The 106279-nt window shown below is 33.4% G+C and overlaps 3 protein-coding genes and 1 long non-coding RNA gene across 5 annotated transcripts; 3 read left to right on the plus strand and 1 right to left on the minus strand.

Moving 5' to 3' along the window:
- The first annotated feature begins 35533 nt into the window (after nucleotides 1-35533).
- LOC130635447 (uncharacterized) lies at nucleotides 35534-37516 on the plus strand. Its single transcript, XM_057444779.1, has 2 exons — nucleotides 35534-36686; nucleotides 36779-37516. The coding sequence occupies exon 2, from the start codon at nucleotides 36826-36828 to the stop codon at nucleotides 37435-37437; it is 612 nt and encodes a 203-aa protein (XP_057300762.1). The 5' UTR covers nucleotides 35534-36686; nucleotides 36779-36825; the 3' UTR covers nucleotides 37438-37516.
- Nucleotides 37517-40693: 3177 nt separating this feature from the next.
- On the plus strand, nucleotides 40694-79856 carry LOC130636199 (NHL repeat-containing protein 2-like). The gene is made up of 15 exons (XM_057445840.1): nucleotides 40694-40782; nucleotides 57370-57536; nucleotides 61455-61512; nucleotides 64448-64528; nucleotides 64642-64688; nucleotides 64791-64827; nucleotides 65206-65345; nucleotides 65505-65550; nucleotides 68823-68950; nucleotides 69257-69293; nucleotides 69664-69800; nucleotides 71963-71996; nucleotides 72707-72834; nucleotides 78370-78427; nucleotides 79484-79856. The coding sequence occupies exons 1-15, from the start codon at nucleotides 40728-40730 to the stop codon at nucleotides 79666-79668; spliced, it is 1338 nt and encodes a 445-aa protein (XP_057301823.1). The 5' UTR covers nucleotides 40694-40727; the 3' UTR covers nucleotides 79669-79856.
- Nucleotides 79857-86942: 7086 nt separating this feature from the next.
- LOC130636201 (uncharacterized) lies at nucleotides 86943-91122 on the minus strand. Its single transcript, XR_008982237.1, has 2 exons — nucleotides 90859-91122; nucleotides 86943-88987 (listed from the first exon to the last, which is right to left on the minus strand). It is a non-coding gene; the product is annotated as an uncharacterized LOC130636201 (long non-coding RNA).
- LOC130636200 (collagen alpha-1(XXVII) chain A-like) lies at nucleotides 89483-106029 on the plus strand. Of its 2 annotated transcripts, XM_057445841.1 has the most exons (9): nucleotides 89483-89705; nucleotides 93500-94241; nucleotides 94552-94639; nucleotides 102057-102083; nucleotides 102761-102787; nucleotides 103077-103166; nucleotides 103246-103346; nucleotides 103420-103489; nucleotides 103572-106029. In XM_057445841.1, the coding sequence occupies exons 2-9, from the start codon at nucleotides 93849-93851 to the stop codon at nucleotides 103970-103972; spliced, it is 1197 nt and encodes a 398-aa protein (XP_057301824.1). In that variant the 5' UTR covers nucleotides 89483-89705; nucleotides 93500-93848; the 3' UTR covers nucleotides 103973-106029. The 2 variants fall into 2 exon arrangements, with proteins under 2 accessions (XP_057301824.1, XP_057301826.1); XM_057445843.1 differs by lacking the exons at nucleotides 89483-89705; nucleotides 102761-102787 and having other exon boundaries at nucleotides 93454-94241.
- Nucleotides 106030-106279: the final 250 nt, after the last annotated feature.

Below are 106279 nucleotides of genomic sequence, written 5' to 3' on the forward strand. Positions count from 1 at the left end.
AGCATTAGTTTTTTAGCAAGTTTCCTTATCCAAGTCTGAGATATAGGAAGCCATTTATTTACTAGTATATAGTTGCAACTACTTGCCGCCCTTGTTTACCATGATACGACAGTTGTTCTTTCAAAGCTGATACATATGCACCCCTTATTTTATGTCCCAATCTTCTGCGCAAGCAGAGTATGAGAGCGAAGGTCGATAACCCAAAATCCTGAGCAGTTCATTTCCCAACTCTTACTGAAGTAGCTCCACCTTTAGCATCTATGGCTAAACTCATGTGGTCAAAGAAACTTACCAATGAAAAATTGAAAGGCAGACTAGAAAACGTCCAAATTCCCACGAATTGCCGTTTTTTGTCTGTAAAGAGCTGCAATAAACCTATATGGGCCAAGGCAGACAGCAAAAGATCAAATGATATGGTGTTGCAGAAACTGCAAATCACTGTTTCGAAAAGCTAAGTGCATATCTTACAATTGGCAGACCAAATTATTAAGGCACCCAAACAAGGAAACCTTATTGTAATCGAACCATCCATTTTATTAAATTTGGCTAAAGATGCCCTTTGTCTAATCGGTAACGCAAACCAGCAGCTAAATCAGTATCGAAGAGTAGGATTAATCGGTACAATGCCTCACCAAAAAAGGGTTGGCAAAGGATGTGTCTGAAGAAGACTTGATGCTGTTTGGAGATGATTTGGACAAAAGAATCCAATCATTGCAAGATGAGAAGAAAACTAGTAAAGTGCTCTCATGACCATCTACACCATATTCAAAAAATAATTTGAAAAAGTACAAACAGCCATCCTCCAGTTATTCCTCCTCTGCAAAGTATAACCAGTCAAAAAACGAGAAGACCTTCTCAAAAGATCGAAACCACTCCCTGAGAAGGTACACTCAAACCCTGAAGTACAAAGGGAGAAAACAAAAAAGACCTTGTTGTTGCTGACCTTGAGTTAGCAGTTAGGCGTTATCAAGCTTGTAATACTCACAAATTTTTGGAAGTTTGGAGGACTATCACTTCAACCAGTATATCCTAGACATAATTAAGCATGGGGTTAAAATTGAATTTATTAGTGTCCCAGTGTCATCTTACCACCCAGTGAAGTTTTCACAAAAAGATTGTATAACTATAAGTAAGGAAATTCTACAACTTTTACAAAAGAAGGCAATTCAGCAGATACAAGCAACAAATAACTGTTTTCTTTCAGGTATATTTATTGTCCCTAAAAAAGATGGTAGCTCAAGAATGATTATCAACCTTAAACAGTTAAATAGATCTGTCAGATATCGCCATTTTAAAATGGAAACACTGCAAGATGTTTTATGTCTTATCAAACCAGGTGTTTGGATGGGAAGTATTGATTTAAAGGACGCATACCACAGCATCCCTTTTCATATTGACTTCCAAAAGTTCTTAGCTTTTTCTTGGGATGGACAGTTTTAACAATTTCTAGTTTTACCCTTTGGGTTTGGTCCAGCTGTTAGGATCTTCACCAAAGTTCTTAAAGCGCCCTTTAAAGTACTAAGAGGGGCGGGTCATGTATCTGTTGTATACATAGACGATTCTTATTTGCAGGGTGATACTTATGAATCATGCCAAAGAAACATTACGGCAACTGTCTCACCTTTGAGCAGCTTAGGATTTACTGTACATCCAAACAAGTCAATTCTTGTGCCTACCCAATGTATGGTGTTTTTAGGGTTTGTGTTAAACTCTGCTCAGATAACAATAGCCTTAAGCGAGGAAAAGGTCATCAAATTAAAGTGTCTATGTAAGGACTTGCTGTACATGCCTCACCCCACAGTTAGGTTTGTTTCCAGGGTTATTGGAACATTAGTTTCTGCCTTTGATGCCGTGAAGTATGGCAAGTTACATTACAGGTCCTTGAAGACAGATAAGAATCTAGGACTCAAACTAGGCCATGGAAATTTTGATTCAAAGGTTTTTATTTCAGAGTTTTCTATTAAGAATTTACAGTGGTGGCTCACAATGGCTCAGTTTACCAGACCTATACAATTGCCTAAAATTGATCTAATTTTATCAATGAATTCTTTATAGGTTTGCCTTTTCATAGTTAATTAGCAAATATTTCTTGGGTTTAAGGCAATAAATAACAAATTAAATTTTGATAAATTTTCTCCCTGATCTTTGTCAGAGCATCTTCAGATCCCAAGTAAAAACGTCTTTCAACATGCATGTACAAAATGTTAAAAATTCTCTTGATAAAAATAAAATGTATAAAAATCGTTTATTAACAATAAAAGTCGTTAAAAATTATAGTATGTTTTCCCAAATTTCAGATAATCGTCTTATTTCATCTTTTTTGTTCAATAAATTCGATTTATGTTGTTTAATCGCTAATGCCTCTTTAAATTTTCTTTTAATAAAATTGTTTTCCCTATAGAGAATTTCTATTTTCTCAAAGTTCATTTCGTGTTTTGTTTCTTTAATGTGTTTGGACATTCCAGAGACGTTTTCTTTATCGTTTTTTGCGCCATTTTTGTGTTCTTTTATTCGTGTTGTCAACTTCCTTCCTGTTTCTCCTATGTAATATTTTCCACAATCTCCACACGTTACTTTATATACAACACCTGATTCATTGTCCTGGTTTCCGTTTTTCAATATTTTGTTGCCTTTTACAACATTTTTTAGCGCTTTGTTTTTCGTATGTGTTAATTTTACATTAAATTTCTTGCATACTCTGGCGATTTGTTCTGAGATGCCTTTTTCATAGGGTAAAAACAATCGAATTGAATTCGTGTCGTCATCTGTCTGGTTTCTTCCATTACATTCTTTGTTTAATGTTTCTTTTATCGTTTTTGTTACGATGTTCTTGGGAAACTCATTTAATTGCATAGTTTTTTGTATATAATTCAATTCTTCTTTGAGGTCTGCTTCTTCTGTGCAAATGGTTTTTGCTCTTCTCGTTAAAGTTTTAATTGTCGATAGTTTTACGTGTAAAGGTTGGTTTGACGTATAATTAGTGTATTGTCCCGTATGCGTAGGTTTTTTATACACTTTTGTTTTCACTGTATTATCATCTTTTCTCATTATTAAACAATCCAAAAATGGGATCTGGTCATCCTTTTCTTCCTCCGCTGTGAATTTTACCTTTGAATGAATGTTATTCAGCTCATTTAAGGTGTCCTCCGTTTTATGTTTTGTAACAGTGAACGTATCGTCTACTTTTCTTAGCCAAATTCTTGGTGCGTGTAACATTGAGTAGATACTATTTTCTTCTATTCTTTGAATGTAGATTTCGGCAAAACATGGCGACGCAGGTGATCCGATGAAGAGACCATCCGCCTGGTTGTAGAATTTGTTTCCTATTTTGAAGGTCATAAATTCAACTGAGATTTTCACGAGACGTACTAAGGCTTCTTTATTAACATTTGTTTTAAAAGTGTCTTCTCTGATTCTCCTTTCTACTTCATGTATGACTTAAGATTTTGGTAGGGAAGGGTACATATCTGCAATATCAAAACTCACCAACTTCTCATTCTCGTCCAAATTAATTTCTTTTACTTTGTTAACAAATTGCTCCGTGTCTTTTATGTATGATTTTGCTGATGTTGTTAGATATTTAAGTTCTTTACTAACAAATTTAGCAATTTTGTAGAATACAGATCCTTGAGTGTTTATTATAAGTCTGACCTTTAGTGGGTTTTTATGAGTTTTTAATGATGGTCTTGCCATAGGTGTTGACGGCGTAATTTGTTTTAATTGTTTCATTTGTTCTATCGATAACATGTTTTCTTTTCGGAGATTTGCGATTTCCTTGTTAATAGCCGTTTTTTGCTTTCTCAATATTATCACTTTTCAGTTCTACATATCTCTCTTTGTTGGATAATTCTTGATTAATTAATTCGTCTACTTTTTGTTGCGAAATTATGCATGTTGCTCTGCCTTTGTCGTTTTCGATCAAAATAAGTCTATTTTGTTTCAACCATTCATTTAACCCATTACACAGCTCATTTGTAATATTTGTTAATTTTGTGTTTTTTCCTTTTTCCATAATTCTTTTGCATTCAAATCGAAATCCATTTGCCATTGAAGGTGAAGAAAACGATTTTGCTGCTTCTTCGATTCCACAAATCATGTCAATTATAGGTAATTTCTTCGTTGAAATTTTGAATTCGAGACCCTTTGACAATAACGGAATAAATTCATCAGGAATTTCAATACCAGAAAAGTTTAATAGCGTTTTTGTTTGGTGTTTTTTCTTCTCTTCTGGTGTTATCTCATTATTTTGTTTGAACTTTTTCTTTAGTAATATTTCGAATTTTCTTGACAGATGCATGTTTTTGTGTTGAATTTTCTTTGAATGTCTTTTCTTTGTGAGTTTTAGAAGGTTTGCATAATCAGTAAGAGATAATGTATCTTCTATCAGATTTTCGTTTTTTTGTTTCATCTGTTGTTGTTTCCAGCGTTTAGAGTAATTTTTTACGATCGAACGATTCAATAATTTCTTTTCAGTATCTTTTATGAACTTTTTCGTTACCGGTGAAGCCGATCTCCTTCCTCCAATTCTACAGTGTATTGGTGTAATACCCGATCTCTTGCATTTTGACAAAAATTCAATATCTTGATTGAGAATTTTCACCATTTTGTCAGCATCTTGAAATTCATTTATACATTTAACAATATTCTCGGGTATTACACCAATACACTGTAGAATTGGAGGAAGGAGATCGGCTTCACCGGTAACGAAAAAGTTCATAAAAGATACTGAAAAGAAATTATTGAATCGTTCGATCGTAAAAAATTACTCTAAACGCTGGATACAACAACAGATGAAACAAAAAAACGAAAATCTGATAGAAGATACATTATCTCTTACTGATTATGCAAACCTTCTAAAACTCACAAAGAAAAGACATTCAAAGAAAATTCAACACAAAAACATGCATCTGTCAAGAAAATTCGAAATATTACTAAAGAAAAAGTTCAAACAAAATAATGAGATAACACCAGAAGAGAAGAAAAAACACCAAACAAAAACGCTATTAAACTTTTCTGGTATTGAAATTCCTGATGAATTTATTCCGTTATTGTCAAAGGGTCTCGAATTCAAAATTTCAACGAAGAAATTACCTATAATTGACATGATTTGTGGAATCGAAGAAGCAGCAAAATCGTTTTCTTCACCTTCAATGGCAAATGGATTTCGATTTGAATGCAAAAGAATTATGGAAAAAGGAAAAAACACAAAATTAACAAATATTACAAATGAGCTGTGTAATGGGTTAAATGAATGGTTGAAACAAAATAGACTTATTTTGATCGAAAACGACAAAGGCAGAGCAACATGCATAATTTCGCAACAAAAAGTAGACGAATTAATTAATCAAGAATTATCCAACAAAAAGAGATATGTAGAACTGAAAAGTGATAATATTGAGAAAGCAAAAACGGCTATTAACAAGGAAATCGCAAATCTCCGAAAAGAAAACATGTTATCGATAGAACAAATGAAACAATTAAAACAAATTACGCCGTCAACACCTATGGCAAGACCATCATTAAAAACTCATAAAAACCCACTAAAGGTCAGACTTATAATAAACACTCAAGGATCTGTATTCTACAAAATTGCTAAATTTGTTAGTAAAGAACTTAAATATCTAACAACATCAGCAAAATCATACATAAAAGACACGGAGCAATTTGTTAACAAAGTAAAAGAAATTAATTTGGACGAGAATGAGAAGTTGGTGAGTTTTGATATTGCAGATATGTACCCTTCCCTACCAAAATCTGAAGTCATACATGAAGTAGAAAGGAGAATCAGAGAAGACACTTTTAAAACAAATGTTAATAAAGAAGCCTTAGTACGTCTCGTGAAAATCTCAGTTGAATTTATGACCTTCAAAATAGGAAACAAATTCTACAACCAGGCGGATGGTCTCTTCATCGGATCACCTGCGTCGCCATGTTTTGCCGAAATCTACATTCAAAGAATAGAAGAAAATAGTATCTACTCAATGTTACACGCACCAAGAATTTGGCTAAGAAAAGTAGACGATACGTTCACTGTTACAAAACATAAAACGGAGGACACCTTAAATGAGCTGAATAACATTCATTCAAAGGTAAAATTCACAGCGGAGGAAGAAAAGGATGACCAGATCCCATTTTTGGATTGTTTAATAATGAGAAAAGATGATAATACAGTGAAAACAAAAGTGTATAAAAAACCTACGCATACGGGACAATACACTAATTATACGTCAAACCAACCTTTACACGTAAAACTATCGACAATTAAAACTTTAACGAGAAGAGCAAAAACCATTTGCACAGAAGAAGCAGACCTCAAAGAAGAATTGAATTATATACAAAAAACTATGCAATTAAATGAGTTTCCCAAGAACATCGTAACAAAAACGATAAAAGAAACATTAAACAAAGAATGTAATGGAAGAAACCAGACAGATGACGACACGAATTCAATTCGATTGTTTTTACCCTATGAAAAAGGCATCTCAGAACAAATCGCCAGAGTATGCAAGAAATTTAATGTAAAATTAACACATACGAAAAACAAAGCGCTAAAAAATGTTGTAAAAGGCAACAAAATATTGAAAAACGGAAACCAGGACAATGAATCAGGTGTTGTATATAAAGTAACGTGTGGAGATTGTGGAAAATATTACATAGGAGAAACAGGAAGGAAGTTGACAACACGAATAAAAGAACACAAAAATGGCGCAAAAAACGATAAAGAAAACGTCTCTGGAATGTCCAAACACATTAAAGAAACAAAACACGAAATGAACTTTGAGAAAATAGAAATTCTCTATAGGGAAAACAATTTTATTAAAAGAAAATTTAAAGAGGCATTAGCGATTAAACAACATAAATCGAATTTATTGAACAAAAAAGATGAAATAAGACGATTATCTGAAATTTGGGAAAACATACTATAATTTTTAACGACTTTTATTGTTAATAAACGATTTTTATACATTTTATTTTTATCAAGAGAATTTTTAACATTTTGTACATGCATGTTGAAAGACGTTTTTACTTGGGATCTGAAGATGCTCTGACAAAGATCAGGGAGAAAATTTATCAAAATTTAATTTGTTATTTATTGCCTTGAACCCAAGAAATATTTGCTAATTAACTAATTTTATCCTCTGATGCTAGTCTTCAAGGCTGGGGTGGCACTGATGGAAACTCTCAAATAGGGGGGGCGTTGGTCTGAAGGAGAATTACCTGAGCATATCAATACTTTAGAATTGTTGGCTGCATTTTTTACACTCAAAGCCTTCTTGAAAATAAGACATTATAGACATGTTCAGTTAAGATTGGATAACACCACAGCTGTGGCCTACATAACAAAGATGGGGGGCCTTCACTCCATTGCTTGTATTAAATTAGCTGTTGAAATATGGGAATTTGCTAAAACATGTGATGTTTGGTTATCAGCTCGTCATATACCTGGTGTATTAAATACTATAGCTGATTATAAATCAAGACAATTTCAGAATAACATTGAATGTTCCTTGAATTAAAACAATTTAACATAATTTCCGACATTTTTTAGAAATTTGATATTGACCTTTTTGCATCCAGACTCAATGCAAAATGTGTGGATTATTTTTCTTTAAGACCTGATCCAGATGCTAACGCTGTAAATGTTTTCGCTCAAACCTGGTCGAATTTAAACTTTTATGCCTTCCCACCATTTATATTGATTGGAAAAGTTCTTGCAAAGATAAATATAGATCACGCCACAGGCATTCTTGTAGTACCTTTCTGGTCTTCGCAGCCTTGGTTTTCTTAAGCGATTAATATGTTATACAGGACACCTGTGTTATTTCCTCCTTCATCTAGATTATTGTTTCTACCGGGAACAAAAAGACAAAATCCTCTACACTAAACCTTGTCGCTGCTCATGCTGCCTGTCTCCGGGAATCGTTACAAGGTAAAGAGCTTTCAGCAGACACTGTTGATATCATTGCAACATCATGGAGAGAAGGTACCCAGAAACAATACTCGGGTCCAATCAGACGATGGATACAATATTGCACTGGGAGGTCGATTGATCCCTATCATCCAAATGTGAAAGATGTGTTAATACACCTTACTGAATTATTCAAAGGTGGGTCTGGATATAGTGTTTTATATACAACTAGAAGTGCTATTGCTTCAGTTGTTTCAATCAGTGGTTACAGTTCTCTTTCAGAGCATCCATTGATAAGCCGTTTTATAAAAGGAGTTTTTAATATAAGACCAAGTACTCCCAAGTACTCTTTAATATGGGATACAAATGTTCTTTTGACTTATTTAAAGTCTCTTAGTCCTAACAAAGATTTATCCTTTAAAGATATTAACATCAAACTGGTTTGTCTCCTTACTATTTTAGCAGGCCAAAGAGTTCACAGTGTCCATATTATATCTGTTCCGTATATAGATTTGACAGACGATGTGATGTTATGTCACTTACCTGGCTTGCTTAAAACAACACGGCCTAAAAAGACTGATAGGACCTTGATGTACAGGGCATTCCCTTCTGACCCAGATTTATGCCCACTCCAATGTACCAAAGCCTACCTGTCAAAAAGAGACCAATTAATATCTAAGGAAATTGCTCCGCTTTTTGTAACTAACCTCATCATGCTGCCCCTAAGGATACACTATCAAGATGGATAAAATCAGCTATGACCTCAGCCAGTATTGATGCCAGTGTTTTTTCCCCAGGCAGCTGTCGTTCAGCCTCTGGGAGTAAAGCAAAAATTACCGGGGTACCTCTAGATGTCATTTTAAAGTATGGCACTTGGAGTAGGGATTCTACCTTTTATCGTTATTATTGTAGAGATGTTATTGGTAGTGTGGACTTAGTTATGGAAGCGAAAGTCATGAATCTTAGTTTGCGGTTGTTGTTTTTTTTTTGTTTTTTTTTTTAACATTTACATACTGATTGTAACATTATATTGTTAAAAAAGATTTGCTCAGTTATTCAAATTTTCTTTATCTTATCCTTCTCACCTTTTTGTTTTATTTTCACCACACTGGCTGGCCGCGTTTATGCTTTGAAGTCTCATACTCTGCTTGCGCAGAAGATTGGGAAATAAAATTGAAGGATTAATCGAGTACTTACGTATGATGATTGATCCAGATTTTATTTTCCAAATCTTCTGCGTAAGCATGAGGGTGCCCTGCCCTCCCTACCCTATGCCTTTTTGGCTTAGCAGGTACACTCGGCCAACGAGTCACGTTCTGTCTTCAAAGTAGGATTTTGGGTTATCGAGCTTCGCTCTCACCCTCATGCTTACGCAGAAGATTTGGAAAATAAAATATGGATCAATCATCATACGTAAGTACTCAATTAATCCTTCAATTTTCCAAAGCGATGATTAGCCCCAACACCAACCTTGACCCCAGGGCTGGTTCTCTTTTTATAAACCCTGGGGTTGAGGTTGCACTAACACGCGAAGTGCACAATGAAAGGATACGCAGTGCGTTTTATCTGATCACGTGAGCACATCCTACCCCCGCAAGCTTCTATGCTAGGTAATCTGTTACATGCACATTCGATTTTGTTTCTAGTGGATTTTTTCAAGAGCAGAAAACAGTCTATAACTATTAGGATCCGGAAAGAATAGCAAAATATTTCCAGTTAAGTTTTTTAAAGAATTATTTTGCACAGTATTATATACAGTAAAATATGGCTGAATTTCTTGCTACATTCTACCTTACTATAAATTAGATTATATTTATTCTGTTTTGTATGCACAATTGATACTTTCAAAATGTTTAAAATGCAGTTTGTTAAGCATTTAAAATAAAATTTTATAAATATTTAATTAAAAAATCCCATCAAAAAATAAGATTTTAGGACAAAATAACACTTTGTTCAGGCACACGCATAAAAAATGTAAAAGTATATATGATACAACATAAAAATATAAAAAAAAATCAGGCCAGCGGTTACCATAATAGTAGACCTGCAGCTTTAATATTTTTAAATCAAATTTATAGGTTAAAATATTAAAGGCATAATCTATAAAATCTGCTAAACAAACTACTAAATCTGCAAAAACAAAATCTATTGATATATGCATCAGTTCATATTAATGGTGGCAAGTTTTTCTGCAACTCCATCAAATTTGTCCTCTTTTTGACTCTAAAAAATATATATAATTGATCAAATAAGCAATCCAAAAATGAAGTTATAGTTCAAGGATTAACCAGTCACATGCGGGTAAAACAGACAAAAATCATTTGCCAACAACTACTATAATGGGTCTATTTAAAAATGTGTACGTACTATAAATCGTCAATCTTATACTCCATTGTATCCTTTGCTTTCGACTTTACCCTTTTCCCGAATGTACAGATCACCCCTGCCTGAAAAATCAACTTAATGATTATTAATGATTGATGATTACTTGAAAAAAGGACAATATTGGTAACTACGGCAGGTCTAAGGTATTAAAGTTGAAATAACCAGGCATTTTTTTGCAGAAAAGATACAGAAAAAAACTGCAATAATATTTTAAAGCGTAGATATGTAAGCTCTTTGAAGCCCTTTCCCCTTGTACACTTTGATACGCTTTTAGACTACCTCTCTGCCTCCTTTTTCTTTGAGCATGCTAGCAACATTACTTTTTGTAAACAACCCCATAAACCTTTGTTGCTGCAAGCTAAATGGACATTTTTCATGGTGGGTGGGTGGTTTCGTGAAGAACGCCAGGAGCAGCTTTAGATTTGTATTTGCTCTATTTGTACAGCAAAATCTTGGTTGTCATATAAAAGCTGCAAATGCAGATACTCACTTTTAAAAGAACAAAAATCTCCAAACATCATATAAAAGCTGCAAACGGAAATACGCAAAAATTTTTATAGTTTTCTTCACAGGACTAAAAACTATATATACGTCAAAAGTCTTTGGATCGGCTAAGTAGACGAGAAATAGTCTATTTAGGCTATGCGCCACCATGTTGAAAATATGCCCGCGGGAAATTTAGCCTTTTTTCAGAAGCAACCGTGACCGTAAAACAAAGAAGCCGTAACACAGCACATGCGTTCTTAATCAAAACAAACTAAACGTTATATCTTCTGACAGCGCAAATAATAAAGAAAAATATATTTGGACCATCAAAAGGGGGTTCTATAGAATGTTTTTAGCTAATAAAACCATTGCGATTATGCAACAGAACAGCGATAGGCAGCAAAAACCATGTTGATAGCCTAATTAGGAGAGATAAATCGCCAAAATGGGCTATCGTAGACTAATTAGATTATTATAGCCTAATTTGCGGTTATCCCTGACTGATGCTAGCTACACACAAAGAATGAGAATTTCCAAGTGGACTCAGTGAGTAAGTGCGTAACTGTGTTGCAGTTTATATTTTATTAAATTTTTTTGTGTACATTTTCTGAAGTTTAGCCAAACGTTAATTGGACGTGTGGAAAAGTGGGAGTGCTCTCTCTTTCCCAAATCCAAACTTACACATTCTTTTCGTACAGCTGAAATTCAGGAGACGACTTACAGAACTTCACTTAAAGAAAAACAATTGAAATACTGCAGCTACTTACATTACATAGACATATAGCTAGCTACCTCCAGGGTGTAGGCTTTTTAGCAGTGTTCAAATGATGAGTCCAGCATGGGAATTGATCTAGCTAGCTATCAACATTATTAACAAAGTGTTTTTCACAGCTATGTAATGCAAGATTGTATAAAGTTGTCATCATTAAAAGATTCTTCCAGATCACTGTCATCATCGCATCGTTACACAGTGAAACTCACTTAAATCTGTGGTCGCCGCCATGACAGTTTGATGTCACAAACCTGGCCTTTAAGTACAGCTTCACAATTAATTTTTCTTAGGTTTTATTCGTTTATTTTAAAGTTTGTCCTACTTTAAGGCTGTACTACTTAAGTAGTTTGTTTACACGAAATCAAGTACCACAGCAAAAAATGTTTTTTATTCACGCCTGGGAGACTAAGAGCCGCCCCATAAGGGGCGGCAATTATACAATTTGACACAATTTGACTTCATAGAATTTGACTTCTAGATCAAATATATTAATATTTTACGTGTAAATCTAGTTGTTGCTAAATTTAGGCGTTTTGATCTAACATTGAAGTTCGAATTCTAAGTCATCAAATGTTTATATTAGGGAAATAAAAACGTTCACAGGTCGTACCGTTGGGATTTTTAGTTGTTTCATTCGTTAAAAATAAAATGGGGAGGCCATCAAATGGGAAGGCCAACAAAAGCAAAAAAACAACAAATGCCGAGCGTTGTAAGGCATATCAAGAAAAAAAAAGAAGCTCACAAGGTTAATGATGCGCTTAGGAAGAGGGTTGCAAGAGAAAGGATTAAGCTCAATCTAGCTAAAAGTCGTTTACAATTAAAAAGAGAAGCTGTTGCCAAAAAAGCACGAAGGCAGCAAAAGAGAAGCGCTGCTCAAACTGGTAATATTCCATAATATTTCACGCACGTATACCTTTCTTAATTCAGAGTGTGATTTGGGTATTCTAAAAAATTCATGCAACCAAAATCATTCATTATTCCTTAGATCTACGAGCTATGAAGGATGATGTTACTTAAGAAGCGCAGCAGCCAACAGCATCTGGATCGCTTTCGTTCAGCTCGCCTTCTTCTTTTACTTCTTCCTCAGCATTCAAGCACCGCAGCACCAGCGTAAAAGGAGCAAGATTGTTAAGCTAATTGCTTCCAAGCACTTCAAAATTTAATTCAAAAGTGAAGGTGGAAGAACTAAGCAAACACTTTCAAACACGGAAGAAGAATGGCTTTTTTCCTTTTTGGATCGCCCTGATATTTCACGTAAAACACCGGGGCGCAAAGATCTTGTTTACATCGGGAAGGTCGATGGGGAAAGGAAATACATGCAAAAGCGTTACCTACAGTGGACCATTCGAGAACTGTTCCGAATAATAAATGGCAAGGTCCCAAGGTGGAAGAACTAAGCAAACACTTTCAAACACGGAAGAAGAATGGCTTTTTTCCTTTTTGGATCGCCCTGATATTTCACGTAAAACACCGGGGCGCAAAGATCTTGTTTACATCGGGAAGGTCGATGGGGAAAGGAAATACATGCAAAAGCGTTACCTACAGTGGACCATTCGAGAACTGTTCCGAATAATAAATGGCAAGGTCCCAATGGAAGAATGTCAAATATTTCCAAATTCCTTTAAAAGAGAACTGACGTTCAGACAATTGTATGATTTTCTTAAAAAGAATAAACAGTACAAGTATTCTAGCCAAACACCTCACGAATCATGTACCTGGGAAATCTGTGAGATCATTACTCTAATCACTAGCGCTGTAAACCGGAAGTTACAGAATATCGACGCAAAACTTCCTGTCAACGTGAAAGAGTTGGTTGGTGAATATTCGTGCAATGTCAGAAATGCACATTGTATGAAAAGTATATGTCTAAATTGCCCGGCACATGCCATAGAAGATTCTGACTTCAAAGATTCGTCATCTACAGCTTCATCCGATTCTGAGGAAAGTTCATCCAACGATAACAGTGATAAAGAGGATGAATATGACGAAATTAAATACTATCAATGGTTATCGATTGAAGGCAAAGCAAATAAAGTGTGCATCTGCATAAGAGTCGATAATGTTAAACAAATACTTTTAGACAAGATCAGAGAACTTAAACTTCATGTTTACGTGAAAAACGAACAATACAATTTATATCAATTAAAAAACGAAATGCCAGCTAATGCTATGCTCGTCCACGTCGACTATGCAGAAAGTTACGAAAATAAACAGCCAGATGAATGCCAGTCCGCATATTTTGGTCGCTCGACGTTTAGCATTTTTACTGCAGCTGTATATATTCGCCAAAACGCTTTAATGAAAGTATTGTCATTGTTTCTGAAGCAAGGGACCATTCGAGGATTGATGCACATTCATGTATATCACAACTTGTTGGTATTATGATGGAAAAGCATAATCATCTAAAGTCATTTGCGTCTATTGATTTGCATGTGTGGAGCGATGGTTGCAGCGCCTAGTTTAGATCAAAATATGTGTTTGCCCTTACATCCCTCTTTCCTACACATTTTAAAGCTAAAAAATATTATAATGAGAGGCCCATGGTAAGGGCCCAATGGATGGAATTGGGAGGTGCGTTAAGAATGTTGTGTATTGTGCTGTAATGGCCGGTCGAGAGGTGATTAGCACGCCTAAAGAATTCGCACAACGTGTAATCAAGCTTGTAAAGGGCGTTCACTGTGCATACCAACCAATCGAAGATGTAATGGGGGAGCCTTACATTATCAAAGATGCACTCTACAGCACAAATATGCATATTCTTAAAGTCCACATGGCTAAACGTGTAATAACAAAGGCTGGCTACCATTGTATCCAGCTGTTTTATATTGCTAGTGACAAGAAAGCCTTCCATGATCAGTGGTACAAGAGAGATGATGGAACTGAACCTTGTGGACACTTCGATGTAATGGAGGAGGACAAAATTGACACAACTTGTGCAAATATCTTACAGGGGAGGACGGATCAGATTGGATCAAGTGCCCCTCTTTGTTCTCAATGGTACCACGATGGATGTTTTTATGCCTCCTAATTATTTTTATATTAAGGTTGGAATTATTGTTGATGTATTTTTTGCGTAATATTTTGCTTTAAAAGTTCTTATTTACCATTTTAGAGTTTTTGTGTTGGACAGACATTTCTGTTTATTGTATAGCTGATGGTTCAAGAAAATATGTCTTTATTGTCAAAATAAATCGAACAATATCTTATCTCTTCAATTCGTAGCATTTTTTGTTGAAGTGTCAATCTCTAGTAAACTGCAACTTGAAATAGAATAACTACCTTCGGACACAACTTTTTATGTCGGACGGGCATAGTTTTCAATTTTGATTTAAAGGAGCATTGCTTATTATGAACGCCTTTAAGTTTCATAATAGATCGAGGCTAACCATTAGACACCACGTAAAACTTATTTTATCGGATTTTTTTCAACAGAATTCCAGTCGCAAAATTTCCGTCCGACATTGTCCGTCCGACATAGCCCACCATAGATTCTACTAACATGCTAATGTTACAAAAGAAATTTGTGAAAACTGTTATGAACGTTTCAACTCATAGCCTTTAATGTTAGATTTGATGTATACAAAAAATCTTTAATCTCTATTTTGCGATAGAAATATAAAAGTTGCCCAAAAAAGTTAAAATTTCTCATTCCTCTCGCGTCCGTCGGACATAAAATAGTTTTCAGCGTGAAAAAAAATATCAATCCTAAATCTGGGAAAATAATGTCTGTTTCTTAAACAAGAAAAGGAAACATCGAAATGTCCGTCCAACATAGAAAGGAGTTTTGTAACAGATCCCTCTGCTTAAATGACCAAACTTTAAGCTTTTCTCCGCGGTTTTTTTTCTTACGATTCCTTTCCTTCCTCTTCTCTTTCTTGCGAAGAATGTTTGAACGTCGGTTAATTTCTTAAAAAAAAAATTTTTTTATTTATTTTTTTAAATACAACGGTAATTTATATATATTTCCCAGGATCACTGTTGGAAATCATCACATATATAACATGAAATTAAATTAACACTTAGTTTGCTTCGCTTGCTTCGTCTTTCTCTGAAGTCATTTCGCAAGTCTCTTGTAAAATCTTTTTCATTCTCGTCCATATCCTTCTGTTGCAGAGAAAACAAGTGACGTGAAGGAACCATGTTTGACTTCGATCATGTTGTTATATTCGCGTTTTTTTTCTATTTCGTTTGCTTCATAGCATTTAGAGGGTGTCTGGATGACATATCTTTTGGCTAATGGGTTAAAAAGCCTGACGTCAAAAAATGCCTTCTGTCCTGTTACCCAAAACCCTTGCTGCTACGTCCAGTCTAGCTTCTTTGAAAAAGTTACTCGATGTTGATAAAACTTCGCAATTTAACTCTTCCAACACAGGTTTTATCTACACATCATGACAAACGTTGTGCAACAATTGGCTGTAAAGTTACGAAGCTGGTTGTGTCGCATCGTTATGAACCCACTTGCATTAAAGAGCATATTCAACTTAATTTCATTTACATATTTCGCGCCAGAAAGCCACTTCAGCCCCAGTACACAAAATCAAAATAGATACAATTTATCAAAATATATCTTCTTTGAAATATGCCAGCAGGTAAAATACTTTTTAGTCTGGAGGTCATGAGCAGGACTGGTCTAAATGTCATAAGTGGACACCTGACTAACTTTTATAGTTCCTTGGTTAGAAATATTTTTTTATATAAATATATTTTATTTTATTTTAAATGGCAAATGGGCTTCGCTCGCTCACTTAGCTCCGCAAAAATCAGCTATTAAGTGTATTGCAATGCATACAATAATGCTTCCAAATTTTTACACAAAATATACGAAATCAACAGTTAAATGACACATCGAATAGAAATATAAAAACTTAAATCATTTCAGTATATTGCATGCTACCCTCTACGGCAATATTTTAATCCAAAATATTAAAAGAATGGTTTGCCTTACAGACGTACACCCACAATCAAGAAAATCAATCATTTTGATTGATTTAAGTATAGGAAATTTAAGTATACCAAGATTAGCATAAAGAATGGTTGCAGATGTGTATCGGTTGACAAAAAACACGAATAGCCCAGTTGTGAAGTGTATAAATCCTTTGACAGAAGCATTAGGTTCACTGTAAATTTGAGAACAATATAGTAAATAGGAATGAAAAATAGCATGATAAACTATAGATGAGGAATTCACGTGTACGAAGTGTTCCATTCGTCTGTCTTATTATAACTGATCAAAAACATTGAGCAATCTTTTTCTTGAAAATAAAAGCCAATTCTATAAATGATTATATAGTTATTACCGGTATGATCTTCTTCTGCAGTAGTATGACAATCTAGATCTTCATTTTCCACTTCAAAAACCATGGATTTCGTACCATCCAGAGCCATCAGTTGTGTTTCATCTTTAAACTATTAAAAGGCATATTTCAGATGGGCATAACAGAGTGATGGCAAATGCTTCATATATAAGCTAACTTGTATTTACGTTATAAGAATTTCTGCAGCTTGAAATATTCTGTCATCTTCGAAAGAATCCTTTTTACTTAATTTGCCAAAATAAATTAAATTTGATCGATTTACAAAATTAATGTGTGAAAAAAATTTGCAGTCTAAAGTTAAAGATCTTTAACTTTAGACTGCACATATAGTTGCACAAAATAAAGCATTTTTGAGTCTTCCAATTCAAGTTATTAAATATAACTCTGTATTATTATAAGAGACTACAATCATGGCCAAAACCTTATAAAAGTCTACACAATATTGACATAATCTAGCTAGCCCCCGTTCCCCCCAGCTACAAAGTTGATGTTGAAACAAGACCAGCTGCTTATCTCAACTTTGTACATGGGGGAAAGGGGGAAAGGTAGATTTGACAGAAAATTCCAAAGGTTTTAGCCATGATTGTAGAAGGCTCGTGGAGAAATCCACTTACACAGGAGGACAATGAAAAAATTGGTTATTTTAGACCTTTTTCTGATGTCAGCAGTGCATATGCGAAAACAAATAGACGAAATTCAGTTTATCCGTTGTCTCTATTATGTAGAGCTCGACACGCTGATGAAGAAAATGTATGTGATCATGTGATTTTGATGAACGGTTAATGATATATAAGGGTTTAAAAATTGTGCTGACATCAGCAAAGGCCCGTGAAAACACAAAAAATTTTTTTTCAGAAATTCATGTACCTGTTGCCTCCCTCGTATAAATCTTGAAACACTGATCAAGAAAATGTATAGGACCATGTACTTTTGACAAACGGTTGCAGAGATATTAGAGTTTGAAGGTTTTTTGATGACGTCATCAACCCGTCCATTCCGAAACGGATCTGGGGACCTGGGTTTGGGAAACTTACCCAAATTGGTCCCAGGTGGTCCCTAGTTACCCACGCGGTGAAAAATCATTGACGTCACCACCTCGTTTCCAAGTTATTTGCCCTCAAAGTTTTAGATGCACTGTAATGGCTTCATTATTTTAATATAGGATATTGACGTTAAAGTAGTATTATTGACGTCGCGCTGTAACGTCAGAAAATTTGACGTAATAGACATGTATTTTTCGGCAACATCAAAGAAAAATGAACACATCCACTTTGCCTTTCACAGACACGGGTTTTCGCGGGTTTTCGTTTGCCGGCGAATGCGCCAGTTCCGTGTGTCTGTGACAGGCAAAGTGGATGTCCTCAGATTCCTTTGATGTTGCCGAACAATGCATGTCTAATATGCTAAATTTTCTGACGTTACGGCGCGACGTCAATAACCCTACTTTAAAGTCAATATCCTATAATAAATTAATGAAGCCATTACAGTGCACCTAAAACTTTAAGGGCAAATAAATTGGAAACGAGGTGGTGACGGCAATGATTTTTCACCGCGTGGATAACTAGGGACCACCTAGGACCAACTTGGGTGATTTTCCCGAACCTATGTCCCAGAATCCGTTTCGGAATGCACGGGTTGATGACGTCATCAAACAACCTTCAAACCCTAATATCTCTGCATCCGTTTGTCACAAGTACACGATCCTATACATTTTCTTGATCAGGGTTTCAAGATCTATACGATAAAGGCAACAGGCATACACATTTCTAAAAAAAAAATTTTGTGTTCTGACATGTCTCATCAAAATTTAAATGACGGTTGTTTTTCTCTGTTATCCTGCCTAAGTGGATTTTTCCACGGGCCTTATCGACTAGTCTATATCTATATATTAATAAGCCAGTTCCGTGTGTCTGTAACAGGCAAAGTTGATATCGTTATTTTCCTTTGATGTCGCCGAAAAAAATCTTTGATGTTGCCGAAAAAAATATGTCTTCTTTGTCGAGAAAAGCCGCGAGTTTTGTGTGGTTTGTTAAATGAAGTTCTAGCACAAAGTAACGGAAATTGTGTTTGCAAAAAAGATGGCTGTCCTTTTTAAGCATTTGTCTTCTCTTGCCTTCAAAATAAATCTTTACAAAAGCATTTAAAAAGGGGCATGGTATATAAATGAAGTATAGAAAGGTTTCTGTAAGGTTTGTTTATGTTTTTTAAAGTTTTGATGATATTATTGATGCGAGGCATGTTTGTTAGCTAGCATCAACCACAACAACAACAACTAGCTAGCTAGGTAGCTAGGAATTTATAAATATGTAGCCATGTTCTTTATACCTAGCTAAGTCTCCAGTTTATATTTAAGTGACCAGCTATTAGCTGCTGTAGCTACCTTATGTTAGCTTCAGTTTTATGTTGCTTTTTACATGTAAGCTAATCTTAGTGGTCTTTGCTAAGAATGTGACTGTAACTTATTTTAATTGACATTTTAAGCTTAAATTAACAAGCCACAACAACTTTTAAAAAAGTATTACATAATATTTAAGAAGAGTTTAAGGACTGTTTTTAAGCAAATAATGTATTTTTCACAATTTGTGTATGCAAGTAATGTATTTTTCACATTTTGTGTAACTAAACTTATATACATCGGTTACATGCAATATGACGAAACGATTTTTATTTAACGTGTAGTAATTCTGGTACCTTAAGTGTACTGATTTTTGTTGTTCTAGATGTTCTGACTAAAATGTTTTTGTTTATGGCATTTTGTCTCAATTAAGAAAAGTTTCAACTTTTTTGAGGGAGTACAACACCGAAAAAACTTGTGGTTTTTTTATATTTTGTTTAAATTCTTACCAGGCAGGACTCTGTACAACATACCGAAATGACTGATCCCTCTCTATTTATAAATTTGATGCGTTCCAAATCACAGTTTTTTGAAATTTTGGGTAATATTTAATGAGTACAAGATGCAAATACTGATTTTTGTTGAATCAGAAGTATTTCCTACAACCATTCTTTTTTTACACTTTTGTGGAGAAAAAGTGTATGCAATATCATCAGAATAACTGATTTTGTTGCAAACTGTTTTTTTTTTCAAATTTTGGATTGAAATATTGTTATAAAGGGCATATATCAATAGACATATATATACCAAAATAATTAAATTCTGCAAACTTTGATTTTGTCGTTCACCTCTCATCTTTTATATTTTGATTAAACTTTTGAGGAAAACCATAGGAATTATTTAGAATTTGTATTTTGTGTTGCAAATTTAGTGCAAAAAATTAACTGTTGTGAGGGAGGACCATATGCAATTATATATACTAAAAATAATAATTTGATATTCTACAAGTTGTATTTTTGTATGCACTTAAATGACTGCTTTTTCTGAGTTGAATTTGATGGGTTTCATATCAATTTTGTGGAAGATTTTATGGCTGAAGACAATATAGAACATGCCAATTGAACTGATTTTTGTTCATATTTTGATTTGCTCCTCATAAACCTTTGTGTTCTACATTTATTGTAAACTTTTGTGAGGAAGGACCATATATATATATACAATGTTTTCAAAATAATGATTTTTTTTTATTTGAAATTTACTCCTTGCATATTGCTTTTTTGACATTTCAGGTTAAAATGTTTGGTAAAGTCAGTACGGATCATTAGACAAAAAATTGTTTTGTTAACCGGTTAATTTTTACATTTTGTGCATATTTTTGCGGGAGAGGATGGTATGCAACCGAATAAATGATTTTACAAAGTTTAACTTTTTGTTTTTAGGTGTTTTGTGTTTGTTTAAGTTTGGCTTTTTGATATTGTTTAAAATGCGTAAAGAACTTATTTCATAGATCTGTGCTTACTGTTGCAAGCCTTTCTTTTCGACACTTTAGATTAAAATATTGAAGGTTTTCAACATAATCACATAATAAGATGTATACATATTTGAGATATGTGTTATTTCTGACATTATTATTATTGTTGTCATAACTGTCTGGGTTGTGACTGTCAATGTTGTAACTTTCTACTAACTAGATTGTACACCTTGCACGCCGTTGTTTTTCATATTTTGTCTGACGTTTTGTTGGGAGGATTTCATGCGATTTGACATTTGATATTTTGTGTTAGATTTTAAGAACTTTTTTGTTAAATTATGACTTATATACTTTCTTTTTATGCATTTTCAGATTATTTTTTTTAGTAAAAGGCATATTCAATATACTGAAATATTTGCTGATGTCATCAAAATTCAAATGACAGAACTTTTCAATTGTTTTTCTGCCTAAGTGGATTTTTCCACAGGCCTAATCTACTATAATACGCCAGTTCTGTCTGTCTGTGACTTTTGCAAAGTGGATTATATTCTTCACAATTTTCTTTAACAAATTCTATAAAACATCGCCTATAAAATTGTTCTGTAATTTACGAAACTTTAACGTCAAAATAGTATTGACGTTAAAGGAAAGTTAATTAGGATTAGTGAAGCCATTACTAAAATATTGAGGCCAAATAACTTGGAAACGAGTTGGTGACGTCAATGTTTTTTCACCGTGTGGGTAACTAGGGACCACCGGGGACCAATTTGGGTAATTTTCCAAACCTGGGTCCCCAAATCCGTTTCGGAAAGAACGGGTTTATGACGTCATCAAAAAACCTTTAAACCACAATATTTCCGTAACCGTTGGTCAAAAGTACATGATCCTATATATTTTCTTGATCAGCGTTTCAAGATCTATACGAGGGAGGCAACAGGTACATGAATTTCTGAAAAAAAATTTTTTTGTGTTTTCACGGGCCTTTGCTGACGTCAGCACAATTTTTAAACACTTATATCTCTTTTTGCGTTCCTCGAAAACATATCATCCTACACATTATTTTGATCAGCGTGATTCAACCTCTACACATTACAATAAAATAATAAAATAATTTTCTCTAACTTTTTTGGGATCTTCACTGCTGACGTCAGCAAAACATCTAAAACAACCTATTTTTCTATTGCCCATCTGCCTAAGTGGATTTCTCCATGGGCCTTATCGACTAGTCTATATATTAATAAGCCAGTTCCGTGTGTCTGTAACAGGCAAAGTTGATATCGTCATTTTCCTTTGATGTCGCCGAAAAAAATCTTTGATGTTGCCGAAAAAAATATGTCTTCTTTGTCGAGAAAAGCCGCGAGTTTTGTGTGGTTTGTTAAATGAAGTTCTAGCACAAAGTAACGGAAATTGTGTTTGCAAAAAAGATGGCTGTCCTTTTTAGGCATTTGTCTTCTCTTGCCTTCAAAATAAATCTTTACAAAAGCATTTAAAAAGGGGCATGGTATATAAATGAAGTATAGAAAGGTTTCTGTAAGGTTTGTTTATGTTTTTTAAAGTTTTGATGATATTATTGATGCGAGACATGTTTGTTAGCTAGCATCAACCACACCACCAACAACTAGCTAGGTAGCTAGGAATTTATAAATATGTAGCCATGTTCTTTATACCTAGCTAAGTCTCCAGTTTATATTTAAGTGACCAGCTATTAGCTGCTGTAGCTACCTTATGTTAGCTTCAGTTTTATGTTGCTTTTTACATGTAAGCTAATCTTAGTGGTCTTTGCTAAGAATGTGACTGTAACTTATTTTAATTGACATTTTAAGCTTAAATTAACAAGCCACAACAACTTTTAAAAAAGTATTACATAATATTTAAGAAGAGTTTAAGGACTGTTTTTAAGCAAATAATGTATTTTTCACAATTTGTGTATGCAAATAATGTATTTTTCACATTTTGTGTTAAACTTATATACATCGGTTACATGCAATATGACGAAACGATTTTTATTTAACGTGTAGTAATTCTGGTACCTTAAGTGTAGTGATTTTTGTTGTTCTAGATGTTCTGACTAAAATGTTTTTGTTTATGGCATTTTGTCTCAATTAAGAAAAGTTTCAACTTTTTTGAGGGAGTACAACACCGAAAAAACTTGTGTTTTTTTTATATTTTGTATAAATTCTTACCGGGCAGGACTCTGTACAACATACCGAAATGACTGATCCCTCTCTATTTATAAATTTGATGCGTTCCAAATCACAGTTTTTTGAAATTTTGGGTAATGTTTAATGAGTACAAGATGCAAATACTGATTTTTGTTGAATCAGAAGTATTTCCTACAACCATTCTTTTTTTACACTTTTGTGGAGAAAAAGTGTATGCAATATCATCAGAATAACTGATTTTGTTGCAAACTGTTTTTCTTTTTCACATTTTGGATTGAAATATTGTTATAAAGGGCATATATCAATAGACATATATATACCAAAATAATTAAATTCTGCAAACTTTGATTTTGTCGTTCACCTCTCATCTTTTATATTTTGATTAAACTTTTGAGAAAAACCATAGGAAGTATTTAGAATTTGTATTTTGTGTTGCAAATTTAGTGCAAAAATTTAACTGTTGTGAGGGAGGACCATATGCAATTATATATATATACTAAAAATAATTATTTGATATTCTACAAGTTGTATTTTTGTATGCACTTAAATGACTGCTTTTTCTGAGTTGAATTTGATGGGTTTCATATCAATTTTGTGGAAGATTTTATGGCTGAAGACAATATAGAACATGCCAATTGAACTGATTTTTGTTCATATTTTGATTTGCTCCTCATAAACCTTTGTGTTCTACATTTATTGTAAACTTTTGTGAGGAAGGACCATATATATATATACAATGTTTTCAAAATAATGATTTTTTTTTATTTGAAATTTACTCCTTGCATATTGCTTTTTTGACATTTCAGGTTAAAATGTTTGGTAAAGTCAGTACGGATCATTAGACAAAAAATTGTTTTGTTAACCGGTTAATTTTTACATTTTGTGCATATTTTTGCGGGAGAGGATGGTATGCAACCGAATAAATGATTTTACAAAGTTTAACTTTTTGTTTTTAGGTGTTTTGTGTTTGTTTAAGTTTGGCTTTTTGATATTGTTTAAAATGTGTAAAGAACTTATTTCATAGATCTGTGCTTACTGTTGCAAGCCTTTCTTTTCGACACTTTAGATTAAAATATTGAAGGTTTTCAACATAATCACATAATAAGATGTATACATATTTGAGATATGTGTTATTTCTGACATTATTATTATTGTTGTCATAACTGTCTGGGTTGTGACTGTCAATGTTGTAACTTTCTACTAACTAGATTGTACACCTTGCACGCCGTTGTTTTTCATATTTTGTCTGACGTTTTGTTGGGAGGATTTCATGCGATTTGACATTTGATATTTTGTGTTAGATTTTAAGAACTTTTTTGTTAAATTATGACTTATATACTTTCTTTTTATGCATTTTCAGATTATTTTTTTTAGTAAAAGGCATATTCAATATACTGAAATATTTGCTGATGTCATCAAAATTCAAATGACAGAACTTTTCAATTGTTTTTCTGCCTAAGTGGATTTTTCCACAGGCCTAATCTACTATAATACGCCAGTTCTGTCTGTCTGTGACTTTTGCAAAGTGGATTATATTCTTCACAATTTTCTTTAACAAATTCTATAAAACATCGCCTATAAAATTGTTCTGTAATTTACGAAACTTTAACGTCAAAATAGTATTGACGTTAAAGGAAAGTTAATTAGGATTAGTGAAGCCATTACTAAAATATTGAGGCCAAATAACTTGGAAACGAGTTGGTGACGTCAATGTTTTTTCACCGTGTGGGTAACTAGGGACCACCGGGGACCAATTTGGGTAATTTTCCAAACCTGGGTCCCCAAATCCGTTTCGGAAAGAACGGGTTTATGACGTCATCAAAAAACCTTTAAACCACAATATTTCCGTAACCGTTGGTCAAAAGTACATGATCCTATATATTTTCTTGATCAGCGTTTCAAGATCTATACGAGGGAGGCAACAGGTACATGAATTTCTGAAAAAAAATTTTTTTGTGTTTTCACGGGCCTTTGCTGACGTCAGCACAATTTTTAAACACTTATATCTCTTTTTGCGTTCCTCGAAAACATATCATCCTACACATTATTTTGATCAGCGTGATTCAACCTCTACACATTACAATAAAATAATAAAATAATTTTCTCTAACTTTTTTGGGATCTTCACTGCTGACGTCAGCAAAACATCTAAAACAACCTATTTTTCTATTGCCCATCTGCCTAAGTGGATTTCTCCATGGGCCTTATCGACTAGTCTATATATTAATAAGCCAGTTCCGTGTGTCTGTAACAGGCAAAGTTGATATCGTCATTTTCCTTTGATGTCGCCGAAAAAAATCTTTGATGTTGCCGAAAAAAATATGTCTTCTTTGTCGAGAAAAGCCGCGAGTTTTGTGTGGTTTGTTAAATGAAGTTCTAGCACAAAGTAACGGAAATTGTGTTTGCAAAAAAGATGGCTGTCCTTTTTAGGCATTTGTCTTCTCTTGCCTTCAAAATAAATCTTTACAAAAGCATTTAAAAAGGGGCATGGTATATAAATGAAGTATAGAAAGGTTTCTGTAAGGTTTGTTTATGTTTTTTAAAGTTTTGATGATATTATTGATGCGAGACATGTTTGTTAGCTAGCATCAACCACACCACCAACAACTAGCTAGGTAGCTAGGAATTTATAAATATGTAGCCATGTTCTTTATACCTAGCTAAGTCTCCAGTTTATATTTAAGTGACCAGCTATTAGCTGCTGTAGCTACCTTATGTTAGCTTCAGTTTTATGTTGCTTTTTACATGTAAGCTAATCTTAGTGGTCTTTGCTAAGAATGTGACTGTAACTTATTTTAATTGACATTTTAAGCTTAAATTAACAAGCCACAACAACTTTTAAAAAAGTATTACATAATATTTAAGAAGAGTTTAAGGACTGTTTTTAAGCAAATAATGTATTTTTCACAATTTGTGTATGCAAATAATGTATTTTTCACATTTTGTGTTAAACTTATATACATCGGTTACATGCAATATGACGAAACGATTTTTATTTAACGTGTAGTAATTCTGGTACCTTAAGTGTAGTGATTTTTGTTGTTCTAGATGTTCTGACTAAAATGTTTTTGTTTATGGCATTTTGTCTCAATTAAGAAAAGTTTCAACTTTTTTGAGGGAGTACAACACCGAAAAAACTTGTGTTTTTTTTATATTTTGTATAAATTCTTACCGGGCAGGACTCTGTACAACATACCGAAATGACTGATCCCTCTCTATTTATAAATTTGATGCGTTCCAAATCACAGTTTTTTGAAATTTTGGGTAATGTTTAATGAGTACAAGATGCAAATACTGATTTTTGTTGAATCAGAAGTATTTCCTACAACCATTCTTTTTTTACACTTTTGTGGAGAAAAAGTGTATGCAATATCATCAGAATAACTGATTTTGTTGCAAACTGTTTTTCTTTTTCACATTTTGGATTGAAATATTGTTATAAAGGGCATATATCAATAGACATATATATACCAAAATAATTAAATTCTGCAAACTTTGATTTTGTCGTTCACCTCTCATCTTTTATATTTTGATTAAACTTTTGAGAAAAACCATAGGAAGTATTTAGAATTTGTATTTTGTGTTGCAAATTTAGTGCAAAAATTTAACTGTTGTGAGGGAGGACCATATGCAATTATATATATATACTAAAAATAATTATTTGATATTCTACAAGTTGTATTTTTGTATGCACTTAAATGACTGCTTTTTCTGAGTTGAATTTGATGGGTTTCATATCAATTTTGTGGAAGATTTTATGGCTGAAGACAATATAGAACATGCCAATTGAACTGATTTTTGTTCATATTTTGATTTGCTCCTCATAAACCTTTGTGTTCTACATTTATTGTAAACTTTTGTGAGGAAGGACCATATATATATACAATGTTTTCAAAATAATGATTTTTGTTGATTTGAAATTTACTCCTTGCTCATTGCTTTTTCGACATTTCAGGTTAAAATGTTTGGTAAAGTCAGTACGGATCATTAGACAAAAAATTGTTTTGTTAACCGGTTAATTTTTACATTTTGTGCATATTTTTGTGGGAGAGGATGGTATGCAACCGAATAAATGATTTTTCAAAATTTAACTTTTTGTTTTTAGGTGTTTTGTGTTTGTTTAAGTTTGGCTTTTTGATATTGTTCAGGTTGTATTGTTGTATAAGCAATTAGGGAAAAGACAACGTTTAAAATGGGTAAAGAACTTATTTCATAGATCTGTGCTTACTGTTGCAAGCCTTTCTTTTCGACACTTCAGATTAAAATATTGAAGGTTTTCAACATAATCACATAATAAGATGTATACATATTTGAGATATGTGTTATTTCTGACATTATTATTATTGTTGTCGTAACTGTCTGGGTTGTGACTGTCAATGTTGTAACTTTCTACTAACTAGATTTTACACCTTGCATGCCGTTGTTTTTCATATTTTGTCTGAAGTTTTGTTGGGAGGATTTCATGCGATTTGACATTTGATATTTTGTGTTAGATTTTAAGAACTTTTTTGTTAAATTATGACTTATATACTTTCTTTTTATGCATTTTCAGATTATTTTTTTTAGTAAAAGGCATATTCAATATACTGAAATATTTGCTGATGTCATCAAAATTCAAATGACAGAACTTTTCAATTGTTTTTCTGCCTAAGTGGATTTTTCCACGGGCCTAATCGACTAGTATATAATAATACGCCAGTTCTGTCTGTGACTTTTGCAAAGTGGATAAAATTTCTTTGATAAAGTCTATAAAACATCGCCTATAAATTTGTTCTGTAAATTAGAAAACTTTGACTTTAGAGCAATATTGACGTCAAAGGAAATTATATTAAGATTAGTGAAGCCATTGCATTGCACTTTCAAATTTAAGGATAAATAACTTGGAAACGGATGGAAATAACTGACGTCATCTCTTGCGTGGGTAACTAGGGACTACCTGGCACCAATTTGGGTAAGTTTGCCAAACCTGGGTCCCCGAATCCGTTTCGGAATGGACGGGTTGATGACGTCGTCAAAAAACCTTTAAACCCTAATATCTCTGCAACCGTTTATCAAAAGTACATGATCCTATACATTTTCTTGATCAGCGTTTCAAGATCTATACGATGAAGGCAACATGTATACAAATTTCTAAAAAGAATATTTAAGGTTTTAACAAGTCTTTGCTAACGTCAGCAAAATTTTTAAACCTTTATATCTTCTTAACCGTTCGTCAATAACACATGATAATATATATTTTTCTTATCAGCGTTTTAATCTCTGCACATTACAGGAAAGAGACAAAATTTTGGCAAATTTTTTTTGTATATGCACTGCTGACGTCAGCAAAAATCTGAAACAACCTATTTTTTCCATCATCCTTCTGCCTAAGTGGATTTCTCCACGGGCCTTATCGACTAGTAGAGATATATTATATGTCTGTCTGTGACTTTTGCAAAGTGGATAAAATTTCTTTGATAAAGTCTATAAAACATCGCCTATAATTTTCTTCTGTAAATTAGCAAACTTTAACGTTAAAGCAATATTGACGTCAATGGAAAGTATATTAAGATTAGTGAAGCCATTGCATTGCACTTTTAAATATAAGGCTAAATAACTTGGAAACGGGTGGAATTAACTGACGTCATCTCCTGCGTGGGTAACTAGGGATTACCCGAGACCAATTTGGGTAAGTTTTCCAAACCTGGGTCACCGAATCCGTTTCGGAATGGACGGGTTAATGACGTCATCAAAAACTTTAAACCCTAATATCTCTGCAACCGTTTGTCAAAAGTATATGATCCTCTATACATTTTCTTGATCAGGGTTTTAAGATCTATACGAGAAAGGCAACAGGTATATAAATTTCCAAAAAAAAAAATTTTTTGTTTTCACGGGCCTTTGCTGACGTCAGCACAAATTTTAAACCCTTATATCTCCTTTTGCGTTCCTCGAAAACATATCATCCTATATATGTTATTTTGATCAGCGTTTCAACCTCTACACATTACAATAAAAGAATAAAATAAATTTCTCTAACTTTTTTGGGATCTTCCCTGCTGACGTCAGCAAAACATCTAAAACAATCTATTTTTCCATTGCCCATCTGCCTAAGAGGATATCTCCACGGGCCTTATCGACTATCTATATATTATTGGTATTATTGATGTAGCACATTCTTCGTTAAATCTCCTAAAATTAGCGTCTTCTGTCCATGCTAGGAGGATAGAAAGAGTCCTTCTATCCTCCTAGGTCCATTCTTTCGCACTAAAGAGAAACAAGTGAAACTCATTGTTGTGTTGCATGTTAACTTTACATTGCATGTCGTAACCAACATTATATACCATACCATATAAACAGTACGTGTGTGTTACCCTCGGCAACACTTCGCGATTTTGAGTGACTAATCTGTTTTTTTATCTCGTCCACAAAAGGGTAAGCTTTAAATATCTTATCAAAAGTGTCAATTTGTGACACTTTGATAAGAATGCTCGTTTGTTTAAGAATGTTATAAGAACAATCTTAGCCATGATTTCCTAAAAACATATTTTTCTTCAAAATTTTTTCGGCAAAAAAATTAATTTTCGTGCAAGTTCAACACAAAACAAGAGTTTAATTTTCTCAGATGAAAATATTAACATAAAACTATACCTACTAAATGAAACTAATAGCAGATAAACAAAATTAAATGTTGCTTCATATAAACATGTTATGCGACAACAAGTAAATACAGCTACTACATGTTTCTGGAAATATAGAGAGGAATCCACAAACTCTGTCTTGGTGTATAAATTTTTTAAAACTACATCAATTCTGCATGAAAGTTCAGAAATCTGTTGATTTTATGTGCTTTGCAATATTAACATACAAGGTTTTAGTTGAAGAGAAAGACGAATTAATTAGAAAAGGTTCCGAAATGGAGGCTGTATCATCAAAATAACAAACTTAACAAAAACAAAATGGTTAAATCAACCATATTTAAATGTCTCTGGCTTCAAAACCCCACATTCTGAGTGTTATGTTCTTGTAAAAGTTGTTGATAACTCTATGTATGAAGGGAATCTCGCAACTGTTGTTATCGTTTCAAAAAATATAGCATATCTTCAAGGGAACCCAATAAACAACGAGTTTTTCCAAACATACGATGCGATGTTTTCCTTCTGTGAGACACACACGCAAAGTTTTTTGGTCACGGTACCTTGAAACCTTTTTCTTTCATGTCCTTTTCAAGGTCGGCTAGGTATGTGTTTCCATCATTGTATTGTGTTCTTTGCTTCGATTTAACTCAATGTACTTCAAATGCACGAGTATAATCGAACCAATTGTACACTAAAATGTTTCTCGTTGTTGATTGCTTGAATGCAATGACATGATATTCCAACATAAAGAGATTGTAATCTTTCGAAAACTTTTACTCTGCTTTGAAGTTTTTTTGGGAATGTACGATGATACCAGGATCCTCCACTTGTTCAGGTAAGACAACGGTTCCGAGAGTGCTGCTGCAAAATACCTAGAGGGGAAAAACATTCTCAATAAGAGACACAGGATTTGTAAATAAGGACATAACTTGCTTTTAAAGTAAAACTTATTTCCCATTAGCGTCATAGAATTTTCAAATAAGGATCCTCCATCCTTTGCAGTTAATTTCGGTTAGATTTAAGTAGGTGATAAACATACTTCCTTTTCGAATCGCAGCCGCTCTTCATCGACAATTAATTGTTATCTTTCAGGCATTTTAATCCTCTTTCAGCAGAGGTCATATCCAGCAGATGTAAACAAATACTGATATACTGACAAAATTATCAAAACTTTCATCATTATCATAAAATTTCACATGCCTTTAATTCTCTTGCGAAACTAGTCTACACTACCCATTGACTTAATATCATCGTGCTATTGTTTCTCTTGCTCATTTTCAGCATTTCAATGTTTTATTAAATAACTGCGAATATAGAAACAGGTTTCAAGTTAGTTAGTTAATAATTTATTAAAAGGAAAGATATTTACACTTAAGGACAATTTCGAATTAACGACACTAACACCCCTCCTCCCACAATAACAAGAAAAAGACTTTAGGCTTTAGTTATCTTTCATGAAATTTCCACTGTAAATTTAACTGGCAACGAATTTATTGTGATTTGTCTATTATTATTAGACTAGTCGTTGCCCGTGTAAAAATCCACGGGTTCGCCTGTCCTTTATATTTACTTGTCACGACAACATGGATAAAAATATATCGTATTTGATATTCGTGTTTCCGTAACATCATTTTCTAACTCAGCGGGGGGTCCGCGCAGAGACAGACAGACAGACGGAATACGGCTATTATAATAGAGATTCAGCAATGTGGACTACTAGCAGTGACGGAAATTCAGAAGAAAATATTGGTTTGTTTTTTCTTGTTCCATTACAGTATTGCGGGGTTAAGTTACAGAAAAAAACTTTATTTTTTATAAAACAATTTTCCAATTTGCTGATTTTAACAAGAAAATCTACCCTTTTTCAGTATTAACGTCCTGAAAGTAATATTTCAATGCCGCGTTAGTGCTTTTTCTGACCACATCTTGTAGATGTCACGTGCTCATTAAACCAGGAAAATGTTTGATGCTGAATATGTGGTGTTATTCAGTTAAAACCAAACCTCGTTTTAACGGTGGACAATCTTTTACAACAGTGACAACCAAAGAAGATGGTGTAGGGTGTTACACCCATAAATGTCGCAATCAACCATAAATGTCGCAATGTTGCGACATTTAGGGTTGGTGCGCGACATTTATGGGAGATGTTGCGACATTTATGGTTGATTGCGACATTTAGCGGTGTAACATAGGGACAACACAGTGTGTAAATGCCCCTGCACTCTCCCTAATGTTTAAACTATTTTTGTGGAGAGCAAAATATTGCCGACTTTCTGTAACGGACAGCTAACGCACAAACCAATATATCAACTTTAATATAAAACATAGCACACCGATATCAAAAAGTCAAAATGAAGTCAGAAATGAACCATCTGAGCATTGTGAATTCAGTTATTATTAAAAGCAATTAACTGGAAACTGGGACGACCTTAAATATTACAAAGTTATTAAACAAGAATTTTGTGAAGGTGATGAAATCATTCTTCGTGAAAATAGAATTGTATTACCAAAATTACTTCGACTTCGACAAGCAGCTATCAACATCACTCACCAAGGACATTTAGGTGTTCAAAATGTCAAAAATTTGCTTCGCAGCAAAATTTATTGGAAAGGCAGGGACAGTCATAAAACAAAAAGCATGATCAAATGTAGCGCCTGTCACTCTGTAGGACCTTACCATGCACCGACACCACTGATAACTTCACCGTTACCAAGCCATCCATGGGAAGAAATAGCTATCCATTTATTTGATCCACCACCGTATGAAGACAAGCAGTTAGTTTCAATACACTTATATTCGAGATATCCTATCGTTAAAATTGTGAAAAATACCACGTTATTTAAATATCCAGAGAAAGTTCGTACGGACCCCGTTACAGTGGAAATGATTTCAAAAGTTATTTGAAATTATACAATATCCAAACTAGACATTTTACACCCTATTATCCACAAGCGAATAGTGTGGTAGAAAGATTCATGAGATGCCGGAACAGCATTACAATAAGAACTGGGTCAAAGAATTAAACAGAATATTGTTAAATTACAGAACAGAAACACACATGGTAACTGGTCAAACGCCTTCCAGTTTACTATTCGACAGATCCATCAATAACAATCTATTATTCTTTGATCAGCCAAAACATCCATCAGATCCAGAAGTGAGAAATCGACAGAAAGCTATCAATCGAAAAACAAAAAAATGGTCCGATCAGAAAAAGAAAGCAACCGAATGTGATTACATAATCCTGAGGAGAGAGAGAAAACAAAGACGAAATATTACAAAACGATTTTTAAAGTATTTTACATCAATCGTAAAAAGGTCACAGTTATAAGTAAGAGAGGAAATATATACACGAAATATTTCATATGTGAAAAAAGTAAAACTGCCTGAGATACAAAACCAAATACCTCTCACAAACTGGAAAGAAAGAATTATCCATTACGAAATAGACAGAAAATTTATTGAAACAACTAAAATTAGGGTAACAGTTACACATTTTTACATAATTTTGTATGAACATTACATGTACATATTACTGGATGAGTCGATTTATGTTTTGATGTAGCATCTGGAAGGTGTTATGTTTAGTACTGTGTCCGTGAGTCTGTGTTTTGTACTATGTGTCACGTGTCAGTATGAAACATGTATCTTTTGTATCTAGAGTTAGTTTATGTTGAGCATATGTATAAACGACGTAACTGAGTATTCTGTGTGTGAAGGTCCATAATAGGAGGGCCCTTGCTGACGTCAGCAAAATTTTTAAACCCTTATATTTCTTTAATCGGTGGTTCAAAGTGCACGATCGTATACATTACCTTGATCAGCGTTTTAAGCTCTACACATAAGAAGCAAAAGTCAAATAAATTTCAGAAAAATGTTTGTGTATAGACGGATCGTTGCTTACGCCATCAAAATTCAAATGACGGATTCTTTTTAATTTTTATTGCTCTTCTGTCTAGGTCGATTTTTCCGCGGGCTTCATTAACTAGCCTCTTGAAGTAATGCGTGACTTCCGTCTGTCTGTCTGCGACTTTTGCAAAGTTGATTATATATTTGTTTTTAAAATTGTTCTGTAATTTACCAAACAAGCAGATTTAAGGAATATACAATGAACAAAATAATACACAAAAAAAAATATACATCATCGAAAAAAAAATATTCAATTTTTCCTTTTTTTTTCTTGCACTTTATTTATACTCGTTTATAAGCGCACCCGCGCACCCTCAGATAAGCGCATCAAAATCTTGCTATCACCACTGATAAGCGCTGCGCTTAATCTCGACATTTTATGGTAACTAACGTCATCTCCTGCGTGGGTAACTATGGACTACCAGGAACCAAATTTTGGATGAATTTCCTAAAGCAGAGTAAACCCACCCGTCTCGGAACAGACGGGTTATTGACTTCATTAAAAACTCCTTGAAATCCACATTCTTTTTAACTGTTCGTCAAAAGTACATGATCCTGTACATTTTCTTGATCAGCGTTGCAAGCTCTATACGCTGAAGGCAACAGGCATACAAATTAAAAAAAAACGTATTTTGGCAGGTCTTTGCCGACACGAGCAAAATATTTTCACGGGCCCTTCTTATATCTCCTTAGGAATTCGTCAAAAGCACATAATTCCATACATTATTTTGATCAGCGTTTCAATCTCTACACAACGGAGGCAACAGGTAAAAAAATTTCCTAAAAAAGAATTTTTATGTATTGATGGGTCTTTCAGACATCGTCAAAATTCCAATGATGGTTCTTTTTTTCCATTGCTCTCCTGTGGACTATTTTTGCACAGGACTTTAGTGTCAAGCTCTCTGTGTATATGTTCCACCAAAGCGGCTGCTTAAAGTCAGGCACTTCAAAGTGTATCCCAAGTAGGGACACAAATTCTTGCGTCTCAAAATACGGTTAGGTCGAGATACACTTAAAACTTTTAATTCGAGAGAGAGACCTCGTCTGCAGCGGCTTCACTTTTCTTTTGTTGACGATTCAAATTTTCGCCTTTGCACAGAATAGCTTATAAACTCTGAGACTATGGATTTTTGTTACTAAATTCATCAATCGTCGCCTGTTCTCGACAAAGTTTAACTCACTTTGCAATCGTTTTGTGGCGTTCACTTTTGCATCCTTATTTGCGTATCATGTATTTTTACAATTAAATGGCACGTCCATCTTGCTTCATTGCTTAATTAATTACATGGTATCATTGTGGCTCCACGTCTTATTTCTTTTATCATTTCTTTTTTTGCTTTGTTTTTTTTTTGTTAGCATGCGCATTGTTGTAGCTATCATCGATCTTTACCTCAAAAAATGCACAAATTTCGCCCATCGATTTGCAGGATTTTTTTCTTTTGAAATATCTGTAAAAATTTAACATCATGCCTCGAAATTAATTTCGAAATCTTTTGAAATATTTCGAAATATTTCTGAAATAAAAATTTCAGGCACAGTTTCGAAATGAAAAATTTCAAGCGTATCTCGGCCTTTATTAAATTACTAGTCGATAATCGACTAGCAGTTTAATAAAGCAGTTTAATAAAGTATTTTAAAGGCTGATCCCAATTAATGTTGGTCGCTCGAACCTTAGCGATTAGGATGTGAGCATGCGCATAAGGTTTGTTACGTTTGTTACGTAAAATTTACGTAAAATTGCGAGCTATTCGCTGAGATCGCCAAAGGAGTTCAAACAGTTTTCCAGCGATCCAGTCAAAATCGAAATTATGAAAAAAATGTTAAAAAAAATGTGCAAAAACATTTTTCTACAGAAGAATAAAAATAAATTCATGTTTTCACCTCATTTCGCTCATTTACTTACTTCGTTATGGCATATGGAGATATCTTTAGATTTCTGAAATTAATAGTCGTTTGTCCACTCGAGTCGCTAAAGCCCGAGCGACCAAAATTTGCCTGGAGAACAACGTTAAAACGCAAAAAATGCGTCCCTACTTGGGGTACGATTTAAAGTGCCCGAATTTGGGCAACCGCCCTACTTTGGGTGAAAGATATCCACAGAGCTTGACACTTAAATGAGATAAAAATCGCTGTGTTTAAAAAGACGGAAAAAAAACTCCTGGCTACTGATTATCATGTGCCAGCTAAAGAACCGGGAAAACATTCCCGGCTTTCCGATCTCTAGTCAACTAAAGAACCGGGAGATATTCCCGACTTCGCAGCTACATCTAAATGCTGTTTGTCCCCTGAACTTATCCTCAAGGTTGAGTTTGGCGCGCAAAAATATTCATGACATAATTTCGGCGGGAAAATGCTCATACTCAGTTGTGCTTGTTGTGATTCAAAGTTTGTAGAAATGGTTGATTTTGTTGTGGGAGAAACGTTTCATAATTACAAATCTCTTGAAAAAAAGATAAATGACTACCAAAGTAGTAATTATATTGAGCTTTGGAAACGAGATTCAAGGACTGTACTGACTGCGCAAAAAAAAACTTATAAAGGCTTTAAATACAGAGTTAAAGTATTATGAGATATCATTCGCCTGTGCACATGGTGGTAAACTATTTAGAAGGAGAGGGACAGGAAAAAGAAAGTCTTCGTAAGGTTTTTCTCTACACTTTGTTTTGTATAAGCACGTCTACTTTTAACCGAGTCTGGATCTGCATTTTTTTACATAACTTTGTTCTCAACATATGAATTTTTTTTACAAGCTCTGTGAATCGATGTTCTTTTGAACTAAGTTCTTATATAAATAATCTTCCCTTTTCTGAAAAAAATAATTCTTAAAGAAATTATCATCTTTTTTAAGGACTTCTTCGCCAGGAATGCCCTTTTGTTTTGACGCTACGAGCAACAATGGATGGACAAGTACTCAAAGTTGTGAAAATGGTAAACGATCACAACCACCAGAAATCGAAAGTACGGTTATAAAAATTATGGGAGAATAATAAGTAATATTGATGAATCGGGCAATTTAGGGCTAAAATTGATCCCGTTTATATTCCGTTTGTTCTCTTAGGAATTGTTTCAAATGTTACCGCGCGAAAGACGACTGACTCCTGATCAAGAAGGGCAAGTGCAAAGGTTGATGAAAATGAAGGTCAACAAAAAAGAATTACAAAAAGTCTTATTTTGGGAATAAGTCATGCGACGGTTTATTTTTTATGCGAATAATAATGTTTATTTTTTGCAGATTATGGTTTCATGCGGCCATCCAGTATTATTGAAAGACATAAATAATACTGTGGCTAAAGGAAAAATTTGTCAGACAAGGAACATACTTACGGTATGAAGTTACGTTCGTGTTACCCGTCGATGATTAAAACTTTATCAACTAATAATTGTATCGTATTGCATTATACACATATTTTTAAATAGGGAGCGTATGTAGCTGTTTCGACCAATGAGAAGGTGTTCTTCGTGGTATGTTCTTTCAAGATCCGGCGTCGGCGTCGGAGAGGATAAGTGTTGTGATGGCGGATAAAGACATAAAAGAAAGAGAGCAAATCCAGAATGTATTTCCCAACGTTATTGTCTTAATTTGCTTGTTCCATACGCTGCGGAATTTTAGCAGGGAAGTAACCATGGAGAAAATAGAAATTTCATCTTCACAAAGGCCTGCGATTTTAAATAATTTACAAAAATTGGCATATTCTCGCACAGAATCTGAATATATTAGAATTATGGGTGAAAGTTTGCACCGTTTTGATTTTGAAGCTTTTGACGACATTAAAAATCATTACCGCAACCAATTCCACCAAGTTAATTATATATGTGCAGTTTGCTCTGGAAACTCATGTGGTGTTATTACAGTTGAATGTTTGATGTGCTTCCGTTTCCATCACTTATTGTGTTTGAATAGTCCAAAAGACGACAAGAGTAATGCATGGTCCTGTAAGGTTTGCAGTTATGTGAACAATAGCAAACATAAGTTTATAACATTTTACAATTATGTTAATTTTTTAAGAAAAGCACCTATCAAGATGTTATATTACGCCCTACAATTTTTTCCAATTGTACATCCCAGACTGATTTAAAGAAAAATACATTTGTTATTGTGTATCTATATGTAATTTGTTATCTACATCGCCCTAGTACCACAGCTAAAAAATCCCGGTGCTCGATCTGATCTGCGAAAGGCAAGGAAATTTTCAACGGAAGCCCCGGTGTAGCAGAAAATAAGTACTCCCTGAAAAAAAGTACTCCCGGAGTACTTATTTCCCGGAAATAAATACTCCCGGAGTACTTTTATCCTGGGAAAAAAGTACTCCTTCTAGGAAAAAAGTACTCCCCCGATTAAAGCTACGGAGTACTTTTTTCCTAGGAAAAAAGCACTCCCAGAAGAAGACTCTCCATTGCATGTGTATGAAAAAATTCGAATGTTTATGTTATTCAAGCTTCTTAATTTTAATCAACATGTCGACGAATAAGCATGTGAAATTGCAAGATATTGAGAATTATATTAGAAATGGGCAGTACCCTGCTCATATAAAAAAAAAGGAGACAAAAGTAACTTTAGGAAATCGAGTAAAAACTTTTCAATTGTTGATGGTCATCTGACGTTTAAAGGGACCAGAAGAGTTATTTTTGAAAATCAAAGAAAGAATGCCATCATTCACGACATACACGAGGGCATCAATGAAACTGTCGAGTCAGTGGCAATGAGTGGTCATAGAGGACGCGACTCGACCTACCAAAAAGTATCCGAGAGATTTTATTGGCATGGTATGGTCGATGATGTTAAAAACTATATTCGAACTTGTCAAAAATGCCAAAAACAAGGGAAAATAGTCAAGAAGATCTCACCTGAACTTCAAAGTATCCATGTCGATTCAAATGTTATGCAACAAGTTGGGGTGGATATATGCAATCTACCCGAAATGAATGGCTACAAACACTTGTTGTATTCATTGACTATTTTTCAAAATGGTCAGAAGCCAAACCTGTTCAAGACAAAACTGCCCCAACTGTAGCAAGATTTTTGTACGAAATGATCTGTCGTCATGGCTGTTTTAAGACACAAATTAACGACCAAGGGAGAGAATTTGTGAACCAAGTATCTGATGCCTTGCTTAAACTGACAGGGACAGACCAGATTTTCTGGAAAAGCTACCATTCTATGGAAACAAAGTGAAAGTGAGTGTAATCAAACTTTCTCGACATTTTGGTTCAGGAAGTGGCACGATCGATGATGTCTGTAAAGCAATCTCACACAAAAATTGGAAATCGGCTTGGTTGATTCTTGAGAAGCAAAAGCACAGCTGGCTTCTAATTGATCGTGTCTTTTGGGGAAAATCGTTTCCCAAAACAAGCCAGTTACCCGAAACCGAATCAAACGAGTGGCTTCGTAACCGTCTCTATATCTTGAAACAAAAAGATAAGGATATCTTGATCTCTAAAGATAGTTGGTTGAACGACAACCTAATGGATGCGGCTCAAAAGCTGATTTGTCAAGAAATCGGAACCCCTCTGACGTTCCAGACAGTCCTGAATTCCCAAAAGAAAGATGTTGAGCCATATGAAGCCGTTAACCAAGAGCACATCCAACTACTTCATGATGGTCGCAATCACTGCATCCTCAGCTTTTGCTCTAATGGTCGCGTTCAAGTTTGCGACAGCTTGAATCAATTTCTAACGCGCTCCTCGAAAAAATCAATCAAATCCTTATACAAAAATTACTTCACTGGAAAAGAGATTATTTCCTTCGTTGAAGTACAAAAGCAACCTGATGCCTATAATTGTGGCCTTTTCGCGATAGCGTTTGCAGCTGAACTTCTGAACGGAAAGTCACCCTCTGACGCTGTATTTGTTGTTGATAGAATGCGAGCACATTTGATATCATGTCTGGAAGAACAAAAACTGAGACCCTTCCCTAAGGTGTCCGAAATTTGATTTACTTTTGAATGACATTAGTTTTATCTTTGATAATTTTTTATATTTGTTGATTATTTTTCTTGATTGAATTTTTTCTTTTCTTCATTACCTTTTATAGTTTTATAGTTTTATAGTTTTATAGCTAGAGAGACTTTTATTTGGTTTTGGTTTATTGCAAGTCTTTGAGAACAGGAACTACACATTTTCGAATTGATTAACAAAACAAAAAATAATTTCTATTTCGTTTTTCTATTTCAAACGATAAGGCTAATCATATAAAAATTACGGTACGTTTCATTCGCTAGATTTGTTGTATTATTTTATGTTTTTTACTTACCTTAACTTACCATTTTTTGATTGAAATGAAGGCTAAAATGCCAAAATTTACTTACGCTTTTAGATACCGAAAAACACCCCTTTTTGAGCTAAAGAGCAACAATTGAAAAAGAGTAAGATTTGATTGTAAATTTCCCTTTTTTATCTGACTTTAGTTTTGATTTTTTTCGCAACTTGTTTGATTTTTACACTGCGAAATTTTAACATATTATTATGCATTAAAGTAGTTTTTATTTCGTTTTTCTTTTATTCTTTATCTTTATTATGTTGAGTTTTTGTGATGTCGGATAACACTAATCATTCTTCACAGAAAACATTTTTCTCTTTTTTCATTCTTTCATTTCCCATAATGATTTTGCCATCAAATCGGTTCATCCAATCAAAAGTTATCGCGAATTGTTCTCCCAGTACCAAAAATTCCCCAAATAGCGACGTCATCAAAAAAATTTCGAAATATTTTTACATCACGCGATAGCTTTCATAACAATTCATAATTATTGTCAAAACTATACTTCAAGGCTCAGTTTACCCTCGTACTTAGGGATCGTTCACATATGACGGCAGCCTTCATAGGGGAGGGGGGTCTAAAAGTCTGACAAAATCTGACTTAAGAGGGAAAATCCATTTTCGCGGTCAAAAAATAAAATCAGAAAAATTGCATTTTGCGTGAGCTAATTTTCCTGGTTTTGACCTATTGGGGACGAGTTTATTTTATTTTCCTAGGGGTTTGTGAAGAATTTTCAAGAACTTTTCGAAATAATATACTTCGCTGGTTCAAATCTTGGCAAAGAAAACCCGCAAATAAGCGAAAATTAATTCCCTCAATTTCTATTTCATGTCTTAAGCGTGCTTATTTCCTAGGAAATTTATACTCCCGGAAGTACTTATTTCCCGAAGGAGTCTTTATTTCCTAGGATAAGAGTACTCCCGGGAGTATCAATTTCCTGGGAAATATATACTTGGGAGTACCTTTTTCCCGGAAATAAATACTGGGGAGTACTTTTTTAGGGGAGTACTTATTTTCCGCGACACCGGAATGTTTTCCCGGTCCTTTAGCTGGCCCATGGTAGTCGGTAACCGGGAATTTTTTCCCCGGCATTTTAGACAGCGGATAAAAATGGTGTTTTTGTTAGCAGTTTTTTCTCTTGTAAATACGTCATTGGCTCTTCCAGGTGAGAATCGTTGTTAGTTAAAAAAATATCTGGAAATTCCATTATTTAGCTATCAGGGGAAGGGAATAGGTAATTATAGCTAGCTACATTATGTTTTATGGTATCCCCGTTAGATGGTAGATGTGCATATTTTACATGGCTAGCCTCACGAGGGTATATAGCTCTGCTCTGGGTATTTTTTCCAGGAAGGGCCATGGCTTAGATAGGGAGTCCTAGCGTATTTAATGCTTATTTTGAGCTACGCAGACCCAATTAGACCCTGCAACATTCATTCAACAGCCCACACAGTGTGCCATCTCCCCAATTTTCCCTGCTGCTGGTCAAAGTTGTAGAATGGGCTGCGCTTTTGGCCTAGCACCTGGATCCACACCACCTTATCCCAGGAGCCTATGGGAAGGGTGAAACATGTACATGATGCAAAAAACAAATAAAAAGAAAGTATATATGTATATATATTATAGATGACTTTCAATGTTTACGTTTTTACGGAATTCTACATGCAAGTTATATTCTAATTTAAAGATCAAAAGATTCCTCCAACTGAAAATAAAGTTTGAAATGGACTGGTCCATGACTTAGGCCGAAGGAATTTGTACCTCAGTTTACCGTCGTCTGCATGTCAGGTGTACCATGCGGGAAATTTTCATTATTCATTATTCATTATTTTGCCCCTCCGCCTAGCTAGCTTGAACCCGACACCCTCGGAGCTCGAACCGGAATTAGAGCGCCGAAAGACAACCTCTGCAGACTGCGACATATCCAAATGAGGCAAGGCTTGATCGCACGACTTTGTATGGCACGCATTGGAACATTCGAAATTTAAATTAACAAAAATCGAATATAATCGACAACAGTCAAAAAAATTGTTACCAACACCAAAACTATAAAAAAAAACGTGCCTCTATAAACTATATACATCAATAACATTTTTCAAATGAACTATTCTTTAAATTCTTTCATCACATTTGAAAACATTAAAAAAAAGAACACTTTCGATCGATTGCGACATCATTCGAAATTACGCAATAGTTTTTTCGAAATAGGAAGCATTGAGTATATTTTATTTCTTTTTTGTGGAACTGTGATGAGTATGTTCATCATTTATGTATATTGAATTTTTATTTATTTTTCTTATTTCTTTATTTTATTATCATTAAATGTTTCACTATACCGGTCAGTAATTTTTTTTGCGGGGTTAAAGAATGTGGCTCAGGGGCGACATAAAATCGGAGGGTCGGGAAATTATGACATGCGCGGTGATTTGAGTTGCTGTTGGAAATCCTCAATGATGATGGTGTGGTTGGTGTGGCGAAGCATGTAAGGGGTGTTAGATACTCTTTGAGTGATTACTTCATATTTTCATTCTCTGGGTGGGGGGAAAGTGAAGACAATAATGAAATTTTTTTAAATAATGAAATTTTTCATGCGGTGGTAAATATACATGCGGGCGGCCGACGGTAAACTGAGGTACGACTTCCTTCGGCCTTACCGCCTACATTTTTTTGCCTGTCGATTTGCATAAGAGGTTGCGGATTATAAACAACATGCGTCACGATGAAAGTCGTCTATATAAAAAAGACAACAGAAACAACAAATTATTTTATTTATTTATTTATTTATTTATTTATTTATTTATTTATTTATTTATTCAATATTTATACAGGATTGCAGATTCAGATTATATACAAGCATATATATATGTACAATTCTGTTATCAATATGGGTCCTGTAAAAAAATTAAAATTAAAAGTTGATGTTTGAGAAAGAAAAAAGACTTTAAATCCACAAAAGAAGGATTGAAAGAGGAAAAAGAGAAAAAAACATGACTGAAGGTAGGATAACAACTACCACAAAGACATATGAAAATCCTTTTCTCCATGATATTAAAAGAATTTTACATACCCTGTGGTCAAGGTTAAATATCACACAAACGCTAAGAGTTAGACCCATAATTTTTCTAGGTAGCAGTAAATCTGCAACTTCCCTTTGTTTAAATATTAATGACACTCTCACTTCTGACCCTCAAACTACAGTACAGTCTGAATGTAATCTACCGCGGACGCGAAACTCGCATGAATAGTTACACAGAACAATAGCTTTTGTTCTTTTAAGAAAATAATTGCCTCGCTGATAAACAATGACCCCACGCAATCAATTAATCACAATAGGTTGCAAGATCAATTTTAGCAATCTATTTTGCGCGAACTTTTTTGAAAATTTTAATTGCAGTAATTAAGTGTTTATTTTAGATCGCATTTTAAAAGTTTTATAAACAAAAAGCGACGATAGAAATGTTTTTTTAGATCGCATTTTAAAAGTTTAAAATCGAAAAGCGGCGATAGATATGTTTTTTTAAATCGCATTTTAAAAGTTTAAAAACGAAAAACGGCGATAGATTTGTTTTTTAGATCGCATTTTAAAAGTTTAAAAACGAAAAGCGGCGATAGATATGTTCTTTTTAAATCGCATTTTAAAAGTTTAAAATCGAATGGCGGCATTTAATAGTTGTGAACAATGCTTCTCGTATGTTTCTTAGATTAAACGCGCTGGAATTTTTTTAAGTAATTAAATCAACAATACATTCTCACGCAATGTATTATAGAACTTTGCAAAAGATTTTTATTATTTAATTACTTCACGCTAATACTTAAGGGAATAGCTTATCAATACATTTACACAATGCATCTCGCTATTAGAAAAAATATAATTGCTCCGATATTTCTTCGCAAGCGCATTGTTTTTTAACACGCAAATATAAACTCGCAAAACGCTCAAGGGATTTATTTATAACAAAACACAAACGACTACCGTCCTCCACACAAAGGTGTGATATTAGCATGTAGGCGGTAGATAACATTCAGACTGTACTGTATAGCCATCCTTTAATAATTACTTTACCTCAATTGCAGATAATATTAGAAAATCTATACCTCCAACTTCTAAATATTACTCTCTTATTTAAAAAATCCAAATCCTAATTCTTTTTTCTTGAGTCCAACCAATAATATTGTAGTTTTAAACCGCTTGGTACCACTTAACATAATCTAAAAAATTTACTGGTCCTTTCAGCATACCTTATCAAGTTTTATCTTTTTTAAAAGAATATCTTGCTACACCATTATCTAAACTTATCAATCTTTCCTTCTTGACTAGAATCTTTCCTTCTAAACTAAAAACTGCAAAAGTTATCCCTATTTTTTAAAAAATGTTGATCTAACAAATTATCGCCCTATTTCTTTATTATCTAATATTAACAAGTTATTTGAAAAACTTATTTATGCTCATTTATATAACTTTATCTCTGTCAATAATTTAATTTATAAATAACAATTTGGTTTCAGGAAAAAGTTCTCAATTTCTCAAGCACTTCTCATAATTTCTCAAAAAATTATGGATGAAATTGTGTCTTCATTGACCTACGAAAAGCCTGTTGATCATGAAATGCTTCTTAAAAAATTAAACCATAATAGCATACGTGGCATTCACTTTTAAATTGTTACCTCACTAATAGGGTTCAATATGTTTTAATCAATAATAAAAATCAAAAGGTGTCAAACAAGGGGTACCTCAAGGATCTGTTCTTGGTCCACTTCTTTTTCTTTTATATATTAATGATCTTCATTATGCTATAAAATTTTTTAATACATTATTTTGCCAATGATAGAAACTTTTTACACATAAATCTCCAAGGCAACTTGCTAAACGTATTAATATTGACCTCAAACTCCTATGTCACTGGCTTAAGGTGTGAGTAAGGAAAAGAAGTGCTATGTATTAAAAATCGTGAAACTAAAATTGAATGGTGGTCAATGCAGTGACATAGTTATATTCCAAAAGCATATATATAAAATTATCTATACACAATTTTGTATTCGCTATACATTTATCTGGGGAGCATTTTTGAATTATGCTTTGAATGTTTTAATTTTTAGAGATATTTCCTATCAAAGTTAGTGCGAAATTATTCACAGCCTTTCATCTCAAAAAGCATTATATTCACACCTTAATTCAAAAAAGCACCCTTGATGTATCATTCCTTTACAAAAAAAATCACCCTCCTCCTCAAAGATTTAATGTTTTGTAAATGGAGTTTAAGACGTATGTTATTATACTCTCTGAAAAAGTGAACTCTGTGAATATAGTCAGATTATGTAATCGTTACGCACATGCAATCATTACGCAGTTACTTAGAGGCCAATTTTCGCCTTATAAAAAGTCTGAAACAAAGAACTAAACAATACAACAAATACTACAATGTTAGCCCTATATCATACCTGAAATATAACAAACAGTTATTTAACAAAAACACCAAAAAGTTTAAATCTCTTAGAGTGCTTGGTATACCACCAATATCAACTTCACTGCGCCATGTTTGAATTTTCGGCTACCGCTTTATGTACGCATGTGAGTACAATCAGAACATGGCCCGCTATTGGCTGGATCGTGGGTTTGACAATATGTTTTGAGTATATTTTCTGGGGTAGTGAAAAAAAGTATGCGTAATTGTGCCGATATTGAATGTTACTATTTTAATCATTACGCATATTTTAAATGATGAAGAAGAGCTGTTCGAAAGCTTGAAACAAAAAACCTAACTCCTTATTAGCTGAAACTAAAGCCTAAATTTAGACATCCAATCAAATGGCTTAAAGAGCACATGTTTCTTAGGCGCGTAAAAAACTTTTTTTTTCTCAAATAGCAATCAAACAGATTGGTTATCTCAGCTTCTTCAGCGAAATTTAAAACAAAAAAATGGGTAAAAGCCTTGGACGTAGTCGTAAGGTGCAAAAGAAGGTGGCGAATGCTTGGCCAGAGGAAGATGTACAACATGCCCTTCATGAGCTTGATTCTGTACCAGGCGCCTTTATACGCGGGTTGGCCAAACGTCATGCAGTTGATGAATCCACTTTCTGTTTCAGAAATAAAAAGCGACAAGAAGGGGTAGGACTGGGGAAGCCAGGCTGGCAGTGCGTTTTTAATGAAGAAACAGAGCAGAAGCAAATTGCATCGGTAATGTGTGCAACTTGGGATTCAGCCCAACAATGCTCGAAATCATTGTAAGTACTTTTATTCAGGACGTGTTATATAATTACCAGGTTAATAAGGGTCGCCTAATTCTTTTACTTCGTTGTAGGATCTGGTGAGTCAGTGCATCTCCCAAAATAATATTGGTGCAGCACAATTCAAAAACGGTAGACCTGGCATAACTTGGGTGAAGAATTTCATGAAACGCAACAAATTAACTCACAAGAAAGCGGAAATGACCAGTACGGCCAGGAAAGCCAACACGGCAAACCCATTTATTATATACGATTTTTATGATCAACTCGAAAAGGTATCTATAAAGACTTAACATTTTATTTGTACTACTTCAATGTGCGAAATACATGTAACCATTTATCTTTTCTTTCTAAACTTAAGATCTTTTAAAACTATCGTGAACTGGGCGCTACTCATGTCTGGAATTGTGACGAGAGTGGCTTTCCGACAGACCGGTCCAAAGGCAGAGTCGTTTTTTGTTAAAGTAATATGATAGTTGCTGTGAAAACTGAAAAACCTTCGCGACCACAAGTTAATAACCTGTTTCGAATTTAGGGATAACGTGCCTTGAAACTGAGATTCTGTGCTGGACAAGAAAATATTACAGCGCTTGGCGTATGCAACACGGCTGGGATAATGCTTGACCCGCTTATAATTTTTAAAGGCAAGAATATGCAGTCCACTTAGTATGGAGAAAACGCACTACCCAATACATACTACGAGAAGTCAGAAAATGGTTTGCTCCTATTTATTTACACAAAGCGTTGCTACTCTTGCTTAACTTATTGCATTTTGATTCTTCTTCTTGTTAGGGTGAATGGATACTGGTGTTTTTGCGAAATGGTTTAATCATTTTGCTGATACTGTCCCTGAAAGACCCCTTTTGCTTCTGCTAGATGGCCATCTCACCCACATATCCATTTAAGTGATCTCTCGTGCCCTAGAAGAAAATATAGTTATTATCAAATTTCCGCCTCATGTATCGGACGTGATGCCGGCTTTGAATGTGGCATCTTTTGGTTCACTTAAACGACGCTGGGAAAAACTGTTACAAGAGAGAGTAAACACATTTGGCCGAAAACAACAGTTATTAAAGTCTGATTTTGTAAATCAGCTTTCTCTATTTGGAAAGACGGGATAAATAAAGAAAATGTCATAAGTGGATTTCAATCAACTGGTATAAAAATTACTCTTCTATTGGATGTTTTAACAAAATACTAAATACAGTCCTTGCTGTTGAACATGTGCCTTTTGTTTATAGGTATTTGGCCAATCGATCGAACGAAATACCTGAAACACCGATTGGGCCAAAGACTTGTTTCCAAATATGAGGAATGGAAAAAGACCGGAAAAGAATTGGACTGGGACCACCTAGCAGAGGAGTGAGTTTATTACAAACTAAACCATAAGTTTAACATACCATAACATTTTAGCCAATCCTTCTATAATGTAGTTTAATTCATATTTACATTATGATTAATATTTAGATAGTATTTAGACAGAGCTATTGGCATTGATTCCAACCTGAGTGCTAATAGTTTACAGATCAATGTACCCTCTTCTCAATGCACTACACCAAGAACAATGGCCACAGATTTTACCAGCGAACCATCAACTTTCCAGATCTTCGTGTGTGGTCTGGGAAGTTGATGTCTATGAAAAGTTAAAATCATCGTTTGGGCCATACCCATATGACCGGCTGGGTTTCATTGGGTACCCAATGGATGGAAACTGCAGCCGATTGCAAGTTATTCGACACCTATTAGAAATGAACCCTCTACTAAGCTGTTTGAAAAAGCATTTTTGGATAAAATGAAGGGCCTTATAGATAAACCAAAAGCTAAGCGGATGAAGTTAGATTTACGTGCAAAAGTAATAACGCAAGAAGAACTTTCGAAAGAATTAGAAAGAAAAAACGGGCAAAGGAAGAGAAAGAGATGCGGAAAACGGAAAGGATAGAAAAGAGAAAGCATCTAAACGAAAAGAAAAACAATCTAACCAAAAAGAAGCAAGCGAAAAAGGAGGAAAGTGAAGAGGAAGAAGAAGAAGTGGAAGAGAGCGAAACATGTACCAAAGGTTCAGATGAATCGTGTGCTGACGAAAATGAGAGTGATATTACACAAGTGGCGTGCTGGGAAGCCTTGAAACCACCCACTATCGAAAAGAGCTGATTGGCAAATTTTTCGCTTGCATATATCTAACCAAAAAAGGTCCCAATCTTTATGTTGGAAAACTGACAAGACGATTCTTGTCAAACGATGAAGATGGGTACCCATGTGCGTTAGAGATTGATTGCCTCCAACAAAAGTATGGCGTAAAAGGCTGTATTTTCAAGAAATATGACATCGCAGGGGCAGATGTAGAGGTTTTTCCGATTCATGACATTGTTTTTGGTCCCCTGAAATGTACCTTTTTGGGTTAGAAAAAACGGAAATTTCTCCAATATAAAGAATTTCGCCAACTTTTTAAAAAGGTCAAGAAAAACGATAGAGAGGCAAGTCACAAAAATTACCATTGTAATGTTTTTTACACTAAAGAAAAAGAATAAATTTGGATTAAAGTTGTATTTTGTGACGTGTATAACAATGAATATCTACTGCATAAGCCAGATTTTTATAGATTGCGCACAACAATAAAAAAAATGCGTAATGATTGAAGATTTTCGATTTAATCATTACGCACTCAAAAACCTGTGATATTGACTGTTTAGTCGCTTAAAAGGTTAGGATTTAACATTTTCTGGTGTGCGCCGATTTAAGTTAAAAGGAAAAGTTGTTGAGATGCCTAATGATTATATCATCTGGCAATAAGAGTTTTAAAGATTTTTTAAAAGTTCGTTATTTTTTCGTTAATTCATTTGTCACCATAGTAACTACACTTTCTATAAGATGCACACATTTCTACTCACTTCCGCACTTTGATCATAACAAAACAACATGGGTAAGATAACAAATAATAGAAAGGACAAAGATAAAAGAAAAAAGAAATACAAAAAAATATAACAAAGTTTCACATAAAAATAACAATTGCTTTTTTTATAATCTTTTGTGATGGTAATTACATTATCATAAAAGTTTGTTCGTCTTAGTGAGATTAAAAATTGCCATATATGCTTTCTGCCAGCGTTGATCAAAACATCTGGTGAAAAGTGATTGTCATTGCAAAACAACTATACTCTAGACAGCCCAGGATTATTCCAACACTGTATATAAAAAAAAAGTAACACAACCCACAAAGAAAGCAGGTTTTCATATTGATATTTGAGAAGTTTATATAAATGTCAGAATAAAATATGAGTCTATGGAAATGAAAAAGAGAGTTTGGGTGCTCCTTGTGGTTCAGGCTTGCATGTCATTGTTATTTTGTCACTTAAAATGATGGGCAAATAGTATATTAGTTCCGCAAATGTTCACAAACACAATTATAGGGTGCCATTAGCAGCAAACACACCCAAACACTTATATAATTTACTAAAAAAGAACAAAATGAGTCTTAAATTCTTTTATAAATTCATTTTTGCCGTAACTAAGGGTAAGAAACTTTTGCAGGCATGAAGTGTGACGAGGTCATAAAATCGTGAAATTTTGGGACAAAGACTTTTGCGAATTGTAATTTTAGGTCAAATTTTGAGAAAAAAACTTTAACGAAAGTCAAAAATAACTTCATTTGCAGAGGAAAATATTTAGCTAATGGCAACCATTATTTTTCCATTCTTTCTTATTATTCATAATCAAAATTTTGGAAATAAGAAAAAAATTATTTTGTTTTAAAATAAAAGGCTGGTGTTTATGCTCTCCCACACAGAGTTTTGAGTTCATTCGCTGCAGGTTCTATAGTTGTTTTGTTTGTTGGCTGTTGGTTATCTGGTCGTTCTGCATAGACTTCTTGTTCGCTGTGGCATTTAATTAACGCGGTTGAGCAAGGTTAAAGCGAATTTTAAAAAACTGTGTTAATTTGTTGGTTAGCTGTTTTAGTCCTTGTGTTATAGAGTAATAAAAGAATAATTACCCATTGAGTAATTGAATGAATACTCAGGTGTATAACAGGCCTTGCCATGAGTTTTAGTTGTGAGTGTGACAAATAGCATGCGCAAAAGGACCTGGGCGTGTGATGGGGTGCACGTTTTTTTGAAATTGTTTTAAAGTCTCTGAACTTAATGTTTTTCTTCCACCAGGCTTTCTCTGGTTCTTTAAAATATGGTACTTATTATTAAAATCCACATTAACTTTATATCAGATGCTGAAAGAAAGTCACTAGCTAACAAAACAAGAATAATATTAGAGCACATCCTCACCCTGGCATCACCACCCTGCCACCATCTTTAAATTAAACTTTGGGAATACGGTTCCGTACAATTCATTAATTTTTTGACCAAAGTGAACCATGTTCATATGTATCCCGATTTCATGATTTTTAGACAATCTACGGCAATGTTTTCGCTTTCTGCAATCCTGTTTTCATGATTTTTAAACGATCTTCATCAAGTAAGTTTAATTTGATCGACCAAAACTAGTTTTCGAAACTACTTTTACTATTATTAGCTGCATGCACAAAAATCAAGGCACGTGAGTATCAAAACAGTGTTCTCAAAATGTAAATAAAGAAACAGTTGGAATGCGCAAGGTGCAAAGCTATTATAAAAAGTTTTAGTACGATTGCTTTGGTTTTACATTCTTCGCATAAACATGACTGTACATTAAACACAGAATCTTTTCATTTTTTTAAAAATATCTTTTAATATCTTTCATGATTGTTAACACTTTTAAACAATAGCATGCATGTTACATGCAAGAACAAAAGGACTCATCAAATCTTATTGTTATGACTCGCGCACAACGATAACAATAGAAAGCAATTAAGCTCATAATGTAAACAAAAGATATGCAAAGGTTCTTTACATGACGTCATAAAACACGGGTGAAATAAGATATAAGCAGCACTGTACCATGTTCAAATTAATTTCTCGTATGTAAATTATCTTTTCGTGGTGCGGTTAAAACTAAGATTAAGAAATAAAAATGCAAGGTAAATAAAAGGAAATCACTTTAAATTTTGCACGTGTGTTCAATCGCACGCCTTGGACATGTTGCACGTGTGTGGACGCGTGCGCGTTCAATTGCACACCTCTCATGGCAAGGCCTGTAAAAAGCACTAGCTTTTAGAAATAGTAGTTTTAGTTTCTCTATATTTATAACAAAATAGGTTGATTGTTATGTTCTTACAAAATATATAATAATTTAACGTTTAACAAGCTTGATTGGTTTTTAATTAATTTATTTGTTTTAAAATTTGATTCAATGAAACGTCTTATCACTTTCACATTTTTTCATAAATAATAGTTTCACAATCATATCTAGTTGTTTCAAGCTTTTTCGAAATCCTTTCCAATTCGTTCTCTTTTTCATAATCTATAGAAAATCGTTTTGTGAAAAAATATGAAACATGCAATTCGTTTCTTTATATGCAATTATGAAACGATGTAAAAAGAATTATGAAACAATTTCCATTTATAAGATGAAAATCTGTTAAATCTCTAACCAAATGAGAATTTCTTTGTACAAGCACTTATCTTAATATCAATTAATTACCAATGGTGGGTGAGCACACAAAGGTTGCTGTTTTAATAGTAATGTTTACAGCCGGGGATTTCGACCAAAGTAGAAAAGAGTTAAAGTCGAGTCAGTAATTAATTTGTGGCGTCGTAGATTAGTGGTTATAGCTTTCGTACTCTGTGCGGGAGACGGGGGTTCGATTCCTCTTGACGGCGATTCAACATGGGCGAGTGAATGTTACCATAGCCCCGGGTTAACCCAAGCCATGTGAGGGAAATTGGGGAGATGGCACACTGTGTGGGCCGTTGGATGTTGCCGGGAGTTGTCTAGTAGAGCGTGGGCCCTACTAATTGGGTCTGCGTAGCTCAAAATGAGCATTAAATACTCTAGGACTCTCCATCTAAGCCATGGCCCCTCCTGGAAATAATAGACAGGGTATATCCCTCGATATTTGTGAGGCTAGCCATGTAAAATATGCACATCTATCTATCTATCTGTTTTTGTAACTGCTTGTGGAAAAAAACAATATTGATATGACTACTTGTGGAACAAAAAATATTTATATAAATTAATTGACGAAAAGTTGAACAGCGGCTAATAATTACAACAAAAAAAAGTGACACAAAAGTTTTGCTCAATGCTATATTTTTATAATATTAAGTTTTGATCTTAACAAAACAAACGAAAGAATACATAACTTATGTTAAATGTCTAATGGTCATCAGAACTCCATTCATCATTGGATATACTATCTAGCGGAATATTTTCAAAAGCTTGATGTTCTACTTCACCGTCTTCATCTTCCGATGGGCTTTCTGCAAGGACGCTTGCAACATCATGATGTGGTTGTTTGGTCAATTTACGTTTTGATGGACATGCGTGTCCTTGCAGATGACATTTCCTCCAGCGTACTGTTCCTTCAAGGTATTCTTTTAGAAACATACTGACAGCATCATTATACCGTTCTTTGGTTTGTTTGTCATCAAAGCATACACAAAGTAACATTTCAAGTGTTTCTTGTTTCAAAGACTGCCTTTCTTTTAAAAAAAATACGCCACAGAATGAAACAAACGTGCTCCTATTCTGCACTCAATAATGGTACCACAAGACATATCTCAATGACGTGTAACAGATTTGGGATTCCCAAATCACCACCAATACAAAAGATAGTAGGCCAACACTTTCCAGGCTTAGATTTTGATATGTGCATATCGTTTTTATGGCCATGAAGCAATTCAAATTCATCTTTTATATTGCAATATTATTGGTTATATTGCAATGATTAGCAACAAGTATTGACTCAAAAGGAGCAACAACCTTTACTTCTTCATAAATTACATCAGGCTCAATGAATTGGTAGGACTCAGAATGGGGTATGATACTAATGGATTTAAACAGCTCGTTATTTAGAAGCGAATGTAAACAGGCAGATAAAGACTCCTTTAAGACTTGAAGAATCGTAACAAATTCATTTTTACAAGACTCTATAGCTTTTTGTACACTTCCTTTTAACAGGTAGCCATGAAACAAGGCTGCATCATTGTTGGGATTTTCTGCAACTTGCTCTCGTGTTTGAAGCTCAGGCACTACTTCATCATCATTCTCAGTGAGTTGTTCCAAAATATCGCTTGCTGTACGAAATATGTCGTCACAATGAAAAGCCTTTCCCCCTGCTTAATTCAAAAGAATTAGCAGCTTATTAAAACTTTTCATGACTTTTCTACTGATGGACATTAATTTTGGTGTTAACAGTAAGTTAAGTTAGCTTTTTTAAACATGTATTGTATGTTAACATAGCCGTCATTGCAGCCGTTATTTAAGTCTGAAAGTTTAAATGCATCTCGTAGCTAGCTAATTTTATGTGCTAGGCATAATGTTAGTAAATAATGGTCCCCAAGGTCACACTTTACAAGTCATGCATCTTGACATATACGGGCGCTTCATCAGTGCACATTCCAATCTGTAGAAAAGATACTTTTTTTAAAAAAAAATAAACTAAAAAGTATAAAACTTTTCAGATTTTATTAAATTCTGGCAAACAACCGCAAGTTTGAATGACTTTTTAAATAAATTTTGCGATATTTTCCTGAAATTTCCAGTATCTTCCCAAACTCCCCCAAATTATTCCTGAAATTCAAAGCACTACTTACAATTTATTTGACCTTGCTACAAAAAAGAGACAAATCTTAAAGTCACAGATCAAGTCACACAGAGTTGCGTAACTTCATTAACTGTTTATTTTTTTTTTCGGACTTTTTTTGGCATGTAAAAACAGATGATATTTCCTGATTTGCAGTGTCGTAAAATTTTTTTATCAATTTTCAGTTGCTATTTAACTATTCATATTTTTTAGTTGCCATTCAATAGTGAAATAGTATATAAAATGACAATGAAATCAGTACTTTGGTATGAATAATATGTAATAACATGTTGCTCTTCTACGTTAGCTGGATACCGCGTGACCTCCTCTTAGCAGCGACCTGAGTGACCGCCATTCGTTGACGTTTATGTGCCTTCGCAACAACTGTTTAGTCTTGGTAGGAGGTCTGTCTCTGCCTTTTTAACCCGTTTTTCTAAAGTAGTTTCATCATCATCATCATCATCATCAAAAGTGGAATCGCTTTCTGTCACATATGCTTCATTTTTAGTTTCGCTTTCAGTCGGTGGTATTGGTGTGGATGATATACAAGGTAGCGTGTCATTCTCCTGATAACTGTTGTTCTTATTGTTATCTAAGGTTGAGTCCTCTTGCTGATTAGACCAGCTTGAACTACTCATTTCATTTTCGTGGGCATCGGATACCTCATCAGAGTCTAAACATAGCTAACTAGCTATATAAAAAAGGACCTGAAAAAATATTCATTGCATGAAATATTAAAAAACAATCTTACCTGACACATCTGAAGAATCTAAGTCATCTATAAAGTCTAAAACATCATTTCAAAATATATTTTTACTTGTTTTGAACTGGACGCCATTTTTTGCTGCAACTGTCTCGTGGAACAACAAGTTTGCATATGTGCAACAGGCAAGTCAAGTTGCACATGAGACAAGGTAGAATTGAAGGTACAGAAGAATATAAAGTATTTAGGAAACTGGATTGGAAAAGAAGGAACAGTGTGTAAGCAGATTGAGAAAGTGGAAAAGGGAATAGAAGGTGTAATTAGTGAAGTGTGTAAAATAGGAAAAGAAGAGCTAGTAGGAAGTCTATCAACAGAAACTAGACTGGTCCTGTTTGAAAGAACAGTTGTTAGTGCCTTAACATACAACTTAGAATGCTGGACAGTAATATCAGAGCAGCAGATGGAAAGGCTGGAAAGAGTACAAGGTAAAATAGTGAAGAGATTATTGAATGTGCCTAAAACTACACCTTACTTGGGATTGATGAAAGATCTTGGAATATGAACGATGAAAAAAAGGATTTGCTACCAGAGAGTGATGTTGTCAGATGAGGATAGACAACCAGGTGATATTAGATCTGATAAGAAATGGACAAAGGGAAACAAAAAATATTGCAAGTAAGATAGGAGTGGAGTTGGAACATGTAAAAAAAGGATGACAAAAGCAGAGTGGAAAAAGAAAGTAAAGGGAGGGATTGAAAAGAAACTAGAAGAGGAAATGGGGCAAAATGAAAATAACATGAGGAAAATGAGACACCAAAGTGGAAAAAAATTCGAAAGAAAAAAGTACATAAGTTAAATGGGGATAAAAGAAGCTAGTTATACGATAAGAAGAAGATTGGAAATGTTAGACATAGGCAATAATATGGGAAAAAATAGGACGTGTGTATGTGGAAAAAAAGAAACTATAATATATATAATAATAGTTTGTAAAAGAGTAAACTTGTGTGGGAAAAGAGATATAGCAAAGGAATGGTTAAAGGAGACAAACAACATTGGCAGAATGAGAGAAACAAATGAATGGATTGAAAAGTATATGGAAAGAAGAGACAGAAGGACAATGGAGCAAAAAGAGTAGAAAAAAGAAAGAAAAGGGAAATAAGAGGGAAAAAACAACAAAAAACAAACATCTATTAAAAGAAAGGAAAAGAGAAAAAGGAAAAAATTAGCCTTGACATGACAATAAAGACAGCAATATATTGTATCAATGTATAGTTTTATTTTTTTTGACGAGGAGCTTGTTGGCAACAACAAAGTGGGCGCTTGAAAGATTTAAAGATTCAAAGGGCGCTAAAAATTCTTTATGATAGCTTATTTATGTGTCTGCTTACTATTTCAACCATTTTTGTGGTTTCGGAGCATTGTGGCTACCGTATGATTTGCTCGAAGTGACTATGGTCTTAAAATGTATATATACGTCTTTCGCACGCTAAAGGTTAAACAGTTTGTTTTGCCTGCAAGCTTCATTCGCTATTTCTGCACTACTTTTCTCTTTTTCTTTCAATGTTAGAATTTAAGAACCTTCTTGCTAGTCATATGCTCCGGAAGTATCCCATATTGCAATTGAATTTAAAATTGGGTCATTATGATGTCTCAAGGCTAAAGACCTTATACATTGATTGCTTGATTTACCACATTAGCCGTAAAGCTTTTCTACTCCTTATACAATCCATCATTAGGTATACATCATACCCTTTAAGCATCGGAATTAAGAAAAAAGGTTTATTTTGCCCTATTATTTTTTCAAGGCTCTGGAGAGCTTTAAAAACTGGGTGCTTGTTCCTGTCGCATGCTAGCTTCAGTATGTAATTGTGTATATTTCATTTTATTCATCTTTTTCTGTCATACCTAGCAATTTTAGAAAATGTTGGAAAGGCAAAATGTCATTTTGTAATTTTTAGGGAAATGCGTTAAATAAATTTATAAATTTTCTCAAGGAAAATTGTTGATTTTTAAGGATTTTCTGCTTGTACTTATTAAATATGATTCTTGATTTTTAGGATAAGAATAACTATTATTTTAACTATTATTTTAGCATACTATATGTAAAATTTTTATTTTCAATTTTTTACATAAACTAACCTGCAATGTTAAAATATAACTTAGTATTTTAACATTGCAGGTTAGTTAAAATAATAATTGAGAATTGGGGTACCTAATGATTTGTTTAGCCCATAATTCTCGGTTTTCAAGGTCTACTTTAAATTTCAGAATCTTCCAGGGTAATTTTCAATACGTATTTTTGCCATAATATATAAGAACATAGTATGTCTTTTTTTTTTCACTTGTATTTTGACTCTCTTAGCGATAATCTCACCATGTAAAATTGGCGCCTCTTATCATTCAGACAATATGGGCTACTAGGTTTTCGCGAAAATCACCATTTCCTTGCAACCGCAAATTTTAATTACTTATCTTAGTCCTGGGATAAATTTACACAAAGAAAATGCCAATGACATCTTATAAACATGTTAAAGCTCAACTGTTTTAAGTAAAATTGGGAAATATGTTTATCCTTATTATGAAAATAACCTTAATAAAAACCATTTTCTCTTGTTTTCTTTAAACGTTTATAATATTAACAATATGATTCAGGCAGCCTGCCTTTATCACAGGTGTATCGAGAACGAAGTACAAGTGTGAGGTTTGTATTGCGATTGCTAGAAAAATGTTGTCTAAGCCTTAGTTACAGGTTCTAAATTAACTAGAAACTTTTTTAACGTTCTGGATATTTACGTTACACTTTATTCTGGGGTATTTTACTCATGTTTTTCAAATTTTGATGGTGATAGGAATTTTACCAACCTTCAAGTTAATACTGATCTTAATTTGTAAAGGGACAAATACTACTAGTCTAAATGACTTTGTAGATGGAATAGACATATTGAGGTGAATTCAACTCTATTTTTTCCTGTTCCAGTGTTTTTGTTTCTCCTTTATATATTGGCTCTATCTAAAAATATTGTCATGTAAATGGTTTACTTGATCATAAATTTAAAATGGAATCTCTGAAACCAAAATACCTATGTGTTTTACCCATAATTATTTGCATAACTTTTTTTGTAGTCTCTAATGAAAGGCTTTTTTTGTTTAAGGCATTGTGGAAACTATCGCTGGAGGAGGCTTGCCCCACAAAGGAAAGAAAACAGATTGCAATGATCTTGGTAACTCAAAAGACGGTCAAGGCGAAGAGGCTAGATTTAATTACCCATGGGGCATTGCATACGATCACTATAATCATGCTGTTTATGTGGCTGATTGTGTATGTTGTATTTGTTACATTAAACGTCTTCTCATACATATAAGGGTACATTCCATTTAACACAAAAACTGACACAACCAGATAAAGAGCTGAAGAATTGATTGTGAATAAAATATTTTCAGGCGCGTTGGTTGTGGAACAACAAAAATCTTCGTCAAAAAACATGTTTCATTTTGTTTCGTTTCAAATATCAACAAATTAAAAGTGTGCAATTTTTGTGGACCTTCAAATTAGTTTGTTTACAAAAAATCCACCATTTTATATATTATGCGGAAATTATCTAGCACTTTTAGCAGCAAAATGGAATGGCGTGTTTACTTTTACAGACAGATGACCAAAATCTGAGTTAAAAGTGAGTAAAAATGCACAATAATCTTTATTTTTTTACTTATTTTAATAACCTCTTGAGTTGATATAAAAATTAAGTGACTTTTTTTACTCAAAGTGCTAATTTAACTTAAAAACAAAGCTAAATGAAATGGATGTAGTAAAACTTTTGAGTAAAATTATTAAATTTAGACACTTATTTGTGTTAAATGGAATGCACCCTATGTGTGACTTTACAGATTAATAAGTTGAACAACGTATGTCAGGAAGCACAAAATTGGACAAATCAGCTGGAAGTTTGAAGAGGTCTGTTAGTCTCCCAATTGGGGTATGGGGCTTTGCGACTCTAAAACAGGCTAAATTCAGGAAAATATCAAGTTTTGCAAACCCCAGTATAACCGTGGTTGAACATTTTTGTAAACTACACCACCACCATCAATATAAATTATACTATTAACAAAATTGCTCTTTCATATGCATTTATAAGATAAATTCAATAAGATCCATTTAAGAGGGTCTTTGGATAACACTGTTATTAAAGGCTTTAAAGAAGGAACCATTGTGATGTAGATTGATTATTCCTTGTTTTGCATTGTTGACAAAGGCTGTATACACTAATAAGAACACTTAACCAGAAGGAAGCTCTAAAGCTTCTTTTCATTTAGTGATTTTTGAGGAGTAAAGAATCATTTCACTATAAAAAGCCCTATATTTTCTTAACCCTATTCCGTCCCTGGGGGGGGGGGGGGGGGGTGGGAGTGGGGCGGATTCTGCCTCTGATTTTGTTAGTCGAAACTCCTCAAAATAATTGATGTAAAATTCCTCATTTTAATCTGTTATCATCATTATGTGTACAGGCACAACCCTAAAAATAGAAAAAATAGAATCAATTTGCATGCATAACCATTTACAACTTACGAAATAGAGCTCTAGATATTACCAAAATAGTAAAAAGTGACATAAAGAATTGTTTTGTGTCCTTTAAACATATGCTAGATCAAGCAAGGTTTTAGTGTTGACATTTTATTCATGAAGAAAGATAGATCAGAAAAGGACACTTACAGTAGAAGCTAACGTTCATCATTAGTGTACAAAATAAATACTATCGCCATTTTGTCAAACAAATACAGAGTCAAAGGCAATTTCCACACCTTTAACCTGTAATAAAATAGTTAACAGAACTGGCTACATTCTAGCTGGCCTAGTGATCGCTCTATATATAACAAAAACACATAGGAACAAAACGTATACAACTCACCTTAAAATAATTAAAATCGACTTGTTTTGTAACACAAGGATTAGATTTAATTGTTTTAAGTCATTTGACGCATATTTGAGGTGGCTAATCAAATGTTCTCATGAAAAAGAACGAACTTCACATGCTTACGTGTAAAGCTCTTGCAAGCAATGCTGACGGAAAGATTCTTTTGCGCATGGCTGACCAATATTTATACGAAAATGCCTAAAACCTTTATCAATACCTAGAAACAACTTTGATGGCATTTGTGAACTATACAGTCTAATCGACTGCCAAACCCTTACAGAACAATATAACATAGCCATACATAAAAACAAATTTGACGCAGTCAATGAGATATAAAATAATAGTCCCATAGTCCAACCCTCTTAGGAGAACATAACATAGCCGTACATAGAAACAACTTTAACGCCATAGTTGAACTTTAAAGTATGATCAACTAGTTTTTATAGTCCGATATATGATCATATTTCGAGGTATATGATCTAGTTGATAATGCCTTAGTATCCAGGTAATAAATTTGAAAGTGTCGAGATTTACTTTTTACTACATTGCATGACAGAGATGACTAAAGCTGCGCTTGCACGGTAAAAACTTTAATGGATTAAGTCAAATATTGTGATCATTATTTTTTTAACTTATATACTGTTATAATACTTACATCCAAAAAATCGAAACACTTATTTGTGAAAATCTCTGTGACAGTCTTTCATACTACTTTTATAAAAGTTTCAAGTTTCGTATTTTCATTAAATGTAATACTTATAATATCATTTTGTCTAGGCTTTTGACCTGAATCAGCCCCCTATGTCACCTGAATACATTATCTATGTGTATCATTAATATAGTGCTGCACGTTGTGTAGTGGGTTCATTTGCAGTTTGCAATTCTAGGAACCGCAGATCAAACCCTGCTCACTGCAAGGCAGTATGTTAGTGGTGCACAAAGTAGCACAAATTGATTGCACTTATTTCTTTGTCACACATCAGTTTGCATTGAAATTTGTGGGTAAACATAATGGGTCATATACTAGCTTACCAACATCCAAATTATTTTTGCAAGCTAGTGTGCAGATCCCAAGTTATTGGTCATTGCCACACATTAAGAGGTCTAGGTCGAGCAAACAACAAGTGCAATTCAAACTGATTAAAACTGGTGGATCATCATCTTTTGAATTTGAAGCTTCGTGAAATACCTTCTCAACTTGATCTATCATCAATTATACTTTGAATCCGAAATTATTGCTCTTACAATTTATTTCTTTTGTGTGGAAAAGGTTGGCACTGTTTAAATATCGAAAAGTGGTAACAGCATCTGGTAAAACTCGATATCATGCCTTTTCAAATTAAAGATCTTCTAACTCAATGATTTAATTTTTCTTTTAAATTGCTTAAATTTCTCATATGCATCATCATTCTCATATTCACAATGCTTTACATCTTTAAGGAATATTTTGTGTAATTAGAAGTAAGTTTTATAATACCATCTTGTGTCATATCTTGAATGGCAAGTGTAGCCTCAGCATCTAACAAAGCACATAAAGTTAAAGTTTTCACCTCATTAACCAAATCTGTATGTGCTTTCTGCACTTTTACCTTTCTTTCCAATCAATAAAGCGGACACATTCTTCAACACTAGAGGATTTTTGTAGCTTGTGGATCACTCTAATTCAGCTCTCAATTGATATTTACTAAAATCACTAATCTTCCTTTATGAAATTTTTTCTTACAACCAATGTCTTAATTTATATCGTTCAAAGTATCCAGTTATTCTTCATGTTAACACTTACCTTTAACCCACTGTCTATCTTCTGCTATATTTATGGGGCCAGTGTAAGTATATAAGTATTATGACAAGATGACATAATAATGTAAAAAATATAATTAAAATCAACTTTTCAAACTTCTTATAGCTAATGCAACATTACTTTCCACCTGTGGATGCCATTAAACATTAGGTAACGATTGTGTTCGGCAATGCCAGATTTCAATTGTACATGATTGTTTTCTGCAACATTTTTATCGACCCTGATTTCTTATGTACATTTTGTGAACTGTTTAGCATAATTCATTTCAAGAGTAAAAGCTCCTGATTACAATTTGAAGGAATTTGTGTTTTTTGATTTCATGATTTAACAGGTTTTTGCTATAATTGCTTCTGACATTGATAGTATTCATTTTTATCTTTGCATTTACTTCTCTTTTAGTTTTCATTCTGTTATGTTACCCTATGCTATGCATTATTTTGTTTTAACAATTAATTAATTTTAATGAATATGTTAAAAAGCAATCTTAATTTATAGCTTGATTTGTTTATTCATAGTTTTTTTCTAGGGTTGTCTAGATTCAGAGCACAGCACAGATAAAATTAGAAAAGTAGACCTGAAAACTAGTAAGTCTGTTAAATATGATAATTCTAGTTTTATTTTTTATAAATTTTTTCTAATGGCCCATATAGACAGAACAATTTTGTAGATCAATAATTAGGTCAATAATTATTCAATTCTTAAATTGATTTAATAATTTTGTATGTATACATGATACACTATCAAGAACAATCTGAATTAAATTTATCATAACCTTAGGAATGACCGACAATGAAGAAGAAACAATGTTGTGCTCCTTAATCTTTTTAAGCAGTTTCATTCTTTCACATGAAAGAAAAGTTAGGAAAAAAGAGCTGTATGGGTGAAAGATTAGCTCCATCACAGAACTAAAAGGGGAGCATAAAATATCATTCCTTGCCTTGTGGCTTGTTACGATTTAAATGTACTTGGTAATACAAAATTATCTGACATAATTTTTAGTTGCATTTCTCTTCACTACTATTTACTCTCTTTTACATGCATAAAAGTATTTAGAATAAATGAAATGCCAAGCGTGAGTTTCCAAAAAAAGTGAACAGCTAACCCTAACCCTATTAACATAGATCTGTTAATATATGTTGTGCACAGGAAGTCAGGTGAGGAGGAACTGCAGTGACATTCATAGATGTTAGGAGGGAAATGTAAACACGTTTTGGGATTGGTAAAAGTGATTGTTACGGAGGTATTGGCATATTTGTTGCAGAGCGTGTATACAACGTTCAGTAAAAGACTGAGTGTGCTGATCATATTATTCAGGTGGTTGTCAGACACAGATGACTACTTGCTGGTTAGAAAGTGAAATAAAAAGGTGATGAAAGATGTGAATGTTATTTAGGGAAAGAGTGTGTTCCCCAGCATAGGTTGCTGGTTTGTGATATTGTCTTAAAAAGTGTTTAGAAACCCAAGGGGAATAAAGCCCCATTCAGAAAGTTTGGAACTTGAAGAAAAAGATTGTAGCCAATAAAGCTAATGCAAAATTTCAGCAGTTGGACCACAATGGTCAATGTGATAGTGTAAATGTTAAAAATTCTTGGACTAAGAATTGTGTTCCAGAAGCTTTTGATGATATAGGTTGATCGCTGTATAAAGGATAATAGTAACCTTGGGTGGAAGTCAGGTAGTGGTAAAAATATCTAATTAGAAGCTAAGTGCCGTGCTTGTACACCAGCACATAAGGAAAAGTTAGAAGCATAGAGAAACAGGTTTGCAGTTGTGTTCAGGAGGGAAGACCAGCATGATAAGGTGTTCATGGTGCTCAACATAGCACGGCAAATAAAAAACACTAATAAAGATGTTGTGGGTGACCAGTCTATACGTAACAACGGTGTCCTGGCTAGTACAACAGTGGCTTCTTATAGATATTTGAGAACCTTTTGTTACTTAGGTGTTATGTTGGTGGTTAAGGTAGTGTTGAAAGAAGTGTTACTTGCAGAATAAGTTCTAATTGGAAAAATCCACTGAGGAAGAAGAAAGATACAAAATATCCGTCATTTGAGCTTTGGTAACGGCAGTAATAACCCGTTAAAGATCTGTTTGCCTAACGGTTAAGGAGATATAGGCGTTAAATAATTTTGATGTCAGCAGTGTCCTGTCAATATAATTTTTTTTGAGATATTTGTTTACTTGTTGCATCTATTGTATAGAGCTTGAAATTTTAATCAATACATCATGTACTTCCTACGAACAGTTACAGAGATACTGGGGTTTAATGGTTTTTTGATGATGTCATCAACCTGTCTGTTTCGAAATGGGTGGGTTGACTAAACTGTGGAAAAATGCCCTATATAGCGCCAAGTTATTTTGCCTTAAAGATATTAGTGCATTGTAATAACGTCATTAATTTAAATTAAGCTATTGATGTTAAATTATTGTTATTAACGTTGTGATGTTTAATTTGTCGATTAGCATTTGAGACATGCATTTATGGCGACTTTGAAGAATAATGAACACATCCACTATGCCTGTCACAGACACAGCATATTGTTACATAAGATATATTATATAATAAAAATTGTGTTATTTTTTAAATAAGAAAACTAATTGCTTTACAAAAATGTCTGCTATTTTTAACTGAAAACTTATGTCTGAAATTAAACAGTCTGATTTTTTTTAATTTGGTATGCTTCTGCTTTTACTTTTAAACTAAAATCTTTTCAAAATATACATCTTTTCTACACAGACCTGTTTGTCTTGCAAGTATCTGCTTTAAGGTTTCAAGCAGTGGTGCATCCAGGGGGTTTTAGGTGCTGGTATACCGCTTTGAGCGCCCAAACTAAGTGCCCAAATTATTGAAAAGTGGTTGAAAAAAGGTTTTCTTATTTAATCTGTAGATGAAAAACCTTTACTGCAACCATTTAATGGCATATAAAAAATCACATATAGCCTGAATATACTCCTCTCGGCATGCTAATGTAGTTTGTCTGTAAGGAGAAACTGTGTTTCTCTGTGATTAAAGCTCTCCTGTGTTCTGGTAATTTTATTAGTTTGCATGTGTGCGCACTCCCTCGTAGTTCTGTTGGATTACCCGGACTGGTTTAGCATTGTGCTGGCCTCTCGGGGTGTCAGCCCCCCTGTGGCAAAATACCAAATGGGGCCGCCATTTCGATCATAATCCAACAAAATACGGCAGAGCTTGGAGTGTTTTCATGTAGCATTGATACTGACTCTAACTACGTGTATGTGATATAAACATTGTAGTATACATCCGATGTTAAACACGTTAAATTAGTGACATTGTTTATGAACTTAAAGTCAGTAATACATGTTTTAATTCGCTCTCAAGAATGTATTTTTAGCCAAAAAATCGTCAAATTTTCCAGGGGCTTTGCCCCTATCCCCCACCACTGGGGGGCTTACAGCAGCCCCAGACCCCCAGCTTATTTTTTAACTCTCGCGCTAGCAGTGTGCCCAAAATAGCCTTTTTTTAGTTTTTTTTCAACTGAAAATATGTTTTTAATCTAGGAAAAGTAACCACTATAGCAGGATCCACTCAAGGATTTGCAAATGGATTTGGCAAAGAAGCTCATTTTAAACACATTGCAGGTGTGTTTTGAGATTGTAAATGAAATTTCTGGTAGTTTCATCATCACTTGTTGACAGTTATAGGATGATAATTTTATGTCATTGAACAATATGTTAATATTTTTTCATTTAAGGGATAACATTAGATCCAGAAATGGAAATGTTGTACATTGCGGACAGTGTAAGATCTTGTTATTGACACTTATCAAATTTAACTTTCTGTGCACCTGTAAAAAGTAGCGCAAAATCAATTTAAAATTATGACTAATGCTTTTATATTTAGGGGAATCATCGTATAAGAGTACTCTATTTAGCAAACAGTGAGTTTTCCTTATCCTAATTTGCACTAGTCCTTTTGCCGCATTTTTTGTTTTTGGAAGTTATATTAATTTTAACATAGTGTAACATTTTTTCGTGTTCATTAGAATAGATACTTTTTTTGTTGAGTAACTGTTTTTCCTTTTCCTTTTTGAACCAACAATTATTTAGTCTGAATCTTATGTATAAATCTGACAATAAGTCTATTAGCTGTGGCTAGATAATTTTTGGTAGATAGTTTTGATAATTCTGATATTTTTAATTTCTTCTAAGCAATAATTTTTGTCAAATGAAGTACCAGGTCAAAAGTTAAGTTGCTTTAAAAGAAATACGCACTTTGCGTGGACTGTTAAAGTTCTATCTGTTTTAACAACATTTAGATAAAGTTGATACAATTGCGGGGTTGTCCACCCCTGGTTTGGTTGATCAAAGTACAGTTTCATCTTTGTTTTACAATCCACAAAGTGTAGCAGTGTTTAGAACACAAGATGGTAAACGATTGCTATATGTGGCTGATACGGTAAGTGTACTGGTCATTATACACTTTTTACATATAGCTCTGTATATAAGAATAAGAAATCTGTTTTAAAGCATAGTGTTGTTATGAATTTTTGTAAATTTTGCATTGGCATATTTATATTGGTTGATTCTCTATGCCTGTAATTCTTTTTTTTTTCAGGATAACCATGCAATTAGAGTCATCCACCTAAACACAGACTCTTCAGGTACAATGTTTTTTGAAACTGGTATAACGAAATGTTAAATAAATTTTTGGGATATTGCAAAACGTTTTTGTAAAAAACTAATGTCAAACGAAACGGGTAAAGGTACAAATGCTGAGTTTGTTGATAAATTCTTCCTTTCGCCATAATTTAAAAAATAATTTAAATGTTGAGAATGATATTACTCGAAAAAATAATCACTATAAGGATGTTTTTAATCACACTTTATGCAAAAACTGATGTGAATAATGAAAAAAGCAAGGGAGAGCTAGGGACAAGCAGAGTATTTGTATAAATAGCATTACAAAATGTTATTTGGGCCAGAATGTAGGATGGTTACACCTAAAATTTCTTAAATACTGTATTTACTCTATCTCTGCTATTCTCACATCTCTACCATTCCTGTAAAAAATCATCCTTCCTCTCCTATAATCCTACATGCAGGATCTTTGTAAGTTCTATCAAGTCTACAGTATTTACGTTAAGTTTAAGTTAAAGTTTCACCTAAAGTTTTTTAAAGTTCAGTTTTCATTACATGAAACAGATAAATTTGTATGTGTTTATATGCTTTTTACATGTATTAATCCTGGGACTGTTTGTCAAGTTGACACATTTGTACCGCAGCGGGAATAGAAGAGTAAGAACAGTAACCTGAAATTTGGAACCAAAACTTTAATATGACACTTTTCTTTAAATTAATGGTAGCCAAATTTCTATTTGTGTTAAAGATGTACGAAATAGCAATGCCCCTGGTATGTACCACAGGTGATAATCTGAGAACCGGAATATGCACAACTGGCTAGCCTGTGGATTTTTCAAATAGCTAACGACTAGTCTCCATTAATACTCATATTTTGTCTCTGGGCGCAAAAAACGTTTTTGCTTAACCACACACAAAATTAGTAAGCTACAAATATGTGACATTTTTTTCTGACTTTTCTTCGACTGCTGGTTGGTGGTAAGGAAATCACACAGCCCAAACTTTATGAATACCTAATCCAATTTTTCCAGACCTTGATATACAAACAAAGGAAAATGCAACACTATCACAAAAGTGATGGTGTAGACGTTAGAAGGTTGTTTTTTTTTCCACCTTATCTCTTCTATGATTACTCATATTTACAGTAATGTTTTATTTTTACGTTTCCACATGTTCAGGAAGCGGTTCATCACTTTTTTAACCATTTTTAAACAAACTAATTTTAGGATTTTGCTACAAACGTGCGTTGTGAGTAGCCCTGGCTAGTTGGCTAACTAATTGTATTTATGCTGTTTTTATTCAGTTTGATTGTGCGTTATTGCCAGCCCGTTTTATTTATTTATTTTTTGTGTGTGTGTGTGGTGTGTGTGTGTTACACCTATTTGATTTTTACATAGCTGCATCTTGAGTTGCCTCTATTTACTAAAACATAAGTGGTCAAGACTAAACCAAGACTAAATGCAATCAGGTAGCTACATGGTGCTATTGGTACTGTCTTTATTTACACTAACAATTAAAATTGAAACTCATACCAAAAGTTATTCCTCAAATTGGTTTAGCTAAACCGGTTAATGACAATCAAAATTTATTACGCAAAATAAAGATGCTGAGTTTTCACTCAGACAGCGTTTTCACAGGCTGTATGCTCTGTTCTTATTTGAGCTGCTGTTGCAGGAGGGTTCTTTTAGAACAATAATTTAACAGATATGTGGCACACTATAAGGACAAGAAGAATCCTGGTGGTGTGAAAGCACATACTGGACTTGTAAACTAGGCAAGGAGAACTATAAATTTCAGGAAAGTTGGATAAGATAACAAATGTTTAGAATTAACGTTGGGGACTAAGTAGGTCAATCTTTCTTTGCACATCACTAAATATAAGATTAGCCGAAAACAAACTTGTAAGTTTACACATTCCGAAAAAAGATCATTCTAAAGTGTCTGTTTGTGTAAATCCTAGCCTATCCGATAGGCGTAAAAAAATTATTTTCGCTCTCATGTGTAAACAGAACAATTGAAACAAATGGCCAAGCAAATGCTAATGTGTTCACATAATGAAATAGCTGACTACTTTTTAAAATCAGTCTTTCTAAAGGTCGTGCGTGATAAAATCATCCTTGTCGTAAAGCTCTTTAATTTTAAACGGGAGCTTTATACATAACTGCCTTTGTGGTTCCTCCTAGATAACAGGGGGTATCCCTTGGAATTAGTTTGTCTAACCGAATAATTTTTAAAACACTTCACACTGTTAAAAATTTCGGCATGTCATATAAACTGGTGTTAATTATATTTTATGTTTATTATATGGCTTCTCTAGAAAAGAGAGAATACTCTGGACTACGTACCAACTTTGGATAAGGAACAATCACAGGCTGTAGACAACATTATGTCAAATTGCTGTGAAAACAAAAATTATATACAAAATCTAATGAAGAAAAAGTATTGCGCTTCTCCATCTGTGATGAAAAGTCAAAAACAATGTTGACTGCTGTAGAATTTCGGGCCATTGACGTTGCTTCTTCTTTATTATCTAGCACTTCACACATATTGTGATATCCTCATCCTTTATGGTCCCTAAACTGTTTTTGATGTTTCCAGCACGGTTACTTAGACAGCAGTAACTTGTGTAATGATGCAGTCTTTGCTGAGTTAAAACTTTGCTTTCCTAACATTTTCTTGCCATTACACATTCTTAATTAACATTTCTAAACGAACATATTTCAAAATAAGCTTTATTAAGAGAGGTTTCCACAGCTGGTGGGCTGACAATTAGTCTGGTCGTTTGCCCTTAAGTTTGACTTTAACCTCGTCTAAATTTTAGAGCTGTGGCTACCCTGGAACATAAGATTGATCGGTAATTTAAAACCAATAGAACAGCAAAGGACCAGTCAACTCTAATCTAGAAGGCTGCCATAAAGTCTTGCTAAAACATGGAACACCATAGATTGCGCTTGAAGCGTGGAAAAGAACATGTATTCTCAATGTTTTTTCGTTATTCAGTTGATTTGATCTAATGAGTCCGAACAACCTTGATTTGCTGAGTGAATTTTGATTTGAGTTTTGATAAAGATAATTGAATAGGAATTAATATTCACTGCCTTGTCATCGGAATTTGGTAAAGAATTATTGTGTACGCATTAAGAACAAATCTTGAAAAAGAAAGTTTTGGAAATATATGCTTCTTTTATGTTAATTAATGTTGGCTAAATGTAAAATAAGTTACGCTGCTAATCTAAACAGTTAAGCGTTATTTTACTTTTCTCTGCGTGCCTGAATATAGTACATTTATATTTAGGTTATGTGAAAACCTTGGCAGGTGGAACTAAAGGATTTAAAGATGGTGTCAAGTTACAGGCGCAATTCTTTCATCCAGTCGACATTGCAATAGATGGTGTCGGTATTTACATGTATATTTCTGATCATGTAGGTAAAACGTTAGATTGTGATAAAGATAACATCCCATCCCTAAATTTCTTTATATCATATAATAAATTCTTTTATACATAAATCACAATTCTCATTATAATTACCTTTGACAGTTGAGTTTCCTAATATTTTTTCCCTGGGATATGCATACATCTTAAAAAACTGTTGAAATTTCATAGTGATTTTATAGTGAATATTTTGCTTGACTAAACTGCCAACTTGAATACACTTAGATAGTCAAACACTTTTTAACTGTGACAGTTCATCAAGATATATAATCCATTTCTTTCTTTTTCTTGTTAGTTTAATCACGCTATCCGAAGATTAGAACTAGCAACAGGTATGTAACTTGGTGTCTTATAATAACCTCTTAATAAGCTGGTTATTTTTCTTAAAACTAAGAAAAAATTACATCTGACTTGTTTTTTATGTTGAATTTTATCAGTAAACAGACTCTTGGATACACCACCTACCCTACACATAAGTAAGCTTGGTGGTTTTTCTGCTAGAACAGTCATTTATTGGAATGCTACATCAACTGGTAATTCTCAGTTGCTGCTCACGTGCGAAATTTGACAATTCTTCAACCCAAAACTTTGTTGTTTGCAGGCGAGCTTACTGCCAGCTGACCTAGCGGGTCAATAGAAAGAACATACTAGGGCGTGTTCGTATTTGCGGAGCAAAAGTATCTAGCATGCGTCTTTTTTTAGGTGAAGTGATGACGCTAACCGAAAAAGGATTTAGTACTGGCGTTGGTTGGGATGGAAATCCAAGCCATGTGACTTTTCATTATCCAGAAGGCTTGGTATATGACCCTGACCATCATATTTTATACGTGTGCGAATTTGTAAGTACAAACTGTCTTGATGAATGTTCATCGTATATTTTATATGTGTGCGAATTTGTAAGTACAAACTGTCTTGATGAATGTTCATCGTATATTTTATGTGTGCGAATTTGTAAGTACAAACTGTCTTGATGAATGTTCATCGTATATTTTATGTGTGCGAATTTGTAAGTACAAACTGTCTTGATGAATGTTCATCGTATATTTTATGTGTGCGAATTTGTAAGTACAAACTGTCTTGATGAATGTTCATCGTATATTTTATACGTATGCGAATTTGTAAGTACAAACTGTCTTGATGAATGTTCATCGTATATTTTATACGTGTGCGAATTTGTAAGTACAAACTGTCTTGATGAATGTTCATCGTATATTTTATGTGTGCGAATTTGTAAGTACAAACTGTCTTGATGAATGTTCATCGTATATTTTATACGTATGCGAATTTGTAAGTACAAACTGTCTTGATGAATGTTCATCGTATATTTTATACGTGTGCGAATTTGTAAGTACAAACTGTCTTGATGAATGTTCATCGTATATTTTATGTGTGCGAATTTGTAAGTACAAACTGTCTTGATGAATGTTCATCGTATATTTTACGTGTGCGAATTTGTAAGTACAAACTGTCTTGATGAATGTTCATCGTATATTTTACGTGTGCGAATTTGTAAGTACAAACTGTCTTGATGAATGTTCATCGTATATTTTACGTGTGCGAATTTGTAAGTACAAACTGTCTTGATGAATGTTCATCGTATATTTTATGTGTGCGAATTTGTAAGTACAAACTGTCTTGATGAATGTTCATCGTATATTTTATATGTGCGAATTTGTAAGTACAAACTGTCTTGATGAATGTTCATCGTATATTTTATACGTGTGCGAATTTGTAAGTACAAACTGTCTTGATGAATGTTCATCGTATATTTTATGTGTGCGAATTTGTAAGTACAAACTGTCTTGATGAATGTTCATCGTATATTTTATACGTGTGCGAATTTGTAAGTACAAACTGTCTTGATGAATGTTCATCGTATATTTTATATGTGTGCGAATTTGTAAGTACAAACTGTCTTGATGAATGTTCATCGTATATTTTATACGTGTGCGAATTTGTAAGTACAAACTGTCTTGATGAATGTTCATCGTATATTTTATGTGTGTGCGAATTTGTAAGTACAAACTGTCTTGATGAATGTTTGTATGCGCTCTGAGTTAATAACCTATTCAATTTTGGGTAGGCAGAAAATAATTCTACTTATTTTTTGGCTTTTTTTTTCTTCGGATATCTAAAAGCCGATTTCATTCCACCTGAAACAATTTTAAAATAAATGTAATGCATAATTATAAAGTATCAAATAGAGCTTATTTCGGTAGTGTTCACGCTGCATGTTTTTGTACTAACACTTCTCTTTACACACCTTTCATGATTTAGAGCCATTGCAAACTTTTTCGGATCTATTTTATGCTCGAACAATATTTTATTTGTGTGATTGGTAACAACTCTCTTAAAAAGTCTTTTCGTCATCGTGCATTTGATTTAGAAATAATGTACGACATTTGAATTTAAGAATGAAATAAAATGTTTTAAATATTTTAATATAATCAATATTTTTATTTTTTGGTCTGTAAATTACACATCTGGCAAGTTATGAAAAACACATTCAATAATCACACTTGTGTTGGTCGAAACAAATCTCTAAAAGAACTAAAACTTGGGAAGTTGTTTGGATTTCAAATTACAAAAAAATTAATATTACAAAGGCTTTAAATTATTGCACGTATTTATTTAAAATTTCCAAGATACTAGATAATATTAAAGCCAAAACTAAAAGTTGTGCCTATTTGACTGTTTGATAGACCAGAATCAAGAAAAAGGACTATGGTCTGTGAATTACACATCTGTCATGAATATTTTTTTAATATTTGGTGGTTCTTATCCATATAATGATATTATATACTTAAATATAGCTACTCCTTCGGAGTTTTTTAAATTTTGTTAAGGTGCGTCTCTTCTTGTCGTAAAGTATATAATAAGTAAAGGTCAAACCATTAGGAAAGTGCTTCTAACAGAACAATCAAACATAATTCCATTTTAGATTACACAAAATAATAGATACCGTTTATAATGTGGTATTAACTATTTTTTCTTGTTACAGGAAAATCATGACGTACGTGTTGTGACGACGGAGGGTAAGTAGAATTGTGTTATTGAGATGCAGCCATTTTTTATTCATTTATTTGTCCATTTACTTATAAATAACAGAAAATTAAATTAGTAGTTTCTGAGATAACATTACGTGGGTGTGAAGAGAGAGAGAGATGTTTTGATTGTCAGATTAATCATTCGGTCAATAACGTTTCTCATTATGACTTGAAATATATGGTAAATGAAAAGTTAATAAGAAATAATATTTTTTTAATTCCACAATTATGACAAGCTTCAGAATTTGATTTTCCAGTTTTAGAGGGAGAAAAGTGCTTGTTTGCAAAAAATAAAAAACGAAATTTACTCTGAACTCTGTGTAAGTTCAACCATGGCTTCGTTAAAACTATTAATACTTTGTGCAGCGCGTGAGTCTCAAGTGAATCGTCCAAATGGGAAATATCAAAAACAATATATATATATATATATATATATATTATAATTAACCCAAGCTTTAAAATAAATTATGTAAGAAAAAATAATTATCTTCTAACCGAAAATGTTAATAACATTATTTTGTCTCATTTAATTCCCAGTAATTTTTAGACTTTTTGTAAAAATTTCGACTGTTTGCTTTTTATATGAATAGTTATCGATTTTCAAAACAGCAGAGTTAAAAGCCTTTTCAGAAGTATATTTGTGTGAAAGTAGGCGTAAGCTTCATTTCATATTTTCAGTCTTTTAAAATCTCTTTCAGGTTTGGTTAAAACGCTAGCTGGAGAATTCAAAGGCAAGAAAAATGGGGTGGGTAAAGTGGCACGCTTTTACCACCCATCTGGGCTGTCGTTCGATAGAAAACGAAGAAAACTCTACGTATCTGATCAGGTAAGGAAATTTTTCTGATGTTTTCTGGTTCTTATTCCGTGTTAATAGAAATTTGTATTTTAAATTTGGCAAAAGCTTTAACGAAGCGAATTAGTTAGTTTGGGGCGGGGCGGGGCGGGGTTTGTGAAAAAGCATTTTGTATAAGAAGCAAAAACTCTGCTTGTTATAATAATGCTTCATTATTACGTTCAATATGATTCCTAACAATGCTTCCCATCTGTCTAATTTAATGTAGTTTTTTTTTCAGAATTTGTATTTCCAAATTATATTGTTTCTTTCTGTCAGTGTGGCTGAAGTTCACTATTGCATACCTTCGTGAAACACTCCCTCCATGTACAATCTATTTAAGTAAATCAATTTGTATTAAAAGTTTACTTAAAAGTTAACTTAATCCACTTTTATTTTGACTATACTTCAAAAACTCTCGAATGGTTTTGCTTCGATAAGATTAATACGATTAAAACAATCGCTTTCAGGAGACACGCGTCACTAAGGTTATGTTTACGTTGTCTATAATCTTTGGTTGATACGTCCGTATCTCCGGAATCAATCTTCTAGACATGAAGCTGACTGTCATTCTTTCTGCATCACGGCAATGAACAATACGTTGTTAGTATACAATCTTGTGACACGTGCTCTAAAAGATCTCAATCACAGCTTAGTACTGTTTAATTCTATTTACTGCTAAGTGGCTTGATTGCAGCTTTTTTGCCCACGTAGACCAGTATCGTCAGAGCTCGTCTGTTGGTTTTAGCAAGCCATATTTTTTTGGCATCTATTTTTAAACGACGCCATTGTTGTTCCAGATGTTTTCTACATTGGCTTCGATGTGATTATTGTTTTGAATGTTGTCTTTAGGACACTTACGAGTTATTAAACCTACAGATTCTGTCTTTTAAATAATCTTTTCTTTCTAATTCTTTCACGGAAATTACTTTTCTCACAGTGTTAATCACAACTTCTCCCTATTCTAGATTCCTCGAACCGTCTGCGTTGAATGACTTACGATATTTCTAATAAACAACTTTGGATTAATATAATTCTATTAGCTTAAAATTATTTCTTTAATTTGCATAATCTTGAGAAGTTAATCGTACGAGCCGATAATAAAGTTCTCTAAAGCAAAGATCTATTTTTTAAACTTCTTTGCAAAGTTCTTAGCTACGTCTATTTGTGTCGGACATCTTTTTTCGCGGTCTGTAACTGGTCTCAATTCCCCTCTAATACCAAGAGTGGTTGTAGATTAGGCGGTCAGTTTTCAGTGGATATCATCTCACTGCAATAGTTTTCAGTGAATATCATCTCACAGCAGCAGTTTTAACTGCTATCATCTCACTGCAACAGTTTTCACTGCTATCATCTCACTGCAACAGTTTTCACTGCTATCATCTCACTGCAACAGTTTTCAGTGCTATCATCTCACTGCAACAGTTTTTAATGCTATCATCTCACTGCAACAGTTTTTAGTGAATATCATCTCACTGCAACAGTTTTCACTGCTATCATCTCACTGCAACAGTTTTCACTGCTATCATCTCACTGCAACAGTTTTTACTGCTATCATCTCACTGCAACAGTTTTCACTGCTATCATCTCACTGCAACAGTTTTCAGTGCTATCATCTCACTGCAACAGTTTTTAATGCTATCATCTCACTGCAACAGTTTTAAGTGGATATCATCTCACTGCCACAGTTTTCACTGCTATCATCTCACTGCCACAGTTTTCACTGCTATCATCTCACTGCAACAGTTTTCACTGCTATCATCTCACTGTAACAGTTTTTACTGCTATCATCTCACTGCAACAGTTTTTACTGCTATTATCTCACTGCAACAGTTTTCAGTGAATATCATCTCACTGCAGCAGTTTTTAGTGGATATCATCCCACTGCAACAGTTTTCAGTGAATATCATCTCACTGCAACAGTTTTCACTGCTATCATCTCACTGCAACAGTTTTCAGTGGATATCATCTCACGGCAACAGTTTTCACTGCTATCATCTCACTGCAACAGTTTTGACTACTATCATCTCACTACAACAGTTTTCACTGCTATCATCTCACTGCAACAGTTTTCAGTGGATATCATCTCACTGCAACAGTTTTCAGTGAATATCATCTCACTGCAACAGTTTTCAGTGGATATCATCTCACTGCAACAGTTTTCACTGCTATCATCTTACTGCAACAGTTTTCACTGCTATCATCTCACTACAACAGTTTTCAGTGGATATCATCTCACTGCAACAGTTTTCAGTGAATATCATCTCACTGCAACAGTTTTCACTGCTATCATCTCACTGCAACAGTTTTCACTGCTATCATCTCACTGCAACAGTTTTCACTGCTATCATCTCACTGCAACAGTTTTCACTGCTATCATTTTACTGCAACAGTTTTCACTACTATCATCTCACTACCACAGTTTTCAGTGTCTATCATCTCACTGCAACAGTTTTCAGTGTCTATTATCTCACTGCAACAGTTTTCAGTGAATATCATCTCACTGCAACAGTTTTCAGTGAATATCATCTCACTGCAACAGTTTTTAATGCTATCATCTCACTGCAACAGTTTTAAGTGGATATCATCTCACTGCCACAGTTTTCACTGCTATCATCTCACTGCAACAGTTTTCACTGCTATCATCTCACTGTAACAGTTTTTACTGCTATCATCTCACTGCAACAGTTTTTACTGCTATTATCTCACTGCAACAGTTTTCAGTGAATATCATCTCACTGCAGCAGTTTTTAGTGGATATCATCCCACTGCAACAGTTTTCAGTGAATATCATCTCACTGCAACAGTTTTCACTGCTATCATCTCACTGCAACAGTTTTCAGTGGATATCATCTCACTGCAACAGTTTTCACTGCTATCATCTCACTGCAACAGTTTTGACTACTATCATCTCACTACAACAGTTTTCACTGCTATCATCTCACTGCAACAGTTTTCAGTGGATATCATCTCACTGCAACAGTTTTCAGTGAATATCATCTCACTGCAACAGTTTTCAGTGGATATCATCTCACTGCAACAGTTTTCACTGCTATCATCTTACTGCAACAGTTTTCACTGCTATCATCTCACTACAACAGTTTTCAGTGGATATCATCTCACTGCAACAGTTTTCAGTGAATATCATCTCACTGCAACAGTTTTCAGTGAATATCATCTCACTGCAACAGTTTTTAATGCTATCATCTCACTGCAACAGTTTTAAGTGGATATCATCTCACTGCCACAGTTTTCACTGCTATCATCTCACTGCCACAGTTTTCACTGCTATCATCTCACTGCAACAGTTTTCACTGCTATCATCTCACTGTAACAGTTTTTACTGCTATTATCTCACTGCAACAGTTTTCAGTGAATATCATCTCACTGCAGCAGTTTTCACTGCTATCATCTCACTGCAACAGTTTTCACTGCTATCATCTCACTGTAACAGTTTTCACTGCTATCATCTCACTGCAACAGTTTTGACTACTATCATCTCACTACAACAGTTTTCACTGCTATCATCTCACTGCAACAGTTTTCAGTGAATATCATCTCACTGCAACAGTTTTCACTGCTATCATCTCACTGCAACAGTTTTCACTGCTATCATCTCACTGCAACAGTTTTCACTGCTATCATCTCACTGCAACAGTTTTCACTGCTATCATCTCACTGCAACAGTTTTCAGTGAATATCATATTACTGCAACAGTTTTTAGTGAATATCATCTCACTGCAACAGTTTTCAGTGAATATCATCTCACTGCAACAGTTTTCAGTGAATATCATCTCACTGCAACAGTTTTTAATGCTATCATCTCACTGCAACAGTTTTAAGTGGATATCATCTCACTGCCACAGTTTTCACTGCTATCATCTCACTGCAACAGTTTTCACTGCTATCATCTCACTGTAACAGTTTTTACTGCTATCATCTCACTGCAACAGTTTTTACTGCTATTATCTCACTGCAACAGTTTTCAGTGAATATCATCTCACTGCAGCAGTTTTTAGTGGATATCATCCCACTGCAACAGTTTTCAGTGAATATCATCTCACTGCAACAGTTTTCACTGCTATCATCTCACTGCAACAGTTTTCAGTGGATATCATCTCACTGCAACAGTTTTCACTGCTATCATCTCACTGCAACAGTTTTGACTACTATCATCTCACTACAACAGTTTTCACTGCTATCATCTCACTGCAACAGTTTTCAGTGGATATCATCTCACTGCAACAGTTTTCAGTGAATATCATCTCACTGCAACAGTTTTCAGTGGATATCATCTCACTGCAACAGTTTTCACTGCTATCATCTTACTGCAACAGTTTTCACTGCTATCATCTCACTACAACAGTTTTCAGTGGATATCATCTCACTGCAACAGTTTTCAGTGAATATCATCTCACTGCAACAGTTTTCAGTGAATATCATCTCACTGCAACAGTTTTTAATGCTATCATCTCACTGCAACAGTTTTAAGTGGATATCATCTCACTGCCACAGTTTTCACTGCTATCATCTCACTGCCACAGTTTTCACTGCTATCATCTCACTGCAACAGTTTTCACTGCTATCATCTCACTGTAACAGTTTTTACTGCTATTATCTCACTGCAACAGTTTTCAGTGAATATCATCTCACTGCAGCAGTTTTCACTGCTATCATCTCACTGCAACAGTTTTCACTGCTATCATCTCACTGTAACAGTTTTCACTGCTATCATCTCACTGCAACAGTTTTGACTACTATCATCTCACTACAACAGTTTTCACTGCTATCATCTCACTGCAACAGTTTTCAGTGAATATCATCTCACTGCAACAGTTTTCACTGCTATCATCTCACTGCAACAGTTTTCACTGCTATCATCTCACTGCAACAGTTTTCACTGCTATCATCTCACTGCAACAGTTTTCACTGCTATCATCTCACTGCAACAGTTTTCAGTGAATATCATATTACTGCAACAGTTTTTAGTGAATATCATCTCACTGCAACAGTTTTCAGTGAATATCATCTCACTGCAACAGTTTTCACTGCTATCATCTCACTGCAACAGTTTTCACTGCTATCATCTCACTGCAACAGTTTTTAGTGGATATCATCTCACTTCAACATCTCACTGCAACAGTGGGCGTGTAGATTTTGACCTGGCATATCAGTATTTTGTTGTATTATGGTTTCTAACTTGCGAATATGCAATTCTTTTCCAGCTAAATGTCCGGCCAGAAATCAGCTATAACTAGTATAAACACGAACCGTCTTCAACTGAATTCACATTCGATGTCAATTTGGCTTTCTAAATACAATTTATGAGAATTTTTAGATAGTAATCCACGTACAAATAGGGTACTTAATTGTGAGGGTGTACATCTTTCGGGTGGGATTTATTTGTTCGCAGAGGGTGTGGTTATCGACTCAAAGGTTGGAAAAAGTAAGATAGAATTTGATTTTGTTTTGTTTTTTGCTGCTGTCTTATTACCAGATGTATTATAATTTTGTTTTTTCTTATTTTAGTATAACCATCTTATACGGAGCATTACTGGTATTGGATCAAAACAGAAATATGCTTCAGGTAATCTATTTTTAATAAGCAATAACAAAGTGGTTCTAATCATCGCATAATGCTCTGAGCTCTAAATTTAATCGTCATTGCTGAGAAGTGTGTTTTTTAGGTCTGTTTCATTTTAAACAAGACAAACGGTTACCGTGTATAAAAATTGCCGGTTTAGAGACTGTCGATGATATTTTTATCGAAGAAAATTGAATGAAAGAAGAGTGTTGTTTTTCCAGAGTCGAGATGATTTTTTTTACAACTTGAACCTTCTCTGTTAGTATCGTTACTAAGCAATAAGAGTTTGTAATGTGCTAGAATAGGCAATAAGAACAATTTTTGTTGATTTGTACGTGCAAAATTATCTTTTTCATTCTTGGCAGCGTTAAACATTTTTTTTCATTTTTGGTGACGTAAATTTATTTTTTCCAACGGAGAACGAGTTGCTTGTTTACTTAATGACGTCACGCATTATTTTTGAGCATATTGACAACATTGTTTATTCATCTTGGCAACAGCTTGCCCTTTTTCAAAGAGAAGATTCATAGCGTCTCGAATAACTTTTTCCAAAATTGTTTACTTTTCTATTTTTTTTTTTTCATTTTATTGGTTTCTACGCTTGAGTGAATTTATTATATGATTCATAACATCATTAGAAAATTTGCAAATTTTTTTTTACTCAGACTCCAGTCATCATATAACTTTAAATTCAGCTTTCATAAAATATTTTATTTTAATTTTCTTTTAAGAAACTGCTGTCAACCCTGTAAAGAACTTTTTCCGTGCCTGGATTGGCAAACACGCTGTAATTTTAATATTAAGTTTACCCTCCCGAACAACAACGAAGCATGTGTGTTTTGATACGTTGATATTTAGAATTAAATTAAAATTGGAGCATAGTGAATCTAGGACGTTGCTGTAACCAACTTTTAGCAAAAAGCTTGATCATTTTCGATACTTTACGTCTCATTACGCCTAAAGATTATTTAAATAAAAACACGCCATCTGCACACCCGAAACTCTGACTAGAAGGTATGGATGCAAACCTCTGTTTGATTTTATTAAATTTTTTTTAAGTTCCTGATAAAAAGAACTTAACACGAATTTATGGAGGGCACAAGCCGCCGTCAAACCCGTGGTTGTTCTTGGTTACCCTGGGTGTTGCATTGATGTTATTTGGAGCATTGGTGTTGCGTCCGTGTTTCAGACTTTGTTTTAAATTTATTAACGATAAGTCGTGTTCAGTTGTAAATGGGAAATGATTTCTGCGATTCTTTATATTTATTTTGTATTTTAGTAAATTTTTTTGAGGTATTATTTTATTTATTAATAGCAGTGTTTGTAAAATCATAAGTGTTGTGTTTTCTGTTGTCCGAATTTGTGTCTTGTCACTGTTTTGTTAATATGAGTTTGTACTGATATTTTGCTGTGAAAAAAAGTTTTGATACTACTTTGTTATTGATTCTTCTCTTAAGACAAAGTGACAAAAAACTTCTCCTGCGACTTCAGTTTTAACAAAAACGAGGGTTATGCAACTTCCTATGGCTGAAAAAGAATACCCATTACGTTATTTAAGGGGAGAAGTTCCCTTTTTTGAAATCCATAGTTACATAGCTAAATTTTAGCTATGTAACTATGGATCAGAAGTTCTCTTATGAAGCCTTTCAGTGTAGTTATCGTAAAGTTGAAGTGCATTGCAAATTTGTTTACAAGTGTTAGTAAGCAACTTTATTAATGGCAGGCCCTTCTGCAAAACACGTCTAATCGACAACCTCGTTCCCAGGGCATCTTGTATCTTTTTGACATCCGGATGTAAAAACGAAGATGACCCAGATAACGGCATGTTCACGTGACTGTTTTACAATCCAGAATCTTGGTTTTAATAATTAAAAAGGATTTCTCTTGATTGGCTAACCAAGAGGCCGTGATAATCAAGCAAACGGCACGTGATAAGATTAAACTAGGATTTCTGGTGATTAAAAAAAATTGTGGCGAAAACAAAACAAGTGAAAGAAACAGAATGTTTTTGCTTTAGACAAACAAATTGCCCAGAGTCATACTGATTCTTCTATTTGTTATGTTATGGCGAAAAAACAGATGTATTTTAAAAGATGTAACAAAACTTAGTTTAAATCAAGCAAAGTAGAACTTCTACCATTTTCAATGTACAGTTGTATCAATTTTTTAACAATTTTTATACAAAACGTTGCAATCAAGTAATGAAACAAGTTTTTTTGGCCAAATATAGTAAAAGCACGAAACGATTCAAAGATCAGAATCCGCATACGCTCGTAGACAGTATTCCTAGAGAGATGATCATTGGAACTTATCAAAAAGATACAAAGGAGACGATGATACGTTTTTGTTAAGAACAGGTTTGCATCTATATATCATTAAACTTTCTTTTAATTCTAATAAAAAATTATTACGTGCAGATGTAATGACCGTAAAATCGTCAAGGGAACGAGATGCTCCACAAAAGTTAATGAACTGCTGTAGGATGAGAAATGTTAAAAGGTTTAACCGTTAAGAAGGATACGCCCATATGTTTTGAAGCTGCGACCTTCAAATGTCGACAGGTCTTTCCATAATAAGAACCTTTGCAGCTAAAAATTTGAAAGGAAGGAATTAGGCACTCTATCTTTAAACTTATAAAGATTACATGTGAACGGGTGAATTAAAAATGACTCTAAGACTAACTAGACAGAGTTGACTAACTTTGTTCTTAATTGTAAAGATAACTTTCCCCAAAAAGGTAAAAATATTCGTAACGCTGTTTATCTGACTCACACGGTATATTTTTCGGAACGTGCAGTCTATTTTTGTCCGCTATGAAACTGTTAAAATTTGAGTAGACACCACTAAAAGTTTACTTTAGCTAGCTAATTTTTATTTTAGTACTCTAAAATGTTGTCATACTCTCACTTGTCTTGATAAATGTTCTGCATTTGGTTTACATAATTTTTACTTTTTGAGTATGTATAGTAAATAAGCATCTTGTTGTTATTATGTTTTTACAACAACTGTAGTGCCATTTTTAAGGATTGGTAGGAAAGTGTAAATAGAAAAGTTTGGGCTACCTGACAACAATGGAACTATGGTACTATCAATCGTTACCCGTCTTCACGTGCGGATGTAGCATTACAAAACAAATGTGTTCTCACTACTTTCGTTTGTTATTTCTTTTTTATTATGAAAAAATTTCTCTTGCATTTAAGAGAAGCATTCAACATGTACACAAAAGACGGACAAATAATTCATCTGTCGCTTTATAGTAAATCGTAGCATAAATTATGACGCGCATAAATTATCTATGTCGGGTGTAAACCAATCGCATTACAGAACTCACTACCCTATACAGCCAGCGTTGATGTCAAAAGGGTAAAAGCCCCTGTGAACAAGGTTGCTCATCATTTAGAAACATGCTGCAAAGTTTTGGACTTTGGGTTGACATTGAAAATTTGATATACAGTCGGCGCTCGTTATCTCCACCTTCCTCAGGACTGGTGAAAAAGGTCGAGATAAGGAAAGTTTGCCAATATCATCCACACATAAGAAAAATTATTTCAATTTTTAAACCTGGTTAGGGATGGACTATTAATCAGAAGATTCAATTATTACTATTTTCATGCTATATGTATTTCACCTTTATGTGTCACACCTTCCTTTTCCAACTCTGTTAGAGCTTTAAATAATTCAACCAAAGTTTTCACCTCGAGCTTCCAGACATGACGTGTAAACGAAGAGAAAATTGTAAACAAACGAAATCTTGATTTTGAGAAAGTTTGAGAGATTTGAACGTTCGAATGTTTTCCGGAACAAATTTTTTTTTTGTGATGAAATTCAAAAAATTACAGAAAAGGTTGAGATAACGTGATAAAATGTACTCAAGAGACAGTAAAAATAGGTCGAGATAAGGAACGTTCAAGATAACAGGTAGCCGAGATATTGGACGTGTTTTAGCCTATAGGAGGCTGAAATGCCACAGACCGATGAAAATTGGTCGAGATACGGAAAGATCGAGATAACGGGTAGTCGAGATAACGAGGGCCGACTGTATATTAGATTTGGACCAAACAAGATTGTTACCTGAATATCTAGTATTTATGTTAAAAACTTTCTTGTGTGGTGAATATATTAGGTGCTATTAAATTTTCAACCTTCACATGAAGATAAGGACTTAAAATATGTTTAGCTTGAATACGTTAAGAATACCCAGCATGGCTTAGAATGGAATATTTTTTCCTTCGTAATATAATCCTACTGGCATGTTTTTGCCGATTGTGCAGGTTTTAATCTTGTCATATTAGTGCTACTCCACACAAAGTTTGCATAATTTAGGTAGCAGTGTATAAAGAATTGCTTCTTAAACAGTTTCTATTCAAAGCGAAACTGCTTTTGTATAAGATTCCTAAGCTTTTAGAAATCTTGTATTAAATGCATTTAATATGGTCTCATTAAATTAAATTTTCGCCCAGGAGAACTCCAAGAAATTTCATTAAATATTCTCTTTATTTACACAATCAAAAACCTATTCAGGCAACCTAGTTTATGAAAAAATATATATCTATTTTCTGAAGTGTTAACAGATTTAAACCATAGCCACAAGAAAAAGATTAGTCTGGTAACTCCGCGCGTATAAGCCGATTTCCGCATTTTATGTTGTGTTCTCCGATTTTTTAGTGCCCAATCCACCTTTAGGCGCATGAAATGTAAACGGCGCGAAAATTTGAACCATTTTAATAGCGTTTAGTACTGTGTAAATCTCTAAAATGCCTGGTGCTAATTGCTCAATTTTTAATTGTAATGTATCTGGAGGCACCGCTGGTGTCTCTATATTTGGAATTCCTAAAGGAAACGATGAATTTAGCGTAGCTTGGCGAGAGAAACTGGTGAATGTTATAACAAAAGATCGTGTCATTGATAAGTCCTTAAGATCGCAGATAGAAAAACGTTGCTAAACATGTATGTGAACTTCATTTCCCACAGGAAGCAATCCTCAGGCGCATATATATTTGTGATTATTCCTCATATTTGACTCAACGTGATAGCTATTATGTAAACATATCTTTTATTCCAGATGACACAAGAACTACCTTAATACCTGGATCCGTCCCAACAATAAACTTGCCACAGAAAAGTTTTCCAGCTTCAAGGTAGCTATACACAGTTTTTTATAAGAAACCTGGGCATTTGGTTGAGCCTAGGATTTCTTAAAATTTTGGTAATTTGAGCCTTAAATGTTTCTTATATTTTCCTTGTTTGACTCTGAAAAATATTTTATTTAAAATATTTTTTGTAGCACTGTAACAAAGAAAAGACCATCAACCTGCAGCATATCAAATAAAAGACAAAATGCACCCCCAATCATGGTTAAAGAAACCCCTAAGTACCACAACTTTGACAACCTTATCTCAAGAACAAAGACCTTGCAGCTACCTAAGGATTGGGTAATAAGTGAAAATGACAATGGGGTGGCATTATCACAAAATAATAATTGTTACATGATACCAAACGTTGAAATACATGTAACAAAATTTTTATCAGTTACAATACGAGCTTTGGCTTGGTGTTTGTCAGAACATCACGATATCTACAAAACATATAATCGTTCCATGAATAACATAATGTAAAATCAGAATTTTCCGTCAATATATCTTCGTCAATTAAAGCTAAAACTGCTTCTAGATCATCACCGACAAGGTAATCTTCATGCTGCGCAGCCTTGTTTTTGTACTTTAATGCTTCTCTGCTCCGGCCACCCCATTTTAAGTAACATTCACATTTCATTACAGCCCGAAATGGCCGGCCACCTGGACTATTCTTTTTCTTGTGACTATGTTTAAATCAACCAATTCATTTTGTCAGTTCGGTGTTAGTAGTTTCAAACAGGACGTGCATACCTTTAGCGTAAATAATAAATTTGTATCATCAGTAAATAAAATTAAATTTAAGGCTCTAGATGCTCTAAATATATCATGCGGAGGAAACTCATGATTTGTAACACGTTTGGTTATGACGTAACCAAATGTACGGACCGCTGACACGTCCCTCAAAGTTGCATAAGTTCATTAGTCAACTTTGTCATTCCGCTTTCCTACCGAAATGATAATTAAAGATTGAGTGTGTGTTTTAAAAGTCACGGGAGTTCGCCCGTCGTATATATATTTCCCGCATCTAAAACAATTTTAAAAATAATTTTTGCACCCTTTTTAAAAAATAAATATTTCAATAGCGCAGCGCTGATCGGAAATAAAGATCCAAAGTCTAGTCATAAAAATGTTTTATAATTTTAAGCCATATGTGGACGAGGTGGTTTTGCAATCATAATCACTCTTAATATAATAGTTTTAATTACCCCTCAACTGTCACCTAAAAACTAATCTAAATTGAGCTTAATTAAGTAAGGCGGAAAAAAGATGCTTGTGTTGGTATCGTTATGTAGAATTTTCAGGTGGAGGAAAGCACATCGTTAATATTCCTAACTTAATGCAAAAAGCATGGCATTAAAATGGTTTGTAGATTCAGTCCTAAAGGCAGTCTTTTTGCTGTTCTACAAATAAGACCGAAAGCATTAAACATGGTCTACTTCATTTCCAATTTTAGTGACTTACACGAAAGTCGAGTCTATGGCGGGCGAAAAGTTTATGAGCAATGAGGACAAAACAATATCTTAAATCATCTTTGATATCGTATTTTACACTCAAATATAAGTAAAAACGACAGAAAAGTACCTTACATTTATTTCCTATCCATAATTTATTTTGTATAAGCACTTCGACCTAGCTGGCTAGCTATTCTCTTCTGCACAAAAACATGTCAAATCATTACACCAAAAGTCTGTTGAGGCAACAACGATGGCTTTAAATTCTTTTTAGAGGTATTAATTACCTTTTTAAGGATATTTAGTATATCATTTTCAAGAAGGACAGTCCCTCGTGTTGTCTTTGCTTCCTCTTCAAAACAAACTTTTGATTTCACTGTTATGTATTTTATTTTGCAAACCGTAGTTTAAAAAAAAATGAAAAAAATAAGCATGATATGTTTACGTATCAATAATGTAGCAAATAATAAAAATAATTATTAACAGGTTGTCTATATTGTTGCAATAAAGTGGGTAATTTTTTGTACCTTGACTTCTGGGTGGTCTTGGTCCATTGTAAGAAAAATCTTTAAAAACCTGCATCCTATGTTTTTAAAAATTAGAACAACGCAAGTCCAAATTTTGCCATAAATAAGAGCAATGCAGGACATGTAAATCCTCTTGCAATTTTCTCTGACGCAACGAATAATATAAGTTTTCGCTTTTTCGTTTTTTCAATAAGTGCCAGGCGCCATTTTTTAACACGTGTCTACGACATTTGAGCCTGTGCAGCCTTCTTTTATCTAACAAAATATTCGTGACATCAGAAGCCTATCAACATAACGTACGACTATTTCTTTTTGTTTTTGACATGTTTATCGTAAGATCGTGGCTCTCAGCTTTTCTAGTTTCGGCGACGCCGTGTCTGACACATTGCCATTTCTTAGTTTCCAGAGGAATTGCATTTCGAAGCAATAATTTGGAAAAGGATTCTCTACATTTTGTGTTAAATATTGAATTAAGAGAGTCTTTCTTAGGGGCTGTTTTATAAGTAGCGAAGTGTATTCGAGGACGGCGTTTATTGCAAAGAAGGTTTGGATTGAAATCATAAGCTGCAGAAGCCAACCCTTGAGTATATGTATTGACATGTCCTACTTACTTTCTTCAGAAAACTAGAATAATTTTGGACCTGTTTATTTCTTCGGATTAATTTAACACTATAATCAGAGAGAGGCCGCTATAATCAGAGAGAGGGTGCTGTAATCAGAGAGAGGGCGCTATAACCAGAAAGAGGGCGAAAAATAAAGATCCCTGGCACAGTAATCGCATGCTTTTTTCTTCCATAGCTAACATGTTAGTTATTTTTTGACTATGTGAAATGACGTGCTAGTTAAAGAGAGTGCTGGAGAGGAGATTACAAAAGCAAATTAATTTGACAACTTTCATAACCCCCCGCTCATCTTTTTATAATAATTCTATTGTCAAAAATTTTGGCCTCCGCCTTCTTTTTGTCTAGAACAGTCCTACGTTTTTACTACTAACGTTCTGATAAAAAAACATAAAACATCTGAAGCGCCTAATCGATACATCACCAGTAAAAATTCATAAGATTTAATTGTTTTAGTTGCAAACCTGACACAAAATTTCTTTTCACAACAATGTTTTTGTAGGCATACTGTTCCGATGGAAAAATGTCATAGAAATGAAGGTTTTCCTTATACATTTTCCCACTCGACCTATGCTATTTTTACAAAGGACATCAACTAAACTTATATATTAGTTAATCAGTAAACAACATCATAATGCCATTATAATTAACAGCTTAAAACAGTTTTTCAAAACCGTTATAATTTGCTACCAGGGGCGAGATAAACACGTTTTAAAATCTAACAAAAAATTAGTGCACTGGACTTAAACGTTAACATGTTCTATAGTGAGATTAAACAAGACAACTCCGAAGCTACTATATTTTCACCTTTTAATTTTAACTGGGTGTATTTGTCTCTATATGATGATGTTTCGCAAGTTCTTCATCTGGGTGTGTTTATCTCTATTTGAACATGTTTCGCAAGTTCTCCATCTGGGTGTATTTGTCTCTATATGACGATGTTTCGCAAGTTCTCCATCTGGGTGTGTTTGTTTCTATTTGAACATGTTTCGCGAGTTCTTCATCAGCTTCATTACACCTTTCTTGATAATTCAAATTATGTTTTTCAATCTCAGATGATCTAGTACTGAAGTTTCTTGTAAACCGGATTTTTAAAAAATAATGATAAATCGTTTTTTATATTGTTGCTATGATAGTTAACAATGTCTTTAATAAGTTCTCGTTTATGAGGTTAAGAAGGCCTTGTTGTTGCTTAGCAACGCGATTTTTAATGGCTGATTTGCGTATACATTATTTTAAAACTAATAAATACGGTGAGCAATTTCAGCAAGAAAAATGGCGGTATTATAATATATCTTCAGTATGTACATACAAAAATTTTGCTAAGTTATGAGATAAATTTTCAGGATTTGATATGTGGAGAGAAACATCGTTGGTGGAAATGACAGAATGTTGTTTTTTCTGTTAACGTCTCTTATCGTAACACGCAAATGATCGAAACATGATAACGCTGTTTACTCATCCAAACTACGCACGTGTTTCTTATTTATTTAGTGAGTGTGATTACAACGCAGCTATTGCTGGAAGTAATTATGTCTTGGTATCGCGAAATTAGTTTTTGTTTAATAAGAAAACATAATTAAGAATAATCTCGTTTCCAGGTCTTCTTTTTCGCTTTCTTTCGTTAGTTCAACTCAGGTCTCTTGAATTCTTGAACCACATTAATGTCTTATATGGATGGAAGAGTTTTTTCCCAACAAAATTTAATGTCTTTTTGTTTTTGTCCAACTCCCTCTTGTCAAAAATTATGCGGAATCGATTTTCTACCATGTTGTTAAAAAGCACAGGTGTGCAGAAACATATATGATACTCTAGTGGTGTTCCTCAAAGCAGACCATGTGTTTTGTTCCATAGTAACATCCCCAGTGACATACTTCATGGCTCCAAAGAGCTTGGTTTTCGGGGTACGTAAGTCACAAATTTTTTTTTTACTTCTTTCAGGAATGACATCCTTTTTCGTCGTTTTATCGTTAATTAAATAAAATAATAAAGTCTATACTATTTTTAAACTTATTATTAACTTTTATTATCCCTCTTTTAAAAAATACAATTGTTAAGCGCATTTCCCTCTTTATACCTTGTATGCAAATTGTCAGTATTTGTTGACCTTTTTCGAATTCATGGGGCAATCTTAGAATGAAACTTTGGTGATTCCAATATCACCTTAACCCATAGTTTAATGTGAGGTAATTTTTGTTGTCTGTTTTTTTTCTACATGTTTCCACTTAAATTAGCGTGGGTTAGAAAATTATCTCATTGAAATTAACTTGCGTTAACCCACGTTAACCCATAATGGAAACCAAGCTTAAATACCCTCGCAATTGTCCAAAGCCAACTTTACCAATGTCTGTGACTGCTTTTCTAAATATCCACAATTAATAAACTGCAGCTATAATGGTTCAATTGCTTGCGGTTTTATATTTTTTGATCGATCTTGAAGTCCCCATCCTCTTCTCTAGTTCTAAAGACATCGTTCTTAGCATTAATCACACAACCTATTTATCTTTTTTTACTCTTATTGTTAAAAACTGTTCTTAATTTGTCTTTAGAACTAAAGAAATAGAACTTTTTTTGGTCGACCTTGGTGGTCCTGATGTGTACATGAGTTCCTTTCTATATGTAGACTTTGTGGGCGTTTTTATTTTCTTCATGCTTGCTTCTGTAGGCGTTTCTATTTTCTTCATGCTTGCTTAGGTGGGCGTTTCTATTTTCTTCATACTTGCTTCTGTGGGCGTTTCTAATTTCTTCATGCTTGCTTCTGTGGGCGTTTCTACTTTCCTCATACTTGCTTCTGGTGAAGAACACGCTTCTTGTTTACCCTTCAAGTGGCCTTGCAATCATAAAAAGAAATAAGGTGTTAGAATTCCCCGCCTCCCTACTCTTATCACACGTTTTTGTTAAGTAATGAATGATACGCTCACAAATGACTTATTCAGTCGCAGTCATAAGGAAAGTACTTTAAACAGAACGATTAAATCCTTTGATGTTATATTTTTTACTTTCTAATATTTTTTCTATTTTATTTCTAGGGGAAAATAATATCGAAAGTACAGGTTTTTTGTTTGATATAAAGCAGAGATTACGACGCCTTGTGACCCTCGTAAGTCATTCTACAACGAACAGTTTTAACCAAATATATCTATATCTTTGTATTTCATTTCTTCGTCATAATAATAAAAGCTGAAATTACGAAGTATAATTACCGTTTCAATATTAACTCAGTTTTGTAAAAGATAATTTTGCGCTGAAACGAAAATACAATTTATAAAGAAAGTGAATGTATTCGATTTAAATTTTGTTTTCTTATTTGACACAACCTAACAAAGAGTTAGTTCACTTCTCTACTTTTATATAAAGTCGCTGTTAGCATGCTAAATAGACAGAATGTATTTCCTCATATATGTGGCAGTAATACATCAAAAGAGGTGATCATTACCAATCAAACTTTTCAAGAAATAAATTGTTAATTTGTATCAGCTAAAACAGAAATGAAAAACGGGAATTTGCCAGCCGTTAATAGAAACAATGTATTAAAGAGGAAACAGCTTGTGAGTTTTTTATTTTATTTTGTCTTAACAATTGTGTTACTAGTTCTTACGCAAACTTATACTTGCACAGCTCATTGAATTTGTATCGCAAGTAAAACACTTTTTCTTTTAATATATCACTATTTTACCTTGGGGCAGAACTGGATTAAGTCTCGTGAAGAAGGAAATCATTAACGTTGATACGTCCATAAGGATGTTAAACTGTATTTTACTTTTACAGACTTTTACTATTTTTCGAAAGTGTGTGCTAGGCGTGAAAGGAGGAAAATCACAATTTTTATGATAACTTGAAATGTATATATATACTGACATATATACATATATACATATACTGACTGACTGACATATACTGACTGACTGACATATACTGATGATCATATGTTTATATGACATAAACTGATAATCATATAAATTTGATTGTGTAGATGACCTGTATGTATGATGATACGCAAATGAGTTTTTCTTAAAGATAGGACGTGGTTTATATGCAATCATATTTCTTTATTATTGTCAGTATTGACAAAGCTAATCAACCAGTCTAAAAGTATTTCGGTCGAATGTTTGTTGAAACGATTGTTGAAACATAAAGAAAGACGTTTTATGTATTTAGATAAAGTTTAAACTTTTCAGGAAAGGCACATAGACTATTTCTCCAAAAAACCTAACGACCTCTACAAGTTTACATTGTTTCTCAATGGTACGGACATAACTGTGTAATTAAGCCACTGAATCGCAAAAACATTGGGATTGCCCTTTTTCGAGGTTCATTTGTAGGATAAGATTACGTGTACGCTAAAAAATAGTATTTTCATATTTAATTGTTACTAAATGTTTTGCTGGATAAAGATATATTTTATACGTATATTCGTGAAAAATAAGTGTTCTTAGTCAAATAACTTCTTCACTGCGCCTCCGCCAAAGGAGAAATTTTTCCTGTAAAGGAAAAAATGGCGTTTCAAAAAGAAAACGTGCCATATTTTATAGAAAAACCTGTTACTAAAGGAAATAACGTGATTAGTCACAAAACGCCGTATTTTTCATGTGGGGAAGACATTACAAGAAACTCCTTTTTTTTCAGTTCATTTTAAAATCGGTAGCAAAATATGACTTTAAATTAAGTTGTATTAATAATTTTTCATCCTTGTGAAGTTACCTCTTAGGTTGAAAGACTTTCAACAACATCACAGTCGTTCTTCCACCAAGGTGTATGTAGTGCATATAATCTGAGATTGTTTGGTTAGTTTACGAAAGTAGTTAAAATCATTAAATCAATATAACGAAGGGTTTTGGCAAAGTTTTATGGGCTATACGTCAGTTGATCAATTAATTATTTAGAAATGTTATGCGCATGCGTCATTGGAATGATTGTTATAAAAACACGTGATTTTTGTTGACTGTGCAAATTATAATCTCAAGAATTTTTAAGCATGAATACATGTGTGACGTCGATGGAATCTGAAATCTCCTTTTTTTATCGAGTGATGGTAAAGACTCAAAAAAACGGAAGGAAGGGTTATGAAAAGCAAGTTAAAAGTACTGAGACATTTATCTCAGATGCTTGCATCATCCATTTTAATTAGCACAATCACCCATGTTGCGACAATTTTTTATCCACAAGATACTTCGATTTATTTAACTGTTTAGCTCTTGAATGTGTGAGAAAACAGTAGACTTTCCAGGTGGCGCAACTTCTGGATATAGAATAAGTTGTTTTAAAAATATATATATGTATTCAGTTAAAAAAAACCTCGGAGGAGAGATAAGAACAAAAACTCTATCGCTCAATCCTTTTCCCTAAAAAGATCAGTATATTGACGGTTAACAGAGGCAAAACATAAGATATTTTCTGACAGTCGAAAATTTAGAAATTTGCGTACATCAGAAATTATTCAGTGCCCTTTTCTTTATAACGGCGATACTAATTTTACATGTGGTTTGGAACAGTTCTTAAAACCAAAGGACCATTTTTCTTATAAAATCAAGAGGTCTAGACACTTTTAAACATTTTGATGTTTATCGTAGGCTTGTTAACAGCATAGTAATTATTATCCCAATGCTATTGTCTTTGAAAAGAGGTTTGTAGCAAGGACAAGAAAAATAATGCTTTCTTAATTGGTATGTCTCAATAAGGAAATTATTTTTTTGGCGAGGAGGAACATCCCGCTAATTATTTTCTTCTTTTAGATGTTTACTGCCATCACTTTGTCACACCTTCCATTACAAGCAGCATAAAAAACTAAAAAAACACAAAGTTGTCAGATCTCTTTGGAGCTTCCTAATTTTTTTCTCTTTTCCTTTATACTGTCGTTTTTTGTTCTTCTTATTCTTCTTATTATTTATGATTATAACAGAAAAAATAATAAATTTCGAAATAAAATAATCTAATTTATCCTGAAAAGTTAATTATGTTGGCTAACCTGATTTTCTTTGTTCCCAAAATGTTTTCCAGGGATCCGAAAGTTTAACGAGTGAGACCTGGTAACTAACTATTAACAAGTACATCTCTGTCTCGCGGAGGGTAGCCAGACCGTCGCGCGTTGATGTCCAATATTGCATGGTGTCGATAAAGAAAGAAAAGTTTTTCCTGACTTTTTTATGCCGACTTATTTTTCTTATCTTACGAATTCTTTTGCGAAATAAAAGTCATTTAGTTATCTACTGATCATAATCGTTTTCTTTATGTATAATTTATTTTTAAAATATATCTTTTTAATTTTGTTGAAATAACGAAATCCAAAATATAACGTCGTAACGTTGTTAAAGTTGTCTTTATAACCGTTACATAAAGGGTATATGAAAAATTGATGAAGGCGAACCAACATTTTTTCAAAAAAGCACTTTTTTCTTGATTGCAATATTTACTTGACCTCGTTTTAGTAAACCTTGGTAACGGTTTGTCAAGATTTCAAAAACTGCCGTCGTATGTCAGTATCATTATTTTTTAGTTTTGTTGAAATTTCCACTACCACTAACATGCATATAGTGACATCAATTTTTTTGAAATGATAGTTTAGACCGATATTGTTTAGTATTGAGCGTAAATTAGGACATTATAAAAATAGGATGACATTATAATTTTTATCATTTTGCTATCCCCAACAAAACACTGTTTTCGCGGTATGATTTGGGCTCAAAATTAGAACTGGTGCTATTGTGACAAAGAGTAGTCATGCAGTAACATTGTTATTAATTATCAACTAATTTCAGGCAACAATTGGTGTAAAGTAATTCGAAGAAAAAAAGTGAAACACAAACAAAAAAAGCAATCTAAAAACATGAATATCTTTTTCAGAACATTTTTTCCAGACACACCAATCAAGCATCAATTTATTTAAAAATTCGAAATTTTTGAGCAAATATTTAAAACGAGAAGTGATTTTTTTTTTTTGAAAATTACATGTACTATTTACTAGAAAAAAGTTTTTTTTAACAAAATCAAGGACCTATAGCGAATGGTGGTTTGATTTTTGTACATTTTTTACTGGTGGGAGAAGCAAGCTTTAATTAATAATTTAAACCCTTTTTGCCGACTAATTTCCAGATCAAAAATGACCACAAAAGTTTAAATTTAGGCTTTTTCCTTTTACTACCAAACTTCAACAAGAGAACAATGAAAACTATAAAATCAGTCAATTTTAATGATTGTACATATTTTTTTCAATGTTCGAACATTTTCTCTTCTGCTTCGTATTGAGTCGGGTTTTCGAACAATATTTTAATTCGTTCCTTTTTTTTCTTTTTTTTTTTTTGTAATCGTAACTGGGAGATGTAACTAATGTTTTGCTTACTTTCAGTGAGAAGAGCCTCGGCTAATAATTCATTGATAAACTACTTTTATTAATCAACTAACATTGTTATATGATTGGATGGTATTGTTGTTCTATTGTCAACTCCACGTGCATTGTTTAAGATACGGGCCGTTAATTTACCGTCATAAGTATTTACAAAAGCTACGTTCAAAGTGGTTCGTTGTTGACTTTTGGAGAAGAAAATTAAAATCCGAGTTTCATTCTATAATTATAATACATTTGTTTGTATTTAAAAAAATATTTATAGAAAGGTTGGCATATGTTGATAAAATATTATTGAATGTGATTGATTAAACTTAATATTTAAAGACTTTTAAAACATCGCTAAGGTGAAATGGCCTCGTGTGAGAGGTCCCAACAGAAGACAACGATAGCCAAGAAGTCAAATTCGGAGGTAACCTTAGATGGAGCCACATCTTGCAAGTGTAATTGGAAAAAATATTTGTTGATTCAAGGATTATTCAACATCATATGTATAGTGCTTATTATTATACTTTTTGTGTTAATGGATAATTTAAAATCAAGTGTTAAATTATTGTCTTCACGAAGGACTAAAAGTGTGTTAGAAAACCCTTCAACAGATTATATCATTGGAAACAAAAATAATTTACCTAACCCAACAATGTCAACTACCCAAAATCCAGTAACTCAAAAACATATTGATACAACACCAAAAAGGCCAAGACTACTGGAAGTTCTGGAAGTACTTGACGATCATGATGTCACGGTAAGTCTTAACCAAGGTGTAGCTAGTAGCTAACTAAAACATTACTTTTAATGACAAAGTGACATATATAGGGTGTTTTTGAATTACTTTTAAATTGATTTTGCTTTACTACGGTGTCTACTGCTCTTGAAAAAAAGAACAAGAAAAGTAATCTTACTGGCAACATTCCTTTAATGACATTTGCAAAGCCATATCTTACCTGCTTTTTATATATAATAAAACTAAGGCAGACTTAACAAAAACGTGCAACTGATTTGCATAACAACATTTTATTGGTTGCTTTTTTATTATTGTTTGTTTACTTATGCAGGAAAGACCAATCCATCAAAGCAGCCCAATTCCTATGTTGAATATTGACCATATCATGCTATCAAATAATACGAACTGTACTTGTATAGGTAAGTTTCGATTGAATTAACAAATGGAATTTAGGTGCTTCATTCACACTGTATATACAACAACCAAATTCAGGCATTATTAAGTCAAACTCAAGTCAAGTCAAATCTGTTTTTACAAACCTACGTAAATGATTGTAAAATACAAAAGTGATTTCTCACTATGATCCTTGTTTTAATTTCCACTTGGCAAATTTTTTTCTTGTGACATACAGGAGCAGACAATTGAAAACAAAGCAAAAAATAATAACAAAAAGGGGTATGCAGTAATGAAGCTGCAATTGCTAATTCACATTCTGATATATAATTAATACATGTTCAATAAACAAGCTTTTTAATAGCTTAAGGTTTTTTCCAACAAATATTTTTGGCTGGTGAGAAACGATACACACCAGGTACATTTTGTAGAAAAAAATATGCAAGTTAAAAATACTGATACACAAGAGTAATTTCAATGATCCATTTTATTTAAAAGACTGAATAGAAAGTCTAATAACATAGACTAAAGTTTTTAGCATAATTTTTATCATTTACAGGGGAAAAATTGGGTAGACTTAATGGTTTCTGGTATAAAGCCCAGAATAAAACAAAGAAATACTTTGCAGGAGGAGATAGAGTTGATGCAGAGAAATTTGAGTTTAGAACCAACACAACTTAGATAGTCTAGGTTTGCTTAATTATTTTGTGATTTGTATCAAAAGTTTCTTTTGTGGTTTCTTAAAAATGAAGGACTATTTATCAAGAATATATCAAGCATTAGGCTTGCAAGTGTCATCAAGGAAACCCAGCATAATTTTTCTTAACCACCGGGAAATCGGGATAGTTGAGGTGGAAAAAACTAGGCTGCGTTGCAAACAAATTTGCTGTAGTCAGACTACTGACCATGATTTTGGCTATTTTTACTGTTCTTTACTCAGACAATCATTATCAGGAAATTCTTTGTTTTAAGCGCAAATGGCCTTATTTACCCAAACAAATATAAATAATTCTCATATTTTTTAGATCCTGCTGGCTAAGTTCTCATTGGTTGATTTTGATTTGGGTTTGCTCTAAGAAATTATTTTGTTCAATTGTTGATTTGAATTTTAGGGGTTTGCTTTGACACATTGGTTTCATCTTTCGTATGAGAGAAACTGAATTTTTATGTCCTTTAAGAAAGCTTATAATTAACTAGGCTAGTATAATTATTGCTTTTTCTAAATAGTGTATCATAATATTAGGCAGTGCATAACCTCTAGCTTCCCAAATGTTTTCTATTTTTTTGAGTTAAGTTTAATAATTGTAGAGCTCATAATACTGGGTTTAAGTTAAAAGCTTTTAAAATTGAGAATATGTGTAGTCTACTGGTTGATGCAGTAATTATAAATTATTCAAATTTTCGTATATCAATAAGGTTTTGTAACAAAACATGGTAAAATATTTTCATTTAAACAGCTTTTTAAATAAGACATGCACAAGTAAAACGAACAAAATATAAAATGGTGTGAGTTTTATGATGTCTTTCTTAACAAACAAATTTTTATATTTTTTGACCAGGTTTTTTGTAGAAAGGGCTTAATTTAAGGGTACAACGAAAGTATATTTTTGATTTTTTTATAGATCTTTTTATTGCACAGAGTGGAAGGTATAGTGTAGAATAAGTTTATTTTGTATACATCTGACAGTAATACTAGCTGGAAGATTATAATGTCTTATATTCTAGCTTAGTTGATAAAGAAGCTTGTAGTATTATAGAGATATGCTAAAAGAAACTGATTAAACACTGTACTTTTTTGTCCATAGGAGGCAATTCAATTATTCGATAGTGTGAAAAAGTCATCAATTGTTGTGTATTTTATAAATTAGCATTTTGTTAGAATACTGATGTAAACTTGACATTTGTGTGCAACTTATTCGAGCGATTATGGTATCTACAGGCAGGAAGATTGTTTTTTATATTAATTAATAATATGACAAGGCTCTTCTAAAACCATAACATAATCATTCATTTGGAAGTCTGTAAAAGTAAACAACACCATAAAACAAATTTTGGATCTTTTTTGGACTTTCCAAGCTCACTATTTTTTTTAAACATTTTTGTGTAAAATTATTTATTCTAGATAGGCTTTCATGGTAAATAAACTTTTGTTAGTGGTAAATTTAATTTTATCTCTTTATAATGTCATCGCTGCTAATCACATTAGCACTGAAGCAATTTAAAAGTTTAATAACTTTGACCAGTGTTTGTAATTTTCTCCTAATTCATTTATGAGATGACAGATAATTTTCTACCAATGCATTATAATTCCTTTCAGTATTAGGGTCACCGCACACTGTGTTAAATATGTATATATCGCATAAACTATAGTTCTACATATAAATTATAGTATTACAGGGAAGTGTGGATATGCACCTTTCTCCTAAAAACATGTGAGAAAATGTATCTTAATTACACAACAACAAATTAGTTACTTTGATGCTACATCACAGCATTGATAAATCAAATTGATTTCAATGTTTTTTTAATAAATTACTGAAGCTATTGCATTGCACATTTAAGTTTAAGACCAAATAACTTAGAAACATGTTGAAGTAACTGAAGCATCCTGTGTGTGTAACTAAGTACCAGCAGGGACTAATTTTCTACACTTTGATCAATACTTTGTTTCGGAACAGGAGACAGGTTAATGATGCCATCAAAAACTTTAAAAATCAATATCCGTTTGTCAAAAGTAGACTATCCTATACAATTTCTTAACACAGGGTAAAAAATATCCTAAAATTGTGTATTGTCAGGTGCTTGCGGACGTCATCTAAATTTAAGTGACGGTCCTTTTCCATTGTTCTTCTGCCAAAGGGGATTATCTTGCTGTGTTTGGGTTATAGTGCAACTAAATTTCAATGATCAAATGAAACAGATTTTTTTCCTAAATTTGTTTATGGACACTCTTTACAAGAACACACATAAACTGTATGAACAAGAATTCTTTTACAAAACTACATCTTTCCTAACAGTATTTGGACATGCTCAAAAATGCCCATTTTTGTTTTTTTGTGATAAATTTATCGATTTTTGTTTAATCATTTTGAAAATTTTAGAAAATATAGCATTGCACATTTGAAATCAATTGTTACCATAGTATCAGCCGAAAAGTTATCAGAAACAGAAATATGGTAAAAATATCACATTGTGACTTTCTTACCTTATTTCTTGGGATCAGTTAGTAAAATTATCCAACATAATAGTGCAGATCATATCAGTAATATATTAGAGAAAATTCTTTTCAGGGCAGTAAGTTCACATACTTCGTGACAAAATAATGATAACTTTATCACATATATCAAAAAAGGTACCAATATACCAATAAGTCCATTATAAATCCATATAACAAAAACTTAATGGTTTAAATACTTATATCATGTACAGTAATTGTTTTTTAGTTAAAATTGATAATTTAGTATTCAAAACCAGAAAAAGGGTAAATTTTCACATTTTTTGGTAATTTTTTATTAATTTCTCAAGTTTGTGACAAGTAACCCTTTTTCTTCCCTTGAGTGCTGTCTTCTCACTAAAATTCAGTTACCTTGAGCAGTTATTTTTTATAAACCCATCTTGAACAAAAATGGGTTCCATTTTAACCAGTAATCATCCATATTTGTTTTTTAATTATAAAGTAGCTTATTTTAAGAAATATTTTATATCAGTTGAGTTTTTTATCAATTTTTGTTCATGAATGAAATTTCTGAGTCTAATTTGTTTATTATAGAATTATTATTCAACTTCAGTATTTCTTTAAATTTTCCCATATGTTTTGGCATATTATACAGTGGAGAGGTAAAAATTCTAAGAAAAGAAGTGTGATATTTTTATCATTTTTGTGATTTTTTAGAATTTTTTTAGCGCAATAAGGATCATAATGTTATAATTTATCCTCAAGTTGAAAATTATGGCTGAAAACCAACTTCAAAAGGTGTTATAAAAATTTTATCCTTTTGACTTTTAAGGGGTGTGATTTTTTTATCCTTTTTTTGTCCACAGGCGTTTTGGCTATATCTTTGTGAATAATTGACCTAAAAAGATTTAAAATATATGTCCTGATAGCGTAATAATTTTTCTTTAAATATTACAAAAAGTAATGGTGAAATTTTATAGTACTTGCAAACCAGAGATAAAAAACTCACAAGAATAAAAATGTCCAATTTTAGGCAAATTTCTGCCACCTATTTTTGAACATGTCCATTTCACCTTTTTCGGAGTTGAAATTGATGTAAGTAACTTTGACTTATCTTTTTAATTTTGCACTATGTATATTTTTTGTGGTCAAATAATACTTATAAATTAATTTTTGTTTTAGTAAAGGGTCATATCACGTGTTTTACTGATAAAGTGAAACGATTTGATAATCAAATATGGTGACAAAAATGTTATAGATAAATAGATAAATAGATGTGCATATTTTACATGGCTAGCCTCACAAATATCGAGGGATATACCCTGTCTATTATTTCCAGGAGGGGCCATGGCTTAGATGGAGAGTGCTAGAGTATTTATTGCTTATTTTTGAGCTACGCAGACCCAATTACGGCCCCCTCTACTAGACAACTCCCGGCAACATCCAACGGCCCACACAGTGTGCCATCTCCTCAATTTCCCTCACATGGCATGGGTTAACCCATGTTGAATCGCTGTCAAGAGGAATCGAACCCCGATCTCCCGCACAAAGTAGGAGATCTATAACCACTAATCTACGGCACCACATAACGTGTAAATCTATGTTGTGATAGGTGTAGTAGCCAATTGGACAAAATTTAACCTTAAAACATTTGAAACCTTCCCTGTAGACAACTTACCAGAGATGCCTGTACTGACAACGGATGTATTAGTTACCATGCAGGAAGAGTAATGTTTATTTTTCACTTTTGTGATGACGCATCAGTTTCTGACCAACTTTTTTGCAAGATTGTCCAATTAAGTTTGTTATAAAGACATTCTGCAATAAAATTAGACTCTTTAGTCTGTTTTTTGTTTAATAGTAAGAATACAAAGGGTAGCAATTCTTACTTGGAAATATGAACTTCTGTCATTGATAAAGGACACATGAGTATTAAACCTTTTTTTCACGAAGTTTTTAAACCATTTTGTGAAAATAAAATATCATTAATGTTTTATGGTAACTTTTACATGTTTTCTTTACGTTATTTGTCATCAGTGAATTTTCCCAAGACTTTCTAAATTAATAAAAAACAATTATTTGCAATCCTGTGTGAAATCGGTTAGTCTTAAGAAATTTTATATTTATTTATATTGGTTATTTTCAGTGTTTTTCTCCCAAGCTATTGCAATCTTCAGTGGCATGCATTTCATTTGTTTTACTGCGTGGGCCAAATATTAAAATTGGTTACTTTTTCAAGAAACCTGGCAAGAGGTGTAGATTCAATTTTTTTTTACTTTTGAAACTACTGACCCTGATAGAATGTATCCAAAGTCCTGTGTAAAAACTGTCCATTATGTAATATTCCTTTATGCGAATAATGAACATTTGAAAACTCTTCTTTTTATTTTTATAAAGTTTATTAATAGAAAAAAATATTTTTTGAATCATCTCTTAACTGGTTGCCTGTAAAAAATTTTGTTTATAGTGAAGAATATATGAGTTGAGAATTTTTTTGAATCACACACACAAAAAACCCAGGATTTTATGTTGTGTTACTCAGCTAAAAGATTAAGTGTTTTTTATGTCAGTCTATATTATTTAGAAGTTCTTATGTTAAACACAATGCTCTTTTGTCAATTTTCACTTGTTAAATTTTATTATTAACCTGCTAACTGGAAAGGTTTACTATAGTTATGAATGAGAAGTGTCAATATGGGTTGGCTTTTCGATGTAGATTTTTGATGACATTGTCTTCTGTGTTAGTAATGTAGAATAAATTGTCAACAACCCTTTTAAACAATTTTAAGTCTCACATATTAGATGTTTTCTTCATAGTTAAAAAGCATTTAATGTGGGAATAAAAAAAGGTTTTTTTATTGTTTCCTACACTAAAACATGTTTGCATTATTTTGTTGAGTGTTAACTAAACCTATCTATTTTTAATTGTATTCATTATATCGAATCAGTTTGATCAGTGAGAGTGGTATGGCAAGTGTGACTAACCATTTTTTTATATCTATTTTACAACCTGGTCCCCAGGACTTATTTGATAATTGTTGATGATAATATTAATTATTCATTTTTTCGAAATTTGTGAATTAATGAATAATTAATATTGATGGAATAAATTTAGCACACTATGATAAGGGGAGAGACTTGACAAAAAGTAATATTCAGGTTTAAATTTTCTAATACCACAAACAATGCACAGTTGTCTAGTTATGTTCTTGTTTAATAGTAAAACGAAGTCATTCTTGATTAAAGGTTGAGGGGTTGTCAATGCCATCAACTTTTTTGTATTTATATATCCCCGTGCAAGAATATATAATCTATAATATAATACCCATATTCGTCTGTCTGTTTTGCAAAATGGTAACCGCAGTTGCAAGATACACGAAATGCGGTGAATTAAATGCAGGCGAACACGTGGTTTTATCCACGGACCACTGACTAGTTTTCATATATTACATCTTCTATTATTAGTTATTTATATATATATATATTTATTTTCAATATGTTAGTGGTAAGTTACCTATACATTTTCAATGTTAACTCATAATATATTCTTACTGTAGATTTTTACCAAAAATATTCACTACCTACCCTTCGGTTTTTTTTTTAATTTTCTTTTTTTTTGTTCTGGTTATTAAAAAAGTTGTTTTATATACGCCCACTCTATTCAATAAATTTTCATTATTTACCTAATGGTAATATTATTGGTTTTCTGGTCAGAGCAGATAAACTTAATAAGACATTGACGTCAGTTCTTTCTGATATCTTGCCTGCTGATAATATTTATAATGTTATAATAAAATATAAATACAGTAAAGTAAGACTGTTGGACATTTTTTGTATTTTTTCTTTGGGTTTATTTTGTCTCTGTAATTGAATGTTTTCTGTGATGCGTACTTTTGTCAGTGCTTCAAATTGGTTGAGCGCCCATATAAAAAAATTTAAAAAATAATCACACATCTAAAGTTTTATGGTCCCTGTGTAAACTAGATGTAACCAGAAACGTGCCTGGTTTTCGACTGTGATACGAAGTGTCATTCTTATAATTGTTTGTGTAGGCCTTTGAAATATGTAACACATTTTCTTAAATTAGATGGATGCGTTTTTATCTGGATAGTATTACTTCTGTTGATTGATAAATGTGGTTAAATCTCAAATTAGCTCTTGTTAATCAAGTACTTTCAAAGAAAGAATGACGACGACTAATGTATGATGTTAAAACTTATATATTGACAACTACTATAGTTAACAGTCCTACATATTGTGTTTTTTAGGTCGTACTGGGAGTCGTGGACCAAGAGGTTTGTTTTGTTGCAATTATCCCATTATAACTGCCATACAAAATTTTGTGCAACGCTATTTCGTACATACTTTAACTAATGACCGATTTGGCTACCATTTTACTCACAATATAGCTATTTTTGTTATTTTACTTTAAATATACGTACTAGTAAAACTTTGATGTCATTCCGTGATAAAAAAATGTTGATTTTGATATTATAGTGCAAGCGTCAGCAGTTATCGCGTCACATGACACCGAAAAAATACTGCGTTGTCCTCCACATGTTGTATATACTAATCATAATTGACATAATTTTTCCATGGTGATTTGAATAGATCAAAGTATTTAATAAGCCTAAACCTATTTAGCATTTATTTATTCACAAAGAAATGTTTTTTTAATGCGAAAATGATATTAAAAGATGGGTTTAAAATGGCTATTGTTCTTTTTTATAATCCGTTTTTTTTATTTCAATGCGCTCATTTCCCCATATTAGATTGATTTCTTGCTATGATAACCAAATTATCTGATACGTTTCCTTTCTTTTTAATCCCACCTTGGTAATTGGCTGGTTTAGGAACACCTCTTTCTTTGAAGTTTCACCAAAATAACTTTTACAGGGTTTGGTTTAAGTAAGAAAAGTTTACTTTCTAACGTAGAATACAATACTAATATGTAACTTACGTTTTTCTTTAGGACCCAAAGGTCGTAGAGGTAAGAGAGGTGGGTGTTAACATACTAACAATAATATTTCGTACTAACTACCCACCTCCATTAAAAAAGACAAACAAAGTAGTTTGTTAACTAAAAGGGGAGGTAAAATGCTTTAGTCACACTTTGATGTACAAGTTTTTTTTAATGATGCTAACTATTGACTAACTTATTGATTTACTAATTTATGTAATCTTGTATTTAACTTAAATGTAAGAGTTCTGGAATAAATATTGTCTCTTTTATCTTAAGTCATTTAAGATCAAGCCGTTTGAGTAATATTTTTGTTTCTCCCTTTCAGGAAAGCCTGGCGCACAGGGAAAATTAGGACCAATAGGACCGCCTGGACAACCTGGTCCAGCGGGTGGGAGGGGACATCGCGGAAAAACAGGTATTTATATGCTTACAGTTACTTGTAATCCCATTTAATTTTGTAATACGACTCATAAAATACTGTTTCGTTAACTTAGGCAAACCTGGTCCTCGAGGTGATGTTGGTGCAATAGGTGTTACCGGTAAAACAGGACCTGCAGGTCCGCCGGGACCATCGGGACCATCAGGGATACGGCCTGTAAGTATTGATATATGTAACCAACTAGAAAGTTGTCGGTATGATTTAGGCATTAAAAATGTGTTTTTTGTAGATGAAACATAAGCCAGTGGTGCACCTCACAGGTTACAAGCGTCAAAAATCGCTCACTAAAAAGCCAGAAGGTAAGAAGCTTATGATGTTACTGAAAACCTTTTTCAATATTATGCTTATTGGTGGCTGTTAACATTCTGATCGTTCTTTCAGGTATTATTACTCACTGGGTTCATACGGGGAATATAGGTATGATCAATGGTGGCTTCACTATGGATAAAGGAATGATTACCATTCCTGAAGATGGTTTTTACAACGTTTATGCTCAGATTTTTTTTCAAGCCGACTTTGATCCGCTAGTATTCAAGGATATGGACCGTATTCTGGTCCATTATGTTTACTTATTTAGAGGTGACAAGAAATATATATATTCACGATCATATGCTACAAAAGCGGAGCATACGAGTAGTAATAGAGCGTTTCATACTACGCTCACATCTTCTGTATTCAGACTGTTCAAGGGCGACCAACTCGCTGTAGGCGTTGAGCCGGAATACTTGCCGTACATTGAATATGTAGAATCCACCTCGTATTTCGGGGCCTACCAAGTATGAGTAATCATTGCTTCACAGTTACTGGTAGTCGGAAGTCACGCGACAAGTTCGCATCAGCGCTAGTTTGGTTGCTTATTACAATCAAGACATAAGTGTACATTAAACAAGAGCAGTTGACCGAGTACACACGACCTCTGTCACCTCTTTTAAAGAAAAAACGCATCGGTAAAAAAAATAGAAAGATATAATTGAGATATCGCAATTTACTGCTTCCCAAGCATAACGTGTGAGAAACCGTTAATAATATTTTGTTAAATTTTTACAAATTGTGGTTTAAAAAGAAGAAGCCAAAGTCCAGAACCCCTTTTTGTATGCAAGAACCTTCATGATGGTTGCGCGAGAGTTGTTTTTAATACGTATATATATTTTTGTATTTGTTTTTAAACTGTATTTTTATACTTAAATTCCATTTTTCTTCTCTTTTATTTTTTAATCAGACATTTTTACGCTACATTGAAAAGTGACTTTTTGATAAATTTTTGTTAGTCTTTTTATTTCCGGTGTCGGTCAGAGGAGGACTGAGCCATTTGAAATGATGACATGAGCATTTGTTATTTTGCAACGATGGCTCGCCTTGCTTTAATCGGAATTTTTAAAAGTTAATTGTTTTTTTTTAAAACCTCATTGCACTGTTTTTTTTTCTTTTTGATGTGCATCGGCTTTTTATCATTGCAGTGACAAGCAACTAAACCGTTTTGTATCATGCTGTGAATTGGATTTTCTTCAACTTTCAAATCAATGCGCTCTATTCCTGAAGAGCTTCTAGATTCCAATTTTTTGGTATCATCCAAATATTACTTGGGTTTTTGTCGGTTTAACTACTCACAGTTTTCCCGTTAGAGACCTCGAAGCTCGTTTAAACGGTTCTGATCGATTAGTGCTTGTCATGATGCATTGTTATTAAGTTGTTTTTTAGTTGATTTTTTACGACGGACTCGCAGCGAATAAATTATTCACTTTTTTAAATCCATATAATGTTCGATAATGAGGCCAGATGAATTTGTGTATAAACTAAGTAAAATAGTGTTATTTTTTATGTTGAGTTCTATATTTCAATTATAAATTTCAAAGTTTTATTTTGTATTTTTAATTTTTTCAGCAATATTATTTTTCTACTTGTGGTACTACGCCGGTACCGAATATTTCTAGACTGGCTCTACTAAGAAGCACATCTCGCATATCTTGTGGTTGACTTTTGATGGACTTTTTATAAGTGAAGTGTGCAGTTTTCTTAGATGCCTTGCGTGATGTTTCTATATTTCTATTTTTTCAGTGAAAATCATATATTAAAACTGAAACTTTGATTCTATTTAACTCTCAAATGTGTTATTTTTTTCTTGTGATGTTAATTTTTTTATTCTTTATTTTTTGTGCTTGCTGCCAATGACACTTTATCCACCCTTCAGTAGGTTAGGTTACATGTTAAAAGTACTCGGTGGTATGCTATGATAAAAACGTCCTGAGACGAGTTAATATTAAATAACGTTCGAAACGGAACTTTTGTATACATATTAAATTTTTACTCGTTTCCATTTTACTTTGTACAAAAATATCTTCACGTAAAGTGAAGAAATAATCAATAGTTCGTATTTTTGTAAGTCACGCTTGCCTATTTAAAATTATTGTATATATACCTCTTACCAATATATGAAGTTTTGAAGATTTTTTGTTTGAATGGATGTGAAAATTTGTAGACGAGTAAAATTCTATTTGAAGTGTTTGACATGGCCAATAATAAAAATCTTTAAATGAAAGTCTTATTCCTTAAGATGCTGATTTTTTGGTTTTTAATATTGTGTCCGTTTCTTCATTGTAAAACAACTTACTTTACGAAAATATTTCCCTTTCGAAGGAACAATGTCGTTTTGAAGGTTTTTTTTTTGTGGTGCATCACGAAGTTCGTAACAACGCTAATTTTCAGGCTTTATTTCAACTGTCCGCGTGACTGGATGCAAAAATGTAGGAAATATAATAGTTACTGTTTTCTTAAGTTTTATCACTTATTGTATATAGATTTAATAATCGTTTTCCGTCAGGAAATTGGATACATTTATATACTTATTAGCCTCTTACGTTTGATAAACCTTGAAAGCTCTTGAAAGCTAATGTTTTTAACAGTTCCTTTTTCCAGAACTTTAAACGATGCGACTGTTGAAAAAAAATTAAAATGAATTTTATTCTTAGCAGATGCAGCTTTGACATGTTTGTAAGAATAGTTTGTAAGAATAGTTATTTCTCCAAACAGCATCACATTGACCAATATTCTGGAGCAGACCATCAGGTTGGTCATGCTAGTGTACGCAACAG

The sequence above is a fragment of the Hydractinia symbiolongicarpus genome, chromosome 3 (assembly GCF_029227915.1).
Source record: "Hydractinia symbiolongicarpus strain clone_291-10 chromosome 3, HSymV2.1, whole genome shotgun sequence".
Lineage (NCBI taxonomy): Eukaryota > Metazoa > Cnidaria > Hydrozoa > Anthoathecata > Hydractiniidae > Hydractinia > Hydractinia symbiolongicarpus.

What these genes read in the sequence shown, in the direction of transcription:
- LOC130635447 (XM_057444779.1), top strand. Translation starts at nt 36,826, where the DNA reads ATGTTCTTTCAAGATCCGGCGTCGGCGTCGGAGAGGATAAGTGTTGTG.
- LOC130636199 (XM_057445840.1), top strand. Translation starts at nt 40,728, where the DNA reads ATGGTGTTTTTGTTAGCAGTTTTTTCTCTTGTAAATACGTCATTGGCT. An exon ending in AAAAGTAGACCTGAAAACTA is followed by an intron (nt 61,513 to 64,447) that starts GTAAGTCTGTTA and finishes TTTTTAATCTAG; the next exon opens with GAAAAGTAACCACTATAGCA. An exon ending in TGCTATATGTGGCTGATACG is followed by an intron (nt 65,346 to 65,504) that starts GTAAGTGTACTG and finishes TTTTTTTTTCAG; the next exon opens with GATAACCATGCAATTAGAGT.
- LOC130636200 (XM_057445841.1), top strand. Translation starts at nt 93,849, where the DNA reads ATGGCCTCGTGTGAGAGGTCCCAACAGAAGACAACGATAGCCAAGAAG. An exon ending in AGGTCGTAGAGGTAAGAGAG is followed by an intron (nt 102,788 to 103,076) that starts GTGGGTGTTAAC and finishes TCTCCCTTTCAG; the next exon opens with GAAAGCCTGGCGCACAGGGA. An exon ending in GCTCACTAAAAAGCCAGAAG is followed by an intron (nt 103,490 to 103,571) that starts GTAAGAAGCTTA and finishes TCGTTCTTTCAG; the next exon opens with GTATTATTACTCACTGGGTT.